Source organism: Cornus florida, unplaced genomic scaffold (genome assembly GCF_030987335.1).
Source record: "Cornus florida cultivar Cherokee Brave unplaced genomic scaffold, ASM3098733v1 CherokeeBrave_3.0.0_Hap2_Chr10, whole genome shotgun sequence".
Lineage (NCBI taxonomy): Eukaryota > Viridiplantae > Streptophyta > Magnoliopsida > Cornales > Cornaceae > Cornus > Cornus florida.
The window spans coordinates 108,784,201-108,928,379 of record NW_026775580.1 but is presented as its reverse complement, the minus strand read 5'-3'; the positions used below and the strand labels follow the sequence as shown (position 1 = coordinate 108,928,379).

Here is a 144,179-nt window from a genome sequence, read left to right as displayed (position 1 = left end):
TCTGTTTTCCAGCAAGATAGGGGTCAAGTGGGATCAGTAGAGAACTTCTCTAAAAATGTTTTAGTGGGCAGAGGACAAGTTACAGCCATGACAGCTCTGAAGGAGCTTCGGAAAATCAGCAACCTTTTATCGGAGATGTGAGGTTGGAATTATTTAAATTTAATCTGTATATACATTTTGTAATTACTATTTCCAAGTGTCAGAAATAAATGAGTTTCTTCGGCTTCTCGTATCTTTTATACCTTCCAATGAATATAAATTTTGTTATGAATTTGAGTTTGATGTGTAAATAGAAGTTTCTTATTATAGTATTTTATGTCGAGAACTGTAATTTCTTACTGCAAATTTTCAGTAGCTTTCAGCGGATCAATCATATAAAACTCATGCAATGAGAATGTGGTATATGATTTGCATTTTAATTCTTTAATTGATGCATATTTTGGAAGATCACATATTTTTATGCATCAACCTTTGGAAAGAACTCGTGCAGTTCCAAAACTAGGGCTCATAAATTTGGCCTCCTTTTTCCTTGGATGCTTATAACAAGGTTCATTTGAATTCTGAATGTATCATACAACTGACAGCAAACTCATCGAAACAAACTCATTGAATACCGGAAAAAATGTTGTGTACACAATGATTTAAGTGCATGTTTGGAGTCGATGATTGGACTATCAAGAAAAAGGTCCATGTTTGGCTACTGTTTCTTTCATAAATAAACTCATACAACTTTACTTCCAAACGTATTCAAAAAGTTCCAAATTGAACTTTTGACTAAAAGCTGGATTAAGATTAAAAAAAAAAAAAAAAAAAAACGGGAAAAATCTCTATCACTAAAAGTGCTTCTCTTTACTTACCAAAAAGAACAAGAAAAAAAAATAGGAAATTTTCTTTTTGACCAAACGCAATTGAAAGTGAAATTTCAAAATAATTATGTTCTTGATCAAGATAGGGCCAACATTACCCTAATTGAGAGAGGGATGAGTCAATGTACGACCAAGACAACACTTTGAAATGGAAACACTTTCAACGAGTTAATGCAAACTTGAAAGCAGATAATCAGACTATCGACGATTTGTGGCAACAAAAATCAAACGAAAACATACCAATGCCAGGGGTCAGGGTCTAGAAGCAGAACTAAATGATCAACAAACTAGCCCTCAAGATGCTCAACTTGTCAAACCAATCCCTCTCTTCACAGAGCAACTCCAAACAGGTCAGGTCTAGTTAATATGCGAGGAGAGAGAAACTAAACACAGTATATTCCTTGCGCTTGGGATAAAATTCAACAACAATTCATCACAATTTGTTGGGGATGATTTTTGAATTGAAGCATGTCAAGGAAATCTTGAAATGAAAGTACATAATTATGTTAAATGATCAAAATGGTACACCCTTTGGTCTAGAATCAATAATCAGTGTCTCTCAGTACAAAAAACATGAAAAGAATCACATTGTACCGAATAAATAAAGAATGAGCTTGTCAACTAAGAGGATTAGCCTAGTAAAAAAAAAATTCAAAGAATACAATGGAATTAAAGAGGAAAAAAGAAAACAAAAGAAGAAGTTGATCTCTAGAGTAGCGTGTGGTTTCCCTGTGGTGGCATTGTACTCTGCGGGTAACTGAAGGGATCTCCAAACGGGTTTGCAGACCCCATATTTGGCATCTCTTGTTGAGGAGGATATTGGGTTGGATACTGATGAGGTACCATTGCCAGCATGTTTTGTTGTTGGTGCTGCTGCTGCTGCTGCATCATCATATGCTGTTGCTGCTGCTGAGCCATGATGGCCATCTGCACGTTGGTCGGGGGTGCTATGCTACTGGACATTGCAAATGGATCTTGCTGTTCAAATGAATTTTGCAAAGGCATTCCGTATCCGTACCCTGTATTATAGCCTGCATTCTGCAGCTGTATTTGTCTCCTGGCAGTATCATCTTCATACAAGCTATCAAGTAATAGCTTGTCAAATCCACCGGCCTAATACCACAAACCAAATTGTATTAGTCGTTTGATTATAAATAGTTACTTATAATTTTTCCATACACAACACTAGTACAATGACTCGTACATATAATGACTACAACAATTCTGGTGGAATTTCAAAAAAAAATCAATGATTGACATTTACTGATTTACAATTAGGGATGCAACTCAATTCTTGTTAGGTAACTATCATTTTTGCATTAAATCAGATCCTAAGTTCAGAGCGTCAACAAAGGCATTAACCCAAGTTAAGCGACCTTAGTTTTATTCGTCATGTTAATGCAAGCAACTAAAATACAAAGGCAGAACTGATAATTAAATTGCTCAACCTAAACCAAATGCTAGTATAAATGAGGTAATAGTAACCCACCCTACTGGTTCTTACAAAAAAATCTACCCTGAAAATTCAACTTTAATGCATTTTCAACCCATAACCAAACCAATACCGACTAACAAATTGAAAAAATTTGAACTGACATTCGGTCAGTTGTCTTAAATCCTCATTTCTATTAGTATTCACAACTTCAATACTACTGTTTAAAGCCTTCTGAGAGAAGGAAAAATAAAATGCAGTAAAAACTTAATAGTGGAGCAAAAGGAACAAACCAATTTGGTTTCTGTCATCTGGTTGTTATTAATGTTGCTCGGTGTGGTAACCAGAGCTAGCTCCCATCCTGAAGTATTTCCAATTTCAGCCAACGCCCGATTTGTTGACAAAGGATCACCACCTGAACAATATTGCAAGATCTTAGCACAAGTTCAAAATGGTGCATATGGACAATAGGATAATCAAGAGAATGACACCACAATTTCAACAAATGGTTCCTGTTGGAAAGAAAAGAATCTGGACTGCATCTATTGCCTGTTAAAAGAGAAGCACTAGATGTACTAAAGGAAGTCACAATTCACTAGTCCATTCTTCAAAGATCTTTGTGCTTGGCTTGTCCTAAATGGATAGTCATCAGCATCATTTGTTGGGACAGCTGAACATTCTATTTTTTGAAGTAAAAGAAAATAGATAACAATAATCACTCAAACAAGGTGAATTATGACTTTAAGGTCAATTAGATATAACTATTCCAGAGTTAAAACTTATACTACGTGAATCATGTTCTCAAGCAAGATAGGTATCAAAATTTCCCAATGAAAGTTAAAAACACTATACAGCTTACCAGGTGGGATTATGGCAAGAGCCATTGCATTGCCTTCCTCTAGCTCTGCAGCTTTTGGATTTATTTCATTCAAACCCTGGATACGCGCACACGGTAATAATAAAGTAAATAAATAAAACCATAAAAAGTTGAATAATAATATATGTTATTGGAATTCACTAAGACATTTGAATCAGAAAATCAAAAGTATGTTTATTTTTTTAAACTTACCAGTAGATCCCCAGTATCTTCAGTTGATATTAATGGTGGAGTTTCATCCTCACTCTTAGGATGAGGTTCTTCCTGTGCATCTACCATTGGTTCTTTATCTTCTGCTTCTTCAACTTCTTTAACTTTTTCTTCACTTTCTTCAGGGGCAGGTTCTTCGGGTTTATCAGGTTCTTGATTTGTCTCCTGATACTCCTATTGTTTAAATCAAAGAACAGACAAACCAAAATTAAAATATACACACACCAGCCCAAGATTTCAAGATAAGACATATATTTGTAAATAGTGAACCCGAGTCAATTTGGACAGGTTTCTCAGATTCAAATTAACCAAATATAATTTAGGCGAAATATGTGGTGGAAATTAAAATGAAAACAAGAACAAATAGGTAGGACTTGAAAATACATGGAAGTTCCATCATTAATTTGGTGGAAATTCAAGAATTATTAGACCAAATGACCAAATTTTTGAAAAGGTCGGGTTACATAAATTCAGGCAATGCTTCTGCAGTGTTGGGGTTGGGGGTGGGGAGAGGAAACCATGAATTGACAAGTTGACGACTGCGTGGAAGACTTTGCTTGTAGAGGACCACAGAAAACAACATCTATAATGCAAGAATTCAATCAATTATCCCGCCCAAAAGGTACTAGAATATAACTGATCATTAGGTGCCAATGCCAGTGATAAAAGCTTGGGCTGCCTAGTGTGAGAATGCGGGGTTGAGTCTGAAGGCAGTCACTTCGTGCAAATAATGACAAAGCTATGAATTCTACTTAGTTCACCGCTCCCAAGCCCAGCACCATCAACTAGTGAGAACTGCACAGGGTAATAGTTTTTAATGGCCCTTTAATCATTAAATATAATGATCAGTCTATAGATAAATTCAATAAAGGTAAGACATTTGTACATAACTTGTTCTGAGAAAAAAAAATTATTTGAGGATTTTCAAATGTTCAATCACTGAAACAATAATGGCTGTTACAGTCGTAGGATCTGAAAGATGCAGCTTGGCCAATTTTAGTTCCAATTTTTTTGCAAGAAAGTATCATTTCTTTCTTTACTCAAGACATCAAATGCACGACTGTGTTTGGTTTAGCATAAGACATGCAAGTTGAACACCAAAGCTGGGGATGACAATTGTCTCGATCGGATTATAACACTTCAGCAACCTAGAAGAAACTTTTTCCTTTATTCCTGACTTCCTCTACATGTATGTTAAGATCAAGAGGTTGTCAAGATTACACCATTAAGGTGTACAACAAAACCCAAAAAGGAGTTGTATATTATATTGCAGCATTTATCTGAACCTAATCAATAATATTGATGTTTTCAAATTATTTTACTCAAGAACCCTTTAGCTAAGTCCTTCCCTACCAAAAAAAGGAATGCTAAAGCAATAAGAAGACATTAATGGCACTGCTTTTTTGACATATATGTTTCAAAAGGGGAAGCCCAAAGCAAAATGGTTGAGTGCTCTCACCAGTCTCCTATTTGAAACTGAACCTGTCTGAGGTGCTTCTTTAATATATTCTTCCATTGTTGAAAGAAATGAAGGAGGAGGCTGTTCAATGCAGAAAACTCTAGTTATGAAAAGAAGTGCATCAGAATTGACTTCAGCTTTCCAAGTTTTGAGTATGAGAAAGAAACCTGTCTCAATGTTGGAAACTGAAAATTCCTAGCAAGATCCAAACCTTTACAAAATTCATAAAATTCAGCAAGCTGTTCAGCCTACAGAGAGGAAAGAAAGGAAAATAATTAGCTTAGCCAAAAATTTCAGCCAAATATAGCACCAAAAATAAATAAATAAATAATTGCAGCGAAATATATTCCTAGGCAGAAAGTGGAATTAACAAAAAGGCATATGTGCAAACCTGTTGGCCAGCTCTTTTGTAGATATTGAGAGCTTTAACTGCGTCGTGTTTGGACATGTCAAAGAACTGCATAAAGGTGAAGAAGTTAACATTGAATATTAACGAAGATTGTTAAATAGAGGGAGGATAGTCCTGTAATAGCGAAAATAAGACCATACCATGTCCACAAGATTGATAATCCCATCATTGATGGCACAATATATTTTGAAGCTCTCTTTCAGTACCTACATGATCAACACATGGAATTTTAATTAAAAAGTTTTCGAACAAGCAATATGTGCTATATGTAGATTCAGCATACTACATGGATAAAAGGTTAAATGTCTTAATATGAGATATTCCAAAGATTTAGGATAAGGATTGACTTTTGACTAATAAAATGTTCCAAATTGCAATAATAAAATTAAAAATTACATTCCTATGAGATCCCTCGTCGGGGATGAGATGCTTTGTAACGGAAATAATTCAAAATCGTTATAAATAATAAGAATCAGTCTCATGAGGTCCAAAAGAAGAATTCGAAAGTATATCGTTATAATAATTAATGGTGCATGAGCAGTATTGGGATTACAATACCCCTCTAGTCATGCATATGTTACCAGCCTACAGCTATCCAGGAATTGTGGGAAATAAATAAGAAACTCTACAATAGTGTCAACATTTCTACATAGTGTCATACAATCTGAACAAACTCTACAATAAAAGCCTCTGAATCAAAGAGAAATAATTTTAGAAAGAGAAATTTAAGGGGCAAAACACGCGTGTTGCTCACTTGCGCCCCCACCCAACAAAAAATTAAAAAAAAATAAAAAAAATCCTTAAAATGATCACGGTGTGGCAGTCACATTAAAATTCAATTAGTTGACTAACTCAATACACAGTTCAGTCCGATTATTAGCTTTCCTTTATATGCTCATAGACTTTTTGGGAAATTAGAATTTCATGAAAAAAAAAAAAAAAAAATGCTAGACCAGATCCTTTTCTGCCAGCAAAAAAAAAAAAAAAACGAACTTGTTTGAGAATATGCGTACCAGAGCCAAAGCATACTGTATGAGATAATTATGGTAAGCTGCTCCTTCAGGCTGCAAAAAAATTGGAGCAAATCAGTTTTTTTCTCCTTTTTCTTTTGAGGAGAAAAATGTGATAATAACAGAAGATAAACATTACAATTCAAGCTGTAGAGATTTCTCTCAAGGTAGAAAAAAAAAATAGGGAATATTGTCTCAACAGTTACCTGGCAACCAATTAGGCGGAACAGAAGCTGCTGCAATGCAGGTAGTTGCTCCAACAGCTCCTCACCACTCAAAAGCCGCGTTCTACTATGCACCTAATATTACAAATAGTCCTTCGTAGTGTTCTTAACAATGCAAGTGAAAAGGGATTAATCCTCATAGATGTAGAAAACACACACCTTGGTTGATCCCGGTGATGTTTTAGTTAAACGTTCTGTCTCAATGTCATATTTCAATATCCTAAAACACTCAAGTCGCTCTTCTAGAAAGAGTGCATATGTTCGAACCCATGCAGAGCAATCCCAAGCTGTGGGAACATATGACAGTTAAATAACAAAATATTGCTACATTTCAAAAGTAAAAGTGTATCCGTATCATCCAAGTAAGAACAACATGAAAAGAATAAATCAAGCTAATCAGTTTACCGAGAGGACTAGAGTCATCCTTGAAATTGGATATTTGGAGAATATGTCCTCTGTGTGAGTAGTTCAATAGCTCCTCTCTAAAGGTTGGATCACCCTCTCTCAATGTCCTATGAATAACTATCAATGTCTTTATGGCAACCTGTGGATAATCATCATTTAGATAAGAGATCAAAAAGTTGTACAACCAAGCTCCTAGCTCAACCATTTGATATATACTATATAGTATAAACAATGCATTTGCGACCATGTAACTAGGGCATTCCTTGTTAGCAAGCCTTATATATAGTGACAGAGAGTGCATGTTAGATGCAATCATGTGTGCCATATATTAGTTTTTAGAGATTTGGCAACCAAATAATAAGCAAATGCATAAACAAATAAATTCAATGATCGAAAATGGGAAGAAAAGTCTATACAATCCAGTTGCGTGTCTTTGACAATCTCCTGGCAAGAGCATGAATGCAGTAGGCCACATCTGCCCGTGGATGCAGTACTGATGTTGCAGAGAAAATTTCTATAGAAAAAATCAAATTAAACACCAGAAATAAGATAACCAGAAACAGATAGAAATAAGAAGAATTTCCCAAAAGAAAAAAAATAAGAAGAATAAATGCATATTGAACACGAAGATTTCAATTCAACAGTGCATTGAAATCATGTTTCAAATTAACAAAAATTCAGCTAAATTTCAATCATCAATTACAAAATTTTCAATAAGTAGAAAAAAATGGGGGGAAAAACATGGAGTCAGAGAGTTTCTATATAGATCCAAAACCTTAATCAATTGAATTCAATTATACAATCAAAACCAATGTTCACACAGAAATTTGATCAAACACAAAATATGTACATTTGTATATACATAAACTCACTTCTTACGTGCCGTTCCTTTGGAGGACCCTCAACGTGATTGGTGGCCTTAACAACAGCAATATCCAAATCCTTCCACAAAAATCAAACAAACATTACCATGAAGCAATTACCGAATAGTTCAAAAGATTAACATGTCAATGAATTTGAATTCAATAAAAATCTGAAAAATATCATAGCTAATTAATGAACTAAAATAATTTCCATCAAAATTGAAGGAATGACACACACACATACACACATTTATATTTATGATTATGAATGAATACCTTGAATTCACTATTGACCTTGGCAAGGCCAACCTTGGTGGAGTCTTTGAGCGCTCCATAGGCTTTTCGAAAGCTGTGAAAGGTACCCATTTGCCCTGAGGGCCTAACCTATATGGAAAATCTCTTCTTTTGATCAGAATTAAGAAGAAGAGAGAGAAAGAAGAGGCCAGAAGAAGGTGATCTTCTTCTCTGGTAATCACAACGGTGTGCGTCCAACAAGAAACAAATAAAAAAACGACTCTCTTTCTCTCTCCTCTTAAAATTTTTTTTTTTTTTCTTTCTCTCCAAAAATGTGCTCAAAGATGAAGATTGAAGAGGTCGTTCAAGGGTGAAGTTTGGTCGTTTAGCAGTTGTCGGAGGTTAGCTAATAATCATTTGATCGGAAATAATAAAAAGGTTCTTTTTGTTTTATTATTGGAATTATTCAATTACCTAACATCAAGACTATAAATAGTGACTTAATTGGGAGCAAAACGAGGTTGATTTGGACCCCACTTGAAGATTTCGTCTTATTGGTTGAAACGTAGTACGGGTGTAAGAAAAGAAGCCCAGTCTGGCAATTCCGTGTGAAACACGTGCTTTTGCTGAGGGGGCCGAGGTGCTATATAACTATTTTTATATACTAATAGTTATATAGTTATACTAATCAAAGGCAACATTTGTCAATTCCTTTAAATATAATATATTAATTTAATTAATTTTGTAAACTATACTAAGGAAACATTCTGCATGGAATTATTCTGTAAACTCTTTCATATATTTTATACAGAAAATTTATTCCAACCTCAATTTCAAACAATTTACTTTAACCACTTCAATATTCATAAACCTCAATTTGTGGATGGAGCCAAAAATTTTGAATTAGATAGGGTGACAAACTTGAATTATATATATAATTAAAAAAAAATTAAAAAAAAGTAATTGTAATATAATTTTCTGTACAATATTAGTCTTGGTATATTTATTGATGAAAATATAATTTAAACAAAATGAGAAGAATGCAATTGAAATAAATAGAGATGGAAAATTAATTCCAACGTCAATTTAGCCGAGATTATTTGAAATTAAGGTTAATTGAAACAGACACGCATACAAATGTTACCTTAATATAGTTTACAAATTTAATTGTATTGAAAGGAATATCTTGGATTTAAAAGAATATACAAATGTTGCCTTTAGTAGTTTTAAGTTGCTGCGAATTGCGTCTCAAAACGTCAGCATTTTGAGGTACAGGATTTGTCCTAGGATCCCCAGGAGAGGATCCAAGTCCATATATATATATATACACACATATATATATATGGGTTATTGTTGGAATAAAAAAAGTATTTTTATCAGTAAAGTTGTCAAAAAATTACGGTCAGTGATAAACATATTAGGTGTTTGGTGACATAATATAATAAATATTTTTTACATTTAAATTATTTTTAATTTATTTGGTAACAAAAAATTTTTAAACACTTCTATAACTAATTTACAATAATATCTTTTATGATTAATTACAACGACACCCCCTAAAGTTTGTCGTATTAGCATGCATATATAAGTTAGTCATTTTTTTAACACTCACACTCTCTGTCAGAAATTTAATCCAAACAAACCCTTAAAAGTTATGAAAAGACAAAATTGTCCTTCAATAAAATATCAATTATTAATTTAAAATATCAAAAATATGTATATGACAGAATTACCCTTTTTTAAATAAAGGTTTCTCCATTTAGGGAAGAAAAAAAAAATCATAGGTTTGCTCTCTATCTTTACCCTCTCAACCCACCGATCTCCTCGATTTCCTTTGATACTATCAGAGTGAGCTTGGAAAGCTCACTGTTCACCAATGATGCATCATCATAGTCGCCGAATCCGTCGAACGCCTGTTCCCAGTCGACACCCTCAAAATCTGCATGCAGACAATTGGGTCTTCGTGCCCATCTTCAAACCTCTCACTCCGGCCAACCTTTAGCTCCATTCTCAAGCTCGAAGGCTCTACCGTCCTCTATCGCGGTATCATCGCCATGGGTTTCGGTGTCGAAATTAGGGTTTTGGGGTTTGAATTAGGGTCAACGAGCACGAGGCAGTGAAGATATCGAGGTTTCAATTTTGTCAGAGCAATGGAAATTTATGGTTCGCAGAGAGGGATTGCGCCGACGATGGTGGTTTGGCAACCTTTATTCCACCACCAATTGCTCCTCCGTTTCTTCGAAGTGATGGTGGGGATGGTTGTGATGGGGTTGTGGATTGGTGGTGGTGATGGGTGGCGAGGTTGGGCAGTGAAGTGGTGGCGGGTATGGTTGGGCCGTGGAGTGGTGGCGGGGGTGTGATGTGGTGGTGGCTGGTTTGTGATGTGGTGGTGGTGGGGCTGTAATGTGGTGGTCGTGGGTGTGGGTGTGGGTGTGGGTGTAGGTGTGGCGGGGCTATGAAGAAAAGAGGGAAGAGAGAGATGCGTTGGTGATGGTGGCTATGGTAGTGTGCCGCCAGTGGAAGTGGCAACCACCCTCTTCTTCTCTCTCTCTCTCTCTCTCTCTCTCTCTCTCTATATATATATATATATATATATATATATATATATAGGAGATGCCCTCACTCCCAAAACAAAAACTGAAGACTATCACACGCTGGGTGACTTTGGCGCCTCAGTTGTATCCTTTGATGCAGAATTGTTGTTTTTCGACTTATGGGACTTTCGGCCGCCCTCTCTCTTCCAATCTCAAATCTTTTTCCGATTACTGTTCTTAGTTAGAAATATGGTAAAGCCCTTATTTGGAGTTGTTAAAATATCGCCACCATCATCGAAATAGAGGGCGAACCCCAGGTTTCAACCTCGGTACTTAGATCTTCCTCGATGTAGTGTATATATATACACATATATGTGTATTCGGTGTATGTATACGGTATAGTGATGAATGGTAAGTTTAGTTAATTAAAATTACTTAGAAGGTTAAATTTGTAATTTCAAAATCTCAATGATTTAATTGACAAGTCAAAGGGTAAATTGGTCAATTTTTAAAATGTCGGTGTACAGATGGTGTTAAGGGGTGTTTTGTCGACTTTATCAAATTTCAGGGGGTCTTATTATCCAAAAAGGGTTAACTTATATATGCCTGTCAATACGACAAACCTCAGGGGGTGTCGTTGTAATTAACCCTATCCTTTAATACGATGTTACTATATTTGATAATACCAACTTTATTAAGGAATGGATGTAATTATCTTTATAAAAAATTAAAAGAACAAAAATGTCTAATAAAAAAGAGTTACCTAAAATCTCTACTAAGGCAGTTTTTAAAACTAAAAATTCTAGTTTAATTCAAACACACTGTTAAACTAAATTTGATAATCATTCAAAGCACTTATAATGGAAACGCAATTTTTCAAAATAAAAGTACTTTTAAATAGTAGAGAAGCAATCCCAATATTGAAATCACTCTTACAACAATCAAACTTTAACTCTACAATTGAATAATTATTTATTTTCAAATTACTCATTTATTCTTCCTTATGTGATTGCTTTCCCCCCTCTCTCATCTTTAATATTTTTTAGGACAATACTTGGGTCCTTCCTTGGAAGGGTGAACTTCATCATCCAAGCTGATGTGGCTCAATAAAATTTAGACATATATCCAAACTTTTAAAAATTTTAATAATGGTTATTAAACTTTTTACCGGTTAAATCCAAACCCAATTTTTTTTCTTTTCTTATTTAAAATTTTTAGAATCCCTTTTTGAGCATGACTCTCTTCTCCCCCTTCCCCCTCTCTCTCCACAAATTGCTATATCCAACCTCCATAAAGAAACCCTAGTCTATCTACATCAATCAAATTTTTATCTTTTATTCATTGTAAAACAATATACAAACTAATAGAAGCTCATAAATAACACAAAACTGCATCAATAGTAACTTGCGTATTCACGAACTTTTAATCTTTCTTTTTCATATTTTCCACCAATAAGAGAAAGGAAAAAAAATAAAATTAAAAAAATCAACTATTAACCCTATCAATCGAAGATGTTGGAAACTTGATAGATCTAACTTGGACCGAAAATAGATTTACGTACAATGCTAACTCTGACCAAGAAATAAATAAAAAAGAAAAGCTAACTCTGAGTAAGAAATAAATATATGAGAAAAGCTAACTCTGAGTAAGAAATAAATATATGAGAAAAGCTCTATTCAAAGATTAGTTAACATTAAATTTTTATATAATATTTAAAGCTCCTATTACTACCCTATTCAACACTTGATATAGTACATTTTTTAAATAAGTTTAGGAATTTTTCCATTTCAAATGGAGGTTAGGTATAGAAACAATTGTGATCCTTTTGGAAAGAAAAAAAGAAAAAACTTTAGGATTTGGTTGAAGCTATAAGAAAATGGATAATGATTATTTTTTAAATTTTAAACATAAGTCTAAATTGTATTGGGTCGGGAGAATGAACTGTATCATTTCAGATAAGGACCCAAGTATTGTCCTATTTTTTATCACTTTAACAGCCCCAACAAGATATATATATATATATATATATATATATATAAATTATATATTTTGACAAAAATGAAAAATAAAAAGTACAAAAACAGCAAAGAACCCCAAATATATATATATGAATTGAATAAATTGTCTATTTTGACAAAATTTAGAACAATAAATTGTCTATTTTGACAAAATTTAGAACAAAAAGTATAATAAACACCCCCCCCCCCCCCAAAAAAAAGTTACCATTTTTGAAAAATTTATCTTTTGTGACAAATATATATATATATATATAGAGAGAGAGAGAGAGAGAGAGAGAGAGAGAGAGAATAAATTAACTCTTTTGACAAAACCCTTCAAATAAGTTATATTGGTTGAATAAATTATCTATTTTGATAGGATTCACAAATAATAATAATAAAGAAAATATATAAGATAAAAAAGTTAAAGTTTAAAGTATAAATGATAATTATGGTATTCTAAAATAAGAGATAATGCATTAATGAGTTTAGAGTAGGGGTGACAAAGTTTGACATAACCCGTCAACATGACACGAGTTAAGCGAGTTTGAGTTGATCTTAAATGAGTTCAGGTTTTAAACGGGTCGACACAATTAATCTGTTTACTTACTTTTGTGTTTTTGTTGAAGAGTTCAACTCTTTTAACTATACGCATAAATAAATTTCTATTCAAGTTTTAAAATAAGTATCTAAACTTGTATCATATAATATACTCCTTTGTAAACTAAAGATTATTTAATAATTTGACTGGATGGAAACTTATATTTTTCTAATATTTATTGTTTGATTGAGTATTATTAATAATTTAAGTAATATAATGTTTTATTTTAATAAATAGATCATTAAACGAGTTACACGTATAATTCGTTTAATAAACTGACCGGATTAGTGTTAAGGATTCTAACATAAATAGTAAATATTTAATATAATACACTTAAATTAACACGACACAATTATAACCAACAAGTACAAATTGTCACCTCTAATTACATACCCTTATGTCATTTTATTTAGAAGAAGAATATGAGTGAATCTGAGTGCGGAGTACGAATATGTCTTTCTACGTATGAGTGTATAGATATTGGTTTGACACTTAACCTTATCTTTTTGGTATGAATGTATAGATATTCTTCTTGGGACTACCCAAATCAATCAATCAAACTTCAAATTTATATTTACCAACTGTATATAATATATATATATACACATCTCTCTCTATATATATACATGACATTTGTCCAAGAGCAGCTCAGCAATTGGAGTGCGAATATGTCCTTCTACGTGAGTTTGTGTGGGTTCCTTGGGGGGACCCGCTTAGGCTGGATAATGATAAGGTTAATTTAGAGGTCACAAGCGCAAAATTTTAAACCCTGTGTAACTCACCTCAAATGAAGAAGTTGTGTGCATTGGCAAATAGGAAAATTCATAGATATTATATATAAATTTTTGTAGCAGATAAAAAGAAATAAACAAAAATATTGTTTTGAACACGTTCATCTATTTTCATGCGAATATATATCTTTTTGGGTACAGTATTTTTTGTTTTACAATTTGTCATTAAAACTGGATTACACTTATAATATTTTTATCCTCTTATATTTAGTATATTTTCTTTTCAATAATATGAAAGATTAAAAATAATAAAGAAGTATGGAGTGTTGTTGAGAGAGAGAGGGGTTTTTAGATCAGGGAAGAATTTATAAAACTTAGTAGATTGGAGAAGATTTAAGAAAAGTAAAGAATTTATTCCCTCCGTCCCTAAATAGAAGTCCATGTTTAGAAATTAGAGTTTTTAAGGGGACACGCAATTAATGCATTGTCCCCTTTTAAAATTACCAAATTGCCCTTTTTAATTTAAATATATATAGTTACAAAGTTTGAAATTTTTTAAAAAGGTAAAGGACAATGATGGAAATATAATAAAAAGATGTTTTGACTTTTCAAATAGAACAATTAATTTGGGACATGTAAAAAGAGAAAAATGGGAGATCCTCGTACATGGTGAATAACCAAATTCCAATTGAAATAAAATCTTTAGGATAAATCAATGCAATTTAGGAGGAATCAATGAAAGGACATCAATTCAAATTCTGGATTTTCGAATTGAGAGAGATATTGAGAGAGAACTTGGGTGTGGGTCTTTTGTCGAAATGGAATGGCCTTCACTTTTATTATTTATCGTGAATAATGGAATCATTACACATAGTATGCCCGGCCCCATCAGCGTATTTTTTTGTTTTACGCGCTCCGTAACTCTTCCTCAGCCAGGCTTGGGCAGAATAGCAGAGCAGATCACATTGGGTCAAGTTTTCTTCAAATCAGTAGAAAAACATCGGGCAGAGAGAGCGATAGGCACAAGAGAAGAAACTCGTCAGAATAGGTGAGCTAATTTTGGTTGGTTAATCCGATCAGTTCATCGATGGTCGGCAAGTATGATGGTCCTAATGATGATCCTGCATGTATTTCGTGTGTATCTCACCGGTGGATTTAAAAAACCTCGCGAATTGACTTGGGTTACTAATATGGGATGAAGGGAGTATAAATATATAAATATTTAGATTTAAAGTTTTAAAAATTAAATTTTAATTATTGATTGTAATATATGGAGCCGCCCATCACGGAGTTGATGTCTATATAGGTAGTGGAAAGAATGAGGCTGGGGTATAAGGGAGTGAGTACAAAGTTATAGGAGTGAGGGTGAGACAGAAGGGAGCCAGTGTAAACTTGAAATTCCGATTACACTACCTAAAAGGTTTTAAGAGTATTTGTGGAAATACTTTTCAAAAATGCATATGTTCCCAAAATGAAGTTTATCGAATAGCTCTTACCAAGTCACTTTATCGGTTAATTCAAATTTGTCTGGTATAGGCCTTGTTAGGCGCTGAATGTTATACATTTTAACCCATTTACTTGCATATTTTATTCTCTTAATAATAGTTTATTTATAATTTTACATTATTTTATTGTTTTTATTTATTTCAGGGCTTTAATTGTAAAATCAGTCAATATCAGTGATTCCAAGCTTTAAAATATGACATTCCATGGGACCGAGCATTGTTGAAGATCCAAGTCTAATTATACTTGAAAAATAGTCCAAAAGAAGCCACAAGATGATGAGAATGGAAAGAAGAAGAAAAGGAAAAATCCTTCTCCAAAAAGGAAACTTTCGCCAAAGTTGGTAACTTGAACCCGTTTTGATAATCTGGCTGTATCTCTTTCTTGGAGTGTCAAAATAGCTAAATTTCCGCAATGGTTGAAAGGGAATTCAAAGAGCTGCAATTTTGTATTTTACGAGGATTCCATAAAACAGCTGTTTACTTTGTCAAAATTGAGTTGGAAGTCTGTACGAATTTTGGAGTCCTTATTTGACAGAATTTCTATGTATGTTTTCTATATGAAAAAGGGAAGTTTAGGGTTGATATTTTATTATCTAAAGGGAGTCCTTTACAGCATTGAGGAAGGATACAGAGGAGCTTGAGGCTGAGATCAGAGGAGAAGCATTCAGAAAAAAGAAGAGATTGATCCATGGCGGTGAAGATGTTTTCCTCAACCATGAAGAATTCCACTTTAGTCATGCTTGGCTAAACGCTTTGGTAGGGTTGTGATATAGCCCTAACTTAGCACACTGGTTTGATTTTATTTATTTATAGGAGAATAATTTTTATCATGCATGATTGTGTAATCTATATAATTTTTAATTGACTTTTTAATAAGAATCGATTTTAAAGTTTTAATTCAATTACAAATATTTTTCTATTTTGTCTTAGATATTTGAATCTTGTGATTGAACACAACTCATTCACTTCTTGTAGTTGTGAATGAGATGATTACAAAATGGTATTTCTCTGAATATAATGTTAGAGATTTGATGGATTATGCCTAGAAAAATTATATACCATGCTACACTCTAGAGTAAAGTAGATAGGTAGATGGTTTATACTAATCGAAGATAGTCCATGCTTAGCTTTAAATTATATTATTTTCTAGCTGAATTAATATGTACTTGTACCCATGATTAATTCCCTATGCATGTTATATGATATATCTCCAATAAATTGATACAATTAATTGGTGGTGCGACGTTAGTGGTAAAATCATTCCCTTAGTTCTCTCTCTCTGTTTTCTACATCTTATTTAATTTTTGTTCATTAATTTATTTTCTATTTAGTTAATTTAGAATTAATCATCACAATTTGATTATCCTACTTTCAAGTTAATTTGGAATTTAAGAAATCTGTTGACAAACGTATTTTATACAAGTCCCTTGGGTACGACATCCTGACAAGTAAACCCTATTTATAAAGATTCGTACACTTGCGAGTGATACATATAAATCTCACAACAAGTTTTTGGCGCCGTTGTCGGGGATCTGTTTTAGTTCTTGACATATAATATTAAATTCTATAATTAATTTCAACTAGGATCTTAGTTTAGGATTTTAATTTAATTTAATTTAATTTAATTTATTTCTTTATTTTGATACTGTTTTCTTTTAATTATTGCAGGTGACATTATATGTTTGGAAGACGTTCTTTGTCACTTTCTCAGCTTCCGTCAAACTCAGAAATCGAAATGACTCTCAGAAACTTGAAGAAAGATTTTAGAGACCTTAAAAAGGAAAAAATGGTGGATGATCCACCAGCTTCAGAAATAGTTCGCTGTTTAAAGGATCATTACGAACCAACTACATATAACTCTTCATCTGCAGTTTGGTATCCTCAAGTGAGGGCCCCTCACTACGAAATTAAGGCCAGTACTCTTCAGTTAATGCCTTCTTTTTACTGCCTATCAAAAGAGGATCCATACCGGCACTTGGATGACTTTGCAAAGGTGTGCAGAACAATAAAGATCCAGAGCTTTGACGATGATGTGCTCAAGCTACACCTTTTCTCCTATTCGTTAAAGGACAAGGCGAATGACTGATTTAATTCATTGCCAGCAGACTCCATCACTACATGGGTTGAATTGTAACAAAAGTTTTTGAACAAGTACTTCCCCATAGTGAGAATTACTTAATATCGAGATGCTATTACTCATTTTGCTCAAAGGCCTGACGAGCCTCTTCATGAGGCTTGGGAAAGATTCAGGACCTCATTTGGAAGTGTCATCATCATGACATGCCAAAATGGCAGCTTGTTAACTTCTTTCATAAAGGGCTCAATGAGGCACAAAGGTATATGGTGGATGCCTCTTATGGTGAAAATTTTATATTAAAGAGTGTAGAGGAAACATGACAGTTTTTCAAAAATATATCTAATAATTCTACACAACATGTCTTACCTCCAGTAGCAAGACCTCATACCATATTGAGGAGAATAGAAAGTGTGAATGAAGCAGGAATTAATCAAGGGCTAATGAGCCAAATGGAGGTATTAACCAAGAGGATGGATCAATTGATGACTTCACAGTCAAATTTTACTCCTCCTTCGACTAATGCTTAAGACTTTGAAGTGTCCTCTTTCTGTTCTAGTCCATCTCACCATGTGTTCATTTGTCCATGTGCAACTCGGTATTCAAGAATTTTACAAGAGCAAGTTAATGCTGTCTATGGAACGCCCGGAGGTAATATGTTTTCAAACACTTACAATCCGGCTTGGAGAAACCATCCAAACTTCTTATGGAGAAATTCAACCACAGGGACATCAGTTCCTCCACCTCAAGTGCAAGGCAATTTTCAATCTCCAGTTCAGACTTCAAATCCTCAAGGGTTCACTCCTATGAATGCCTTTAGTCAACCTCAACAATTCTTATCAATGTTCGAGGCAATGATGGCAAAGCAGTTAGAGCCAACTAATCAACTTATGCAGTCTCATTCTCAATCCCTTGCCAAGTTAGAGACTCAAGTTGGCCAACTAACTCAAGATTTGAATAGAAGAGAAGATGGCACGCTTCCTAGTCAACCAGTAGCTAATCCAAAAGGTGTACAAATAATCGATGACATTATTGGCCAAGAAGTCCACCATGAACAAGTGTAAGCAATTACTACTCTAAGAAGTGGTAAGAGAGTTGAAAATAAGGTGGAAGAAGAAAAAGCAAAGAAGGATGAAAATTGGAAGAAAAGACTTGAAGAGAAAAATGAGCGTAATGAAAAAGCACAAGAAGTACTTCCAACTACTGAGTAATTTCTTGAGCAAAGGCATGCAGTTGTGCCATTCCCTTAGAAACTACAAGAAACATCAAAGGCAGCGAAGCAAGTAAGCAAACTTCAGGACATAATGGAGATGTTCAAACATATGAAGATTAATCTCCTATTGCTTGATGAAATTTAGCAAATTCCAGCTTACGCCAAATTTTTGAAAGATATGTGTACTCAGAAGAGGCGTTCAAATAGTCATGTTTCTAAGAAGGTGCTAGTAACTGAACAAGTAAGTTCCATAATCTAGCACTGCACTGCTCTAAAATTCAAAGATACAGGTGCTCTAATAATTTCATGCACAATAGGGAATCATCAAGTAGACCGAGCTCTTCTAGATTTGGGTGCAAATGTAAACCTTCTTCCTTATTCAGTTTACTTGCAACTTGAATTAAGAGAATTGAAACCTACCTCAACTATTCTCGAATTGGCAGATAGGTCAACCAAGCAACCCTGTGGTATCATCGAAGATGTGATCATCAAAGTAGATAAATTTTACTTCCCAGTGGACTTTATTGTGCTAGATACCGAGCCAGTTCCAGAGTCAATGAGGCACATTCCAGTGATCCTTGGTCGTCCTTTCCTTGCGACAGCAAATGCAAGCATAAATTGTAGGAATGACGTCATGGACTTATCTTTTGGCAATATGAATGTGCGTTTAAATATTTCAATGCCAGTAATTGCCCTTCAGATTATAATGATTGTTTTTTTGTCGATACCATCGATAAATGTGTTGAAGAGATAACCCTATTTGCCTTGACAAAAGATCCACTAGAGGCATGCCTATCTTACTTTGATACCGAGTCCTTTGATGTCGACAAAAGTATTGAAGAGGTGAATGTCATTCTTGATGGAGCAAATATTTATAACATTCCACCATGGAAAATTCCTATTGAGCCACTTCTACCATTATCAAGTGAACCACCTATGCCATCTTTGAAGTCTCCACCGTTACCCTCTCATTTGACTTATGCATATCTTGGGGCAGAAAACACTCTTTCATTGTATAATTCATTCCCGGATACACAACAATTTCAACTTCAGAAGGAGACTCCACCATGGTATGCTGATATTATGAATTGGAAGGCGTCAAGAAAGAAGACCGGTCGACCGGATCGGAAAGTTTGTTACATTAAAGATTATGTGCCTACAAAATGAGTTGAATCCGTCACTTTGACGGATCCCATTTACTCATCCTAATCATCCAGGTATCACGTCACCTACCGACGTTAAATGTAGGAATTGTAGATAGGATTTTTCATTTATGTATATATATATATTTTTCCTTCTCTCTTTAATTTTATCTTTTGTTTTAGTAGATTAGGAAGATTTAATGTGTTTCATAGGATTTTTAGTTACTTGTGCATGATACAAGTTGAAGCGTCGTGCTTGTCTCGAAGAAAATAAAAAAATTCCATGGCATACAAAGACAAAAAAAAGTTAATTAGAGCAGAATAGAGCATCTTTGTGGTCCAAACGTCGACCAAATTGCCTTTGGCATATTGACTTTAATTCAAGTATTTGAGAATTATTGGGGGGATTAAGACATTTAAGTACTTTTTAAAATTCTTTTCTGAGATTGTCTTGAATCCCTAATTTTCGTGCTTTATTTTATTTGGGTTCCATTATCTAGTATGATAGGAATTTTAGTAATTGTCGATTCTTAATAGATTTCACATGCACACTAGAATTTATTTATGGGTATTTGTATTTTTGGTTGAATTTTGATGACTATGGATGAATATGAATTGGTGAACTTTGAAGGTTATTACTATGACATAGATATTTTTAAAATAAAAAAAATTCGTAACCCTTTTGTGGAGTAATCAGGGCTCATGTCTCATATGCATAGAGTGTTCGCATGAAGAAATGGGGGTAAGGATAAGAAAAAAAAAAAAAAAAGAAAAAAAAATAAATAATATTTTTCCATAGAAAATAACTTGAGAAAAGATCTGAGTAATTGAAGTTATAGAAGTTGGGTTCAATTGAAAAGACATGAATACATAGGTAACTTGCTAGTTCACAAATTTCACAACATTGGGGATTGATTTTGCTATTATTCTTGTTATATAAGTGTGTGGGAAACATTGGGATGGAGTATGAAAATAGAGACTAAGGATTATAGTCAGATGATAATTTTTAAAGTACTTTTGTGTAGTCTTCCCCTTGATTATTGTGATGATATGAGAATAAGCTGACTGCCAAATGATTGAATTATGTTGTATATTTGTGAGTATCATCTCTGAAAACCCTCACGAGACTTCACTCGTCCACTAGGGGTAACATAGGGGTATAAAAGGCTTGTTGCTAGGGATAGCAAAAATCCCCAACCCGGTGGGGAACCGCCCAGCCCTTGCCCCATTTAAAGCAGGTTTGGAGAACCGTTTACTTAAATGGGGTGGGGATGGGGGTTAAAAAAAAAAAACCCGGCTGGTTACGGGACGGTTGCGGGGGACTCAGATCCCCGCCCTGCATCCTCCCGAAACCGGCCCGATTCATATGTTAAATTACTAGTTTACCCTGCCATGTTAATATATTTACCAAATTAACCTTCACTATATATATATATATATATATATATATATATATATATATATATATATTAAAACCTTAGATTTCACCTTCAGACAGATTCACTTTCAATCGCTATATTGAGAGAGAGGGGGGGAAGTGTATGATGTTATCGAGTTGGAGGCAGACGGTGTCGGAGGGTCTGCCGAAGCGGAGGACAAGGACTTTGTCGATGGTGTCTCTGATGATCGAATCCACTTCTTGCTTCTTCGTCAGCGTCGTCAATAGATAGCTCATCTTCTCTCTATATATCTTTCTCTCTTCCCCTTCCCTGGTGGTGGTGGTGGTGGAATCACAAAACGTTTCCGTTCTCTTCTCCTCTTCGGCGACTAATTTGTGAATTTTATCATCCTTTTTAATTTTCAAATTTTACTTTTTTTTTTTTTAAGACAAATAAAATGAAATTATTTCAAGGGCAAAAATAAATTAAATAATGGTTCTATCAAATATTTTCCTTATTATTTTTGGTACCCAATAATATAGTTCATTCATGTTTTGGATTTGCATTCCAAATATTGTCTCGTGTTTCGTTTCTAAGTGATTAGTTCGTATTTGAGCTCTTCAAATGGGTATGTGTGTGTATATATATATATATATATATATATATATATATATATATATATATATATATATCGCTCTCTCTCAATCTTGTCTCTGTAAGATTTGTATATTTGCAAGCAATGTTATTTTGAAATGTTGATGTTGGATGAATGTTCAGATTTATAAGGTTCTGTTACAGAACTTGGGTAGAATTATGTATAATTCAGATTTCAGATTTATGTGGTTATGCTGCAGAACTTGTGAAGAATCAAAAAATCAAAAAAATTGGAATTTTCAAATTTAACAGGTTATGGGGCGGGGCGGGGTGAGGGCGGGGCAGGCGGGGGCGGTTATGGGGATTGGAAGCAAAAGTTTAAACTATTATGGGGCGGTTTTGGAGGTACCAAAATTAAACTGGGGCGGGGATGGGGAATGGAAAACCCGCCCCATTGCCATCCCTACTTGTTGCATACGTTAAATGCAATCGTGATTCCTACGAAAGCGACATTTATGTTTTCTTTAGTTTATTGTTATGGGACTAGCAATATGTAAGTTTAGGGGTGTGTTAGGCGCTGAATGTTATACATTTTAGCCTCTTTACTTGCACGTTTTATTCTCTTAATAATAGTTTATTTATGATTTTACATTGTTTTATTATTTTTATTTATTTCAGGGTTTTAATTGTAAAATTAGTGAAGATTAGTGATTCCAAGCTTTAAAAGATGATATTCCGTGGGACTGAGCAATGTTGAAGATCCAAGTCTAATTATACTTAGAAAAATAGTCCAAAAGAAGTCACAAGATGATGAGAATGGAAAGAAGAAGAAAATGAAAAATCCTTCTCCAAAAAGGAAACTTTAGCCAAAGTTGGTAACTTGAACCCATTTTGGTAATATGGCTGTATCTCTCTCTCCTCGAGTGTCAAAATAGCTAAATTCTTACGTGAATTGAAAGGAAATTCGAAGAGCTACAATTTTGTATTTCACGAGAATTCCATAAAACAGTTGTTTTCCTTATCAAAATTGAGGTAGAAGTCTGTACGAATTTTGGAGTTCTTATTTGACAGAATTTCTATATATGTCTTCTATATGAAAAAAGGGAACTTTATGGCTGATTTTTTTATTATTTAAAGAGAGTTCTCTACAACATTGAGGGAGGATACAGAGGAGCTTGAGGCTGAGATCAAAGGAGAAGCATTCAGAAGAAAAAAGAGATCGATCTACGACGGTGAGATGTTTTTTTCAACCAGGAAGAATTCCACTCTAGTCATGCATGGTTAAACGCTTTGCTAGGGTTGTGATGTAGCCCTAACTTAGCACACTGGTTTGATTGTATTTATTTATTGAAGAATAATTTTTATCATGCATGATTGTGTAATCTATAGGATTTTTAATTGACTTTTCAATAAGAATTGGTTTTAAAGTTTTAATTCAATTACAAATATTTTTCTATCTTGTCGTAGATATTTGAATCTTGTGATTGAACACAACTCATTCACTTTTTGTAGTTGTGAATGAGATGATTACACAATGGTATTTATCTGGATATAATGTTAGAGATTTGATGGATTATGCCTAGAAAAGATATACCATGCTACACCCTAGAGTAAAGTAGATAGATAGATGGTTTATACCAATCGAAGATAGTCCATGCTTAGCTTCAAATTATATTATTTTATAGCTGAAATAATATGTGCTTGTAACTATGATTAATTCCTTATGCATGTTATATGATATATCTCCAATAAATTGATACAATTAACTGGTGGTGCGACGTTAGTGGTGAAGTCATTCCCCTAGTTCTCTCTCTTTCTATTTTCTACATCTTATTTAATAATTGTTTTTAATTTTATTTTCTATTCAGCTAATTTAGAATTAATCATCACAATTTGATTATCCTACTTTTAAGTTAATTTGGAATTTAAGAAATTTGTTGACAAACTTATTTTACACAAGTCCCTTGGGTACGACACCTTATAAGTAGATCCTATCTGCAAAGATTCGTACACTTGCGAGTGGTGCATATAAATCTCACAACAGGCCTTCTGAGTAAAGATACTAATCATACTATCACAAAAAAATTTATATTTTAATACTCCGATTTAAAACCGAGATATGACGTTTTATTTTAAAATTCCAACCTAAATTAGTATCATTATTTCATAAAATACGTTCATTTTTCTTTCTTTATCTTTTTAGTTTTTCATACGCGTATCATTTTCTTTTTTCGTTTTCACAATAACTTTCATGGTACTCAAATATAAGAATTTGATTTGTACAAAATTTAGAACAAAAATTACAATGTTTTACAGTTTTTTAATGCTTTGCAATCTTTCTTTAAATTCCTTTTTTTGTTTTTGTTTCTGAGAGTCACATAGATCATTAGTTTTGATCATTCTAGCAATGAACAAATACCTATCAAAGTAATAAATGGATATTAATGATCAAAGGCACAATCTTTTATATATAACAAGAGATACATAATCTAATTATAAATAAAAGATGCAATCTTAAGTATTTCAACAATTCTTAGAAAATGTAATCTTAAGTATTTCAACAATTCTCAGAGACATGCAAAGTGATATATATAACATATATACAATTTGATATACATGGTTATTGAAACTTTAATCCTCAACAAAGATACTAAGATGAAATCTAGAAAAAAGATTACAGCTTTTTACATAGTTAATTACTTTATATTTTAAAATGAGTCCTATTATATTTGACACATAAGGGACTCAGTGAAATAGTAAATTTTTATTTATCAGGGTAAATAACAGGGCTTTTTGCTGAATTTGTTAGGTATTAATGTTATTTTTGTGAAATTGAAGGAATGACAAGATGCATACACCTATTTAAAATTATTATTATACTTTTCACAAAATGTGAAATTATATTTCTTGCAATCGATCATTCTGGTTTATTAGTTACCTTTTTAAAAAGGCAAAAAACCAAATGGGCAAATAGCCTAGTTGGTGTAAATCATCTCCTCAAAAGAGGAGCTTGGGTGTTTAATCCTCTCCGTAGACGCATGAGTATAACCTTCCAAAAAAAAAAAAATTAGTGACTGACATACCATAATATTATTCTATCCAAACAATTTTTTGAGTGAGGTTATTAATAGAGTTCTATGGTTCTTTATTAATCATTGTAATGTGGCAATTATATATATATATATATATATATATATATATAAAGTTAATTAAATTTTTTATGCTATATTTGGTGTGCATAAATGGAATGGAATGCCCATTCCAACTATTTATTTGTTTAGTATGCAATTTAAAATGGGAAGGGTCATCCCATTGGAATGAAAATCCATTCTTGTGAATAAAATTTATTTCATAACTAAACCTATGAAATGCCCATTCCATTCCCTAATAATTTTTTTTTTTTTAAAAAAAATCAAATTCCCAAAATACCCTTATATTCCAAGTCAATAAATCACTACCATCATCGCCACTATTTTTCACCGCCACCTCCATTGCCTTCCACCATTGTCACTACCGTTGTCACCATTGTTGTCACTTTCAACCACTGCACTGTTGCCGCCACCACCACACCGTTGCCGCCACCGCCACCACCAACTTCTACCACTGCCACATTTGACTATTGTCACCTTCATTGTCTTCCACCATAATTGTCACCATTACCATCACCACTGCCGTCGCCAACACCGCCACCACATTCCATCACTGCCATTTTTCACCACCACCACCACCACGGTCATTGCCACTGCCACCATTATCACCGCATTCTGCCACCACCACACCGCGTCCACCATTACCACTGACTTCCACCACGACCACCTCCTTCCGCCATAGCCACTGCCAGCTTCACTGCCACCGACTTCTACCACCGCCTTCCACCACCATCGTCACCTCTATCACTGCTGCCTTCCACCACCACCACCCACACTACTGTCGCCTTCCACTGCCACCACCGTCGTCGCCTTCCAATACCACCACCTACACCACTATCGTTTTCCACCTCCACTACCATTGTCACCTCCATCTACCACCGTCGTAATTTATTTTATAAAATTTATAAAAGAATGTTTTTTTTTGAATTTAATTTAATCTGTTTTATTTGTCACTAAAAGGGTATTTTGGATAATTCAATTTAAAATTCAATCTATTTACTAAATTTTAAATTGGTTCAATTAAATAGTAAAATGGTTATTATCATTTTATTCCTATATGTTTCATATTTAACACCAAACAATAAAGTGAGAATGATCATTCTGACCCTCATTTCATTCTTACTTATATTTTATTACATTACATATCAACGCAATATTAATATATTTATCAATTTAAATAATTAATACAGATAACTCACATCTCATGTTATGAGAACAACCTCAATAGCCTTACTCTTCTTCTTTTATATCACTTGTCTTTATGCAATTTTTTTTTCTTCCCTTTTTTTGGTGGGTATTTTAGCTTTACCTTTGCTATGGGTTGAATTGTGTGGAATTGGGCCGTTCAAGTAGTGTCAAGGTGTGTGCGATATTTACCATTAAAAAAAGAAAAAGAAAACAGAATTGTATGTATGGCATTGCTTCAGAAAAATTTGCCAATAAAAAATCACATTCTTTTAGCTTATATTTGGATTCATATATATATATATATATATATATATATATTCAAATCCACAAGCTATTTATAGTCGAGAGAGAAGACATATAAAAAATACCAAAAGCGTTGATTTTAAAGTTAACTACATCAAATTATCCTACTGCATATATGTAGAAGATAATATAAAACATTAGACTTTAGTCCTCCAATTTTTTGAAATACATATGTGTATATAATCTCTAATTCACATGTGTTGTAAATATTATTATTGTTAGATGAAAATTGTAAAAGTAGCAGTTTTCTACGTATAGAAATAAAGGGCTTGTTTGACTGAATTTTTATTTATTTATTTAATAAGACCGATAATCAAACAAATTGTATCAATTGTGAAAATAGCTCATTACTCAAGAAATGAGATATTTTCATGATCTAGCTCACTCAAAACATGAACTACAATGCAACATTTACCCAAACAACAAAATTGAGAATTCAGCAGGATGACAGTGGAATGCCTATTTTCCATAAACCAAACCCATCTTAACATAATATTTCAACTATTTTAATGGAGGACTCACACTTTTCTCCCTCTTTTGCTGATAATGTAATTAATTCATTATAATATATTTTTAAAAATAAAAATTTGTCTACACTTTTATAGGAGTTTTACCAATAATTTATAAATACCATTTACCAATATTTTTTTTTTAATAAAAAAATCTCTTAGATTTACCAAAAAGAAAAGGGAAAAATAGTAATTATGTGTTAACGCAGTAACTTTGTTGAACATTAGTGGTAAATCGGGCAGATAAATCAGATAGTTTAGAGAGAGAGAAAGACAAAGAGAGCAGACCGTTGGCTAGCCGGAAAGGAAATAGCCTAAGGCGGCACGGCGAACGACAAAATCAAGTGAAAAAACGTTGCTTGGGAAGGAAAATTATTCAAACCTAAATTCAAATTTGAGTTCTTGGGACTACCCAAATCAATCAATCAGACTTCAAATTTATATATACCAACTGTATATATACACATCTCTCTCTCTATATATACATGCCATTTGTCCAAGAGCAGCTCAACAATTTAGATCTTCAGTCCCTTTCTATCGCCAGGTGACTTTAGATGCTACTCATCTCTGTCATGCTTTTCTTTGTTTCTTTCTCGTACCCGTTAGTTTAAACGTACAAATTCTTAAGTCCTAATTTGGGTTTTTTCTGAGAATCCACCGCAAATCTCTTCTGGGTATTTGTTGAATTCCATTTTTGTTGATGATCATGTACTGGGTGCTCTTCAGATCAATGTGAAAAGATTGATTTTTTATCAACTTTATTTTGATTTATTGAACTAACAAACACGTTACAGGCATTCTATGAAGTTATTGTTTTATTTAGTTTTTCTTTGTGATTGTCATTAGTGAATTGGTTTTTACTTTTAAAAAATTATTCAGCAAATGAGGGTCCTCCCTATGATAGTTATGATTATTAGACAAGACGTACTACTCAATCTCTTGGTACTCTAATTTTTCTTCTTGGTTGAGAATGGGCTTATCATATTCGTAAGATTAAGACCATTGTGAAGAGTACATTCTTGTTTCAAACTCTATTAGAGGGTTGTTTCTGTGATCAGTGCCTTCTGTATAAGAAAGTGCCATGAAATATGTAAACAAGGGTTTAGTTTCCGCTTGGGTTTCATAATTCAAGATCTTTGGTATTGATATAAAAAGGAAATCACCTGTTTAATACCCTTTATGTTCTGTTTGATCTTGTGATGTTTCGATCTGTCTATGTAGCACTGTGCATTATATTTGATATGGCTCTTCTCAATTTCATTGCACTATCTCTTTCGTTTTGCTGGGTTGAGGGGAGCTATGGTCCTCTGATTAGTTTTATTAGGGTTTGAAGAGCAGTCTGCTTTGTTAGAGTAGATGAGTTCTTTACATTGTATTTAATTGTTATGTAGTCTTGTGCTCTATTTTTTGGTTTTATGGTGTGTAGCATGTTGATTTGATTTATTTCATATGATTTGTATGCAAACTTATGCTCATGGACATAATAGATTTAGAACAATTGTTGTGGCTAGAAACATTTTACGGGATCTATTGGGATTCATCATGTTAGATGTCAATCATTGGTATATGAAGAAAGTGACATGTGAAAGGAGAGTTAGATGTGTCTTATTTTCTCGAGCATTAGATTTCATCATCTGCATGAAAGGGGTACCCCATTCCTTGGAAGTATAATATTTGCTTCACGAATTTCTGTTGTTCTTCAAAGAAGGTATGATAAAAAAATACATTATACATGCAATTAGGAACTAAATGATGAGTTATCAAAATTGTAACAATGCAGCTTGCGACTATTTAATTAGAAGTTGTATCCTTGTTTATGCAGTTGAATTTTGTCCAGATTATATTATCATTCAATGGATATTTCTGAACTCATTACTTATTAATACCATTTTCCTTGCTTAACTTTTTGGTTTTTATAATAGGAGATCAAATGCGTGGAACCAGAAAAAAACTATCCCACAAGGAATTTGGGAAGTCTTGTTTAAACAAGATACAGAATCCTAAATCTAAACCAAGTGAAAATGATATTGGTTCGGCCATTTCACATAAAAAAGATATAATTTACGTAAGCAAAGGGAGGAGGAATGACCCTGCAGGAAGAAATGTGATTAGTAAAGAAACTCATCAAAGCAAGTCTTCCAAGAAGCAATCTGAATTGAGACATCAAGGTGAAAAAGCCCCAGCAATTAGCTCAATGGAGAATGAGAAGCATGCCGATGACGATGTTAAATCTCAGAAGTTAAAGAAAAGACGAAAGAGAAAGAGGCAAAAGGATAATGTGGAGCTAGATGAAGCTCCACGCCTGCAAAGGAGGACAAGGTACCTCTTGATAAAAATGAAGCTGGAGCAGAACCTTATTGATGCTTATTCTGGGGAAGGTTGGAAAGGTCAGAGGTACGAAAGTTTATCCATTTGATTCTTGTGAAAAAAAAAAAAAAAAAACTTGTCTTTGCAGAGTCTAGTCTGACATGTCTTAAAGGATCTGGTAAGATTGTAAAACTTCAGCTGCTTTCTGAAATGTTTAATATTATTCTCCATAACAAGAATTGATTTATACTCTGACCTGCAAGTCGATTAATGAGACTATAACTTCTTAAAACAAATCCGCATTTGGCTCCTCGTGGAGATGGCTCAAATCCAAACATCTGATTGAAAAAGGAAACTCAGACTACTTTATATTTTAACTGACATACTGGATACAATCTGCAATGCCTGTTCAGATTAATTGATGGTTTCGTTTTTTTACTTCTAAAATCATAAGTTACATAATAAGAAGAACTAGGTATTGAGGAAGCAAGACACTGTAATTAATGTATTCATTTTATTCAGTACTGGGGTAGCAATTCCTATTGTAGTGTACTATATTAATGATGTCATGTGGAGTGTTTTCTGTCCGTAGCAGCTTAACAAGAAAATCATTAGCTTTGTTGGTAGTATCAAACTATTATCATTTCCTTTTATAATGTTTACTGTGATTGCTTGATTATAATTTTATCTCAAATATGGATATAAGTTGCTATTAACCATTGCATTAATTTATTTGAGTCTACTGAAGCAGGCTAGTCAAACATTAAGACAGATAGTAACCATTAATAATTTTTGTTATGCACGTTTGGGTGTTTCAGTCTGTTGTTGGAGGTAGGGTTATTCGTCAAACCATTGCATTAATTTATTCGAGTATACTGAAGCATGCTAGTCAAACATTAAGACAGATAATAACCATTAATAATTTATTCGAGTATACTGGAGAGGCCATAGGGGTATGGTATTGGGTGAAAATCAATGCAACCTTAGGAGAGGAGAAAGTTCCAGGAGTATCCTTAAAAAACTTTTTTCATCTTTTCTTTCTTGAATGAGGAAGGGACTATCCCCTATTTGTAGGAAAACATGAGTTTTGAGGACAGTTGGTGATATGTCAGTGCATGTGCTTGGACAACATGGTTGAATGTAGATACCGACAATTCATGTTAGAATATAGTTGGGTGAGGTTGCGTGCGTAGAGCTCATTTTGTGACAATCACATTTTCTAAAAGCTGTTTCCTCCTTACTTTCCCTACTTTTGTTTTTGAGGTTTCTTCGTGAAAATGGGTGCCTGTATCCTACCTAAATAGTAGATGATCTCTATACTGAATGAATGAGTACCTCCTCTAATTGGTAGAATATTCTCTTTGAAAAGTAATTTTGTCCCACCGGCTAGAGCATGAAGAGTTCCCAAAGCATTCAGGTCGAATACATTGTTGTATAAACTCAATTCCAAAAGGCCTTATCCCAAGTTTTTCTTTTTGACAAGTACAAAGCCTTATAACAAACTACTTGGTTCATTATATGAATCCTATTTTTCCATTCTTCTCTAAGGCCATAGCCACTCCAATACGCTGTTGTATCCTTGCAGATATATCGCTGTTCTAGGCCACGGTCGATAATACCTTGGTTTAGGGGCCAAGTCATGAAACCTTCATCATGTGGACTAGCTCTCCGGACCATGTTCCTGATCTAGGCAAACACAGATGCATTGATGTGTAATGCATCGGGGATGGCTTCAGGTGGGGTGAGATAATTGGTGGGTCGGCTTAGATATAGGAGTCAACTGAAGCGCACGGTAGGAAATTGAATTGCTAAGGAGATAGCTGAAACCAGATCAGTCAACTTTAAGCGTAAGAGAACCTCGCTTGTCTCGCATGGTCAAGTTCCAAGATCTAGATACGGTGTCTGCTGATTGAGATACTGATATGAGTCATCTGAGGTGGAGTATGGTAGTGGAGGTGTGGTACCTGTTACAGCCCTACAAGAACACATGCTATTAAAAAATGTGTGCACACATCAGTCAGCAAGTGGAACATTCCACTGTTGAATGAGAGCTTTAACCTCTACGAGTACAATGTAGCCTGGAACTGGCAGTGGTACTTAAGGGGGCAAGTCAGCAAGTGGAAAATTCCGCTGTTGAATGAGAGCTTTAACCTCTACGAGTACAACGTAGCCTGGAACTGGCAGTGGTACTTAAGGGGGCAAGTTTAGTGGCCAACATGGTACTTATGCCATGTGGATTGTCAACAGCACGGATGCATGTAGCACAGTGGAAGGGTTCAATTTGGCAAGGTTACCTGCATGAAATTTTCTCTCTCTCCAGATAGATAAAATGGAAAACAATGCTATAAGTTTGAAATGTTCTCATCATGTCTTAAATTTTAAGTGGTTTTCAAGGAAAATAACACTAACGGTTATAGATTGTTCTATTATATTAAAAAATTAACTGAAAAAACATTACTAAAAATTTAAATTCAAGGGTTTCTGAGGAGGACATATCTCTGATGGGTTTTATTTTCTTATTAGTAACTTTTCCATGGCATAATGCTTTTTCCACTTTTTGCCCATTCTTACATAACTATTTATATATCAACCTTTCTTTTCACAATTTTTACTTCAGTCGAGAAAAAATTAAGCCAGAAAAGGAACTACAAAGAGCTAAAAAGCAGATATTAAAGTGTAAACTTGGAATCCGTGAAGCCATTCGCCAGCTGGATCTTCTTAGCTCTGTGGGATGCATTGAAGGCTCTGCAATTGCTCCAGATGGATCTGTATATCATGAACATGTAAGCATGTATTGCCACTTTATTTGGATTTTTCTTATTATAAAAGAATAAGTCATTACAAAATGGTCATTGTAAGGGCTGTTTTGAATTTACCCAAACACATTTCAATTGCTTGAATGAGCAAATTTAGTTTCTAAAATCTCAATTTCAGAAGCAAATAACCTGCTTAAGCCTGAAGATCACATGATGTTTACACCTACCTATTAAATCAACTGAATTTTGGTTTCTTTAACTTACTTCTTGATGAGAATTTTGGATTCCAATCAGCCCCCAAAAATCTGGTTATTTATACTGAATCGCGTAAACAGATATTCATATAGCGGACACTTGCTACCACAACTTAGAATCTCTTATAATTTTTTCAACATCGACTAAAATATTTATCATCTTATGCCTGTTACATCCAGATAGTCTGTGCAAAATGCAAGTTGCGAGAAGCTTTCCCCGATAATGATATTATACTCTGTGACGGGACATGCAACTGTGCTTTTCACCAAAAATGTCTCGATCCTCCACTGTTAACTGAAAACAGTGAGTTCTTACTAAACTATTATTATTTTATGAATAAATTGAAGAAAAATATAGTAAAACAGCCATTTCATGTTCTTCATGAAACTTACTTTTGGTATATTAATTAATACCCAGTTCCTCCAGGAGATCAAGGCTGGTTTTGCAAATTTTGTGAGTGTAAGATGGAAATAATAGAAGCTATGAATGCTCATATAGGTACCCACTTCTCCACCGGCAGCAATTGGCAGGTTGATCACAATAGAAACTCTTCACTCCCTTTCAATTTGATTTTGCTGCTTCATTGTTAAAAGAAGAAAATTATTTCTGGGATCAAAACAGGACATCTTCAAGGATGAAGCAGCTTTGCCTGATGGTGGGGGTGCTTTGATGGATCCTGAACAAGAATGGCCTTCCGAAGATTCTGAAGATGACGACTACGATCCAGAAAGAATTGAGAATAGCTGCAGTTGCAACAGGGCTGGTTCAGAAGGTGATGTTTCAGATGATGCAAGCAGTTCCAGCAGTTCATGGTCACTTGAGGATGAAGTGTTTTCTGAATCTGGAAGGTCAGCTAAAAGAAGCAAGGGCCTCCAAAATTCATCTGCTGAGTTGATTATTGGAGTAGATTCTGACGAGACAACTGATTGTGAAATTACACATGGCCGAAGACAGCGAATAGCTGTTGATTATAAAAAGTTATATGTTGTGAGTACATTTAAGTTACAAGCTTAAGACTTAAAATTGATCTTTCGGTTTCCAGGAAGTTTAGATATAGGTAATCATGGGTAGTCTGATGCAACAAACTTTGATTGGCCACAAGAGTGACTTCAAAATGCCTATTTGTTCGAATTTTTTTGGGTAACAAGTGAAGGGGAAATTTAAATCTTAAGCATATAGTTGAACATATTTTTTTCTCAACCTCCAAACCAACTTCTAGAGCTCTCCAGCAAGAGGGAGAAAAGTGGCACCTGATTTTGTTCTGTATTTAAAAATGAACTTTCTTGAAGTTGATTTGATTTGGAAGTCCTATTAGATAGCATTTTCATTTAAGTTGCTTTCCAAAATGATTGAACAATTAAACGACCTATTACCGATTTATAATTTTGTGGTGGCACAAGTAATTAAAAATTGAATGTTGTTGGACACAGTGAAACTCTCTCTCTCTCTCTCTCTCACACACACACACACACACACGGAATATGATACTATGTGGTTATTTGTTCTGTAATTTTGGAACTAATTTTTTTGAAATTCTTATTGTGTAATTCCTTAAATCTTTTTCTCTCAATTAACAGGAAATGTTTGGAAAGGATGCTCCTGCAAATGATCAAATTAGTGAAGATGAAGATTGGGGTCCTGCTAAAAGAAAGCGTAGAGAAAAGGAGTCTGATGCAGCTACCACCCTTATGACTCTATGTGAAAGTGAGAAAAAATGTCCAAATGTCAATGCTAAAGAAGTCATAGAGAAACTTCCAAGTGGACACATTAAAAGGTCGTTTTTCAGAATTCCGCCTAATGCAGTTGAGGTAGTTGGGGGTTCCTTTTCACTACATGAAGTACCTGTCAATACATGTTATTATCTTAACAAATACTTGCTTAATAAGTTTGCTGATTGCATCCTTTCTTTTCTTGCATATTGTTACAGAAGCTCCGACTTGTGTTTGCTGAGAATGAACTTCCCTCAAGAGCTGTCAAAGAGAACCTTTCCAAGCAGTTGGGTATTGAAACTGAGAAGGTAAATATTATCAGATTGAAATGCAAAAAGAAGAGCTGTCCAAAATGCCTTATGAACTGTCACTACTTGTAAATTATCTGCACAAGGTTATTGATATCAAATGAACAATTGATAAAACTTTCCAAAATAAGCAAAGGCTTTTTTTCTTTTTCTTTTTCTTTTTGGTAAATGCGAGAAGTTGTTTTGTGAATAATATGCTATATGTCTTATGAAAAAAAAAGAACAATATGCTATATGTACAAAGTCTCGTGAACCTAATTTTAGGTCTTGCTTCAAGTTCTATGGCATAGAGATGTTAGCTTTATAGTGTATGAGTCCATGATGCAACCAAATGCAACACTTTCCTGGATTTAAGTTCTCTGGAAATGATGGAGCCTAAAGAAAATTGATTTGATGGGGGGGAAAAAAAAAGGCTAGTTGATCAGGAATTCAGGGATCTTAGGATGATCTACTATTATTGGCGTGAACGTGCTTGGGAGTATGTTCAAGGGGCATAGCATTGCATTGCTCATGAAAACTACTGTTTTATAGCATATAGAATTCAGGGATCTTAGGATGATCTACTATTATTGGAGTGAACGTGCTTTGGAGTATGTGCAAGGGGCATAGCATTGCATTGGTCATGAAATTTACTGTTTTATAGCATACTGATTTCTTTCACCTAATGCCTCACATTCATTTTCACTTTTAGGTTAACAAATGGTTCAAGAATGCACGTTACCTAGCACTTAAAGCCAGAAAGGTAAGATGGTATGCGACACTTTTAAGTGCCTATCTTCAGTTCTCTTGCTAAATATTTTCCAATTTTAACCCACATTTTTGTCCTAAAAGCATCGTGGAAATCACACTGCTAGTTCATTTATTTTATGTAAATTCTTTCAAGTAGTAAAAAGGGAAGGGATGTATCAGTATTACCCACCGAAAAGAAAAAGGAATAGATGCATATGAAGTTTACTTTGGCTTATTTATTTTGTGAAATTCTGCTAAGGTATTTTTGTGGGGTTGGTAAAATTCTTAAAGGTGCACTTTATTGACTTCAACTCAACTGTCTTTTGAGTTCTCATTTTCGTGGTGGCTTATGAGGTAGAAATATTTTTGTTGAGTATTTTTGTGGGTGTGATAATATTCTTAAAGGTGCATTTTATTGACTAAAACTAAACTGTCTTTTGAGTTCTCATTTTCGTAGCGGCTTATGAGGTAGAAATATTTTTGTTGAGTGCTTCATATGAGTCATAAAATTTAAGGCTGAAGTAAATCTACTTATTGAATTTTATTAGGATTCTGATAACTTTTATAACTTTTTGTTGGACATATACAGGCAGAGAGAGGAAAACCATTTGATAGTGTTAGTCCTAAATTCTCTAAGGAATCCGGATCAGAAAGTGGAAAGCACAAAACTGCTGATCAAATGGCATCAAAGGATATGCCATCAGCAACAGGAGCTCTTGCACCTAAGAATTTGAAGAAATTACTTAGGAGAAAGAACCGGCAGTCATTAATCAGTTCTTTAAAGAAAAAGCAACACAGGAGAGATTTACTTATGACACCAGCCAAAAAAGACAAGGTACTGTTAGGCTGAAACTCCTGCCTCTTTTCTGGTGATAATACATATCAACTAAAAACTGAAGCAACTTGAGGAAAGAAATCTTGTAGGTTTTTAGAGTTTCACATAAAACATTTTTTTTTTTCCTTTTTCGAACTCAGAGTTGAAAGTTTTAAAGTGATTACTGCAAAAGTAGGATGCAGTTGAAAAAGGTTCCATTTCTTGAGGTTGAAAAAGGAGCTTACATATTTTAGATGCCATGTTATTAGAGATTGCATTCTCTTTCTTAAAACTGCATATCATAAAGTTTTGTTAGGAAAACTCAGCTCGCTATAATGAATTCATTCTCTCTTTAATTTATGTAATAGCACACCTCATTCTACACTGGATTTTATTTGTGAAATTTTGTAAAGGCCTTTAACCCAGTACTGGTCCTGCCAATGCAGATGTTGAAAAGAGTAGATACGGGTCTATTATTTGGTATATATATACAAATTAGATTCTCCTACACTCAAACCTGCATTTTTACACTGGGCAACCTAGCATTATACTGTTGCACCAGGCAATGACATCTATAGGTGAAATTATATATTTGACCAAATTATTTGAAAGCTCAAATCTTTGTTGACTCGAGAAACTTCAGGTTGCCCATGTACAGAATGTCACATTCCATGTAAACAATAGGAGTATTAAAGAAATCACATAAATCCCATGATTGGGTCAAGTTTTGATTGAAAACGTGGGTTAACATTTTGCATTGAAAATATGTCCATGCCAACTTTGAGAACCATTGATTTGAAAGTAATTTACTTGTAACCTTAAGTCTTTACAAAGAAACCGTAGGAGTCATGCTTGTATCGTGATATTTTCTTCTATGCAGGCTTGTATGGAGTTCAGTGATGATGTGAGCTTGAAATCTTTGAAAGCCAATGTTAGGAGGGAGAGGAAGCGAGTTAACTTCAGGGATGCAGCTGGAGTACAAGAAGCAGAAGCTGAGTTGGAGAGGCTCTGTAAGGTCAAGAGTAAAGTAGAAAAACTCCAGCAGGTTTTACTGGGACTTCCCGACCGTAGATCTAATAAAGTAGATACACACCCCTTCATTGAAAAGCCAGTTATCTATGTCCCAGTAGCAGAGCTAAGGGAGAAAATATGATCTCTTTTAAATTATTGGACAGAAAATGTATTTTGGTGTATATATTTAAGTTGCTTTTCTTGCCAGGTATTAGTGCCTTGCGCAATCTTTTGACATTTCTTGGGTCAACGGCAAGTAAATCAAAAAGAAAGTTGATGTACAACATTAGAAATATATATAGAAAAGGTGCTGGCTTTCATCCAGCAAAAATGTTCCTATTTTGTGGAATTAGGACAATTTATTTTGTGGTGCTTTCATAAAATTCATTGCTGAATATCTCATTCTATTAAAATTGTACTTGGTGATATATTCTTTTTTCTTGCATATGCAAACACACTGCATTTTCTATGTTTTTTTCTTCAATTTATCACTGCTAAACTCACAGTTACGGCATCAAAATCTTGGCATGAGATCAGGCAGAGTGGTTATGGACTGATAATCAAGTCAAGATTGCTTTCTTTCTTATGCGGATGAACAATGGAAATAATTGTATACACTGACTGCACTACTTTCTGAACCTGTTAACAGTTTTCCAGGATCTTTCAATTCATACCAGTGGTTTTGCTCACATTGTGAGCTAACATTCGATATTATCGTGCATATGGTGGCCCTTTCAAAATAACCCCTCAAAATCATCAATTCATTAATTTACTATTGCATCAGATAATTGCCTTTCTTTGCTTTCAAATGTAATTTTTGCAATACCAATTTTTCTCAGGAATACACAAATCTGGTTCTGTTGGTTCAAATTAAAGTACTTCATTCAACAGTATTCCAATTAAGTATTCCAATTCTAGGATTTGTTGTCGATTTAAGCAATGTAAGAACTCTATGACATAAACTTCCTCGACTTATCCTGAGAAAAAGGAAAAGACAGAAATAGACTATGCTTCTTTCAAAGGCCTTCATTTTTTTCTTCTTGGCAACGAACTCACGCACCTGCCTGTTTTTTGTCCAACAGAAATTTGAACCCTCGACCTTTTACTCCATTTTAGAAAGGTAGAAGAGGTTTCACGTGATGACAATTAATAAATAAATAAACATTGATTGAAAATCCTCACTGTTATTAATCTTCATTATTCAGTCATTGACCATCCCTTTCCACATTCTACAAAAGAGCTGCATTTTTTGCCAACATTTTTACAAATTTGAATATGTAAGAACTCTACAGCTTAATAGCATCACTTCTCCTCCTAGTAACTGTACTGAATCTTTTGCTTAACAATCACCAAAATGAAAAACCAAAATTAACAAGAAGCCAACGGCATAAAAGGGAAAGAATAAGAAAAAATTTAAGAAAAAACACAATTCAGTAAATGTGAAAATTGGATGACACATGCTCAAGAGGCAGAGGCCCACCTCTACCATTTCCACAAATATATTGTACCTCAAAAACTTTCCCAACAGTTGTAAAACCAGGCAACGGTATATGGTGAAGATATAGCTCAGTAAATTTAAACCTTCAAAACTTGTATGCATGTACAAGAAACATGACAAGGACACTATTGAGTTCGTACATTTTTCACGTTCTCTGTAAGGTCTTGGGAACCGACACTGTTGCTGCAACTCAATTTGCGCCTTTTAACATTCAGCCGAGGCCTCAACTACACAGAAGATGAAATGATGAGTGCCCACGAGTTTACCATAACAACACGACGCAAAAACAGAATCTAAACTTATATGACTTCACACAGACATTGAGAAGGCATGTATATCTTCATGGAAAGTGAAGAAAAAACTTGAAAATACGAAGAATATATATATATATATATATATATATATTTTCATAAATGAAAATACGAAGATTTCAAGACTTTCATGAAAATTAAGTGAAAAGTTAGTGGGGGCAGGTTGATGGAAGCATATAATATTATAAAGCTCACACAGTCACACCATCCTGTTGGATTTCTCCCCTATAAATGGTCATTCTTGAGATCTTTCTATCCAAATAATATAATGAAAAAGGAGGAGCTTCTCTGCTCATTTAACAGATGATATTCTGTTTAAACTTCCGGCATAGATTGTTAGAAAATTGGTAGGTAGATGGAAGTGGTAACAAGTGACAGGTAAAGCCCACTGGTAACATTATTAGAACCCAACAGATATGTAGCATTTTACTACAATATATAACAATTTACAGTTCATGAAGATCCTGGAATAAGAGTGCTAAGACATACCATCTCTATGTACTTCAAATGCTTTAGAACTTGATCTGTATCCAGCTCCTGAAACAGAAAAATAAAAGGGAAATTACAAGGACAGTAAAAATCATCATAATTCAAGTCACTAAGGTCTAACCAATGAACTGAAAATGGGAAAAAAAAAAAATCTGTGAATAAAGGAAAAAGCTGCTGCAAACCAATTGAGAACAACAATGAATAATAGACTCCTCTGTTCATCATCCATGCTTTTGGAATAACATCAAAAGCAAAAAAAGGCAGTTACTGAGAACGTTTTACTATAAAGATATATCATCAGAACATATTCTACCGTACTTCATATACAGATTGCCTCTTATCATGCCACAACTTTGTACACAAACACACACATTCATTGCATGAAGGGATAAGATTGTTTAATTTATTAAAAAGCTTTTGAATTGCAAATGTGTTCTAAACAACAGACTGAACTCAGGAACGTAAGTTGGGAGTGGTACGCAAGTGTTAGATCTTACAAATACCCAAAGCCAATGTCAGCTACATATTCATACTTTGTAATATCTTTCTTTAATTTTCCTAGATAAAATGGTGTATTTCTGTGAAATAGTGTTTAACATGGGTACTTCACTTGTTTTGAAGCAACGATGTACCAAAGGGACATAATAAGAGAGCTTTAAGGACAATTATATAAAAGACTTTAGTTATCTGATGTGTGTTGGTTGCATGTTCAATTGTATATGGTGGATGCATATACCCATTCAAGATAAATCATTGTCATGTGAACGACATGGTACCTGCCCCCAAACTCAAACTAATATCCTAATTCCTAACCCCACATTAACATAGCAAGACAAGAATTAGGTGATTAGGTAGGTGGATTTACTCAGTGCATTATGTTGAAATACAAAAGTTGAACTAAGCCATGCTCTGATTAAAAGGTGCTACTATATGAATCTATTCAGTCAACAACCACATATTCCTTAAAAAAAATTTAAAAAATAAAATAAAATAAAAACCAATTGAGTCTGTAATCTATCAGGGTTGCATACTATCTTGAGGTCTCAAGTACCACATCTTAAAAAATAAAATAAAATAAAAACCAACAAATTGAGTCTGTAATCTATCAGGGTTGCATACTGTCTTGGGGTCTCAAGTCTAAGACCTGGTTTAAACAATATCCATGATTTGCAGGGGATTGTGAATATCTGGGATTAAGTTGTAGCTACAAGTCCAAAGGGCGCGTGGTCAAAAGGTTCCTCATTGCCCAAAGAAACAGATCAAACCTATGTATCTTGCTATATTGTGACACATAGCATGTTTTTCAAGGCCAATTAGGCAAAAAATTACGAAAAAGATTTGAGCCCCCATTAGAAACTAAAAACCAAAATACATCATAAACCTTGTACAAATTAGATTTCACTCCTTGGCTATATTTTAAATTCTTCATGCACAATCCTCCAGTCGGGGGGATTGTGTTTCCCTAGTTCTTATACTCTTATTATCAAGTCCTGGATTCCCACTTTCTTGACAATCATAATTTCCACACAAATTCTTCTACATATTCTGGAATCTTGGTGAGGGGGGTAAAAACGTAAACTATCATGGGAAAATAAAAGGTAAAACTCACGCACGCACACACTCACACACACACACACACATATATATAAAGGTAACTAAAATATGTGTTTGTTTTATGGAAACTATCATGAGAACAGGCTGCACAATCTTTGAGATATTGCTCATGTACAAATGACGAGAACTGTGAGAGTAACACAAATATACGCTGCTCAACAACCAACCTGAGTGTCAATACTATGACCTATTTCTACAAAGTTGCTAAAACGTGAAAATAACCCATAAGATGGAACAAACCAAGAGATAAGGTTATTTTACCTGGGGTACAGCACAATCAGCATGGGCAGGATCCCAAAGGACAGAGCGGAAACACTCCCAATTATCAGATTGCACTTCAAAAAGAGGAGCCCTGTGATATCAATAACTCAGTACATTAAGCATCTTGACTATTGAGCATAATAAGCATTCAAAATCATACTTTCAACAAAAGATATAAAATAAATAAACAAAACAATAAATTGAAAAGAAAAATAGCATGCATTAACAAACACCAGATTACAATATCCCCCATAAAAGCTGCAGTAAAACATAACAATGTCAATAGCATGCATTAACAAACACCAGATTACAATATTCCCCATAAAAGCTGCAGTAAAACATAACAATGTCAACCGGAAATTCATGAAGGTTTACAGTACAGCTAATGTGCATAATGCACATTCAAGTAAACCAACAAAAAATGACATTACTCATATTTCTCAAAAACAAACAAAATAAACTGATTTCCAACAGAAATGAATGTAACAGAGCACACCACATCCAAAATTGTATCATGAACTATCTGGTCACTGCCAACTTCTCAAATACTTTTGCCTCTTATATTGTACAAAACTTGAATTCCATACAACTGCACTTGCTTAAAAGAATTGGAATTCGTTCCTAGATTTACAATTTAAGAACTAAAAATCTTAAATCTGAAATGAAAAGCTGAAAGTTCACTGTTCAATTGAGTTCTTTTTTTCGGTGCTGTTCAATTGAGTTACTAAAGTTTTACCTTTCAAAAAGAATTGAGTCATTAACGTTTAATTTTTCATGAAAAAAAAAATTATTAACATTAATGGGGCATTAGCCAGTTGCCAAAACTAATGGAGAATTGTGTTCTAATTGTCTAATACTGGTGGTAGGCACCATAAGTAACACCAGAGAAAGAGTCGAGGAGGCAACGATGCTATTCCAAGGACCACAAATTCCTGTCCAACATCTGCGAAATACAACAATCCTTATCTAAAATATATTCTACACCAAATCTCATTCACAACCCGCGACATGACTTTTACCTTGGAAGACAAATAATATCATAAGCAACCCATTTTGGCACCATGATTCCCGTCCATCACTTGCTCAAAATATGATTTCTAGCCAGTCAATACTACATCTTATCCATTTGATCTTCACAAGTCAATGGATTCTCCATCATGACGTGACAAAGACAACCCAATTAGTCTGGCCATTGCTTACTTCCACAATGTTTTTCGAACTCCACTTGAAAACCTCACTTCTATTACCCATGCTCTTTATTCCTCAATTATATCACGCAACTATCACAGGAATGAAGGGGTTTGGTCCATCCATAGGTTTTGTGATCCTTCCAAAGATGGGCGGAAATTGACACAAAAACAGAATAAGGAAGAAGAAGCTATGATTGCTGGACCCTACATTGCTTTTCTGGCACAACTCTGGAGCTTTCTCCACCGAAGAGAGCAAGAGCAGCCCAGAAGCAAGGTTGAATAATCTTTCCACCCCCTTCTGTCCCCCAAGGACTCCCTATTGACAATATGGGAAAGGAAAAAAGGAAAAGAAAAATGAGATGGCGCCACCCCTCAAAAATGAGCAAACTGCCCGACTCCCACTTCAAGTGCATCTATTCCCGGGCTATATGATAAGGCATATTCTATATCAGTTAACTTATGTCATACATTATGATATGTGAGTCAAAACACCATTACGGTTACCAACACCTTTAAAGATGTAATGTTTACATTTGAACTAACTCGTCACACACTAAGAATCTATCTGATATCAGAATTAGAATTTGAATGTTTACCAGGTATCAAGTTTAATAAGATTAGAAACTTAAAAAATTAAATGAAAAAGAATTGTCAATGTAGATGAGCCTGTTGCTGGTAATATCGTCTGGTGTTGGAGGGTTATACAGATGCAGACATGGCGGGTGATCTTCATGGCAGAAAAAAGACATCGGGGTTTTTATTCAATTTTGCAGGGGGAACTGTGTCATGGCAGTCTAAGTTGCAGAAGTGTGTTGCCTTGTCTACAGCTGAGGCAATGTATATTGCTGTTACCAAAGCAAGTAAAGAACTATTGTGGATGAAAAGATTCCTTCACGAATTGGGTTTACCTTTGATTGCTGAATTGGTCCAAAAACTGCTCAGCAACGGTACTCTGACAATTTTGGGAAGTATCATGATCATCCAATAAGGGTTTCCATTTGGAAGATATAATCCTAATAAAATAAAATAAAAAATTGTGTCCAATAGGATTTGAAACTATACCAAAGGTTTAGAAGATCTCTATCACAAACACTAAGGGCTATAGCTCAGTTAGGTAATTGTGGCTTCTCGGGATAATCGATGACTACATAAGAAACTAAGAATAAGTTGGAACACAGTCAATGCATCTTCAAAACTATCAAAAGGAACATTTTCTCAAAAGGAGGCAGGGAGAAGGGGAAACTTAAGGAACAATGGAAAAATACCTAGCTAATTTGCTTGAATTTTCCTAAAAATACGGATAGCTCGACAAACACAACTCCAACCATGTTGGTCCTCTGTAGAGCAACTCCTGGTCCTTGTTACACGTGACCAAGTCATTTTAAAGAGACGACTGAAAGAGTTGATCTCCCTAAAATATGCTTTCCAACACTCTTGTTTGTTCATGGTAGGAAATAAGAAGGTTTACTTTCAGAATACAGTAGTAAAAAAGAATGGAGAAAGAGAATTCATGTGGCTGACTCCATCCATATAGGATAAACGCAAAGATGATGACGACGACGACTTTTAGAATACAACTGACTGGAGCAGCAGCATTGAGCATGCAAACACATACAAGTCAATAACGATAAAATTGTTGATTGTAGTTAAAATATTAACACTAGCCAATGGGGAGTAAAATATCAGTTTAGAGACATAAGAATATCTAATACAGAAAAAAATAAAAAAATAAATAAATAATAAATAAATAAAGAGGAAGAAGAAGAAGAGAGAGAGGTTATTTTAATGAATATGTTTAAATATTTTAGAAAAATATGATATTGTATGACATAGATACCCTACAAGCCCACATATTTGTCCAGTTATCCAATTGCAAATATCTGTATCATATTAAATATAGAGTATTGGTGATCCCATTTTAAATCATCTTTTATATCATTTCTGGTGATATTTTTTTTTTTTTTTAAGCAATGGGGCCACAACATAGTTGTCATAAGAGATAATGCATCTACAATCATACAAAGCTACCAAGTATCGAAAAAGGAAAATGATTATGGGGAAAAGAGAGTAAAATTACTCGATGAAGACAAATCAATTCTTAAAAGTTAAAGCTGTTCACTCTCAAATATCACAAATACATAAATGTTCTTGCGAAATTATTCCAGATTTTGGATGTCTCCTACATTTTAAACTCGTATCATAAGAATTTGTTTCTTATCAAACAATATTATCCCAAAAGCATAATAGCTCCTACATGATATACTCAAAAGAGAAGATCACAGCTCATAGTCATTACAAATTGGAAATATAAACAGTATTTGGTTTACCTGCGCCATTTTCCGCATATAGTTCCATCAACACCTTCTCCCAAACCTTCTATAACCTCTCGACATTGAAGCCAATTACCAATAGAGCTGAGTCTAGAAGGCTTGTGGGAATTTAATTTCTAAAGATAAAAGGATAAAAGTCATTTCTCTCTAATACTGCTGGAAATCTTCTGGTAACAGGAACAATAAAGTAGTAGACAACAGAGGCCTTACCTGCAAACTAATACAATCCGAAGGATCCATTTCCATTGGCTCACTAATAGTATCAACATCACTGCGCCAAATCAAATTAGCAACCATGAGCTAAATGGAATATGTCAAAGGTGACACATGTTCAATCAATAATAATGCAAATGGTATACAATTTACAGTGACAATCCAATAAATGAAGCACATAAATTAATGGTATTCAAAATAGAATCTAGCTCTGTTACACCCCACGTCGGATACTGCTACTTCATTAAACAATTAACGGACACTGCATTCAATCATGCATGATAAAGCAAAATGACGATTTTTCCATTCGAAAAGAAAAATAATATATAATGTGAAACAAAAATGATCTTGATTAGATGACGCCGTTTTACCTAAAGTGAATCCATCTTCAGATTTGCACCCACACCTTCGTCTACCATTCACCTATTTCTCATCATTTTACTCCCAACCAAGAAAACCCAGATAATCTCTCTCTCCCCTTCATCACCATCACAATTAATTTTGCAACCAGTGTAATCAGAAGTGCCTTGAAATAACCTATAGCACTATTACCACATAAAGTCAGTCAGTCTGCTCTGTTTCTTTAGTGATTCAGTGTCTTGCATCATCTGGGTTTTATTCATTGGTATTAACAACTTGGCTATTCATTGAAACTTCATGTATTCATCTAAACATATATGCAATCTGGAAGAAGAAATTGTTTACGCTGGTAATTGGGTAAAAAGTTAAAAACTCGCTTGAATTCTCAACTTAAGTCGTTGAACTGTGATTCAAGTTTTGATCTTAAATTCTTAGTAAGGCTTCAAGGAATCAATTCCAATAGCAAACATACAAGGAAGAAAAGGGGAATGAAAGAAGATATTGGTACTTTTTGAATCAAATGATTGGGGCTATCAAATGCTTTTTGGTACACGGTTTAGGAATTGAGACTATCCAATTTTAGACATTGAGAATTAACCGGTGCATTAGGGCTCTATATATGTATATATATTGGAATTACATATTAGGGTTTTTTAGCAAGAAGCAAAATGGGTCATAAAAATGGGAAACGAGTCAGGTTTTGTAATGTTGGATCAATACAAATGGGTTAGGGGCACAGGGGCATTTTTGTCATAATATGAATTGCATATCTCACTCAACACACACTTAATATTATAACCGTTTAGTTTTTGCACGTCACGCTGATGTAAGGGTGCTATGTGCCAAAACCATGATAGCATGATACCATACAGGAAGAGTTCATGGGGGTTTACTTATTATCTTTCAACAAACATTTTCTTATTATTCTCCTCCATTTTCCATTGTCTATAACAAAACAGATAGAGAGAGAGAGACAAGGAGTTTTCATCTAAAAGTTGTGTGCAAAAAAACTGAAGGCAGCTGGAATGAAAAGACTACGACAACACATGGCAAGAGAAGACAGAAAAAATTAAAAATGAAGAACAGTTTGAAGCTCCAAATTAAGGTACTAAAAGAACAAGTGGAAATGAAAAAGAACAAAGAAGGTGAATATAAATGAACAACTTTATAAAAAGATATGGACATAGATGCAACATATCAAACAAAAAATAAATAAACCAACCAACCAAAACAGTTGGCATAAAATTTGTTGCGTTAATTGTAGCTGTATAAGACATACCTCACACAATCCATGAGATTATGCACTCAAACAATTTTCATCCAAAAAAATTAATTTCATTAGACTTCACACAGAAATATATATATTTTTCTCTTTGATAGACGGTATCATTTTGTATCGGTAATTTCCTAAACATAGGGAAAATAAGGATATCCAACCTGTTCCCCCTTCATAGTAAAACCTTTAAATCCCAATGTTAATATACAATTTCTACTAGTAAGAAAGTTGAAGTCAAAAAGATTTACCGAATACGTTTGCATTTAGGTATATCAGATGAACTTCATAAACAACCTTTAAAGATGACGATCTCAAGAATAAAGAATTGTGTGAAAATTTAAAAAGTTTTTAATTCATCACCAATTACAATATAATACATGTAAAATTATATTATATATATATATATATATATATATATATATATATATCAATGCATATGTGTGCTTGTGTATACATAGGGGAGTTTTGAGTAAACCACAAGACTAGACACAAAAACTTCTTGAATTCTAGAATTGAAGAGACAAATATATATTCGTTCACTATACATTAGAATTACAGGGACTAGACAACTAAGCAAAGAAATGTGAACATCTTTATAAGTATCCAAATAGACATTGGTTGAAGAAGCACAAACACTTCTAAGCATTGGCTGTCTCTACCAAACACTTGTACAATGCATCTTGAACATGTTTATAATTTTAAATAAATTATTAATATTAAACATATGCCTAAACACTTACTGTAACGACCCACTCCACCACATCGTATGATATTGACCGCTTTGGACCTAACCCCACACGGTTTTGCTCTTGGGTTTTACCCCCCAAAAGACCTCATACCATTTGGAGTGTGCCAATCCTACATTTATAGCACTTTCCCTTTCCACACCCAGGCAATATGGGATCATGCACCCGTAGCCTGCCAGTGCCTCGCACCCACCCAGGTACACCCGCCCACAAGCTTGTCACACTTACGGCATGATATTTTAAAAACCTTGACAATGGGATATGACTTTGTCCAGCACAAAAAAAAGAATGTACAATTATATGGAGAAATCAGATTAACTACAACAACTAACAAAGCCTTTTTCCCAACAGAAATCAAATTCACTATTCATACAAAAATCATAAAGTGATTGAAATAACAGGAAGGTTTTAACTTTTACCAAAGAAGTGGGAATGGGAGGATATAAGAGGTATTCTAATTAACTCTGTGTGTGTGTGTGTGTGTGTTTATACATTCTACTCACGTACATGCACACATGCATTGCGTCCTTGACACCATGTTGTCTCATTCACTTGGCCACGTGGGTAATTATTGATTACTTCGATTCATAAGTTACATATATCATGTTACAAACATAAAACCATATGTAAACTTGTCATCAAATAATGTTTGTCATATATACTATAATTCTGTACACAAAAATGCATCTTTTTATCACCTTGTTCATGTCTTACTTTTTCAAAAATTTGCCATAATAGCATATTCTTACCGTCCTATGTCTGTGTCCTATCACCTATAGCTGTGTTTATATTTGATACAAATATGTAGACACTGGTTCTGTCTTGACAGGTTTTTGGCACAAAAATTGTCCAAAGAAATAATAAACATATAGGCTCCGTTTGTTTCGACGTAAAATATTCTTTTTGGAAAATAATTTTCTTTTTCAGGTAAAATATTCTTTTATTTTTACTTTGTCGGTGTTTGGCAAAGGTCTACGTCGAGGTTGAGATCGAGTCCATCGGAAATAAAAAAAATATTTTCTGAAAAAATATTTTACGTCCAAACAAACAGAGTCATAAGCACCGTGTGAAACTTTAGCCCACTAAAACTCTGTAACATGATAGGTCCACACTACGCTTTAGCAGATTATTATTATCCACCTACCAATTTCGAATATTATAAGACTTAGTGACTCATGTCCTCCTGTTTCTTGTTTTCTAAACCCAGCACAAGAAATCCCTAATAATCAACAGAAACAATCGAAAACCATCAAACTAAACATGAGGATTACTAACTTGGTAATTGGACCCGACCAATCAGGAACCTCTGCTTGAAAATCTTTACCAATTCTAACACTGGTTGCATACGGCTCAGAGTCTTTCAACATCGATGCTATAGGGCCAAGTTCACCTTTTAATGTTGCGATTCTACATCTGCCTGCTTCACTGCTGATATCCGTTGATTTACTGGTCTCCTTCAATATTTTGTGCTTCTTTTTTAGACAAGAGTGGCAAAACCAGTCATCAGATGGTGTCTTCCTTATACGGGGGATGCAGCAAGACATATGAAATGCCTCTTCACAGTGGTCACAAATTAGCATCTTCAAAGTAGTTTCTGATTGACCACAAACTTTGCACGAACGCAAACAACTACTATAACTACTAGTAGTCATACTTTCAGCAGAAGTGCGGCCGATAGGGCAAACTCCTTCAAGCAGCCCCTCACTTCTAAGAATAGAGATGCATATATCCTTTTCCGAAAGATCATTCCGTAATTCCTCCATAATCAATGCATCAGAAGAGGAGCATTCACCAGTGTCATCCCCATCTGTTTTCAAGGAAGCTGAACCAAGTTCTGACTTCGATGATGAACAACTATCCTTTACACAGCAAACATCTATTATTTTTTGCATGTCACTTTCCTGGGCTTCTTCAGGACCGGGCTCTTCAGCAAATGAACATCTACTAATAGATTCGGAATTTGAAACAAGGGCCCCTCTATTGCATTCGACAGGAAGAATAAAAGGAGCTCTAACAGCGTCATTTTCTTGTTCAACTGGAGAAAGTACATTTTTCTTCTCGGCTGCAACTGAGGGGGCTTCAGAACTTATGGCAGAAACGCAAGCATCACTCCTCTTTGTGTTTGCTGACTGGACATCCAAAACAGCAATAGAGTTCCTTGGGTGCTTCCTCCGCTGGTACACAAAAGTAGGTGTAGAATTTTTAGACATGGTACTGATAGTTGATAGCTGGGAACAACTTCTTGGAAAATTTAAGGAGCACAAATCATCATTATTCCATTTTCCTTCCGTAACTGGAACGGCTTCTCCGCTGACATCCTGTGGACGTTTATCACATTTTGAACATTTCTGCCATGTTTCATCACCAGGCATCCAATTACATAAAAATTCTTGTTTCCCATGGTCAAATACAAAAGAAATTGCAGCTTCAATAGGAAGTGAACTCTGTATTAACATAGTCACCTGAATGGTTTTACTAATATCTAGAGTATGCTGCTTTCATATGCTAAATAAGGCCGCTAAAACATTTCAGACATCCTTGAATTCAAAATAAAACCAGCCTCACAACTCTTCCATCCACAGCCTCCACGATGTTATCTGATCATGTAGAAAAAGAAAATAGTTAAATAAATCAAACAAGGTCAATATAAGCTGACTAGGGGTGCACAAAAAACTGGTGGAACCGGTGAACTGGACTGTACGTTTTGGTCTAGTACTCTAGTTCCGGTACGGTTCGGTTCCAGCACTGTTGTTAAAGGCGCGCCCAGGCTCGTGCCTAGGCTCGAGGCTCAGGTTTAGTGCCTGTTGTCATCCCAGGCTCACTGATGTTTACTAGGCACGTGCCTCGGTTGCGCCTCGTCCTGTTTGTGAGGCACGCCTTACTGATATTTGTTTAAAAAAATATGATTGTTCTATTTCTTAAGCCAAAAAGGGTACTTTTGGCAACTTAATAAACAAAAAAGAAAGCCCAACCATACGATAGAAGGAACTTTTGTACAAAAAGAAAAAAAAAAAACCCAAGAGTCAAAATGTTAACCGAACAGTGATAGAATGAGATTGTGAGACGAAGACGAAGCCCTAGTTGTAGAGATGAACGACAAAACCACGTCAGTTCTTTCTTTCTTTCTTTTCTTGCTTCTCCTCTAGATCTCCCCTCTCTTCTTATCTTTGTTTACATCTCTCTCTTCCTTTCTCGTGTCTTTTTTTTTTTTGGCACTGTTTTTTCTTCTTCTTTTTTCTTTTTTGTTAGCATATTTATTTCTTTTTGTGCTTCTTTTTGTGGCCTTGTGTATTTCTTTTGGGCTTCGCTCCCCTTTTGAGCGTTTTTATAAAATTTTACTTATAAAAAAAAAAAAAACACATTTTGCTTTGCCTTCCAAGAAAACAAATTTGTGCTTTGTTTTATGGTTGTTGGATGCTTCTATAGTTGATGGATTTACTTTTTATATTTGATATTAATTTTTAGAATATTGATATGACTTATGAGATATGAATGTTATTATGGTAGATTAAATTTTCATTTGTGCGCCTCACTCCACTTAAGGGCGTGTCTGGCACCTAGGCTCCAAAGGACCTCTAACGCCTTGGTGCGCCTTGGGCCTTTAATAACACTGGTTCTGGATATAGAAAACTTATCTAACGGTTTGGTTCAAGATTAATCTCTGTAGGACCAGACCGAACCGGTAACTGATATATACGTATATATATAGAGAGAGTAATACGAAACCCTAAATCCCTAATTCTCATCTCACGCCCCTCTTTTGCTCTCTTACTCCTCTCTCCCTCTCCGTTCAAAACCAAAGCAGACCATCAAACCCTCAACCGCCATTGTCGTCAACCGCCCTTGATCGCTCGACTTCTTTTCACTGCTTCCTCTCCCTCTTAACCATCTAAGACGACCACACCTCACTCACAACCTCACTCACAGACAACTGGGGATTGAGGAGAGCAGCTTCTTTGATGATGATCTGGTGGCAATCGTGGCAGAGATGATATCCATCAGCTCTTTGTCATTAGAGTATTTGTTGGTGACTGATGCAATCTCTAAAGTTGTGATTTAGATTTTGGCCTATCATCCCAACTTGCCGATTCTCTGTGGAAGTGGGTATATCAGAAGTTTTTGGTTGAGTTGTTGAATTGATCAAAATATTGAAACTAAGCCAAGATTTCAGCATTTCACTTGTTCTAATTTTCTTCCAATTTCATTATTTTAGCTATTTGTAAGAAACTCCGGCCAGGATTTTTGTTGGAAACATTGTATAATACTCGAAACTTCTAAGATCAGCTTTTATTTATTTCTTTATTTTTTATTTTGAGTTAAACTGGAAAAGGCCTGAACCGCGAGCAGAACCGGACCATGTGCAGCCCCTATGGCCAACCTTACTTGTCATAGAAAAAAAAAATTGGCAGACCTCATATTCATTTTTTTATTTTTTTAAAAGAAAAAGAACTTGTTACACCAAACACTGGATAAACTCTGTGCATGCCAATAACACCACAGCCTGCATCACAAGGCACCCCAATACAGTTAGCATATCACCCTTCAACCAGATGCTCATCCCATCCAACTCTAACACCAAAAATTTCGACAAGTGATCTTTATTTACAAAGGATGTGTAATTATAAAAGATGTTCAAGGAGTCAATCCTTTGTTTTGAGTTGCCTCCATGTTTTAGAATTTAACTGTCTCATTCTATAACTTTACTTTTTTTCTCAACATTCTAAGATGGCAACATAAAGAGAGATCAAAAATCATCAAAATTAGTATAAAGATAATAAATTAAAGAGAGGAAATAAAAGAACCATCATATTTCAATATGATAAGTATAAAAGTTCTGCTTTTATTCCAATTCAGACACATTTTTAACAATCTCCTTATTCGTGTTAAAGTGGGTAGGGACCCGTGGCATCTTCTCTTGGCTTTATTGGTCTGTCTTGGCTGTTCCCTAGACCAGTGGCAGACTTATTTTTAGTACCTAATGTGGCAAAGTTTGAGGGGGAAGAAAAGCCAGGAATTGCAGCTCCGTAGTGCTTAATGTGGTGATTGGGTAGAATAATCTTCTGTTGTTCGAATTGCTCTTTTGCAAAGAAGAAAAAGAAAAGAAGGGTTTGATTAAGGTTTACTTATCAAAGGAAAAGAGTACTTAAATGCCCCAATTAGGACTAGATGAACACATTATGGCACAACTTTTGGAACATACGAATGAATTCAATCAAAGCACACCTAAGAAGAGAAAATACTTGTGGAAGACTCCAATGATCATAGAGGAAAAAAATATGTAAAATATGATGAGACAATATACGGGTGACATTGGATTAAGAGATATGAATGACGATGTGGAGGCTATCCTATATTACGCAATGTGATATGATAATAAACACATTTCAGAAAGAGACAAACATTTAATAACTTTTGAAAGTGGAGCGGAAAGGACAGTTGCACCTTTTTTCACAAATGAGAGAATAGATTGATTAACGCGCAAAGATTATAACACTATTCCAGAAAAGAATTTGACCTCATAACACAGATCATTGAAGGACAATAAAAAATCAGGAAGGAGGCTATAAACCGAAGAACTATGTAGTGAGATTTTAGAGGGAATATATTGGAATTAATTAAAAAAAATATAATAAAAGAAGTAACAAAAAAAATTAAAGACGAAAAATTAGAACGGCCGCATATGTTAAAGGAATAACAAAAATAATTTGTTGGAGGATCAAAAGAAAAGTTTCATTATCATAGGAACTTGTTGGTGGAAATTTGGAATGCTAAACTATAAACTGTAGAAAAAATATAAAAGTGTTACAAAATTCTAAAAGATATAAATTTGAAAAAAAAAGAAGATTAGGATTAGGTTTTGCACATACTTATTAGGAATTTTCTTATTCTTGCTTTGGAGAGAGATAGAGAGTAAAAGAAAGAAACTGATGGCTTGAGTGGAAACTGTTAAGACTATAGGGTTCTTTTTTTAACAATATACACATACAAACAAACACACATCCCAAATTAAAATTAAAAAAAATTCCCTCTGTGGCTCCGCCAATGCTACTCCACAAGCTTCCTTTTCCTATAATTCTAAATTTTTAAGCTTAAGATAAACATCTGGATGCATAACACACCACCATACTTCTAAGCCATCAATCATCATGCACCATGTTGTGTGAGGATATTAGAACGTAGTGTTGACAAATTTCATAACAATAGTCATTCCGAAATTTTTATTTTTATAGCATATTTTTTAAAGTTGGGTTGGTTAGTTAAGGTCAGACTTTACCTAGGATCCATGGGCACTAACAATAAAGTATTTGAAGATGAAAAGGGAAAAATGGTAAATTCACCTCTTGAGTTACTACCTTATTTTGCATGTTAACATTACTCATATTAGGGCACAAAGCATACATATTTGGATTAATTAAAAAGATGTTTCTAGGGCATGAAATTATTTTTAGATTGAAAATTTGGACATGAAAATAAGTTAGAAAACATTGAGTTTCCTGTAAAACTTCGATCAGTTGAAATCACTCCAATAAGTTTCAACGAATAGGTCAATCAGTCGAACCCAGAGTGCATATTGGCTATATATATATATATACACACACATATATAGAAAGAGAGAGAGAGAGTTGTATTATATATTGTTTTACATACACATTTAGAGAGATTTTCTATAGAGCACATCTAGGCACATAATGCATATTTTTCTTTTCATTGCCTAGCATCTTGCTTTACATGAAAAAATTATTATTCAGAGTTTTCATCATCAACTTGAGAAGCCTAAAACATTATCAACACCAATTCCGAACAACAAATAAACAGTGAGACGTGACTAGTCATGGAAATCAAAGCACTGGTTAAAGAGCGGATTGCATGAGGAGCAAATTCGTTGACTGGCAGCATGAGAGATCATTTGATGTGAATCTGTAGCTAGAAAGTTCTTACGTTTAGAATCTGGTATCCTAGTATTGTCTTACCTTCCTTCTAATAATGGATTTAATCTGTCTGGACTAATTAATATGGCTTTCTCCTGTTAGGGGTTCACATAAAAATAGTGCATTAATGCGTGGTTTCTTAGTTATTTGTTTTTGCTCTTGATACTTCGAGTAATTTATTGTTACATTTAAAATATAGTAGTTTTTTTTTTTTTTTTTTTTTGATAAGTTGTATTGAGAAGGGTTCAAAAGGGGAACACATCCCTCAAGAACTACACAAGGCCAAATAGGGCCTCTAAACTCTCAAGGAATCCAAAAAATCAATTATTTCATCCATAGGTTTACAATTTTTCCCTAGAACCCAACAAAACAGAGAGATAATAATGGAGAATTTAAGTGCGCCAATAGGGGTCTCCTTTCCTTCAAAAGATCTTCTATTTCTTTCAAGCCATAAACACCACCAGATGCACAAAGGCGTGACCCTCCAAAAATCACGAACTTGGGCCCCCACTGTACATCCTTTCCAAGCCTCTAGAAGACCTGGGCATAACCCACCGAACACTGAACAAAGTCAGCATCAAGATCCAACAGTCCCTAGCTACTGGGCAATGCAAAAGAAGATGATCCACTATCTCCTCATTTCTCAAGCACATGCTACAACAGTTGACCACCACTTGTCCCCTCCTCCAAAAATATAAATGTTGGAATTTTATAAATCGGTTATTGTTAATAAAATTTTGAACAAGATCTATTCACGACTCTAGATCTATTCTGAGCATAGCATACTCCGAAGTATCATGGTCTTGGACGACGGTCCTAATCTTAATTGGTATCTAGCATATCGATTGCGACTTTCTTCACCATACAACCATTCCAAGCTAGCCCCTCGAGAAAATAATTCACATTCTAGTTAGCTTTGCTAAATCCATATATAAAATTATAAATTTATATAACCATTTTCTTGTCTCAGACAACTACCAATTTACTCAATGTAACCCTCCTGAGATTCAAACCCAACAAATGCCATCTATTACAACGTAACTCAAGAATCAAAATCCTTTCCAATAACGATTTCACGTTGTTCCTTGCGGTTGTTGAATTTCATCACTTTCAATGGTGAATTTCACTACTATAATGATGAAATTTCACCTGTTTGTATTTAGTTATTTGTGAAATTTCACCATTATAGTGGTGAAATTCACCAACCACAAAGAAGGAAGTTGTTACTGAAGAGCATTCGGGTCCGTAACTCAAACCCAATATACAAAAAGCTCCATTACCTATGATCTATGTTACATGGACTCTTCCAAAGTAGGTGAAATACCCGTGTCAGACACATACCATTCGGACAGGGGTATGAGATATGTTTCCGACACTTTTGATTGGACGTACCTAAAAAATATATCCAATAATTTCATGTTCTTATATTATTACTTCACATGAGTGAAATGTTTATTCTGGTCACTATATTATATAAAAAAACATTACTTTACTCTATAGAATAAAATAAAATATTAGATAATAAATATGTAATAGTGTCCATATGCCCTTCTGTTTGGAATTTGACACGTTCGGAGCGTTGATACATACCCGTATCCGACACACATACCCGAGTCCATGTAACATAGCCTGTGATACATGCTAATCAAGCCCTATAATCCTTTGTCTTTTTCTTTTTCTTCTTCTTAAACCCTGTAAAAACTTCTCCTAATCTTGATCTAAACGATTTCACACTTCTATGAGAATATAAGGCTAATTTTTTTTATTGTTTTAGGTAAAAAAAAAAATGAATAAATATATAGGGTTTCTAACCAATTGCGACCATATCTTTAATAGATAAGCCCACAAGTAAATCATATTGCTACAATCATACAAATCTTCTTAGATTTCAAAAACCTAGGGAATACTCAAGTTTTAGAACACCAGTGATTATAGAAGTGTGTGTATATATTCTGGTTCTTTATAGAGGATATATATCATATAAACAGATCAACAATGTTCTCCATAACCAATAATCAATGCTTTCAATGAAGTCATATATGACAATAAAATCGATATATACATCCAGAAAAACAAGAACAAAGATTGGTATATTAAAGAAACTTTACCTGATCGGTCTATAAGAAGGGAAAAGTCACTGCAGATAAAATGAATTTGATTCTGAGAGGCCTACCCTCTTATATGGGTATTTTGAGTCCTGACAAGGTCACACGACAAGCGCAAGAAACTAAAGAACCCTCTCTTCCCCCACGCCCTGTCTCTCTCTCTCTCTATATATCTCTCTCTCTAAAAATCTAAAGAACCCTCTTTCACCCTCCCCCCAGTCCCTATATATTTTCTTTTCTAAAGCATGTACTATGTTTTTGTTTTTTCCACACAATTCATTAGGTGACATTTGAATAGATATTACCCACAAAATATAAAAAATAAAAATAAATAAAAAAGACATTTGAATAGATAAATTGACCATAATATAAGTTTGAATTGAATGATGCAATAATAAACTAGTTTGTAACTATAACTTTACACAGCCTTTTAACTAAAAAAAAAAACTTTGCACAGCCAATAACTCTTTATTTTCTTTGAAGTTTATATTAAAAGCACTTTTTTCATTATCCCACATATTTTTTAAAATAAAATAATTATCTTACACCATTTTCTAAGAAAAAAAGAAGAAAATATTTATCCTTTTGGCTGCTCATTTAATTATTTTTACATTGACAAATGTTTGTTCATTTATATGGGATTAACTTATTTCATCTTTATTCATTTATATTAAAGTACGATTTTGTTTTAACATCTTTTAATGCATTTATGTCAAAGTGCAATCGTCTTTTAACTTATTTTAATTCGTGTGTACACACGTGTGTGTGTGTGTGTGTGTGTGTGTGTGTGTGTGTAGGGAAGGCATTGAACCACAAAATATTCTATTTCTAAATATAAGAAAACATCATAACCTAGTTTATTTTATTCTCTTAAATTATATGCATGCTAAAAAATGTAATTTGGTTTGAAAGGATGGATTCTATATATTCCCAAAAATAAATTTGTAACCTCTAAATTATGTCAAAAGTGAGAGATTAAGTTGGTTCTCTTTGTTAATTCTTGCTACAACAAAAATAAGGTAATGCTTTGTCTATTAGCACTAGTCTATTGAGATCTTCTTTAATACTTAGATGAGAATATTCTAATATTAAAAATCGAGAATCACCTAAATTCAATTATGTATCCCATACATGTGACGAGTTTGTTAATATTGTCATCATGCATTGTTCAAATACATTCACTTCATTCAATTTTCATGGATTCATAGTACTTGAATTAATACTTATATTTTCTTGTTATGTTTCTTTTTTTGGTACAAGATATTATTAAGATGCCTTGTTTATAATCCATTTTTGCAAATATTTTATAAAAAGCCAGTGTTAATGGTTTGATGACTTTGATATTCACATGCAAAGTATGTAGGTATTTATACTCATTTTGTGCAAGGAGTGCTCAACTTCTTCAACTTGATGGAGGGTTATCAACATATGAGATTGGTGTGATGATTCATTAATACTCCATTTGGCAACAGCATAAGGACAACTTTATCTGCCAATCTCCCATTTGCAACTTTTGGTTTCTGAAGTGCCATAAATTCCACAATTCACTTGCAGAATGCAACACCATATAAATAATATTTCACTTTTGTCTTGTCTATCATTTCTTGGTTCTTCAGTGTGCTTTCTGTAAATACATTGAATCTAGATGTTGTCAAAAACACCACATTTCTTTAAATAAGAGTTGGCACTTTATAACACTCCTCATAATTAAAGCCCACCTTTGTTGAAACTCTGCAGCATCAAACCATCCAACCTTCTACAAAAGTTGATTCTACCATGATATCCATGTTTACATCACAAATTTGAACCCAAACCTAACTGTAGATTGAACCCAAACCTAAAAAGTTCTACCATTCTTAAAATTCTGTTTGTATGCCAACCAACAGATTTTAATGATGGTAGATATTTTAGGCTTTGTTGCAAGCAATCAAAGACAATTCCTAAAATGAAGACCTTCACCACACAATTATGAAAATTGCAGCGGCATCCTGTTCAATGCAACTTGATAAGGAAAAAAAGAACAGAAATATTGGACCTGATCATTGATTAAAAGCAAACTATGTTTATCTATATAATATATAAGATGGTCCAATAGAGTATATTTAGGTGCCAAGTTACAAATAAACCATAAATCAAACTTAAATTTATGTTCCTTCCTTTTTCAGAGTTTATTTTATGGGAGAGATACAAAAATGCCCCAACTTAAGTTATTGAAGAGCCTTCCACCAGATGCCATCCCATTTCAGCTGCTTAAAATCTGAGGGATGTGGTTGATACCCTATATCACCAACTTGCAAGCTAGCTGATTCAGTTGTCGAGCCATAAGCGAACTGCAGCAACTTGTACTTAATCTCATGAAGCAATTCTGAAGTTAGCAAGAGGGGTGCATCTTACCTCAAAGGTACCTGACACAGTGAATTATTTGCTTAGGTGTTAACCAATTTATAAGAAATATTTATATTATCTGCTTTGAAACAAGATCCACATCCATAACATTCATATTAGAAAAATCATTAAACAATCACGGCTGTTTCACACTTGGAATAATTATTTGAATAAAAAAATAATGATTTGATTCACCATACTCCCACACAAGTTTGATGTTTCCAGCCTACTCCTGGGTCCATAGAAGTATTTTTATTTGAATAAAAAAAATAGGAACAATGACAGAAAAGTGCACAAAAATCACAGAAAATTATAATAAATGTGAGTGGGCCACTGTTTTGTTTGAGCCTGGGGGCTCATGATTAATGAAGTGAAACCTGATAATTGTTAATCAAGAGATCAAGAGAGTCAACTAATTAACGGATTTGAGATGAGAAAATAGTTAAGTAGTGGAGTTTCGTGTTGAATTGAGATTAAATACAGTAATTAGTAAGATATTAATTACTTAGCAGTGAGAATTTTTTATTTTTTTTTTAACATACTTATTGTGGTTGATTATATTTATATGAGAGGACATCAAGTGAGGTCAGTTTGTTGTGCTTTAATATTGCTGAGCTTGTGAGTTCACACATTTTCTGCCTTACAGGTTCTATTTGACATGGTAAGTGGCAGAGGCACGTGCTTTAACATTTGCTTTGTCATGATAAGTTATAATTTCTTACGAAAGATCTTATAGTGAGGATTTAATGTAAATCGTTTAGGTCTAGTTGATTATTGAGACTACTCTTATGGTTGATGGAGACCTCTTGAGACTTTATTAAGTTGTTCAAATTGATATGGGTTGATAATTAGTTTAATTATTGATGAATTCAACTATAATAAATTATGGAATGTAAGGATTCCCGAACAACTCTTCCTGCTTATTCTAGTTAACAAAAGCGAAAGTGGCTCCTAGCTTCTTTGACGAGGAATCTAGAGACTTGTTATGGCAGAGTATTGTTTATTATGTTATATGGATGGGTTATGATTTCCGTCATGCGCCAGATTTTTCTGAAGACTATTGTATTTAATCTTGAGGGTGTGACAATGTCTCTATCCAATAACGTGTCCATGTAGACATAAGAACCTAGATGAACATGGTAGCATAGCCATTGCCAGAATTGGCACTTACTAGTATGGAGGCAGAGAATGTAGTAGTAATGAAGTATACTGTACTTTTGGTGAAGCATTAAAATAGAACATTGAAGAGCATCACCCAAATTCATGGGGTCGGCTTGCTTTGTTTTGTGCAATGTGGTATCCAAGTAGGCTCCAGTACCAGAAATCACAAATAAAATGCGTTCCAAGGCTCACCTGTTTAATTAGTAGCAAAGCCAAACATACTTGGTTTCATAATCGCTGGACTGTCGGTCTGTGAGGCTTTGGAGCTGAAATAAACAAAAGCATAAAAATTACTCAAAGTACTAACAAAAGTGAATGCACTAACAAATAGAAATGCGGCTATAATGAGATCATATTGGTTATAGAAAGAAAAGAATATTGATATCTACAATTTCCCATTTTCAAAGGCATATAATTTAATTTAGAGTTATGAACTGAAATTAACTTGAATAACAACAGCTTTTAATGATTTGAGCAACTTTGTGGCCCATGTTCCACAATCCATTTCAGATCACGCCCAAGCCTTGTTAGATGGGACCATGGCAATTGACATGTAGAGCTTTAAATGATTTTTGAGTAATGCTATCATGAGAGCCCTCTCAAGACAAGAGGCGTGAGCTCTCCTTATTTAACCATTGGATTGAGACAATTTTTTGAGATATGTGAAAAGTCAAATGAGTCATTTAATAAACATTTCAATTCAATGATTAAATAAGGAGAGCTCATCATGAGAGGACCCCCATGATAGCATTAGTCTATAATTTTATTGAGCCTAAAATAAAATAAAAGTTTTGACCATTGATTCCAACCCAAAAAAATGTAACCCTATAAGTAGCAAGATTCAAAAGTTTGATCTGCTGCTAGATTTAACATGCATGGAATACCTTTTTTCATCAAAGAAAAAGAAGACAAATTTAATGATTTTTTTTTTTTTTTTTTTTTTATGGATAATTTTAATGATTAAAATTAACATGTGACACTAAGCTCATGTGTACTTATTAAATTGTCCACAAAATGTGAATAAAAATCAAATCTCTGATAAACTTCGACATTTAGGGCCCGTTTGGTATGCGTTTTGTTTTTGGTGTTTTGTTTTTGGCTAAAACAGAAACAACGTTTTTGTTGTAGGGTGTTTTAAAACAAATTCGAAAGTACGTTTGGGAACTATACTTTGCTGTAGATAAGTCAAAAACAAAAACATGTAAAACATGTTTGGACACACAAATATATATATTTATATATATATATATATATATAAATTAATTTTTGCAAGGGTAGCAAACCCCTCTCTCTCTCAAAAATCACTCTGCAACTCTCTCTTTTCTCTCTATTAGTTGGAATTCATTGACTGGTAGTCTTCCATCTTGGGTGTTTAAAATGGGTTTACAGAGTGTGTTGCTTTCGGTGAACAGATTGAGTGGGGATATGGACAGTTTATTTTCTTCCTCGAAGAACAGCTTGAATGGAGGACTTCAGGTCTTGGACTTATCCCACAATGGTTTAACTGGTGAAATTCCCTCTGCTATTGGGGATTTTGGTGGCTTGAAGTTCTTAAATTTGTATAGAAACTCACTTGTAGGTGGTATTCCAACAAATATTAGAGAATTAAAGGCCTTGGATGTTCTTGATTTGAGCGAAAATCAGCTGACAGGAAGCATTCCATTGGAAATTGTTTTTGAGGTCGATTGATTTCAGTGAGAATTCCTTTTCTGGGAGTCTTCCAAACATGTATGAAGCAAGAAGACAACCGGTGATAAAGCTAGGGACACAACACAGGGCGACGACAGCAAGGAAACTCCGGCGATAGCAAAGAATGAGGTCGTGGCACGAAGAAACAGATAAACTCTGGTGATAATAGGTTTTGATTCTTGCAGGCAGATAGATAAACTGAAATAAATGGGTTTTGAACTTCTGATTCTTGTAGATTTGGGCAAGTTCAGAGTAGAGAACGAGAATAGAGATGGAGGCGATTGGAAATCGCCCTTGAATCGTAGAGAGAGTATCGGGAGAGGAGAGAGAAAATTTGTGCAAAAATGACCTAAAATGTTTATATAGCTGAAACAAATTGGGCCGACTGTTTCATCCGCTACAGTGCTTTTTATTGGGCTACAGTGTTGAAACAACAAAAAACACCAATTTGATACTGTTTAAAACATTGTTTTTTACTGTTTAAAACAAAACAAGTGCTACCAAACATGTTTTTGGGCCTTAAATGAAGCCCTGCAACAAAAACACCAAAGTAAAACACCAAGCAAACAGGCCCTTAAGGCAGCATTTCAACATGTTCTGCAGTAGTACTTTACAAACCAAAAATTTGTGACACTTCAACTTTTCAGTTTTTGGAGAAAAATAAAGAGGCACATCTTGTAATTGTCAGGTTCACCAACTTTAATTTTTTACTCTCTCTATAAGAATGAAAATTGCATAGATGGTGAAAGACAGGAATGACGGGTATTGGTTTTGACGGTTATACTGGCATAATGGTATGCGACTGGCACAATAGTAGTTTTGGTGGGCTTCCTGTGGCAACAATATTAATTGTGCCTTTGCGATGAAGAGACAGTTAATCACCTTTTGTTACATTGCAGCATGGCTAGAGCTTGTTGGGATTTGATGCTTGGTTTGTTTGGGGTTCCTTGGGTTATGCCTTATTCCTCTAGAGGGTTGATTGAGGCTTGGAGAGGTTTCTCAGCTGCGGCTCTCATTCGGGATGCTTGGAGGGCTACGCCTCTATGTATTTGGTGGTACATTTGGCTTGAGAGAAATAGAAGATATTTTGACGGAAGGGAGAAGCCTATTTCTATGCTTAAGTTCTCCAGTATTTCCACTCTTTTTTGCTGGGTTTCGGTGAGAGATTATAGATCTATTGAGGAGATTGTTCTCTTTTTAGCCTCTTTGAAGGCTTGAGTTGTTTTTTTGGCCTTTTTGTATGTTTGGGATCTGCTCCCCTTTTGAGCGATTTTTATAAATTTTACTTATCAAAAAAAAAATATTAATGGTGGGGACAGTGGCAGCAGAGTGGAGTTCAAATGATGGTGGCAGGTGTTACAGCAGTAATTATTAAAGAAAAAACTACGGAGGAGGGGATAATGGTGGAAATACATTAGAGCCTTTAGAGGACATGGCAGCCATGGCAGATGTTTCGTTTGCAACTATTTTTGTGAAGTCAGTACCCAAAAATACAAAATGGTGATAATTGGGCAATGTGATGAAGAAGTCTGTGGCAGTGGTGGTCATGGTCTCAATGGTGGCATAAGCACTGGAGGGTTTCTGAAAAATATAGTATATGTGAAAGGAGGAGGTTTATATAGTGTGTAATGAAAATCTAATTGTTGTTGTGAGGGTGGTCTTAAGGCGTTAATGGTAATGCAGTACTGGTGATAGCAGTGGTGGCAGTGCCTCTTAATTAGTTATGGTGGTAGTCGGGGGAGAAAAAGGTTAAGGTTTTTCTTCCAAGGTAAGAATCTTTTACTGTTCTTTAAAAATTATTTCTTAAGAATCTTTTACCGTTCTTTAAAAATTATTTCTTTAATTGCTTTGCTTTATGCTGAAACAATAATTATAAGATGCATTAGGAAAAATAACATCTTGGGAGTTTTATGTTCCTTTTTTATTTTCCATATATATAAGCAGGGATTAGTAATCTCAGAATGTTATTGTTGTATAGTATTATATGAGTTGTCACACGTGTACAGTTAGTATTGTATGAGTTGTTATCTACCCCTCATTACCATATATTGAATTACCATGTATAGGGTTTTCTTGTTCACCACTCACCTACTTCCGTAGCTTTTCCTATATAAACACCATTGTATTATTGTATTACTTACTCAATAACATATACATTTTCATATATTCTCTTTCAACATGGTATCAGAGCGGAAATCGATCCCTCTTTAATTTTTTTTTTTTTTTTAGTCTTATTCAGACTCCGATCTTGATTTCATCTCGGTTTTCTCTCAATCTCTTCTCGGTGACCTCAGTTCTCGTCGAAGCAATCTCTCTCAGATCCCTCCTCGGCTCTCTCCTCGATAATTTCTCTCGGGTTCATCTCGGCTAGATCTTGGTTCTCTTATCTCGGCTCCCTCTTGCTACTACATCTCATTTGTTTGGCAGCTCTTGTGATGGATACTAAGAAATCTCATCTTCTTGGGTCAATCGCCAACACCAAACTGGTAAAGCGTGAGCGTGCAAATTAGCCCCCCTCTACCACTACTATTGTTACTTCAGGTAATACGTGTCTCTATGCTTCATCTTCTACACCTTGGATCAGGGACGAACTTAAGTAGAAGTCAAGGGGGGCAATTGCCCCCGCTAAAATATATTTTTTTAGTACTAAATTTTTATTTTTTTAAAATAAATAAAATTATTTAGCTGTAAAACTATATACTTGCCCCCCCTGGAGTTGAAACAAAAAAACATTATTGGCCCCCTCTTTCTTCAGGTGTCTCACTCAAGAGCCTGAAGGTCCTTTCCTGTGGAAGGCAGTTTGGCGTTCTAAGGCTCCTCTTAAGGTGGCCTTTTTTGCTTGGACCTCTGTTTTGGGAAATATTTTGACTCAGGATAGTTTGAGAAGAAGGAATCAGGTGGTGGTTAATCGATGTTATATGTGCCATCAGGATGAAGAGTCAATGGGCCATCTTCTTTTGCATTGTCCTTTGGCCAAGGAATGTTGGGATTTGATGCTTCGCCTGTTTGGTTTTCTGTGGGTCATGCCTGGCTCTTCTAGAGGTTTAATTGAGGTTGGAAAGGCTGTTCTGTGGGGGCTCACATTCGAGAGGCATGGAGGGCTGCGCCTCTTTGTATTTGGTGGTGCATTTGGCTTGAAAGAAACAGGAGATACTTTGAGGGAAAAGAGTCACCTATTTCTGTTCTGAAATTCTCCATTGTTTCCACTCTTTTTTGTTGGGTTTCGGGTAGAAATTATAGATCTATTGAGGACATTGTAGATTTTTTGGCCTCTTTGAAGGCTTAGTGGTATTTGCTTTTTGTTGTTCCTTTGGGATGTGCTCCCCTTTTGAGCGTTTTTATACAATTCTTACTTATCAAAAAAAAAAAAAAAAAAAATTTATTTCTTTATATTATATCGTTCCTAAAATTTTTATTTCCTTCCTATTATCACTCCAGCCAATATAAAGGCCCCAAAATTTGTATTTCCTTATATTATAACTTTCAAAAAATTTTATTTGTTTATATTATAACATTCCTAAAAATATTATTTCCTTCTTATTATTAAACTCTACCCAATATAAAGGTCCCAAATTTTTTTTATTTTTTTTATTTCCTTATATTATAACCTCTTTAAAATTTCTATTTGCATCGATTATTAGACCCTTAATCAATAGAGATTTAATAGGAGCCAAAAGATTTATATCTTTATCTTACCTCTTTTTTTCTTCTCTCTCTCAGCTCCTCATTCACTTTTCTTTTTTCTCCATAATTTGTAAAACTTTCCATATTCTTTTTTTTTTTCCTAGTTGGTACTCACACACACGTCTCTTTTGAAACTTGAACCCCTGACCTCCCTTTGGGAGGTAAGAGGCTGGTACTGCTAGGCCACTGGCCCGTTGATAACTTTCCATATTCTTATTTTAACTTTTATCTTTTCTTTTTCTTTTTTTCTTTTTTTTTTTTTTTTCTTTTTTCCTGACATACCCCTGGCGTGGACGTGTTTGAGTCACCATGTTAAGGCTTGATGCGAAAGCGGAGCTCAGGAGTAGGCTGAGCAGCTTTGAATACCATAACCGGAGGTGTTTTTTTTTTTCTTTTGATAAGCAATAATTGAATTAAAAAGGCGTTCATGAGGGGAACGCGTCCCTTATACAAAAGTGGAATCAAGGTTTCAGGCCCCAAAGAAGCCAAAAAAATAATTAAATCTTCGGAAGAGGAACAGGACTTCCTCTTCACATAACTGAAAAGAGAGCGTATGATATGAAGTTTCAGAATCGCCGTGGACGATTCTTTCCCTTCGAACATTCTACTATTCCTCTCCTTGCAAATGCACTACTAAACACAATATAGCACAACTCTCCAATAATCGCGAACAACACTACGCACGGGGCATCCTCTCCAAATACGAATCAAATCCTTAGGATAACGAGGCATAACCTAACGCATACCAAACAGACAAAAAATAAGATTCCAACAATCCCTCGCCACAGGACAATGCAGGAGAGTATGAGCAACTGACTCACCATCTTGTTTGCAAAGGCAACACTAGCTGACAAGACAGTTACCTCTTTTCTGTAGATTATCAATCGTCAGGATCTTACCCCATACAGCGGTCTAAACAAAAAATGCCACCCTAATTGGAGCCATAGAACGCCAGATAGTCCTCCACGGAAAATCAAACGATATCAAAATCAGAAAGACATAAGAATAAGCATCGAACTTCGAAGCGACCATGGGAAGAGGGAATCCATGTCATATCATCATAACCTCTGCCAACTGCCTCCTGTCGTTACAACAGATCCAGCAAAACACATACCTCGTCCACTTCCCAATCCTGAAAAGAGCATTGAAATTGCACGTCCCACGTAATCCCACTACTATCAAGCCGATATGACCGGAGGTATTCTGATGAACCAACTCGCCGGAGTTCGTGTTTCTGACCCGATCTGAAGCCTCCGAGTTGCCGAAGATTAAAGCCTATATTGTACACCAACTCGGCCACTCTTCTCTCTCATTAGTATTGTAAAAAAAAAATTGCCCCCCCTCACATGAATTTCTGGGTCCGTCCCTGCCTTGGATCATTGATTCAGGGGCATTCGATCACATGACAGGTAACCCATCTCTTCTTTATGATATTTCTCATGTTTTTTCACCATCGGTCGTTACTATAGCGAATGGTGCCAAATCACCTGTTCATGGAATTGGTACCTTTCGCACTTCGGGTCTCACTTTTTCATCAGTTTTATATATCCCTCAATTTTCATTCAATTTATTGTCAGTTCGCAAAATCATATCAGATTTAAATTGCTCAGCTACTTTTTCTCCTTCCCATTGTCTCTTTCAGGATCTCAAGACAAAGAAGACGATTGGTGGGGGGTTTGAGAAGGATGGTCTTTACTATTTCCAATCAACTACTACTCCGACAGCTCTATATTCCACCTCCTCTTCAGCTTACCAGTGGCATTGCCGCCTCGGACATCCCTCTTCAAATAGTCTTCGAGCCTTAGTCCCTTCTTTAGTTGATTTTTCTAAGTTTAATTGTACTACTTCCGAACTTAGTAAACATCGTCGGGCTACTTTTAAGTGTCGTTTTCATAAAAGTTTAAAACCTTTTGAGTTAGTACATTCGGATGTTTAGGGACCAGCTCGTACTACTGGTTTATTTGGTACTCGTTATTTTGTGTCATTTATTGATGATTATTCACGTTTAACTTGGGTTTATATTCTTAAAGATTGATCTCAAGTATTCTCTGTTTTTCAATCCTTTCATGCTGAAATTCAAAATCAATTTGATGCAAAATTACTTGTTATTAAAACTGACAACGCCCTCGAATATAAACTTAATGTTTTGCAAAACTTTCTTGAGTCGAGGAGCATTATCCATCAAACATCTTGTGTTGATACCCCTCAACAAAATGGAGTTGCTGAACGGAAGAATGGCCCACTCCTAGCTATCGCTCGTGCCTTAATAATTCAAATGCATGTTCCAAAACTTTTTTAGGCAAATGCAGTTCTGGTTGCTGCTTGTCTTTTAAACCGCATGCCTTCTAAGGTCCTTCAAGGAAAATCACCCTTCCAAATGATGTTTTCTGACAAAAATCCTTTTTCCATTCCTCCAAAGGTATTTGGGTGTGTCTATTTTGTTCATAATCTAAAGCCCGGGACGAGATAAACTTGATCCTCATGCTCACAAATGTATTTGCTTAAGTTATTCTCGCACTCAAAAGGGATATAAATGTAACAGTCCAACTCTTCGTAAACAATTTGTGTGTGCAAATGTAACTTTCTTTGAGGATGTTCCTTATTATTTCAGGAAGGCAATCGTCTGGAGGACTCTGTTCTTCAAGAGTTTGTTCTTCTAACTCCAGTTTTTTATTCTGGCATCCCACTAGCTCTTCGTGTTTATGCTCGTCACCGGAAAAGAGTAGTTAATCATGTCCCAACGACTGAAGTAATAAACCCAGCCTTGCCACTTCCACCAGTCGTTTCAACGCCTGGAGATTCTTTTATCTCTCCGGACTCTGATCTTGATCAACTTATTGCTGTTCGGAAAGGTAAACGGTCCTGTACCAATCACCCTATCTCTAATTTTGTATCGTATAATAAATTGTCCTCCTCCTTTCAAGCTTTTTCTTTGTCATTATCCTCTATTGCTCTTCCTAAGTCCTACAGGTAGGCACTTTCTTATCCAGGGTGGAGGAAAGCTATGGAAGAAAAAATAAACGTTTTAAAATTGAATCATACTTGGGACCTTGTTCCTAAGCCTACTGATACTCAAGTTGTTGGTTGTCGTTGGGTTTTTACTGTTAAACAAAAGCGTGATGGTACTATTGACCATCTCAAAACTTAACTTGTTGCTAAAGGCTACACTTAGACTTATGGCCTTGATTATACTGAGACGTTCTCTTCTGTGGTCAAACTGAATTATGTTCGTGTGATAATATCTCTTGCAGGTAATCTAGATTGGCCACTTCATCAACTCACAGTGACCTTAATGAGACAATCTATATGACTCACACCTGGGTTTGAGTATAAGGGGGAGTGTGTGTCATCTCAAGAAGTTTATCTATGGCCTCAAATAGTCCCCTCGTGCATGGTTTGATAAGTTCAATAAAGCAGTGGTAGCTCATGGTATGAACAGAAGCCAAGCTGACCATTCTCTCTTTTTTAAGAAAACGAAACGAGGTATTGTGATTCTTGTGGTGTATGTAGATGATATTGTTATCACCTGCAGTGAAAAAGATGGGATACAAGTTCTAATCCATCAATTGAGTTCTAGCTTCCTTACTAAGGATTTGGGCAAACTTCGGAATTTTCTAGGAATTGAGGTGGCTCGGTCGAAACAAGGCATTAGTCTTTCTCAGCAAAAGTATACTCTTGATCTCTTACAGGATATTGGATATCTTGGTTCGAAACCTGTAGCTACACCCATGGAGACTAATATAAAACTTAAGGTGGATGATGGTGACCCACTCGATGATCCAGAAATGTATCAAAGACTTGTAGGTAAACTTATTTACCTCACAATCACTCGTCCAGACATATTCTATGCAGTCAGTGTTGTGAGCCAGTTCATGACCAGTCCTCGGGTACCTCACATGGAGGCAATTGTACTCATCTTGAAGTATCTCAAGGGTGCTCCGGGACGTGGTCAGCTTTATCGATCTTCTGGACATCTTCGGATTGAGGGATATACAAATGCAGATTGGGCCGGTTCTCCTTCTGATCGACGGTCCACCACGGGTTACTGCACCTTCATAGGAGGAAATCGAGTAACTTAGAGGAGTAAGAAACAGTTAGTTGTGGCTCGTTCCAGTGCTGAAGCAGAGTATCGTGCCATGACACACACTGCCTGTGAACTTACTTGGTTAAAAACTCTTTTACAAGAACTTGGGGTTTCAGTCCAGTACCCAATTCCTCTCCATTGTGACAATCAGGAAGCTATTCATGTTGCTAGCAATCCAGTCTACCATGAGAGGACTAAACACATTGAAGTAGATTGACATTTCATTTGATCGAAAGTTGACTCGTTACACCTTTTGTTCCTTCTGGTAGACAGCTGGCAGACATCTTCACTAAGGTGCTTACTAAGAACTCTATTGATTCCATATGTAGCAAGCTGGGAGTTATTGACATTTACTCTCTGGCTTGAGGGGGAGTGTTGTACAGTATTGTATGAGTTGTCACACGTGTACAGTTAGTATTGTATGAGTTGTCACCGACCCCCCATTACCATATATAGAATTATCATGTATATGGTTTTCTTGTTCTCCACTCACCAACTCCCGTAGCTTCTCCTATATAAACACCATTGTATTATTGTATAACTTACTCAATAACATATATGTTTTCATATATTCTCTTTGTCTCTCTCTCTTTCAACACAAATAGGACCACTAGAAATTATAATGAAATTGCATACCATTGGGATTCCCTTGCTCGTAGAAGCTTCGTAATAGAGAGACTGCTTCAGATGCCATTATTCCTCCAGTGCATTTGAAATTCTTCCCTTTTGGAGCTCCACCACTTTCACCCAAAATAAAATAAAATAAATAAACAAAACAAAATGTAAAAAATAAAAAACTAAAAAATAAGCAGATAACCTATTCAATTGAATTGCAAACTGCCTAAATAGAACAGAACAGATGTATGGGAGACCAAAGGACATTGCACAGTACTATAAAGTCTCCAAATTCAGGCTAGACACACACACACACACACACACACACATATATATAAAGAGAGAGAGTGTGTGAGTGAGAGAGAAAAAATAAAAAAAATAATAAGGCAAATTACGCAAAGGATCCCTCAGGTTTTCAACTTGTACATGTAGATAGAAAATGGCCACAATATAACAGAGAGACCCAAGTTAACTGTTTGCGGTAAGTAGATTAATATGAATTTACATTTTTGTCCTTAGAGTTAAACTATTTGTTTAATGAAAAAATCTAAAAATTTTTGTGTATTGTTAAAGTTACGATTTTGCCCCTAAGACTCCATCACAGCCAACACAGACCAAATTACAAAAACTACAAAATTATCTACAACAAAACCAATCACAGACTCAAATCCAACCACAGAGCCACAAAACCAATCACAAACCCAAATTCAACCACATAGCCACAAAACCAATCATAGACCCAAATCCAACTACAGAGCCACAAATCATTCCGACCTCATCACAGTCAAGTGGCCCTAGTCCTCTGTTCCATGCTCGTCGGTCCGTCACCGCCATCACCACACAACTCTCCACTGTCCGAGCTCGCCGCCTTCTCCATCACAACCGACATCCACCACAGCCAAGCTCATCCCATCCGAGCTCGCCACCGCCTCCATCACAGCCGACATCAACCGAGCCCATCAAAGCCGAGTTTTACATCATCTTCTCTCTCCTCCAATCTCTCTCTGTGCAAAGACGCATCCGGCATAACATTCAGGATTGGAGCGAAAAACGAATTACAAATGCTACTTCTGTGAAGTCCTCACAATGGACCTCAACTACAAGGCTATGGTCACCGAGCTGTTTATCGTCCCCGCCATCCCCATCTCTCCACCATCCAAGCTCTCTGCCATCGATCTTTCTGAGCACCGCCGCGAGTCATTCACGGACACCTCTAGCGAGATTGAACCGGCCAAAAAGGACTCAGATGGCACTGCGAAGATGGAGGAGGTGGAAGTGCACAGCGGCGATGGTGGATGCCGTTGGGAATTTGGGACTATTCGGGGGCGATGTACTTCGAATCGGCAAGTACACGAAACGGCAAGGCACAGCATGGCTGAAGCGTCGGTGATGGCAGTTCGCAGTCACGGTTCTGGCAGCATTAAGGGACAGTGAGCAAGGTCTGATCCTCGGACCAAAAAGGATTCCGGCAGGTGAGCAAGAGCGGGCTCGGCACTGATGGATGATTTTCCGGTGCGTGTTTAGAGAGAGAAAAGAGTGATGTGGTAGGGAAGGGATGGGGTGTACCCAGTGGTAAAAATGAAACTTCCTACTATATAATATATTTTTTTTTATTAAAAATAAATACTTTAATTTTAAGGTCAAAAGTGTAATTTATATTGATTATTTGTGGTCAAACAGTCAACATGGACCTTTCTGTAATATTACTATAACTTCTATCTACATGCACAATATAGAAACCTCGTGGGTGATTTGTGTAATTTGCCCAAAATAATAATAATAATAATAATAAAGTACAAGAAAAAAGAACAAGACAGATGGTCTGCCTTTAAGATAAACAGTTTGCTAACAAAGAAAGAGTGAGAACATGCAACTCAAGTGGGCTATCAGCCAAAAATTGTAATGGAACACATCATGGAGGGATATTAGTTCATTGGAACTATAGAACTTTTTAAACCTCAATATGCAGGTTTTGATCCCACAAAATGTAAGCAGAAGATCTCAAAGTGAATTCAATCTGCTGTAAAAATTCTCTGAGCATCTTTACATACTTCCCTTTTAAACTTCATTTCATTTTTTCTGGAAAGATACTCTAAACATCATTCTAAATTATTAACACAGTACCAAGAACCAATGTGTTGTAGAGACTATAGATATGGAAAGAGACACTGACCATCACTAGTATTCATGCTTTCAAACAAGATTTTGTTGTTTAGCATCTTGAGAATATGGAAAGATGACCTAAGCTCTTATTATGGTTGAATATCCGCAACATCATAGAAAAAAACATCGTCGAGAAGACATCATAATATAACTTTATGCTTATAACATCAGGCAAGAGGTTATATAAAAGAACATAATACCTATTTGCACTGACGGGAGAAATATTAAACAAATTTGAATTGTGGCCAAAATGGATGAAAAAAATAAAATAAAGGGGATTTATATAAAGTTCATGTTACCTATTACTAAGGCCTTTCTTGCAAACTGCTCTGTGGAGGTGTGAGTGACAGAGACAGAGACAGAGACACGGCTCTTTTAAGATATTCCTTGGCCCATCGTCGAGAAGAAAAATAAGGCAAATGGTTTCCAAAATTCCCTTATACAAAATGGCAAAGAAGAGATGTGTCGCCAAATCTGGTCTAGTTAAAGCATCATCATAATAATAATTCCAAATCAAAATGGACTTCTCTGAAAGGCCTCAGGACCCATTTCTCATGGTTTTATCAGGTTTGCAACACACTCTTGAACCATGAATGACTATGGCGGCATTTGGCTCAGGCAACTTGCGCTTCTTAGACCACCTAAGAAGTTCGTTGCCACAAGCTACCCCAACTCAGATTCAGCCAAACCAAATTGGAATGACCCTATTGATCATAGATTGTGTTGGAAGAGTATTTAGTTATACCTATAATGGAGTTCATAGAAGCATGAATATAATGGTGCTCTGGATATCTTTTCATATGTTTACAATACTGAGCACATTGGTAATATGAAAATAATGTACAAGTATGTAATGATTCTTCGAGCTTTTGTAACTTGCATGCATGCCCAAAGCATCTTGGGCTTGATTAGAAGACAAAACTTACTCGAGATTTTCTGCAAACATTTTATTGGACCAAACCTGACAAATATTTTTACAGTTCCTTAAAAAAAGAAAAAGGTGGCCATTAACAAAGAAATTTTAAAAAAATCAACAACATTTTAAATGACTTTCAGAAATCCAACTCATTTACAGATTTCCTTTTCTTTTTTTTTTAAAAAAAAAAAAAAAAAAAACCTTCTGTTGTTGATTCTTATATGAACTCCAAAAAAAATGCCAAAAAAAAAAAAGTTCAACAGATAAAAGTGAAATATATAGGTGCATGCCTTTTGTTCGATCAATCTCAATGGAATTGCGGCTTTTCCTGGTTTTTAATATTTTTATTATGTCAAACCTTGTTTGATAATTGAAGTAACTAACTTTGGCATTGGCCGAAGGTTGGTTTGGCTAAAATGGGTCTATGACTGGAGTACTTCAAAGTATAGCTAGACTGAGTTAGCAGATTACTTGGATTCAAAGCTTGAGTCCCCTTTGTTTTGGACACCGAATGAAAAGACATAACATGCATATTAAAAAACACTATCGATCATAATAAATTAAATTATAAATAAAAGCTAGCAAAGAAGGGAAAATGAATCTCATATGCAATTTTTCACATTATATTAGGCTTATAATTGAACCTGATAAGTGGCTCAGAGCTACTTGAGTGTAATGACAATATTGATCCACATCCTCCAAATTTGTCATTCGCACAGCCATAGAATACTTCATTTATACCTACAAGAAGGGAATATTAATGTTCGTCAGGTATAACTAAAATAAATAAATTAATCAATTATCATGATGTAGTATGGTGAAAAGAGCATACCAAGAATAGATAAGGCTGCTGCACACATTATACATGGCTCACATGTCACATAAAGATTGCACTTTGAAAATCTCTCAGCAACTTCTGGCTGTGAAAGTCCATTTTGCTGCCACTGCTCAATTAGAACATCAATAGCTTCCATTTCTGCATGTCTCGTAGCCTGCATTTAAACAACAAGTAAGCAAAATTTATCCCGGGGTAATATTGAATTTTTTTATATAATTTTCAAAACTTTTAGCAAGATACATAACTTGGATCATCTAAAAAGTAAAAACGGATATGCAAACACAGAAATTAGAAAAAGCTATATATATATAAGAGTACAAGAAAATATAGTTCAATTGATATATTAAGAAACCATGTGAACAAACTTATAACTCATCATGCTACAGTGAATAAAGAGAGAGAAAGAAAATGATGAGTATACATTTCGTGTCTCTGTGGTTCTATTTCTCCCCGAGGCAATGACCGTCCCGTTCTCGACAATCACACAACTGCCAATAGAAAATAAGAATTTATTAAGGAAAAACATTGCCCACATAAGCACAGTCCAATAACATCAGAAAATTCTTCTGAGAATATCTCACATATCAATTCCTACTTAGGACCGGTCTACCTCATTCTTGGTGGCTTTGGATCTTTCGTTTTTTTTTTCCCCCTTCTTGAATGGTGGCTTGGGTTCTTAACTTTCAAGCTAGAGGTCAAGGTTTCAAGACTGGTAGAGAGAGGGGGAAAAAATCCCAACTACTTAGGGCTGGATAGATTCAGTTACACGAGGTCTGGGTAACATCCATATGGAGGATGAAGCCCCTTCTTGTAAATTGGGTGAAGGATAATCTCAAGGCCTGTAGAAAGTATTCATATATTCACTATGAGATCTTAGATCTTGATCAAAGAACCACTGCATCCATATCTTGAGACACGGGTCGGTAATCAGGAGGCAGACTTCTTAACAAAATGAGAAATTACTTTTGAAGAGTTTAGGTGAAATTCTTATCCTCCTTGGCCTTCTATTTAGTATTGTTTCCCTTTTGATCATTCTTTTCAATTCTGAAGAACTCCCAGTGATTCTTCTTGTATCTCTTATGTTAAAAATTTTGTTTTCTTTATCACACCAAAAAATTAAATCAGCTCAAATTTGCAAAATTAATTAAGGTCCTAAAGCTCTGAAGATAGGACATTCACAAATTTTAAACTGAATGTCTAAAATGTCATGCCTAAAGGTAGAGGTGACTTCAGTCAGTAAGGAAAACACATAGGGTGTCCCCACCCCCTTTGGGGTCATCATGAAGTTCCATGATTGAAATTCCTGATGAAATTAAGGAAAAGCTTACCCAACAGGCACTTCAAGGCTGTCCAAGGCAAGCTTTGCCTGCAAAAGAAAGCATCAAACTTTAGATGATATGCAAAATTAACTCCAATCAGACATCAATTTCAAGTTTTAATAGTTTACACAGGGAAAATGCAAGACACCAAGAGCCATTTAATAAACACGATGTTCTAGGAATGCTTTTAGACAAAACAGCAATCCCTCAGTTAAGCGGCACAAGTATCACCAACACATAATACCACAACTGACATGAGCACAGTCTTTGCTCCACATATAGGTTTCAAACTCGTAGAGTTCATGACGGCTTTGCACATCAGCAACACAGCTACATTTCAACACTACTTTTTTAAAGTTTTACTTGCATAAATCAGCTCAGTATTTTTAATAGTATGAAATCAAAAGTTGAAGCATTTACCAGATCTTGATCTATATTGCGAAAAAAAAATGAAGAACTTCACAGACTATAATTTATTCAGAAATTACTTTAACAAACTCAAGTGCTAAAGAAATCCAAGCATCAAGAAGCATTTAGAACGTATAGAATGTAGAATATATCAATTATTTGATTCTGTTTGGTATTTTGTCATAATCACAACTTTAGTATATTTATTTGTTGATATTTTCAAACAAAATAATTGTTTTCCCTCCAAAAAATTATAGAAATGCAAAAAGGACTTATGCTTAAAAAGACTCCATAAATAACGATCACGTGTATACAACTACTTACTATTTGACCTCTTTTCTCTGGATGTAGCATGCATTGGTTTTCTTGTTCTCTTCAATCGATTAACTTCTATGTTCCAATATGCTTTATGTAGAAGTAGAACATCCAAACCAATGCTTTATGTAGAACATCCAGACTAGCACAAAAAACAGACTTTAGTGAAATCTCATATACCACTAACGATGCAATGTAGGAAAAGGGAATCACTTTAAGGAAGTCCTAAGTTTACCAATCCACACTAATCTTCAGATCATCTCATACAAAGGTCTATGCATTACCTGTTGCAATGCAAGCTCCATGAATGCAAGAGTATCTGGCAAACCCTCTTTTCCACAACAAGCCATCTGAATAAAAAGAAGACAGTTGAAATTCATATTGAGAACACAAAAACAAAACTCTATATTGGAACTGTATTTTGAATAAGTGTGACCTCAAAGCCAACAAATTGAAGTCATAAAGCTGTCATATTGTATCCACGGTCATAAACAATGTATACTCTTTGTAATTTACAAGAATTGTCGCATTAAATAAACAACCATATTCCTAAGGATGCCTTTGGTTGCAATTTGCAAAATTCATTCTAATTTCTAAGCAATTCCCAGAAAAACTATATAGAAATCTTCACTAATAAATACCCACTAAAAAAGTCACTGATTCTATTTGTTACATCATATATTTATTTAAAAAAAGTTGCAAAAACCCTCATGTACTATCAGATTTTGAAAATACCCTGTCATTGCAAATGAACCATGAAACTAACCACAAAAAATGAAACGAAGGGCATGCCGTGACATTAGAAAGTACTATTTATTTTCTTATTTTATTGGTAGTGGGTGAGTATTTACCGAAAACAGCCTCTCCAAGTGGAGGTAGGGGTGGCAAATTACAACACGACACGACAACACAACACGATCGCGACACGAGTTAAAAGGGTTTGGGTTTGGCATAAACGAGTTTGAGTCATAAAAGGGTCAACACGATTAACACGTTTACTTAACCGTGTCGGGTTAGAGTTGAGGGGTTTAACCTGTGTAACCCGTTTATGACCCATTTAACTCAACATGTTATAATCGTGAATATGATCTATGTAATATGTTACCTGTTTAAACCCAATTATTATAGATAGTTAAGTCATTTCAACATAAACATTGTCTATCCCTTTGATTTTTCTTTTTATTTTGAATATTTGGGTTAATTATGACAATTTTTTTTCTATTATTTAGTATTTGATTAAATATAAATGTCTCATTTTGATAAACAGGTCATTAAACGGTTTAATACGTTTACCTATTTAATAAACGGGTTGGGTTAGTGTTGAGAATTCTTGACACGATTATTAAATGGATTGGGTTTGGATTTACCTATTTAATATAATACCCTTACATCGACAAGACACGAACACGACCCACGAACACGAATTGCCACCCCTAAGTGGAGGTAAGACTGCGTACATCTCACAAGACCCCAGTGGAGGGATCCTAGTGCACTAGGCTAGTCTCTAATTTTATTTGTTTATTTTTTTTGTGGGTGATTATGTACCTAACCAAAACAAAAACAAAAAAAAACAAAAAACACTACACAAATATATATACATATCCACAGGGAGATTTTCTTACCTTTTTGGCCACTTTGGAATCTAAGTCGGCTTTCTTGATTGAGGAGGTGATGGACGAACAAATTTTGTTGACATCAGAATCGGCCACGGTTCGGTGGGAGTTCTCACCAACCATGGTGGAGTCGGCCATCTCTGATAGATAATTGAGAAAGATAATGATAGATTAATTTCTCAAATGCCATCTAGGTCAGGTTATTACACACACATGGAATAAAATACTTAAATAACTATGTAATTAGGCAGGCAGGCAGTGTACTGGAGTTGAAGGAATATGCATTCATTTAGTTTAATCTGGTTTTTGCTTTCCTTTCTCTGGCCCCCGAAAACCTAAATTCCTATTTTGTTGCAAGATATTGCAAGTTCAAGAAATTTAACTCTGAACTCTCACTAGGGTTTGAATTTTTATTTCAGCAAAGACCCAACAAACATTATAAACGTTAGTGAACATGAAAAATTGGTTGAGTACAATCATAACTAGGCTTAGTTTCAAATTAAGTGCTTCGAACGGAAGATCGTGCACTAGGATTGTTTCAGACCAGAGAGAGAGAAATAGAAAAGGTTGAAACCGAAGATCATTGCACTAGGACTTGAACCTTTCTAACCTTTCGGGTCGTCCCATGACTTCGGCTTGTGCTTTCCCTCGTGCTCCGTCACACCACAGTCTTTGTCCATAACTGCGTCCGAAATCCCAGTTTCGATGAAAGCTAAACCCTAGAATTCAGAGATAGATTGCAACGGTAGTATTTGATGGGTATATGTACGCTTCAGCGGCAATTTTGAACCAGGTCAACTGAACTCAGATATTTAGTTAAAAATTAAAAGGTATATTACACTGACCTCCCCTGAAGTTTAAGCAAATTACACTCTGATTGTATTACTTTGTACCCCATAAAGTTTGTGTTGTGTGTTCAGTAACTCCCTTCTTGTCAATTGACCGTTAAAACAGTTAAAAAAAAAAATATTGACATAATGCCTGAATTGCCCTTATATATAGTCATATACCATTTCATTTATATACCAACTCACATACGCTAGGGGTAATTTGTATTTTATCTAAAATCCCCATCTTCCATTTCTTTCTCTCTCTCAAATCCTCACCAGTTCCAAACTCCACCCTCCCATCACCAAACAAGAAGATGAGATGAAAGAAAGCGACAACCTCAACTCCTCCACTGATCCGACTATCCCGATCCAAATCTTTTCTCCTAAAATACATGTCGAATATATTCGTATTGTGCGTCTGGTTATGCCCTGTTGTATTCAAATATGTATAAAGAAGAAACAAGAATTCAAATGTCATAGGTCAGGGGTAAGGAGCGTAGTGTTTATGTAAGGACCCACTCCACCAGATGGTATGATATTGTCCGCTTTAGGCTTGAGCCCGCACGGTTTTGCTCTTGGCCTTTACCCCAAAAGGCCTCATACCAATTGGAGATGACACACTTACATATAAGCACTTCACATTTCTTTTACCCAGGCGATGTAGGACTGTGCACCCGTAGCTCGCCAGTGTGGTAGCCTGACAGTGTCTTTCGCACCCGCCCACAAGTTCATCACAATCCACCACCCCTTGGAGGCCTGACGTCCCCGTCGGCACACTTCCAGCTGGGTCAGGCTCTAATACCATTTGTAACGACCCGCTCTACCACATGGTATGATATTGTCCGCTTTGGGCCTGAGCCCGCATGGTTTTGCTCTTGGGCTTTACCCCAAAAGGCCCCATACCAATTGGAGATGACACACTTACATATAAGTAATTCACCTTTCCTCTACCCAGGCAATGTGGGACTGTGCATTCGTAGCTCGCCAATGTGGTAGCCTGTCAGTGTCTCTCGCACCCGCCCACGACACACCCCGCCCACAAGGTCATCACAATCCACCCCCCTTGGAGGCCCGACGTCCCCGTCGGCACACTTCCGGCTGGGTCAGGCTCTGATACCATTTGTAACGACCCACTCCACCACATGGTATGATATTATCCACTTTAGGCCTGAGCCCGCACGGTTTTGCTCTTGGGCTTTACCCCAAAAGGCCTCATAACAATTGGAGATGATACATTTACATATAAGCATTTCACCTTTCCTCTACCCAGGCGATGTGGGACTGTGCACCCGTAACTCGCCAGTGTGGTAGCCTGTCAATGTCTCTCGCACCTGCCCACGGCACACCCGCCCACAAGGTCATCACAATCCACCCCCCTTGGAGGCCCGACGTCCCCGTCGGCACACTTCCGGCTGGGTCAAGCTCTGATATCATTTGTAACGACCCATTCCACCACATGGTATGATATTGTCCGCTTTGGGCCTGAGCCTACACAGTTTTGCTCTTGGGCTTTACCCCAAAAGGCCTCATACCAATTAGAGATGACACACTTACATATAAGCACTTCACCTTTCCTCTACCCAAGCGATATGGGACTGTGCACCCGTAGCTCGCCAGTGTGGTAGCCTGACAGTGTCTTTCGCACCCGCCCACAGCACACCCGCCCACAAGGTCATCACAATCCACCCCCCCTTGGAGGCCCGACGTCCCCGTCGGCACACTTCCCAGTGGGTCAGGCTCTGATACCATTTGTAACGACCCGCTCTACCACATGGTATGATATTGTCCGCTTTGGGCATGAGCTCGCACGGTTTTGCTCTTGGGCTTTACCCTAAAAGGCTTCATACCAATTGGAGATGACACACTTACATATAAGCAATTCACCTTTCCTCTACCCAGGCAATGTGGGACTGTGCACCCGTAACTCGCCAATGTAGTAGCCTGTCAGTGTCTCTCGCATCCGCCCACGACACACCCGCCCACAAGGTCATTATAGTTTAAATACGCCATTGAAAAGAATGGAGAGAAACAGAGATGATAGAAGAAAGAGGAAGGGTTACCGTGGTGGTGACAGTTGTGACTGGCAGCGACGGTGGGAGGAGGTTGTGACTGGCGACGGCTGTGGGAGGAGGTGGATAAGAAACAGAGTAAAGAGAGAAGAAAAAAGGTTCGTTTGATTCGTTAAGAGGGTAATGTTATATTTTTTTTTAAAAAAGGGGGCAATCTTGCATTTTGTTTTGACATGATTTTTTATTCGATTAAATTTTAATTAAATCAGGCAAGGGTATAAAAGACACTATATAAACTTAACGGTAATCAGTTCATTAACAGACTTAGGGGGTGTGAGAGTAATAAACGGCAACCACCCCCTAGTCTGTAATTTGCCCAAACCTCAAGGGAGGTGAGTGTAATTTACCTAAAATTAAAATACACTTAAATGCTACACCCAATAAAATAAATATTGTTAGTCTTAATGGTTGATATCATGTCAATATCATGATTTGCCGTTGCGGTATCAGTCGCAGTATTACGGATTCGTACAAAATCATTGTAAATTGACCGATACAAATTTGTACAAAATCAATGTAAATTGGCCGATACGAATCGCGTATTGGACTTGAAAAAGGGGCGCGTATTAACCAATACGTCGAACCATGATCAATATTACAACCAGAATATTTAGTTTTTCTTAGAGTAAAGTGCAAAAAAAAAAACCCTTAAGTATTACCCTTTTTGCAAATAACCCCTCTAAACTACAAATTACCCCCCTAAACTATTGATTTGTTACAATTAAGGACAAATTCATTACAAAATAGTACTATTTTACCCCTTCTCATTACATTTGTCATTTCCTATTAAATTACTTTTATTATCTTTTTGTTATCTAAATATTAATTATACCATTTACCTTCATTTTATTGTTAGTATCAATTTATCATAAAAATAGAAAAAAATAAATAAAGTTGTAACTACCATTTTCTGAAATGATTAACTTATTATTAAAAATTTACTATTTATAATACTAAACTTAATTTTTTTACTGTAAAAAAATATATATATATACATTCTCTTTCATACAATATATTCATGAAAAATTAATTAATTACTTAAATAAAAAATATATTCCTTTTCATACTATAAATTCATGAAAAAGTAAGAACTTATTCAAATTGTTTTTAAATTTTCTACTTAATATTTTTATTTAAACAATTAATTTAAAATTTTAAAGTTAAATTCATGCAAATTTAATGGAGAATATATCATCAAATTAGTATGAATTGTTTTCATAATTTACTTCAATAAAAAAATAGATTAAGTGTAATTCAATAACAAAGGGCATTATAATCATTTAATAAATAATAATCTAGACATTGGGATATTTTGCAACAAAATGTGATAGTTCATAGGGTATTATGCACAAAATTTACTTTAAGGAGTTATTTACAAATTTGAACATAGCTTAGAGAATTTTTTGCACTTGATCCTTTTTTCTTATTCTTGTCCCACTATCCAAATGAGTGAGTGGGTATGCAGGCATCATTATTCAATCTATTTAGTAGTGGGTATGTATAAATCATTATTCAATCTATTTAATAGCTTAAGTTTTGGACGAGCAGACAAATGCTCAACCTTTTATAATTGGTATCAAAATAACAATGGGTTGTTGATCCAATGCCAAGCCAAGTGTCTAGATCCAAAGTGTGAAGACTGGCCAAATAGAGAAGGTGGCCCAATCGCAGAGTGTGCAGGCAGGTAAACTGTTAGAACAACTAAGGACTCGATTTTCGAAGGATTCTTCTATTTTAGATCACATCAATACTCATAAACACAAGGAAACATTTCATATCACTAAAAATGAAATCATATTTTTTGTTTAATAGTACGCAATTGCCTACAAGTTCTTTGACTCCTTCCTCATAATACATAACATATCGAGCTTTCTTGGTGAGGGAGAGGAGATCTCTTTTTGACAATGTTGATTGCACAGCTAAAGCAAAGGAAAATTGTCACAGGTCTTCAGTGTGTCAAATTCCCTATGCATGATAGTAATGATGCAGCTTGTATAGCAAAACTTTTCCAGCTGAATTCCCCATAGCCATGAAACCTCCACCGGGACTAAAATGCAAACAACGGGGATAATCTAAGGTCCGATTTTGCGGAGGCCAGTTAGAGAAAACAGTGAATGACGGAACATGAATAAGCTTTAGGCTGTTTTTCTTCATGCTTGAACTGATAGCCAACATCTGAGCATCATTATTGAATTTCATAAAATGCACTTTCGTTGTTAGATTCTCAATGGTTTTCATCGGTTTTCTCTTGCCCCCTAGAAACTCCTCTCTATTGTAAAGATTCACAATCCCACTGTCTGAACCAGCTGCAAATAAACTTCCCGTTGGTGAAGTACAAAGAGCAGTACCATTTATGCAACCTTCACCAACAGCCTTGTGGAAGCAAGCCCTTGTTCTCAAATCCCAGTGGTAAATGTGCCCATCACCCCCAGAGCTCAGCAATTGTTGTCCATCATTAGAAAAGGCTTGAGTGATCCAATCAGTTCCGTCGTTTTTGATGAAACCAGCAAGATATACCCATCATTGCCCGCAAAAGCAATTGTATTAGAATCAGGGGAAACCTCGAAATTTTCCAAGCTCTTTTCGTCCCTACCAGTTAAGGGACCTATCTTATCAACCTCCGCTTTCACTAGATCACAGCTATAAAAGAACTTCCTTCTTCCTGCTATTATAACCCGAGATCCATCAGGTAAGAAAGAAGCCTTCCGAATAGGACAATCGTCGAGGAAGATGCTTTGTGTTTTGGTGTTCCTTTTGCCGTCTATCTGAAAAAATCTCAGCCTTTTATCTAATCCACCAGCAAGGACCAACTGTGCATTTCTATGGAACTGAATGGAATTGATTGGACCATTAGAAGGATCTCCTGCATTGGCATCAACCAATCTCGAGTATTCGAGGAGTCCAGGCAAAAGCTTCACACCGCTCTTCACAACAAGGTCTTCATTTGTTCGAAGGATGTTGTCAAACACCTTTAACATTTTTGTAACCATGTGCAAGTTCTGCACCATTTTCTTCATCAGAATGTTCATCATCAGAACCGTAATACCTTAACCGTGAATCAAGTTGTGCCCACTCTGTGCCTGGGTTCAGCTTTACATGCTGAGCCCTCAATCTTGACACATATGCTGAACCAGAGATCAAACTCTCATCCTCTTCCTTCCTCAGCTTTCTTAACCTGTTAACTTTAGCTATATTAATATTGATTTTTTCCTCCTCCTCATCCACCCAAACAGGTTTCCTTAGCTTAGTCTCTTCCAAACTACTTTCCTCACCAGATTCTGCATCCCTTCCATGTACAGACGGTATGCCGTTCGCAGACCGGTCTGTGAAGAATAAAGCAGAACATTTGTCAATCCCATCTCTCACTTCTCCCTCATCATCATTACCAAATCCAACAGGGTCGTACAAAGAGCCAAACAAAAAGTTCTCCAACTTCTTCATTTCCCTTTCCTGCTCAATTTCAAACTTCTTTTGCTCTTCCTTGCACTCCCTCCGTCTCTTTTTCAATTTTAAGTTATCCGAATCATTTTCTTTTCTATCTTCCAACTCTTGGTTCCCTACCAAAAGCGAAAGCTCATCAGAGAGGTTCCTTTTAATCTTCTTGCTTTGGTCTTTAGGAAAAATATTTTGAGAAATCAAACCCATCATTCACAAAATGGCTACTACTGCAAAATAAACAACAGATAATTAGTCACATAATATTGACAGGCAAAGATCCTGGAGTTCAAAAATAATAATAATAATAATGCAACTAAAACTAGAAGTACTTGATATTTCATGGGTGAACCTAAGAAATATCAACGAAAAGCAAGCAATCAAATAAACCCAAAAATAAATGGACATTCAAGGCAACTGAGGCAGCCATTCAAAATGTAAAAGCTTGAAAACTATCCCTGGGAAAATTAAATTTCTATTGCTGATAAAAAAATTTGACATTTAGAAAAGATTAAATGTTAGGGTGATCTATGACTTACAAGAAGGATATAAGAATGTATCGATCAACTCCAACAAAATACAAACTACCATGGTAAATATGGCGTGTACTTTTAAAACTACTTCTTTTGAGCACAAAACAATAATGGAGTCCAAACTCCAAAGGCAGATCAAAACAGCAGATAATATAGAGCCTAATTAACAATGTCCTGGAATGAGAGGCCAATTTTCAATTCAATTGCCAAACTCCATTATTCTTGCAAGGAAATTGAACCACAACTCAAGAAGATGAAATTAACAAGCATATCTAAAATGACAAAATTGCTTAAAGCACCTTTCTAATGTTAAGCTATAAATCCACATAACCTTCCCATAAATATTGGTTAAATTGTGACAATCCAGAAGTCTCTTAATACTGCATAACAGAACAGAAGAATAATGACAATAGCATTGCAATCAATGTCTTTGGCATAAAGGGAAAACAAGCCTCATATTCTACATTAGAAGACTATTTGATACAAAACTAGGCAACTTTTGATTATTCCATACTCCAATTCCAAATTACCTTTGAATTCATTAATCAACATCAGGGCAGGGAAAAAAAAAAAAGAAGAAGCAATTTTCCAGACAAAAACCATAAAATTCCTAACTGTAACAGGTGGGCGCTTGCCCATTTACCCAAAAGCTTAAGCTGTTGGGTAATGCTGCATACCCACCCATTTATACACACTTCAAACCCCATCCAAATCCGATGTGGGACAAATATCCCCTTGTGACACTAGCCCATCACGTCAAGAAATACAGTTCTTCCTATAATTTAGACTATTATAGATGCAACTCTCGTAATACCACGTATTTCTCTGTGTTGAGAAAAAATTGTAATCCATTTCTTTTCTTTTTTAATATTTTATGTTTCGTGGAAATATTAAGAAATAAGCATCGACCCATCTATTTTTTGACACAAGTAAGCTTAGGGGTGCACACATTCAAGATCGGCCCAATATAATTAGATAAGTAAACACATAGTTGATCTTAGATATGATTTTATTAACTTTAATTTTGAAAAACTTCATTATGCTGCAACAAGAAATATTGTCAATAATATGCTGTAAACAATACATGCATTTGGAAAATAATCTAGTCTTTTTATGCAATTTAAAATTTCAATTGGAGGGTTTGTTCTATTTGTAAAGTTTCTTTTAAAACTAACAAATTTTGATTATTAGTTGTAACAAATTTATCATGAGCTCCTTTCTAGATTGAATTAGTTTATATATATGTATATATTTTTTGATAAGTAAAACTGTATAAAAAGCACTCAAAAGGGGAGTGCATCCCAAGGGAACAAACATAGGCCAAATCAGCCTTTACACTTTCAAAGAGGCCAAAAAATCAACCATTTCCTCTAAAGATCCATAATCTCTACCAAAAACCCAACATATTTTTCTCCTTTTTTAAGTTTTTCATATCCTGATTTACTTTCTAATAGACATATTCAATAATATAAATAAAAAAGGTCACAAACAAAATATACAGTTTTATGATAACAAATACTAATAAGACTATAAAATAAATTAAGTTAAAAAAACAATAAAACCTGATGTTAGAAAAATCCGGTCCAATGCTCCAACAAATACTTCAGTCCTTTTATTCCTAGTTTGTAACTTCCAATAAAATTATAGCACCTAAGTATAAAATTACTACCTCCAAATCCTTGAAGAGTCCCAAAATACCAAACTATGTGAGAATAAAGAAAATAGGAGATGCAGTGAAATAGTGAATCAGATGGAGAGACTGTAATGGGTGGATGAGAGAAAAAAGCATTTTTAATGAGAAGAGAAAAAAATCATGAGGAATAAGGATAAAAAAAATGTATGGAAGAAAGAAAGATAAATGTTAGGAGTTTAATAGAAAAGGTAGGAAAGGGAAGAAAAAGAAAAGAAGATGGAAAGTTATATCAATTCCCAATACAATTATCCATTAGATACGTATAATAATATATCAATATTAATACTGCTGCAAAGATTGAAAAAAATAAAATAAAACTGGACTGAGGACAGCCAAAAAAATTTTTTGAGGTGAATTAAGACAATATTAATATAGCTAATGTAATGATAGAAGAAAAAAATAAACAAATAAGGTGTAATGAGATTGAGGAGAGGAGGAAAAAGAAAAAAGAGTAAGGTGCAATAAGGATAAAAATTAGGAGTTTTAATAGAAAAGGTAAGAAAGTGGAATGAAAAGTTTATTAATGAATTAAATTCTATGGGCCCACTATTAAATCTCCGCTATTGGTTGAGCCCTAAAAATATAAGGATAAATAAAAAAATTAGGGCTTTCTATTGGCTGGGACCTTAGGCAACAGTCTAAATTGACACACGTTCACATAAAGGCAATCACCTAATCTTCCATCTTCTCAAGCTTTTTATGTCCTTATAATTTTAGGCCCCAACCAATAGCAGAGATTTAATAGTGGGCCAATACAATTTAATTCATTTAAAAACTTTTCATTCCACTTTCTTAACTTTTCATTAAAACTCCTAATTTTTATCCTCATCTCACCACCCTTTTTTTTCTCCCCTATTAATATTGTCTTATCTCACCTCATCATTACACGTTTTATTTCCCCTCTATCATTATAAAGGCCATATTAATATTGTCTTACCTCACCTTACTTTTTTTTTTCTTTCTCCTCTCCTTATTGCAATTTTTTTTTCTCCTCTACAAATGTATTAATATTGAATACATATCTAATGGATAATTGCATTGGGAATTGATAAAATTTTCCATCTTCTCCTACTTTTTCCCTTTCCTACTTTTTCTATTAACCTCCTAACTTTTATCTTTCTTTCTTTCTTTTATCCTTATTCCTCACTTCTTCCTTTTTCTCCTCTCTCATTACAAATGCTTTTTTCTCTCCTCTACTCATTACAAACTCTCGATATGAACTCACTATCTTACTCCATCTCCTATTTTCCTTACTCTCTCACATATTTTGGTATTTTGGGACTCTTTAAGAATTTGGATGTAGTAAGTTTCTACTTGGGTGCCATAACTTTATTGGAAATTACAAAATAGGAATAAAAGGATTGAACATTTGTTGAAGCATTAGACCGGATTTTTCTAACATCGTGTTCTATTATTCTTTATCTTAATTTATTATCTAGTCTTATTATTATTTGTTATCATAAAACTGTATATTTTGTTTGTGCTTTTAATTTATATCATTGAATATGTCTAATAGAAAGTATGAATCAAGATATGAAAAACTTTAAAAAAAAATAATAATAAGAAGGAGAAAAATAAATAAACTAATTCAATATTTAAAAAAAAGAGCTCTTGATAAATTTGTTACAACTAATAATCAAATTATTAGTTTTAAAATAATTTTTACAAATAGAAACAAACACTCCAATTGAATTGTTAAATTACATAGAAAGACTAGATTCTTTTACAAATGCATGTATTGCTTACATAATATTATTGACAATACATGTAACTGTTGTTGCATCATAAAGGAGTTTTTCAAAGTTAAAGTAAATAAATCATATCTAAGATCAACTATGTCATAACAAAGATTAAATGGAACAGCTATATTATCTATTGAAAAGATGCTTTAGCAAAACTCGCATCATAAAGGAGTTTTTCAAAGTTAAAGTTAATATAGCATATCTAAGATCAACTATGTCATAACAAAGATTAAATGGAACGGCTATATTATCTATTGAAAAGATGCTTTAGCAAAACTCGCATCATAAAGGAGTTTTTCAAAGTTAAAGTTAATAAATCATATCTAAGATCAACTATGTCATAACAAAGATTAAATGGAACGGCTATATTATCTATTGAAAAGATGCTTTAACAAAACCCAAATTCATGAATCTAATTAATAACTTTGCATCTCAACAAGCAAGAAAAACATTATTAACTATTATTTGTTATTAATAAATTAAATATTAAAAGCCCAATTATATATTTTTCATCTAAAGCCTCAAATTATATTGAGCTGGCCCTGGGAGCATGTCATAGTCAGTAAAAACCTACACGTAGGGAAGCTATTAAGGCTTTAGGACAATGCTACTCACTCTTAACTTAATCTGTTTATTTTCATTAATGGTATATGTATTGGACTATTAGTTTATAAGATTTTATTTATACCATTGATATTCTGATATGATTATATTATGATATGAATAAATAGTGTTTGGCTAAGTTACATTTTGTTTATGATTACTTGAAAGAGTAATGTTATGAAGAGAGTTTCATCATGACAAGAGCTTTGAGCTCTTCATATTTAACCACTAGATTGAGACAATTTTTTGAGATCTCTTGATAGCATTACCCTTACTTAAATAGAAATTATGAATTAAAATAAACAAATTTCCCAACAGTTTATACAGAAATAACCTGAGAAGAGCTCCTAAAATAAAAAAAGCAAAGCCGATCCCCCGCCACAAAATCAAGAAGAAAGAAACGAGAACTGTTTAATATATAAATAAATCCACTGATTTATAATAGGCTAGAAAATTAAACCACATGCAAACTGACTTCAAAGACAACTATATTGCCATTTATCAACAAATATAAATAAATAAATAAATATATATATATATATATATATATATATATTGCCATAACAATTCAAAATTCCCATTCTTCTGTTCACCCCGCAATCAGAAATAGTATTAGGACAGTATAATAATTCACGTGTGAGAAAAATCATTTTGTAATAATCCTTATATTAATTAGAAAAATTCAGCTAGTTAATTTTCAAAAAAACCATTCCCAATTAAACTAAAAATAGAACCCAACCACAGGTTAATTTTCAGTTAACTCTATCACATGAAACAACAGTTTTCAACACATACATTGAAAAAAAAAAACCATACTTACGATGAGAGAGAAAGATGATGAAGGCGTTGTTGAAGTTCATAAAGAAAGAATAGAGATGATATTATGATATCGTTAGATAGTTATCAGAGAGATGTAGTGAGAGAGAGAGAGAGACAGTAAAGAGACTATAGAGAGGAGAGAGATCGTGTGAGATTAGTTAGATAGTTCGGTAGATTAGGGTTACGCAATTATGCGAAGTAAATGTATTTGATATAAATAGTTAATTATAAATTATTTGATTAAGTAATTTACTGTAAATGGTAGATGTATCACTACTTTTTTATAATAATAAATTAATAATAACGATTGCGTTTTTTATATTAACCGTTTTATTTTAGGGTACTGCTTTCATTTTGTCTCGTAATTCAATACCCTAAATTGGTGATTGATAAAGTAGAATCTCTAGAATAAATGACACTTATAATTTTTTTAATTTAAACCTGTGAATTTAAATCATTTTTGAAAGAAAAAAAAAAGAACAAGAAAACATATTATATCATTTATTGGCTAAATTTACCTCTTTTTGAACAAATAAAAGTAATATAAAAATCTAAATAAGGGTAAAATTTTGTAAGATATGTAGAGATAGGGGTAATTATTATAATATTCTTACCAAAAATCATGAATAAACACAATTTATTTTAGAAAGTGAAAATGGGGATATAATTAGAATTTCTTATAGTTTTTCAAGAAATCAAAATTTTCCTGTGTTTTTTGTGGAAAAATAAGGTAGTAGTTATGGAAAGTTACTTTCCTACAAAATTTTTCTTTCCTTTTAAAAGATTTGAAATTTTTTTTTTTCTTTTCATTTCTTACTATTTCTATCTAACCAAACTAAGCCTAAAAACTCACCCCTCACATCTTTGAGGTCCTGGTGCACGTGAAATGGTGGATTACATGTGTCCCCGCTAAAGGCTTAAGGAGTCCAACGAGTTCCGACACCACCATGTTGACCCAAAAAAAAAAAAAACTCTTTATACAGGACCATGTACCATATCCTTCATGAGATTTCTAGGGGAAACAATGCTTCAGATCATCTTCTTGCTCACTCCAACTATGTTGCTCCAACCCAACCATGTCAAAAAAATTATTGTATATTGACAGAGAGCCAGAAAGAGGGAAGTTTTAGCTCCATGTTCATCCCTGAGAAAGTGAAGTAGGTTGTGCCTGATTTTTGCCAACACCACCTTATTTTCAGTCCAAAAATCTGGTGTGTCCTAAGGTAGGTGGTACTATTACTACTAGATACGTTAACTATATTGATTCTACTCCATCATCCAACTCGCAGACTCCCAAGTCCAGAAAATATTATCACTTTTATATTCTTCTCACTTTGCCAGTGATAAAAATCATTTTGAAAGACTGATTTGTGCCCTCAAATGCTATATATTAGCATAACATTCCATGGGATCTCTAGAAAACATAAGCTGTTAAAAAAAGATTCTGCACTCGATAGAAACAAAGCAATTTAGTAACACCATAATGACAAAGTTCATACAAGTAAAAAAAAAAAAAAAAAAAAACCATTAATCTGCTATTGAAAAGATACAGAAAACCACTACAATTGATCAACGTTTTTATTGTTCCTTCAATGCTTAGCCACTTGAATATCAAGTTCATCATAAGATTCAGAACTTGAAGCTCAAATAAAGTATGAACCATCTACACAAGACAAGCTTTACACGGACTACATTTCCATGGTAATTTGATGAAAACATCGGAAAAGATAACTCAAAATGAGGAGATGCCGGACTACCTATCAGTGCCTGAAATTACCATATCCTCCCACACCAGACGATCCATACCCACCATAGGGCTGTGCAGAGAAGGAAGATGAAGAATAGGAGCTATTATCAAACTGCGAGTAGGGAGACCTAAAACCAGTGTCAATCTTGCCATAACTACCACCAACCGGCTCTTCGTGGCTGCTTAAAAATTCCTACAAGAGAGAAGGCAGTGCATCTATAGTCAGCTTTCTTTTACATAATTTAAAACTCAACACAACATCAAGTTTGTTGAGGTATTGAAATAATCTTCAGAAATTTGGTTGTGAAGAACCATTTTGAAAGAACTTACCTTAAATCAGTATATGCATATGAAGTGGCTCCTTAATACAATTTTAAAATCACAAGCTATGATGAATTCATCCCATAATTCACTCAATAGTTCTTTTCCTAATATAATCCTTAAATTCTTGCTATGTTATAGCTTTCTTCCTCAAATTTAACCTTAGGGATAATGTAATTCGTAAAGCAGGGGCTTACTTGAAATAAATAAATAAATAATAAAAACATAGCACAGCCTGACAAATTCATTCAAAATAGATGTGTTACAAGTCATCCATAAAAAAACAATCAATAAAGTTAATTTTACGAAGAAATCAGTTCTACCGGGTAAAAAAAAAAAAAAAGGGTTTGAAGATCACATAAATTAAAGGAAATGATTCCTGCTACCTGAATAAGTTGCTGAGCTGTCTGAACTTGCGATGAAGTCCCTTTAATTTCGACAGTGATTTCATCTGGTAAGCCTCTACTCTCTTGCACAGTGAGGATGGCGCCACTAGTACGTCGGATATATGCAATATTTGCCCCTCCAATCCCAATGATGTCCTCAGCATAAGTTAGTGGTATTTGCATTGTTTGCGCAATCTGAATAGAGAAAGAAAACAAATAAGATAATAATACTAGGTAATAAACGTACTAAAAAATAAAAGAAATAGATACTGGGGCCAACAACATATAGCAACTATTTGACGAGCAAGAACTTATACAAATCTACAAAAACCATTTTCTTTCTTTCTACCTTTTGGCAGTCCTATCACCTATGCATACTACTCCACTTTTGATGCTCTTTCTCCAAATAGAAAAGATGATATGTTATAAATATATATATTTTTTTTAAAAAAAAAAAAAAAGGAAAAAATAATAAGAAGAGAAAATGGGCAGGACTGACATTTTATTATAATGTGTCAAAAAAGTAGCCTTGTACCTTTCACTAGGATATATAAAACCTCTGATGCAATTTTATTGATCTAATCTAATTGTGCTTCCACAACGCCATTTTAATTTTGCCTTCTAAGAGACACAACCAGGCCTGCATGGTTTATGGTGCCAAGCATCGCTAGAACAAGAACTATGATTTTACTTGGATTTGAAAAAATTTCCCATTGGAAACTATTAGTCAAATCATCTTACAGTATCTTTTAGGTAGCAAGCTCACCAGATCCAGAAGGAATAACAGCAAAATAGTTTACTCTTGGAAAGCTTCCAACATCTCAAGCCCAAAGCATATCTCATTAGTATTGGCTCAGTACATCACAAAGTAAAACTGAGCAATATTTTGCCGAAATTCATGTTCCACAGTGTCAACAAAAAGAAGCTTTTATCCAATCAAGCATCTTTCAAAAAGCAGAGGCACAATCGAACAAAACAGCAATGGAAGAGGATATATGATGTAAAGCATTCAGTCAGCATAGATATATACCAGAAAGAGGATAGGAAACTACTTACTTACAAATTTCAGGTTGAAGACTTAACTGCTAAAAGCTTCTTTTCCAATATAATAAATTAACGTGGATGAAAAGGCTGAAGATGTTTGACAACTCGAATACATTTCAATTTTGTTGAAGTATCTATCAGAGTATCATGTTAGGAGCAGGTTCTGTCACATGGAAAATCACACATCTCACAAGGATACATAGAGGAAGGGCACAACAGTACCAAAGGCTTTGTAGCCCAGTGGCATCTTCCCTATCTCCCAAAGGGGTGGTGAGGTTTCCAGTCCCCGTAGGAACAAATGGGTGTGTGAGTTTCTAGCCAATGAGGAAAAAAATGGAGGGGCACAACACATATGGGAGATTCATGCAACTAAGAACAATGAAACCATTGAACTAAAAATGTTCATAAAACATTTTTACCCATGTTTATAACACTACCTTTGTACCACGCAATACACATGTTGAGTTTGTTTTTCCTTTCAAATGGGAAATGATAATATTGTTCAAAAATCACAAGCATAAAGCCTCCCTATCAAAAGTTCTAATAGATTCAGGGTGGAAATGTTACTTAAACCAATATTGAAACAATAAAGGGTAATATTCCCACTCCAAAGGACAACCATGCCACTCCATCAAACTCACATCTCAAGACGGAGAAAAAGACAAATATGAACCCAGAAGGGACATGAATTATAAGAAAATAATACTGTTGAAACCACCAACCTGCGTTATAATAGGACCACCAGCAAGACCAAGTCCTGAAGAACGTATTCCCGAGAGTGCAGAATCTTCTCCATATAGTGAAAGTCCAGGAGGAGGCATTCGTGATTCCATATGGGTTTCACGGTCAAGAAACAGAGAATCCCGCTTTGCTGTAAGAGGATAATCAGTACCAATTCCAGTTTGAGAAGTAGTATGTGACAATGGCCTGTCAGCCCAAGTCTCTACTTGGCGATCTTGTAAGACTGTTGTATTGTACTGCAGAAAATGGTATAGCAAATGAGATCACTGCAGTGCATATTCTATAGTCAACATCAACATAAATCGAACTTACAGTCTTCTCGAATAAGGGAATAACACTATGATCCACCAAGAACTTCCTTAGATGCCCAACCACAGCTTCTAGAGCTTTAAGAACCTTGAGAGTTTCTCCCTGCAACTCCACAATCCTCTCGTCTGAGTTGACATACGATGGCAACTCATCTGGCAGAACAAATACGAATTGTCATGTGCAGTGTTATTCAGAGATGCAGGGAAAGAAAAAAAAAGGTGAATTACTCTAACCACCCCTGAGGTCTGTCCAAATTACCTCCAGCTGAAACTACTGGCAAAAGTATGGTCAACCTCCCTTAAGGTTTGTCCAAATTACTCCAACCACCCCTGACATCAGTCAAGGGTTAAGTCCGTAGTGAAATACTTCCTAAATGCCGAAACTACCTTTGAGTAAGATAAAATGACCATTTCAATGAATTATATTTAGACAAAACTACCCTTGCATGTATCTATATAACCTACCTCACTTTCCCTTACCAATTGCAACAATTTCCCTCTTTTTTATGGCACCAAGCACACTGGTAGTCTCTCTGTCTTTCTCATTTTTTTTCTCTCTGTTTTTTTTACCTGGTCAGTTTCTCTCTGTTTATTCCTCTCTCTCTCTCTCTCTCTCTCTCTGCTTTTTCTTCTCTTTCTGTCTTGTTTCAAGCAAAATCTGGACAGTGGTGTGGATTTCACAATGTGGTTGAACCATTTGAATCTTATTCATTGACTTGCAACAGAACTTAGCTTATTTAAAAGTCCTGAGCTTAAGCCAACCAAGAACAGGGTTGCTCATGATATCATCTCTTGATGCTAGAAAGAGATCATTCAATGGTATGTTTTTCACTTGCTGGACTTTAAGCAGCTTTGGCTACTCTAAACTAACTTATTTTACCTCATAACAAAATTTGACAATTGTTGAAAATCCACTTAATTTATGGGTATGTCCTGACATTTCCAACTGCTGTTCAAAACAACAGAATAGCAAAAACAATCAAATGGAATTGGTTACTATAAACTAATACAATCAGAATTGTCATACAAAATCTTTTGTACATAAAGATATGGCTGATATGGTGGAGAGAGTGTTTGGAGATGATGAGGGTTTCATACTTGTGAAGGGTGTATGGAGAGTCAGAGAGAGAGAGAAAGAGAAGTCAGAGATCCTATTGATCGTACTGAGAGAGAAATCCAAACGCCACCTTCAGATTCTGTTGTCTTTGGGGTTAGAAGGGTAGCTGGTAATTTAATATTTAGTAATGACATCATCCAAACGTCAGCAATAAAGAAGATTTTTAGTGAGGGCAAAATAGTACTTTCATAGCTATCATTAGTTGGATTAATGGCGCTATCTTTGATAGGGGGTGTCAGAGAGATTTTTCAAAAAGTGTCAGCCGCAGGTAATTTGGACAAACCTCAGGGGAGGTCATAGTAATTCACCCCAAAAAAGGTAATTTTAAGCATAAAAAAAGATCAAAGATATGAGACATACAAAAAAATGTATCTAATAGAAAGTTCAACAGAAGACAGAAAGAATCTTTGATACAAGTGAGAAGTGCAATTTAGACGGGTGGAATTTCATAGGGATCAGGTATTGTCCAGAAATAATGGCCATGAAGACCAAAGCTTTGCTTAACCTTAGACAGTATTATTCACAAAGTGAACCCGCTTTCTCACGATGGCAGGTCTTTTACTATTACAACAAGCAACGGCCCCTGATAAAACAATTCTATAATAAACAAACAATTTGTAGGTTTACTAAGAGTTGTAGCTTAGTGGAATCTCCTCTACCTTCCAAAGTGGAAGGTGAATGGGAGTGTAAGCTTCTTGCCACGAGAGCGAAAAAACAAAAACAAAAACAAAAACAAAACATAGCTTTCAGAACATTTCAGGCATACCATTGGAGAGAACCCGGATAGAGGCATTAGTGCTCTCCTGTATTGACTTGATCGTAGAGCCTTGCTTCCCAATCAAATTAATGGCTTGTGTGGATGCCACCAATAACCGGATTGAACAAAATGCAGCTCCAGCAGCACCAGTTGCGTCATTATCAGATAATCCACTGACACGTTTGAATACTCTTATCGTAGCATCCATCGCTGGGGACAATGATGCCTCCAGTTCTTCCTTTCCAGATATCAAAACCTATAAAATTGAAGAACAAGTTCACAGTTGGAAATTAGAATTTGATGCCTAAGAAGAAAAACAAAAAAGAAATGACCAAAGGGCCTCTAGCCCAATGATATAGTCTCTCGTTCTCTTCTGCCTAAAGGGGAGGTCCAGAGTTTGAGTTCCACTAGGGACATGTTGTAAATGAATGGGTGTGTGAATTTGCTTTAACTTCCAAAAAATAAACACATCTTCCGTTGTCCATTTGTTCGAATTTGGATTGTAGACATGTTTTAATGCTAAAACACTAGTTTCATTTCAAATAAAGGTAAAAACTTCACAAAAAGCAATCAAAATTGGTCAAGGTAAAAGAAGCGATCTAGGTACAGCAGCTTTACTCAAGTCCAAGATTGCATTCCTGTTCTTAAAAGCAATAAGTACTTGCACTTAGGTTGCATGTCTGTTCTTAAAAGAAAACACAGCCTAATGAAAAGGATAGAGAAGGGGAGAGAGTGTGTGTGGAGAGTACAGAAAGACATTCTGAAACACAAAATTTGATACCCAAACAAAATAAAAAAGATAAAAACACAAACACAAGCATTGATCACATGGAACACAAAATACTTAGAATTTGTGCATTAAGGACGGCAAATCCATTAAAACCTTGTCAATATTCACAAAGAAACAACCTTGGAAGATAAAATTACAATTTTAAAATTGAAAAGTTAACATTGTTCTTAACCTAAAACCCTAGAAATGGGTAACAAAAAGGAAAAACAAGAACTGGTTAGAGATACAGAAAAGAAAGAGAAAAAAAAACCCTAGAAATATGGATAGAGAAAGACTCACAATGCGATCAGAAGTTCCGTTGGGGGCATCAAGGACGCGTATGCGAGCGCCAGTCTCCTCGGACATTTTCTTGATGAGTTCACCTTTGCGGCCGATTATGCCACCGACCTTGAGGACGGGGACGATGAGGCGAAACACGCAGTCCCCGGGCCATCCCGGCCACTTCTTGACGTCTTCGTCGGCTGAAGCTGCAGCCGGAGTGGGCATTGTTTCTTCCGGCGCTGATCCGGACAGAGAATGATCATCTCCTAGTGACTCGGACTCGGTGGCCGTGGCGGTTGCAGTGGCGGAGTCAGTTGTCTCCGTTCGTTGATCAGATTCTGGGCCCTTGGATGACCCGTTCTCGGCGACCTCGGTAGTAGCAGCAACAGTAGAAGAAGCCATGAGAGATGGAGAGAGTATGGTATGGTGTGATAGAGCTAGAAGGGGCTTATATTCGTATAATGTGTTGTCGTCCCGTGGACGATGTGCTGTACAAACAGAATCTGTTGTGTAGACCTAATTTGGTGCGGGTCCCATCCTTGAAAAAATGACGTACTGACTTGGATACTAGTATCATTTTTTTTTGAAATATTAAAACAGTGATAGGTTGAAATTAGAAGAATAATTATTTTCCTTCTGTCAATATCGCGTGATTCAAAAAATAATAATTATGTAAACAAATTTAAAGAACAAATTGGTTCTTTGACAATAATAAAATTTACCACTTTCATTTTTTCTTCTATACATTTTTTTAATTATTTTATATTTATTATAATTACATTTTTCAATAGATTGTATTTTTCTCAATGTACCTATGAAAGATTAATTTTATAAAGGGTTAAGTGGAAGAAAAGAAAACAAAATCATCTACTATTGATATAGTGCAATATAGTCCTTGTGTGATATAAAACCTACCTATACTATCAATTTGGTGCAATTACTCCATATTCGCATAAAAAGACATTAATACCCTCCCTAATATAAATTAAAGGATTAAGTGCAAAAAAAACCCCTCATATATAGGGTTTATGCAGAAATAGTCCCTACTTTTTGAAAATATGCATTTCAGTTCATAAAATTCAAAAAAAGTTGCAAATAAGCCCATCTGGCCACTTTTTGGTCAAAATTGACATTAAATAAATTCAAAAACCCTATTTTGCCCTTTCTTTTCCTATTCTACCCTCTCTCTTACGTTCCACCACCACCACCATCCCTAACCCCACCACCACCACCACTACCACTATGTTTATTCTAGCCATTCTATTCAACCCCATAGCCAGAGTTCAGCGCCAATCTGTTGAGTTAACTCATTGCGTCATCAAACAAAGACACATCACAAACCCAGCTGTTAGCAACAATGAGGACGGCGAGCTCGGGACACCGTTAATGTGTCATCGGTGATGGCAACTGATGGGAAGGGTCTATATCTGTTGGTGTTTGCCGTCTGGTAATAATGAGAGCTTACCGCCGGAGTTTAGTTGGCGGTGAAAGGTTGAGGTCTTATTCGACGACGATAAGACGGGGGACGGTGAACCTCGTAAGGTGGTTTCAGACGGGAGTGGTTCCGCCGCCTCTGAGGAAGAGGTCAGCGGGATTGGCCAAGTATAGTTCGGCGGCGATGAGAGCCTCTGTGATAGCTATGAGGCTCAACCACTACTTTACTCCCTCCCTTCATTCCACCACCACGTCCACCGCGACCGCCTTTGCCTCTTCCTCTCCCTCCATCACTTCTACCGCCACCATAGCTTTTAAAACTACCACAACCTCTGGGGCCTCCGGGGCTTTTTCCTCTTCCGAAGCCCCTTCTTCCTCTCCCTCCATCACTTCTACCGCGCCTGTCTCTGCCCCTTCCTCTCCCTCCATCACCTCTACCGCCACCACGACTTTTAAAGCCGCCGCCACCTCTAAGGCCTCGGAGGCTTCTTCATCCTCCAAAGCCCCTTCCTCCTTTCCCTTCATCACCTCAACCACATCTGAACCTGTAATACCCCTAATTTTAAAATGATAGTCTCGGTATTTTTATTAATTGTTTTAAATGGTGTTCTTGATTCTTTAATTGATTTTCTTGACTATTTGTTAATTATTTATATGATTTAATTAATTATGCGTTGGGTTTTCTTGTAATAAATAGTTAGGAATTTTAATGTTTTAAATGGTTGCTTATTTTATTTTTAATTCATTTTCTTTTAGGGTTATGGATAGTAGTCATGGCCAACCAATTGGGTTCCATGGACTACTTGGATAAGGGGTTTAATGGGTACGGATAATTACCCATGGATAGTGGATATGTATATATATATAATTAAATAATATATATTTAGGAAAAGTCCATTGGGGATAATCTAGTGTATTTATTTTATTTAGATAAGAATAATATACATAAATTATACGTAACTTATATTTTTAGTTATCTTTTTAGTTTTTTTTAATTTTTATTTGTTCTTTATTAGTTGGATGTGGATTGGGAAAAGGAATAGGGTTTATATGTAGCATATATATATGTCTTTATAGGGTTGGAAAATGGGCTAGAAAATATATCACGTATATTATTTTAGAGAGAGAGAGAGAAAGAAAGAGGAAGAAGGAAGATGAAGAAGAAGGAGGAGGCTAGGGTTTAATCAAATCCTAAAGACAAGTTCTCTGTTCTACACTTCTCCTTTGATCTGTAACCTATATGTCTCCAGTATAATTTTAGGGATGTTTAAAAGATTAATAAAATTGGAATCCATGTTTTAATTTATCTAGAACTAGGTTTTATACATCTTATTTGTTCATGGTTGTTCTTGTGTAAACTGTTAAATTCATGATTTGATTTGATTATTTTGTGAATTTGTTGCATGATTCAGATGATGTTTTGTTTTATCTGTATATGGATGGAACGTAGAAACATGCCTAAGATTCCTAAAACAAATAAAGATTTAATGCACAGTTGAAATTATGGGTTGATTCGCGTAAGTTTGGACCGCTGTTACAATGCTCGAGCCTTGGGGGCAAAACTCGAGCCTTGGGATGAAAAGCTTGAGCAATTAGTTGTGAAGCTTGAGCAACTGGCTGTAAAGCTCGAGCAATTGGTTGTAAAGGTCGAGCATTTGGGATGTAAAGCTAGAGCTTGAGAAGGAAAGCTCGAGCAATAGGGATAAAAAACTCGAGCCTGAAGTAGGATGCTCGAGCCTTAGATAGGGTGCTTGAGCAATTAAGACAGAAGCTCGAGCCTTACCTGGTGAAGTCTCGAAAATAGCGTTGTTTTATTTTTAGATTGGATTTGTGGAGTCCTAAACATCAAATAAGGACTAATAATGATTTAAATAAATTTTAAACAAAGTATGGAGAATGCTTAAGTGATTGTATAGCAAAATATAACAATCTGTTTAAGATTCAGTATGTGTAGGATATGTGACATAGGAAACTTAAATAAATTATAAGTTGCCCTATTTTGTGTTAGCATGATATAATATTATTATTATGTTTAACTTTAGATTATGTGATGTACTCCTGAAATTATTACATCAATTGTTGGATTGTGTGGATTAAGTGCACGAGTATGGGATGGCGGCACTCTAGGGATGGATTAACTTATCAGTTAAGTCCTACCTATTATATAAGGGAACGGATTAACTAAAATGTTAAGTCCTACTTATATTTGTGTCAGGTCAACTAAACAAGTTGAATGACTAACTGGATTACTGGATACTTATACTTATGTCGTGTCAAGGCAATGAAAAGTTGAGCGGCACTACTTTGGTTTGGATGGAGTTTAAATATATAGTTATGATACCTCGAGATGAGCTTGAATCTCAGGATCGATGGTTAGGGAGCGTATATGCATTGGGATGCATAGTTGGTTATGATGGTTGGAGGTGTACCCTGTTAGGTTTAGGTACGCATGCCCACTTCGGGTGCATTTTGCATGTTGCCTCTATTTAGGTTGAGGCTGGCCTGTAGTCCAGTGAGAGTCCTTTAATGTGGATATATATATATTTATGGATTATATAGTTATTGCATGGGTTAGTTATAGATGTATAGTTTTCCGGTCTCTGTTTGGGTTGTTGTAGAAAGAACTTGTTCATGAGTGTGGAGGGAAAAAATCCCCCCTCCAATAAGAATCGTCCACATCATCACACTACAAAGGTCTTGGGTGTGTTTTAATGCAGGAGGAGTGATCGATTTTATATGGGTCTCGTAAGCTTAAGCCTCATGAGCTTAATTATCCAACACATGATTTGGAGTTGGCAGTTGTGGTCTTTGCCTTACGCATTTGGAGGCATTATCTGTTGGGAGAATCCTTCAGATTATTTAGTGATCACAAGAGTCTGCAGTACTTGTTTACTCAGCGAGAGCTGAATATGAGATAGCGTCGATGGTTGGAGTTTATAAAAGACTATCAATTCTCTATACAGTATCATCCAGGGAAAGCGAATGTGGTGGCCGATGCACTCAGTCGCTGACCTGTTAGTAGTCTTTCTGCTCTATTCACTACTGAGTGGAATGCTTTGAAGACGGTGGATGAATTGTCAGATGCTTTCATGGCTTGCATGGTAGTTACACCTTCTATCATTCAAAAGGTTTTGAAGGCACAATGTAATACCCCTAATTTTAAAAGGATAGTCCTGGTATTGTTTAATTGTATTTTTAATTCATTTAATTTGTTATTTGTATTTGTTTGTTTGTTTGTATGAATTACTTGTGGGTTTGTTTAATTAGATTTTGTTTTTTGCTTTAAATGATAAATTGATTAATGTTTTAAATTGGTTTTAATTTATATTGTTTTGGTTTAAGTAGTTGTCTTATTTATGGATTTATTTGTTATAATTTAGTTGTTTTTAGTTGAGTTAATTTTATGGATTTTAATAATTTAATTGTTTTAAGTTAATTATTTTAAATGACTGATTTAGTTAGGTTTAGTTAGTTTTCAACGTGACTTTCTTTTAGGGTTTACAGTTTACATAGGAAGTCGTCAATTAAATATAGCTTAGGTTGTTCTATGGGCCGAGTTATATGTGGATTAGGGATTAGTGTATAAACCTATAAATATGTATGTTACAGTGGATTAGGGTTTAAAAAAACACAAAACAAAACGTGAGTTAGTCTGTAGAACAGAGACTTGTGAGAACAGAACAAGGCTTAGGAGAAGAACGGAGAGGACCAAGGGAGAGTTGTGGGGGATTAAATCAAAACCATAGGAGGCGTGAAGGTGGTCAGTGGTTGCCGGAAATTAGGAAGACGACAACACAGTTTTGAGACCAAAACTACAGGCAAGTTCTTCTCTTTCTCCTTCTCTTTGGCTCGTGTTCTGTGCATCTAGATAGTCTCTAGGGTTTAAATTGAACATTAACTGGAACCTATGTGTTTAATACATGTTATATCAATGATCTTTAGGTGTTGATATTAATTATGTAAAACAAAATTTATGCATGCTTTCGTTTCAGCATTCTATTCTTAAAGCATGTTAAGTTAGTTGCAATTTTAGCCTCTGTAATTCTTTTCAACTACTGTAAATAGACCATTGGAGTGATACTAGGTATATATAAGACTATTAAGTTCAGTATTTAAGAGAAACAGAGGAACTAGAATGACCGAAGGTGGAAAAGATAGGCTGAAACGGAGCAGAATGGGGACGGAGGCTCTCGAAGGAGGTGAGAGCCGACTCCATGGATGTGAGAGCCGGCTCCCACACATGAAGAGCCAGCTCTAGGGTTCCTAGAGCCCGCTCTAGGCTCAAAAGAGCCTGCTCTTTAAAATCTAGAGTAGGCTCTCTTCAATTCTCACTTTCAGACTTGTTTTTCCACGTCTTGTTTGATACTGTTAAGCATGGACACTGTACTAATGGGTCTGGGTCTTCACAGAGGGACTAAGAAATTGTTTTAGGATGTTATTAGGACCCGAAATTAATTAAAGTTTAATTCTAAGTGGTTGGGATTAACAGTATACAGTTAATGAATTTTTCTATGCTATTAACGGATGGAAGACAAAATAATTGCTTAATTAAATTTCAGCAATTTAAATGGATTTAATGTGTTTATAAAACTTGTTTTAAATGCATGATGAAGTCTTTTATTTAACAAACTAGACTTGTAGCATAGTGTGGCCCTGTGCTAAAAGATTAAACGAAATTCAAGTATACAACTAAGTACGCTGTTGCCGGAGGGAAAGAAATAATTTGCTTAAATTAATGTAGCAATTTATTGGCCTATAATATGATTATAAGATTTATTTTAAGTGCATGATAGAGTCATTGATATATTAGATTTGATTTATGCATACTCTGAACATTAGTTGTTAAATTATTAAATCGGTTCCTGCAGTCATATGATTTAATTCTTAGATTTAAATTGTTGAAACTTTAAGCACTTTTCTACAATTATTTGAATAATGGTTTTGGACTGTAAATTATTAAACCATTATATATATGTTGTAATTTACATAGATATGGAGGATTTTATGCACCGGTATGGGACGGTGTCATACTAGGGACGGTTTAGCTCAAAACGCATAAACCTAACTTAATGGATTAAAGGAATGGATTGGAAAATATTGAATCCTAATTGTGACTAAGTCAGATCAATTGCGAATAAGTTGAATGGCTTCCTGGATTAATGGATGGTAGTTAAGTCATATCAACTGAATAAGTTGAGTGACTAACTAGTTGGTTTATTGTATGTCAGTTTAATAAATATTTGAACTACATACCCTGGTGTTTGGACGAACTTTATATATATGTTTATGGTACCACAAGATGAACTTGAGTCTCAGACTCGTTGGTTATGGTGCGTTTATGGATGCGTAGCTGGTTATAATAGGTTGTGGTGTACCCCGTTAGGTCTAGGTACTCATGCCCACCTTCGGGTGCATTTTTGCATGTTGCCTTCTATTCAGGTTGAGACCTCCATTATAGACCAGTGAATGTCCTTAGTGTGGATATATTTATATGTATGGACTAGATAGATATTGTGAGGTGTCTACGGTGTATCTACATATCGGGTCACTGTATGGATTGTAGTTAGATTAGAACTTGCTCGTGGGTCTAACCCACTCCTTTATTATTCTTTTCAGGTATTAGACGGTTCCAGTCTCAAGCTTGATTGTGCTGAGCAGAGACTTTCATTCGTTCCATCAACAACGTAAGATTTCACTTCACGCTTTAGTCTTGGATTATTTTTCTACTTTCAGTTATTTAGTTTCAGTTGGAGTTTTATTTCGGGGTCCACTAGTTGGATTCCCAAGTTGTAACCTTGGAGGTTTTGGAATGATTGGATTATTAATATTTTCAGTTTGGAGGATTTTATAATTCTTTTGGTTTCTTTATTTAAATTCTTAAATTTCTATTATGTGTTCGCTTTAAAATACTTCAATTGTTTGATATTTCCCTCGGGTTTGGGCTTGGGCCTGATTAACCCGTGTCTCGGATCCGAGGAGTATCACACGCAACACACAGATCAGCAGTGCATTGACAAAATTGCAGAGATAACTTCTGGTGAGGTCCCATTTTACTATGTTGGGACTGATGGAGGTTTGAGGTACAAGGGACATTTGGTGGTACCTTCTGTTGATAATTTGAGGAAGGATATGATGACGGAGACTCATCATTCTGAGTTTTCTGTTCATCCAGGAGGAGACAAGATGTATCAAGATATGAAGCGGCAGTTTTAGTGGGCGTGAATGAAAAAGGACATTGCTATTTTTGTTTCTTGGTGTAGTACTTGTCAGATGGTCAAGATTGACCATCAGCGGCCGCCAGGAGCTCTATTGCTACTACCTATACCGAAGTAAAATTGAGAGAGCATTTCTATAGATTTTGTGGAGGGATTGCCTAATTCCTTTAAGGATCACAATTCCATTTGGGTCATCGTGGATAGATTGACTAAATCAGATCATTTCTTGCCTATTCGCACTAACTTCACTTCGGAGCAGTTGGCGAGACTTTACATTTCAGATATTGTGAAGTTGCATGGCATTCCGTTATCTATTATATCGAACAAGGATTCGAGCTTTGTGTCAGGATTTTGGAAGAGTTTCCAGCACGCTTTGGGTACAGAGTTGCATCTTAGTACTGCTTATTATCCTCAGACTGATGGACAGATTAAGAGGGTTAATCAGAACATGGAGGACATGCTTCGTTCGTGTGTTCTTGATTTCAAGGGTCACTTGGAGGATTATTTGCCACTTGTGAAGTTTGCATATAACAATAATTTCTAGAAGACTATTGGTTGATGCTAAGCAGAAACTGTCCACATCATTCCTCCGGTTCTATGTAGGACTCTATCAATGTTTTAGTTTATGATTATGGTTATTTTTAGATTGATTTAGTTGGATGATCATTAGGGGTCCACTAGATGGATTCCCAAGTTATAATGATATAAGGTTTTGGATAATTCATTTGAGGATTTTATTATTTAGTTTTCTTTTCTGCTATTTATTTATTCTTAGTTCTTTCTTTTATATTCTGTGTTCATTTATATACTTAATTGTTTGGTATCCCTCGGATCTGTACTTGGACTTGATCACCCGTGGCTCTAGAATCGAGGGGTGTCACAGTTGGTATTAGAGCACTCCAGGTTAAGTGTATCTAGGATTCTATCGTATAAGACTTCCATGTAGCGTATTTTTTTGTTTAGAGCTTAAGTTTAGGACTCGTTGTTTTCCTTTATGGTCCGTTTAAAAAATCGTGCTGATGTCTATCTTTTTGTGTTAACAGAATAGATAACGATATTAGAGGACAGAACATGCAAGGAAACAGATGGCAGAAGAGAGCGGCACGTAGGCACCAGTATCTCCTACGGCGTCAGCAAATGGAGGAGGAGCAGCAATTGCCTGAGTTTCAGGATAATGATGGTCAGTTGCACAAAGAACATGAGGCAGTTCAGCAGATTCAGGGTCAAGGAGGAAATCCAGAGTATCCTCCTCATCTCAATGACCTCATTGCTCGGGCTATAGAAGCAAGGGTAACAGCTGCACTTCGGAATCAATCACAGGTTCAGCAGTCACCTATACCAGCACCAGTGGTTCTGACTGATCCTTTTGAAAAGGTTAAGAGTTCTTCACAAATGGGAACCCACATGAGTCTTAAGGCTCCATCAATGCGAAAGCAGCTCATCAGTGGAAGAAGGACATTGAGCGACATCTTCGAATGATTCAGTGCACGGAGGTTCAGAAGCAGATGCTTGCTACATTCAAACTGGTCAGAGATGCACTACAGTGGTGGGAGTCAGTTACCACCGCAGAGGAAAGGACTTCATTAACTTATAATCAGTTCAATGCTCGCTTCAATGAGAAGTACTTTTCATATGCAGTCAGGACAGCTATGAAGACAGAGTTCCTTAATCTACAGCAGGGGAACATAACAATGGCAGAGTATAAACAGTAGTTCACGCGTTTATCTCTTTTTGTACCAGAGGATGTGGATACAGAGGAGAAGAAATACAATAGTTTCATTAAGGGACTGATGTGGTCTATTAAGCGATCTATTACCAGTAGTCCAGTTTACACTATATATACTCAGGTGATAGACACCGATTTACAGCAGTATCAGTTGACCGTGGACTTCAAACAGGCTAGGGGTGAGAAGCGGAGTGACGGAGACTCTGTTAATCAGTCAGCTGAGAAAGTGAATAGTAATGGACACCGACAGAATGACAAGGGCAAATTATAGGGACAATAGTCTTAGAAAAAACACAAAGGTGGTTCAAATGTTCATAAGAATGGGGCACCTGTTCAGAGGCAGCAGGATGGGGGACCATAGGCAGGACAGGGTCAGCCACATGTTAACCGACAGAGGAGGCCATTTGGCACTTTCTAGGGTAGTTGCTGTACTTGTGGAGAGTTTGGTCATACTTCCAGGTAGTGTCCTAAAGCAGAAAGGAACAGGGACAACATGTGCAGCAGGGATAGAGGGCACCAATACCTTTACCAAGTCCACAGGTTCCATGGATTCAGGGACAGATATATCCAGCTTTACCAGTACCTCCACAGCCTCGGGGACAGGCACTGCAGCAGTTGCATTATGGCAATGTGTATAACCCCATGCCACAGGATGTTCAGGCACCTCAGGCTGTTAAGGGTATGTTTCTTATTCATGGTTCATAGGGACGTGTTTTATTTGATACGGGTGCTACTCATTCATTCGTGTCTAAATGTTTTGTTGCATTATCTGAGATGACGACGCGAGTTTGCAATAGACTTCAGGGTATTTCTACACCTTTAGGCAATACTGTTATGTTACATGAAAGTGATGGATCTATGATATTAGATATTGGTAGAGTCAGATTTTTAGCTAATCTATTGGTCCTGGACATGCACACTTATAATGTGATACTTGGGATGGATTGGTTATCTCGTTACCATGCCCAAGTTAATTATTATGATAGGTCATACCTGGTCAGGATATGTACGTCGTTGCTTTGCCACGTTCTAACGGGGTTACTAACACTTATTTGTTTTACGTGAAGGAGGAAATAGAGGAAGAGATTACTGTGTCACTGGATAACATACCGATTGTACAGGAATTTTTGGATGTTTTTCAAGAGGTCAGAGGACGACCATGATAGACATCTACGGATTGTGTTGTAGACACTTCGTGAGCACCAGTTGTATGCCAAGTTCGAGAAGTGTGAATTTTGGCAACGGGAGATAAAGTTTCTGGGTCACGTGGTGTCAGAAAGGGGAATAGCGGTGGATCCGACCAAGGTTTCAGCGGTGATTGAGCGGGGCCAGCCTACATCACCTACTGAGATTCGGAGTTTCCTCGGTCTGGCAGGATATTATAGGATGTTCATCTAGGGGTTCTCAAAGATAGCGGGACCGCTCACTCATCTGACTAAGAAGGGTGTACGGTTCGTGTGGGATGAACATTGTCAGAAAGCTTTTGATGAGCTGAAGACTAAGTTGACTTCTGCACCGATTTTATCTACCCCACAGAGCGGAATAGAGTATCTGGTTTACATGGATGCTTCTTTGTAGGGTCTTGGATGTGTTTTGATGCAGGAGGAGAGATCGATTTCGTATGGATCTCAGAAGCTTAAGCCTCATGAGCTTAATTATCCAACACATGATTTGAAGTTGGCAGCTGTGGTCTTTGCCTTACGTATTTGGAGGCACTATCTGTTGGGTGAGTCCTTTAGATTATTTAGTGACCACAAGAGTCTGCAGTACTTGTTCACTCAGCGGGAGTTGAATATGAGACAGCACAGATGGTTGGAGTTTGTGAAAGACTATCACATCTTTATACAGTACCATCCAGGAAAAGCGAATGTGGTGGCAGATGCACTCAGTTGCCGACCTGTTGGTAGTCTTTCTGCTCTATTCGCTACTGAGTGGAATGCTTTGAGGATGGTGGATGAGTTGTCGGATGCTTTCATGGCTTATATGGTAGTTACCCCTTCTATCATTCACAAGGTTTTGAAGACAAAACTCACAGATCAACAGTGCATTGACAAGGTTGCAGAGATAGCTTCCGGAGAGGTTCCATTTTATTATGTTGGGGCTGATGGAGGTTTGAAGTATAAGGGACGGTTAGTGGTACTTTCTGCTGATGATTTGAGGAAGGATGTGATGACTTAGACTCACCACTCTGAGTTTTCTGTTCATCCAGGAGGCGACAAAATGTATCAGGATATGAAGCGACAGTTTTGGTGGGCAGGTATGAAGAGGGACATTGCTCTTTTTGTCTCACGATGTACTACTTGTCAGTTGGTCAAAATTGATTATCAGAGGTCGCCAGGAGCTCTATAGCCATTACCGATACCGGAGTGGAAATGGGAGAGCATTTCTATAGATTTTGTAGAGGGATTGCCAAACTCTTTCAAGGATCACAACTCTATTTGGGTTATCGTGGACAGACTGACGAAATCAGCTCATTTCTTGCCTATTCGCACTGACTACACTTCGGAACAGTTGGCGCAACTTTATATTACTGAGATTGTGAAGTTACATGGTATTCCCTTGTCTATTATATCGGACAGGGATTCGAGCTTTGTGTCTGGATTCTGGAAGAGTTTCCAACAGGATTTGGGTACGGAGTTACACCGTAGTACTGTTTATCATCCTCAGACTGATGGACAGACTGAGAGGGTTAATCAGATTATGGAGGATATGCTTCGGTCGTGTGTTCTTGATTTCAAGGGCTACTGGGAGGATTAGTTACCGCTTGTGGAGTTTGCTTATAACAATAGTTTTCAGAAGACTATTGGGATGGCACCATTTGAGGCATTATATGGCCGACCATGTCGATCGCCTGTTTGTTGAATGGAGGTTGGTGAGAGCCGATTCTTGGGTCCTGAGTTCATTAAGGATACTTCCGAGAAGATCGCTCTTATTAAGGATCGCATGCGTACTGCCCAGAGTAAGCAGAAGAGTTATGCGAATCGTCGCACACGTGCTTTGGAGTTTCAGGTTGGGGATTAGATTTTCCTCAAGGTGTCGCCTATGAAGGGTGTAATGCGTTTTAGGAAGAAGGGGAAGTTATCACCCCGGTTTGTCAGTTCATTCATGATTACGGATTGCGTTGGCGCTGTTACTTATCAGTTGGCACTTCCGGATAATTTGGATCGCGTACACAATGTGTTTCATGTTTCCATGTTGCGGAAATTTCTGCGAGATGAAGATCGGTATCAGCATATCGATGTTGGGGAGATTGAGTTGCAACCGGATGCAACTTATTTGGAGCCACCATGTCAGATTGTCGACCATTGGGATCAAATCCTTCGTAATAAGGTTATTCCTTTAGTTCGTGTCCAGTGGAGTCATCACAATAAGGCTGAGTCTACTTGGGAACGGGAGGACATCATTCGCTCGCAATTTCCTGAAATTTTGGAAGAAGGTAAGAGCGAATCCGATGATGGAATTCCTTTTATTAGGGGGGAAGAATGTAATACCCCTAATTTTAAAAGGATAGTCCTGGTATTTATTTAATTGCTTAATTGCATTTTTATTTTATTTAATTGGTTATTTGTTTGTGTGTTTATTTAATGGTTATTTTAATTGAATTTTGTTTTACTTTTACTTATTAATTGATTAATTATTTTATTTAAATTGGTTGATTATTTTATTTGTATATTTATTTTAGCTTCATGGTTTATTTTAATTGTATTAAGTTAAATGTTTTATTTACTAAATTAGGTTATAGTTTTAACTGTAGAATGAAATTTACGTGTGTAGCCGTCATTATTTTAAAACGTCGGTTTTGTTATGGGCCGACAAGGATTAGGATTAGGGCTCCGTCTCTACACATACAGGGAATAGAGTTTAGTTAAGTCTCTATATATATAGAACAGTACGTCCACTTAGGGTTTTGAGAATACACAACCCCTATTCACGTACCAAAGATACAGAGATAACAAAGACTTATGAAAGAACTAAGCAAGAGAAAACAGAACAAGGCTTAGGAGGAGAATAGAGAGGACCAAGGGAGAGTTGTGGTGGATTAAACCAAAACCATAGGAGGCTTGAAGGTGGTCAGTGTTTGCCGAAAATTAGGAAGACGGTGACAAAGTTTTGAGACCAAAACTGCAGGCAAGTTCTTTTCTTTCTCCTTCCCTTTGGCTCGTGTTCTGTGCACCTAGATAGCCTCTAGGGTTTTAATTAATTAGTAATCAGGATTTACGTGTTTAGTATTGCTATATTGATAATATGTTGTATTAAAATCAAATCTGCTTACAATTTGTGCATGTTTGCTTCCGGTTTTGTTCCTTAGAGCATGTTAAGTTCTGTTGTGATTTTTGTTACTGTACTTGCTTCCATCTTCTATAAACGAACCATGGGGATGTTAATGGGATGATATAAGATCTTAGGTTCAGTATTGATGAGGAACAGAGGGGTTGGAATGGAACTGTTGTGCTAGTTTCAGTTTGTTCTTAAAGCATGTTTAGTTCAGTAGCAAATTTAATCTTTGTATTTAATTCCAATTGTTGTTATTAAACCATTGGGATGCTATTTGGTATTAATAAGACCCTTAGGATCAGTTTTAGAAACCAATTGAAGGGTAGAAAGTGGCTGGGGTCGAAGTAGATCATCGGAAACGAAGAAAGAAGCGGAACAATGGGCTCAAATGAAGAGAGAGCTGGTTCCAGGAAGTTTAGAGCCGGCTCCCCCCTTTTTTTGGAGGTGGCTCCAAAGTGTTTTGGAGGCAGCTCCAAGCACTTTGAGCCTGCTCCAAAATTTTTTGGAGCCGGCCCAATGTTGGTTTGAGCCTGCTCTATTTTTTTTTAGAGCAGGCTCTTTCCATTTTGATGCATACTGTAAGTTTTCAGCTACTGTTTGGGCACTTGGGGTTTCTGAACAGTTTTAAAACTTTAATGGGATTTTCAATAATTAATTTAGGATGTAATTAAGGTCTTGTATTGCATAAAATACCCTCTTTGTATTAATGGAATTAACAGTGAGTTATTTAACAACTTGTGCGCGGTTAACTGTTGGAAGGAAGTTAAATTGTCTAATTTTAATTTGACAATTTAGGGTGCTATAATATGATTCTAAATTAAATTTTAGATGTATGAGGGAGTCTTTTAATTAACAAATTTGACTTGTAGCATAGTTTATGGCTCGGTGCTAAAATAATAAAACAGTATACAAAGATACAACCTAGCATGCTATTGATGGATAAAAGGAACTGAATTCCTAGAATTAATTTTAGCAATTTCTTGGACAATATTATGATTTTAAAACTTATTTATATGCATGATAGAGTTGTTGATTTATTAAAACTGATCTATTCATGCTCTGGATGTTAGTCGTTGAACTGTTGAACAATACATGGTTTAACTCTTGGATTTAAATTGCTGAACCTTTAAACATCTTTCTGCAATAATTTGGATATTGGTTTGGATTGTAAATTACTAGCTTAATATTTATGTGTCGTAATTTACATGGATATGGGGAATTGTATGTACCGGTATGGGACGGTGACATACTAGGGATGGTTTAGCTCAAAACGCTTAAACCTAACCTATCGGATTAAAGGAATGGATTGAAAAATATTGAATCCTAACTGTGACTAAGTCAGATCAACTGTGATTAATTTGAATGGCTTCCTGGATTGATGGATGGAGGTTAAGTCATATCAACTGAATAAGTTGAGTGACTAACTAGTATGTTTTGCATGTCTCCTCAATAAATAATTGAATGACATATTATGGTTTTGGACGGATTTTAGATATATGATTATGGTACCACGATATGAGCTTGAGTCTCAGAGTCGTTGGTTAGGGTGCGTATATGCAGTGGATGCGTAGCTGGATATAGTAGGTAGGTGTACCCTGTTAGGTCTAGGTACTCATGCCCACCCTTGGGTGCGTTTTCGCATGTTGTCTTCTATTCAGGTTGAGACCCCTACTGTAGTCCAGTAAATGTCCCTTAGTGTGGATATATATATATGTATAGACTAGATAGATATTGTGAGGTATCTACGGTGCATCTGCGTATCGGGTCACTGTATGGATTGCAGATAGTTTAGAACTTGCTCGTGGGTCTGACCCACTGTTCTATTATTCTTTTCAGGTACAGGACGGTTCCAGCCTTAGAGCTTGATCGTGTTGTTCGAGGACAGTTTCCATTCGTCTGATTACATAGGACTTCTCACGATGTTTCAGTTTTATTTACTTTCAGTTCTCAGTTCAGTTGGGATTTTATTTAAGGGTCCACTAGATGGATTCCCGAGTTGTAATCATGGAGGTTTTGAATGTTGGATTTTATTAAGTTTTATTAGTTGAGGATTCTATATTAGCATTCATTTCAGCTTTTAATATTTATTCTTATTTCATTTTTGTCATCTGTGTTCGTTATAAATACTTTAATTGTTTGATATTCCCTCGGGTTTGGACCTGGGCCTGATCAACCCACGTCTCAGATCCGAGGGGTATCGCAGGTGTACAGTTCATATGGGATGAACACTGTCAAAAAGCTTTCAATGAGCTAAAGAGCAAATTGACTTCTGCACCGATTCTGTCTACACCACAGAGCGGGATAGAGTATCTTGTCTACACAGATGCTTCTTTGCAAGGTCTTGGGTGTGTTTTGATGCAGGAGGAACGACCAATTTCGTATGGATCTCGTAAACTTAAGCCTCATGAGCTTAATTATCCAACACATTATTTAGAATTGGCAGCTGTGGTCTTTGCCTTACGTATTTGGAGGCATTATCTGTTGGGCGAGTCTTTCAGATTATTTAGCTATCACAAGAGTCTGCAGTATTTTTTCACTTAGCGGGAGCTAAATATGAGACAGCGCCGATGGTTAGAGTTTGTGAAGGATTATCATTTTTCTATACAGTACCATCCAAGGAAAGCGAATGTAATGGCAGATGCACTCAATCGCCGACCCTATGCGAATCTTTCTGCTTTATTCACCACTGAGTGGAATGCTTTGAAGACAGTTGATGAGTTGTCTGATGCTTTTATGGCTTGCACGATAGTTACACCTTTTATTATTCACAAGGTTCTGAAGGCATAACTCACAGATCAGTAGTGCATTGACAAGGTTATAGATATAGCTTCTGGGACTGAGACTCATCATTCTGAGTTTTCTGTTCATCTAGGAGGAGATAAGATGTATCAGGATATGAAGCGGCAGTTTTGGTGGGCTGGAATGAAGAAGGTTATTGCTATTTTTGTCTCTCAGTGTAGTACTTGTCAGATGGTCAAGATTGATCATCAGATTCTGCCAAGAGCTCTACAGCCACTACTTATACCAGAGTGAAAATGGGAGAGCATTTCTATAGATTTTGTGGAGGGATTGCCTAAGTCATTTAAGAATCACAATTCCATTTAGGCCATTGTTGATAGGTTGACTAAATCAGCTCATTTCTTGCCTATTCGCACTGACTTCACTGCGGCGCAGTTAGCAAGACTTTGCATTACAGATATTGTGAAGCTATATAGCATTCTGTTATTTATTATATCGGATAGGGATTCGAGCTTTGTGTTAAGATTTTGGAAGAGTTTTCAGCAGGCTTTGGGTACAGAGTTGCATCTTAATACTGCTTACCATCCTCAGACTGATGGATAAACTGAGAGGGTTAATCAGATCATGGAGGATATGTTTCATTCTTGTGTCCTTAACTTTAAGGGTCATTGGGAGGACTATTTACCACTTGTGGAGTTTGTATATAACAATAGTTTTCAGAAGACTATTGGTATGGCATCGTTTGAGGCTTTATATGTCCGACCTTGTCGGTCTCCTATTTGTTGCATGGAGGTTGGTGAGAGCAGATTTTTGGGTCTTGAGTTCATTAAGGATACCTCTGAAAAGATTGCTCTTATTAAGGATCATATGCGCACTGCCCAGAGTAGGCATAAGAGTTATGCAAACCGCTGTACTCGTGCTTTGGAATTTCAGGTGGGAGATCAGGTTTTACTCAAAGTGTCTCCTATGAAATGTGTAATGCGCTTTGGGAAGAAAGGGAAGTTGTCACCATGTTTTGACGGTCCTTTTATGATTACGGATCGAATTGGAGCGGTGGCTTATCATTTAGCACTTCCGGACCATTTAGATCGTGTTTACAATGTGTTCCATGTTTCTATGTTGAGTAAAAATTTCTTCGCGATGAAGATCGTTATCAGCATATTGTTGTTGGTGAGATTGAGTTGCAACCAGATGCAACCTATGTGGAACCATCGTGTCGTATTGTCGACCGTCGGGATCAGATTCTTAGTAATAAGGTCATTCCTTTGGTACATGTCTAGTGGAGTCATCACAATGAGGCTGAATCTACTTGGGAACGGGAGGATGTTTTTTGCTCAACCTTTCCAGACTTAATGGATGAAGGTAAAGGTGAATTCCGAGGATGGAATTCCTTTCGTTAGTGGGGAAGAATGTAATACCCATAATTTTAAAAGGATAGTCTCGGTATTTTTATTAATTGTTATAAATGGTGTTCTTGATTCTTTAATTGATTTTCTTGGCTATTTGTTAATTGTTTATACTATTTAATTAATTATGTGTTGGGTTTTCTTGTAATAAATAGTTAGGAATTTAAATGTTTTAAATGGTTGCTTATTTTATTTTATTTTTAATTCATTTTATTTTAGGGTTATGGATAGTAGTCATGGCCAACTAATTGGGTTCCATGGATTACTTGGATAACGGGTTTAATGGGTATGGATAATTACCCATGGATAGTGGATATGTGTGTGTGTGTGTGTGTGTATATAATTAAATAATATATATTTAGAAAAAGTCCTTTGGGGATAATCTAGTGTATTTATTTTATTTAGATAAGAATAATATACATAGATTACACGTAACTTATATTTTTAGTTATCTTTTTAGTTTTTTTTTTTTAATTTTTATTTGTTCTTTATTAGTTGGATGTGGATTGGGAAAAGGAATAGGGTTTATATGTAACCTATATATATGTCTTTATAGGGTTGGAAAAGGGGTTAGAAAATATATCACGTATATTATTTTAGAGATAGAGAGAAAGAAGGAGGAAGGAGGAAAAGTAAGAAGAAGAAGGAGGCTAGGGTTTTATCAAATCCTAAAGGCAAGTTCTCTGTTCTACACTTCTCCTTAGATCTGTAACCTATATGTTTCCAGTATAATTTTAGGGATGTTTAAAAGATTAATAAAATTGGAATCCATGTTTTAATTGATCTAGAACTAGGTTTTATACATCTTATTTGTTCATGGTTGTTCTTGTGTAAACTGTTAAATTCATGATTTGATTTGATTATTTTGTGAATTTATTGCATGTTTCAGATGATGTTTTGTTTTATCTGTATATAGATGGAACATTAAAACATGCCTAGGATTCCTGAAACAAATAAAGATTTAATGCACAGTTGAAATTCTGGGTTGATTCGCGTAACAATGTTCGGACCGCTGTTACAGTGCTCGAGCCTTAAGGGCAAAGCTCGAGCCTTGGGATGAAAAGCTCGAGCAATTAATTGTGAAGCTCGAGCAACTGGCTGTAAAGCTCAAACAATTGGTTATAAAGCTCGAGCATTTGGGATGTAAAGCTCGAGCTTGAGAAGGAAAGCTCGAGCAATTGGGATAAAGAGCTTGAGCCTGAAGTATGATGCTCAAGCCTTGGATAGGGTGCTCGAGCAATTGAGACAGAAGCTTGAGCATTACCTGGTGAAATCTCGGAAACAACGTTGTTTTATTTTTAAATTAGATTTGTGGAGTCCTAAATATCAAATAAGGACTAAGAATGATTTAAATAAATTTTAAACAAAGTATGGAGAATGCTTAAGTGATTGTATAGCAAAATATAGCAATCTGTTTAAGATTCAGTATGTGTTGGATATGTGACATAGGAAACTTAAATAAATTATAAGTTGTCCTATTTTGTGTTAGCATGATATAATATTATTATTATATTTAACTTTGGATTATGTGATGTACTCTTGAAATTATTACATCAATTGTTGGATTGCGTGGATTAAGTGCACCAGTATGGGATGGTGGCACTCTAGGGATGGATTAACTTATTAGTTAAGTCCTACCTATTATATAAGGGAACGGATTAAAATGTTAAGTCCTACTTATATTTGTGTCAGGTCAACTAAACAAGTTGAATGACTAACTGAATTACTGGATACTTATACTTATGTCGTGTCAAGGCAACGAAAAGTTGAGCGGCACTACTTTGGTTTGGATGGAGTTTAAATATATAGTTATGATACCTCGAGATGAGCTTGAGTCTCAGAATCGATGGTTATATGCATTGGGATGCATAGTTGGTTATAATGGTTGGAGGTGTACCCTGTTAGGTTTAGGTACACATGTCCACTTCGGGTGCGTTTTGCATGTTGCCTCTATTCAGGTTGAGACCAGCCTGTAGTCCACTGAGAGTCCTTTAGTGTGGATATATATTTATATATTTATGGAATATATAATTATTGTATGGGTTAGCTATAGATGTATAGTTTTTCGGTCTCTGTTTGGGTTGTTGTAGAAAGAATTTGTTCGTGGGCCTGACCCACTTTTATATTTTTCAGGTGTTCGTCAGTTCCAGACCTAGAGTTGGTTCGTGCTAAGTACAGATAGTCCACATCATTCCTCTAGTTCTATGTAGGACTCTATTTATGTTTTAGTTTATGATTATGGTTGTTTTCAGATTGATTCAGTTGGATGATCATTAGAGGTCCACTAGATGGATTCCCAAGTTGTAATGATATAAGGTTTTAGATAATTCATTTGAGGATTTTATTATTTAGTTTTCTTTTCTGCTATTTATTTATTCTTAGTTCTTTCTTTTGTATTCTATATTCATTTACATACTTAATTGTTTAGTATCCCTCGGCTCTAGAATCGAGGAGTGTCACAGAACCCTCCACCACCATTAGGGGTGAGCAAATAATTCGTCAATCCGGTCCAAACCAATCCGATCTGTGTGATTCGATTCGGTTTTCAGATCTCATAATTCGGTGATGGTTTAAAAAAATAGCAATCCGTTATTCGCGGTTCGGTTAACGGATTGGGCCCTGAAAAAACCGATCCGATCCGTTACCTTAATTATATATTAATATTATATAACTATATACGTACTTACTGTATTTATATTTTTTTTATTCATTATTGAAGACTTTAAGTTAACCTTAGGTCACCAAAGTCATAAGTCATTACAGGTTTTTAATTACTAATTTCAGATTTTAATGGGCTAGAAAGTGTAATCATATTAGGCTGTTTGAAAAGCCCAATGCGTGGAAACTAAACCGATCTGATTTGTTATTTCATGGATCGATTTGATTCGTATTGAAGGTCTCCACGAATCGGTTCGGTTTCAAATTTCACCAATCTGTAAGGATCGGATTAGATTGAACTTTACCCCTAAACCGAACCAATCTGATCCATGATCAACCTTAACCACCATGACCTACAAATCAATCAACCAAATACAAAGGGAAAACGAAAAGAATAAATTATCTAAAATGGTAATTTTATATTGCCTAATTTTTTTTTTTTAAATCATTTCATTTATATTAGAGAAAGTATCGATGTCCTTTTATGCAAATATAGGGTAATTGCACCAAATTAATAGTATAAGGGGGGTTTTATACCACACATGGACTATTTTGCACTATATCGATAGTAGATGGAGGTTTTTTGCACTTAACCCAAGGGCAAAATAGGGTTTTTGAATTTATTTAATGTCAATTTTGACCAAAAAGTGGTTAGAGGGGGCTTCTTTGCACCTTTTTTGAATTTATGGACTGAAATGCACATTTTCAAAAAGTAAGAATTATTTCTGCACAAACCCTATATACGAGAGATTTTTTTACACTTAACCTTATCATAAATATACATTACAATTGATTTATGAACTTTTAATTTTTAATGAAAATTTGTCCACCAACGGTGTGACGAGTCTGCACCACCATACTTAGTGGAATTAGAAAATATCTTTTTTAAAAAATATTTTTTATATAAAACAAAAACATCCAAACAAACACATCTTTAATTTTACTTTTTTTTTTTCTCCCTATTTTAATAGCAAAATATAAAATCCTCGTGTAAAATAATAATTAATTACACTCACATTTTCAGAGTTTTGGACAAATTATATATGATTATACCATTCAACGTTTATTATTTTAAATTTATCTAAAGTCGTTTGTTGAGATTTTAAATGGAAATGTGAAAAATTACATGGACATTTAATACTAAAAAAAGAATAAAATTGTCATTTTATAAATTTGGTTGACATATTTACAGGAAAAAAAATGTTAGAATTATGTTGAAATCTCAAATCAATGGTCTACAATGTAAGTTGTCCAAATTGCAAGGAGGTGAGTGTAATTTACTCAAAATAATGTAGGTGAAGAACTGAACTGCGTACAAAATACAGAAGGAAAATGTTACAATCAGGGTGTTATCGCGTGTCTTCCATTCGATGAGTGTTTCGTAGCGGTCGAATCAAGGTGTGAGCTCACGGTGCGTGCATCCCCGTGACACAATTGCTCAAAACGTAAAATGGAAAAGAGCAAAAATTAGATTGAATCGACCTAGGAAATTTTACAGCCTAGAAAGCTCTTATCATTCACTTATCGACAAATTCTGTGTTTGCAACAACCACCCATTTCCCAAAAGATTAGCTCTTGTTCTATCTACTCGAGAGAAGAGTGTTCTGTGGAGAAAAATAAACAAGAAGAAGAAATGCCCACCTTGAATCTGTTCACCAATATTCCAGTAGATACTGTGATTGCCTCTGACATTCTCAGGGATGCCACTAAAGCTGTTTCTAAGATCATTGGCAAGCCTGAATCTGTAAGTCTCCATTTCCCAACAATCCCTCCATTTTTTGCTGTAATGGGTTGTTGTTGTTGTAGTGACTATCAATTGTTTGATGATATTACTCTGTGAAAAATTGAATGTTTTTTTTCTGTTTGGGTTTTCTTTCATTAATCTGCTATACTGAATTTTGGTTTATATGTAAGATTTTTTAATATTATTATTACAGAAGTTGATAATACTTTCATGTATGTTTGTTTTTTATTTTTTTTATTTGCTGTTTGGATGCTTGGGGACTGACACATGTATTACTCGATAATACTGAGTTACTTTTTCGGGTGTGAATCAGACATCTTTAATTTCTTGTGTAATTCTTGTTTCCCAGTTTCTTTTTATAGGGTTTCATTGCTTTTTGGAGTTGTTCTAACAAGTGAGAAGGGTAATGTTACTTGGCACCCACAATTAACATGCCAGGTTAAGAGTACGAGTGTTTAGTCATTCCATGAACAATTTGGAAAATACACAATGCATTACCATTACCCTTTCCATATCAAAGAAATAGTAACAAGGTAATATTGAATGTAATTGAGTGTAGTTGATTCAAAATGTTTTTCCCCAAACCAGTTTGGAGAATTCTTTTTACTTTCCAACTAGGTGATATTATAAAGGTGAATATGTTTAGATTTTAGTGTTGAATTAGGCGATGGGACTTTAGCGTTAAATTTGGCGATGGCTTTATGTTTTGTTATAGATATATAGGTAGAATGTAATAATTTCATTGGATTTTGGTTTACTAATCTTCTTATAATATCTAGTTGCATCTTCCGGGGTCAGTGTGTCAAGGTGTCTCCTTAGTTTCAATTGCCTAGCTAGACAATCAACTGGGATGCCAAGGCATCACTGCAGTAGGCACCCAGGTGGACCTCATATATGTTGTTTAGTTACATGGGTCATGGGGTTGACTTCCGTTGGAGATTTCACTCATTTAAGTTGTGCAGCAGACCACTAGATGGTCCTTATAATGATGTTGTGCAGGCCAAAAACAGATGAAACTGGAGAACTATAGATGTTTGGAACTTTGGACATGTAAAACGTGCCCCCTTTATAAATTATTTCAATTGTGTAACAAAAAATCAATCGGTTCATAATCTTAAATGTTCCTAATTTTTATCCCGTAACTTCCTTTCACTGGGTAGATTTATTTCTTTGCTTTCAACAATTAGAGCAAATGCCGTGCAAGTTGATAAGTGATAACTAGTATGCACTTTTAAGACTTTGCACCACTGCTGTAATTTTTGAGATGAAAGAGACGAACTGTTAAGTTCGATGTGTTATCTTGAATGTATGTTCACCTTTCTTCTTCTTGAAATATACTTTATTTTTCATGTCCCCTATTCTGTGGGAGTTGTAAATCAAATAAAAGAAAAAATTATCATATGATAATCAAGTTATAAGATTCTCTCTTTCTCTCTATCTCTTGCTCCCATTGCAGATATATTTATATTGATACTTACATACTTAACTACATAAAGCATTTTTATTTATAATTTATTTCAATACGCAACACCACAGTAAGTAAGGATAAATGTTTATGTTAGTCAGCTGGAATTCCTTGCCGAGAGAAGGTCAATAATCTGAGGTCATGCCTTGATACATTGACTACTGTTTTTAAGGAGTATTGACATGTAGTTGGTAATTCACTTACTATAGATATGGACTATTATTTACTGGTTCAAACTTTATGCAATTTCTGCTATTTCACAGAGTTCTTTATCTTTTTTCAAGTTCTATTATTGATCAAGTTGGAATGGCATATAATTATTTACTTTCTTCTCTATTGTTCAGTATGTGATGATTTTGCTGAATGGAGGAGTGCCAATTGCATTTGCGGGGACTGAGGAGCCGGCTGCATATGGAGAATTGATCTCCATTGGTGGCCTTGGACCAAGTGTTAGTGGAAAATTGAGTTCAACCATTGCAGATATTCTTCAAACCAAGCTTTCTATCGATAGTTCTCGATTTTATATCAAATTTTATGATGTTCAGGTAAGTAATTTGACTACACCTTTTATTTTTTTATATTTTGGGTGTGATTTGTTTCTAATAAGCTATATGTTTCTTTCAAACATTATGTGAGAGTGCTTTCAGAAACAGCATCTCCAGTCACATTTGTCATTCTCTTTGCATTAGATTAAAGCAAAGGAAATCTCTCTTCTATTGTTTTTAAGTATTTATCTGCTTAGTTTAATTAAAATATGCGTCTAAGCCCCATTTATATGGGATAAAGGCAAGGATGAAATATCCCCACTATTTCCACCATCATCTCCACGAATTGGTGTCAAAGCTTACTTCTATGTTGTCTATAATTTTTTATTTATTTATGAAAAACTCTTGAAATTTCAAGCTTCGTACCTTAAAATTTGTATGTTGACTCTGTTTACTGTATATTGAATCACACGATGATCTTCATCTCCAACTTTAATTCAACGAATAGAGCTATTAATTAGAGAGGGGATCCACTATAGGCGAAACTCAGTCTTGTCAAGGTGAAGTTACGAGCTTCAAGCTTTGGTATGACCTTTCAGCCAATCATATCTGAGCTTTGTTGTGAACCTTCCTCCTATATTTAAGTTATTAGAGAGTAATGGTGATTGATTAATGTAGAGGGAAAAAAAAAAAACCAGTTTACGAGTGGTGGTTTGATCACCTTTAGTTAGGATAAAAAACTTTCATTTAAAAGGAAAAAGAAAATCAAGGGCCTTGTGCCCTAATGAAATCTCCTCTACCTCCCAAAGTGGATGGTGACGGTTCGAATCCCCGAAGGGGCAAAGTGGTGTGTGCGCATTTCTTGCCAGTGAAAAAAAAAATGAAGAAAAGAAAAAGAAAACCAGCCATATCATCTAACTAAGTTAAAAATATGATTCTCACTGCACAACCTTTTACTATGAATACTTAGTGAACACAACTTAGTTCAACAGAGACTTGGGTCCCAACTCCTGACTATTTGGGTTGGTTACACTAAATCTATTTTGTCATCCATTTCTTTATGGGTCATTACACTTGCTTATTATTGGTTATCACGTCTTATCTCTCTTCTCAACCAACATATTTTCTAAATTTCTTCTTTTGCTGTCAACTTGAGTCAAATCTCTTATGTTTTCTGGTGGTGTGATTGGCTTTGTTATACAACATGAACTACCTTAAGGAAAGCTTTTGTTTCATATACAATAGTCTTCCATTATATCGTCATTCATCCATCTCATGGTAAGACACGTATAGGATATGTGCTTAACATGCCCATCACTAGATTCAGACTCGATCCACTTGTTTGACTAAGAGACAGACAACTTTTAATCCACCATAGCTTCCCTATGATGTAATTTCTTTTAATATGCTCCTCTACTACATGGACATTTCAAGATGCGTAGAATTCTGGTGTTTCGTTTTCCACATTGCAAGGACATCACCAAAATTAATACCAGTAAATATACACGTAGAATTTTGTTGTTGCATATTGTACATGGATGTCTATCTTAGATTTTGGTTAGAAAAATTTGGGAACTCAACTATGAATCCATCACCAAGATAGACATGCACACACCGAATATGCTCCATACTGCTGTCCATTTAACATATCATTCGAGCACATTTGAAAGTGCAAGAATCTAAATGACGGGAAAAGGGCTGTTATCATATGTGTTTGTATGTAGAGCCTCTCTAAGCAGCCCAATCTGTCCCAGAGTGTGTGTATATCATTTTATGATTGCCTAGCGTTTGGTAGCATGAAACATGTTTGGCTCAGTCATTGAGAAAGTTAAATTATGGGCATACTGATCATGGAGGGTGAGGAACTATCGAAAAGACAAATCTTGAATTGTGCTCAATTTCTTTCTTCATCTTCCTCCTCTTCCTTACGGACCTTACGGGTTTTATGAAGAAACCCCTTTTCACACATGAGTTGAGTTTGAAGACAGTCTTCTTTAAAATACTCTTGCATGCCTACATTAGTGAGACAAATATGCGAGAGGCAGTGGGATGTGCATGTTCCTATCTGTGCTGAAAGGAAAAATAGAAAAATTGTTCCATCTGCATGCTGTGCCAACTGATAATGTTTTAGTTTAAAATCTAAACTTTGCAATTTTATGCTCATTTACTAACTGATAATGTTGCTTTAATTTTGGGTGCAGCGCTCGTTCTTCGGGTTTAACGGCTCAACATTTTGATTGCCATTGAATTTTAAATTAATGGATGTTTGATAGATGTTGAGAGTTGAAATCATGTGCCTACGTTGGCTAAAGGATTATTCATGTCCTCAGTTTGTAATCTTTCTTTCTTTCTTTCTTTCTTTTTTTTTTTTATTTTTATTTTTTTTTTATTTTTATTTTTTTTTCTGAAAAAAAAGAAGACGAATTTCATGGATTTGATTGTAGCATTAATAAGAATTCACTTGTTGTTAGTATTGCATATTATATTTCTTTTTGATGGCAATATTGTTGGTCCATAATGTTAATGTTCAGTCTATTTCTATTACATTTTGTGCTACCTTTAGTAACCTAGTCCCTCTCAATTAGGTTTTCTTTTAAAGGAATTATATACCACCGTCGTACTCGATGTAGTTGTACAGAACACAGTGGGACACTCTAGAAAGTTAAAAATTAATAGTAATAATAATAATAATGCAATTATATTATATGAGAGGATGATGGTAATTAATTTTAGAAAAATTATTAGTCAATGGTTAGTGGCTCCGGTGAATTTTGGATTGTCAGATTCGACTCTTTGCATCTATTAATTTAACTTCTAATATTTTTTGTCTTAGAAAAAAAAAAAAAAAAAAAAAAGTGTCATTTTTATGATGGGTTCAAAATGCGAAGGTAATTATTGAATGTGGAAGCTATAAAACTATGCTGGGATGCTTTGAAATTTTATGAAGAAAGCAGGAGGTTTACAATTTATATATATATATATATATATATATACATCATACGACAATGAAATATGATTATTACCAAAAACTAAAAAAATTCATTTGTTGAGATCCTCTCAAAAAGCAAAGCTAAGACTCTTCCATCGAGTAAATAAAATAAAATAAAAAAGAGAAAATATCAACAAAAAATAAAAATCTTAATTTATTAAACATGAAAGTTCATGGTGAGAAATCATTCATCCGTTGTATAAACATCATGTTTGGTAGTTTGGAACCCATAACTAAATTACAATTTCAAGGATGACGAATTGATGCTTTGTTTTAAAATTGGGAAAAAATTTCATTTATAGTTTAAGTTGAATTTTCTCCAATTTTAAAGTGCATTAGGAAGCCACGAATTCCATACTACCAAACATATTACAAAGATTTGTAGATGCAGGTTCTTGAATTGGAATTAGATGCTAATCGGGCTTTCTGGATCATTTCGAGCTGCTATGGCAGTTTCAATCTTTTTCCTCAAATCATCTTTGTCCTCCTCATCAGCCTGAAAAAAATTAAAGAGTAAAAAATATGTTTAATTAAATAAATTAGCTTACTTAGTAAATTCAGTTATCAAATGTTTTTATAAAGTTTAAAAAGCACAATCAATTCAATGGGACACATCGTTTTATGGGTCTTGTTTGTGTCAAATGTTTTTATTTTCACAAGGAACGCATAATCCACTTTATTAAAGTGGCTTTTTTCCCCGTAAACCCCACAATCCGAGTCATTTTCGGACCACCCACGAATGAACTCTTATATTCGTGAAAAACCAACCACGCATTTTCTCCATCCTGGATTAAAATAAATCTCAATTCTCAAGTGCTTTGATTTTTGACGCATCACATAATTATTTGAGAGCGACAATTTTAAAAAGCAATAAATTAATTTTTTTCTGAGACTTAATCAACAATTTAGTGGGAGCCTCTGTCTCAATTTAAAAATTAAGTTTTGACTAAATTAATTAATTATTTAATTAAATATGTTTGATAACTAAATCATTTGAGACATAAGTACTATTTAAGTTAGACTAAAATTTTAAGGCTAAAGAAACTTTTATTTATTGTGGAACATCAAACACCTTCAATTCAAATATATATCAAACAAATTTGATTTATAACTATCACTTAAAATATCAGCAGTCTCTTATCTTTATTCCGTACAAATAGTGCCGGTTAGAATTTTCTTTTTTTCAGTCTTTTTTATCATAAGTCATATCTATTATAAAATAAAATTTAAATTTTTAAAAATTATTTCGTATTACTTTATTCCATGTTATTTTTTTTGTTGAGTTCTTTATCTCTTGTTAAATAAGTCGTAAATACCAGAAAATTTATATAAAAAAATGTAAAAATTTAGGCTCTATGGATTTGGAAAGAAAAAGAAAATACAGTGATTAAGTAATATTTTTATAATTGAGTCTCATCTTATAAAAATGTATGATAATAATTTTATTATTATTATTATTATTATTTTTTCTCTCCTTTACTTTTTTCAAACTAGAATACATAATTTTTTTTATTTTTTTAAGTAATTTATCCAAATATAAATAGACATTATTAATATATATATATTTTTTCTTTTTTTCTTTAATAACAAATATTATTCTTTCTTTTCTTTTCTTTTCACTTTATCTAAACAAATGATAAACAAAACCTTAGAGGAGAGAGAGAGAGTGAGTTATATATATAGAGAGATATATATATATATATAGAGAGAGAGAGGGAGAGAGGGAGAGACCTCAACAAAGACCGTCTTCAAAAGCCTCCCAGAAAAAGCTGTGATGTTGGCTGTAATGATTTTGAGCTTCAATGATTCAAAAACCTCACACAGCTGCACCATTGTGTCTGTTCTTTTCCTGCATGCCAAGCTCACTACAACTGTTCTCTCTCCCATATAAGACACCCTCAACTGCCATTTCATTACATACTTTATTTATTAGTCCACCAAATCATTAATTTATTGTATTTAAAAACAATAACTTAACCAATCATACATAAAAATAAAAAAAAATACACTTATTAATCAATATATTCCTAGAAAGACAAAAGAAAGAAAGAGACATAAAACCCACTTCAAGAATTTCAATCGGAGATGTTCTTCTACACCCATTTTCATTATCATCCATTCTCTTCTTCTTCAATCTCATGGGCATCTCTTCATCCAACTCAAAATCCATGCTTTTCTTCGATTTTCCGGATTCCAGTTCCCATATCTCTGCTTGGATTCTTCTCTCTTGCTCATGCAACTCCTGGATGTAATCTATTGCATCTTTGATTATCGATGCCTTGTCCATCTAATTAATCACACAATAATTTTAAATTAATTAATTTAAAATTTGAACTAATACGAATTTCAATTCCAATTTTAAGACACGGACATTAAACAATGATTAATAATGTAATGCGTGACATACAGTGCACGAAAGAAATGAGTCCACTAACCCATTAATAGTATTACTTTATCTCAAGTGGGCATATTATGATTATTAATAAGTAGAATTGCGTCACCTTGCTAATTTTGGGGACTGTTGCTCTTAGTGCCAGGAGCCTATCATTCAGCTTCTTCCTCCTGTTCCTTTCCGAGACTATATTTTTCGACGCCGGCCACGACGATTTTGCTCCGTCCGGGGAACTCGAATCGGAGTAACCCGAAATCGGCTCGTCCAATGCCCATCTAATCAAAACCAATCACCAATTAACTCCCTAATGGTTCTTGATCCAAACAAAGAGAGAACTTTAAATTTTCGGAGGGGTTTATGAGACAATTTACCTGTCAAATTCTTCAGTTTGGAGGAAGATGTTTGTTTCCCAGTAATGTTTGTATTCGTCACCAAGGTCTTCCATGGTTTGTTTGTTGGGTGTGTGTGAATTGGGGAGTTGGAATATGGGGAGGCAATAATGCTATCTTGGAGTGATTCTAGTGAGAAGATTGAGTTGTATTTTGTGTGTGTGACTATTGAGGACATACATGTGGGAATATTTATAGAGGAAGTGGGGTCCAATGATGGCTAAAGACATTTTAGCCACCAGGGAAGCAGGCATCTTTTAAGCTGCTCCCTAGAGAAATCCTGACCGTCCAGTGATGGCTAAAGAGTCATCCAGGTTGGTGGAGAATTTGTTACTGTCACAAACGTGACTCGGACGATTGTCGTTCAAAAGTTTCATGAACACATGTTACATCTTGACTGATCAGCATCACGCAAAGCTAATTTCATACTTTGTGAGAGGTTTAAGAGGGGTTTACGGTAACAGTTTTTTCTTAGGTCTAAATTAATAAACATCGTTAGTTCTATTTATACCTCTTTTAAACAATTTATGAACTCTTATACATCATCTACACACTTGAAATAAACAGAGGAGGCAAAAAAGTTCTAAAAATGAGTCATGGTGCTTATAATAACAAGGAATAACCTTTTTAACCCTTTTGAGAAGACCAATGTGATGGTCTTCATTGTAGGAGAAGACTCTTTTGGTCTCTCTCTCAAGTCTCATCCCCCCCCCCCCCCCCCCTTTTTTTTTTTGGTAAATAGAGGAAGAGGAAGACTCCAATTTGGTCAAGTCTTCTTCATTTAAGTAATAAAGTAACGTCATCGTTTAACTTTTGCTTATATCACCAATGTATATGTGAGGCCGATGTCACACTTTGAATTCAAAGCATGCCTTGTCACGAAAGCAAAAATGCAACCATTGATCAATCAATAGTGTGATTTCATTCTTGATGTAAATGTTGCATCCTGTTATATTTTTTTGAAGGACAATACTTTTCCCCTTCCATAAAAGGATAAATTAAGTTCTAATTTTAATTGATGTGATCTACTATAATTTAGATATATATTTTAATTTTTAATTTTTAAAAAAATAATTATTACCCCTTTTTTAACTGTTAAGTTGAATCCCAAATTTTTTTTTTTTTTTCTTTTCCAAAATAATACGATTGTTTTTATACCCAAATTGAAAATTTGTTAAATTTATTTAAAAAATGTAATATATCAAGTATTGAATAGAGAAAAAATATGAACTTAAAATATTATATAAAAATTTGATATTAACTTATATTTAATATAGTTTTTCTCGTATATATATTTTTTAAGAAGAATTAACTTTTCTCATAATTGTTTTTTTTTTTTTTTTTGGTGAGAATTAGATCTTTCATTTACATCGCTCACAAATTTTCAACACCTTTAATTGATAAGACCCTAGGCAATCGCGTGAGTCACCTATGCACGAGCCACTAATGTGAATTCTGATCGTCCATTGCTTGGGGTTGGTTTGACATGATAATGGAGAGAAAAGAGATCGATGCTTCTGTGCTTAGAGAGATTCAACCAGAGTTGACTAGGTATCGACAATTTGAGATCACGTGAGTGGTTAATAATGTTTTTATATAGATTGGTTTTAGAATATGGGTTTCAGTTTGTCTGTTTTAATTTGTTTGGACTTGGCGTGTATATATATATATATACATTTTTTTTTAGATGGTTGACGTTATATTTTAGATTAAAATGCATCAACATTTTATAAGATTTTGCTAAATGTCTCCGAAATTTGGGTCAATGCCTTTTTTAACAATGACATTCTTGTAAGTTTAAATGTCATATCTGTTCCTAAAGGATGATATGGCACACGCAAGGAAAAGGTCGTAAGCCTACCCTCATATTTGAGGCGGTTGTATCAAAAAATATGTGGATCTGACATGCTTTCTTTGATCATTCCTCAGTATTCTTGGATCATTCTCTAGTATTCAATCTTATCATTAATAATATGATGCCTCCAGTTAATTACGAGGTGAATGGACATCACTGTATGTTTGGGTATTAACTATCTAATGATATATACTATATGTGTACAACTTTGATTCAAACCATCTTGCACCCAACTACTATAAAAAGAGAAATTGTTTGCTCAAAGACAAGAAGTCGTTAGGAAGGATGTTAAACGGGCATTTGGTATGTTGCAGATAAGGTGGCCTATAACGCAAGACCAATATATTATTGAAAAAAAAAAGATCTGAGTAAGATAATGAGAACGTGTATCATATTGAACAATATGATCATAGAAGACAAGGGTAACACAAACATTTTGGAAATGACACCTCCAATGGATGAGTCGGTCCACCTTCCACAAAATCATCAAGACCGATCATTTTTTGCAACACACATCTCCACTCACTTCAACAAGATTCGCAATGCAGAAAACAATGGGAATCTCAGGAGAGATCTCATGGAGCATTCGTAGAATAAATTTAGCAATGAAAAAGTTTAACAATAATATTGAGTAAAATGTATTTTTTCATATTTTATGTTTGTGATAAATAAAATATTATTTAAAATTTTTTTACTTATATATTTGTTGACAAATTTTAAAGAAAAAAATATCAAAATCATAAATCATAAATATTTTTTTTTACAATAATATTAAATTATATATAAAAGGAAATAGTAAATAGAAAAAACCATTTCTAACAATATTATTTTTTTTAAAAAAAATTCATATATATTTGTTGACAAATTAAAAAAAAAAAAAATTCAAAAGACAAAGAAATAGAAATCATACATATTTATTTGAAAATAAAGAATAAAATAAAATAATCAAAATCATAAATTATAATTTTTTTTTTTTTACAATAAAAATAAATTACATATAAAAAGAAATAGTAAAGAGTGGGGCCCAGTCATGCCCGCAACACTATTGTTATATGTTACTATATCCTTTGCTATTCTTTATCCGAGTCCCACAAATTACCAACCTTATACCAAACCAAAGACTAGCATTTCCTAGCTAGCAACAAAGGCATTACATCGGTCGCCCAAAATTTTGGGGCTTAGAGAGAGCAACTAGAGTAGACTAGTTGCATTGACAATTTGAGATCACATGAGAGGTTAATAATGTTTTTATACAGATTGGTTCCAGAATATGGGTTTCAGTTTGTCTGTTTTAATTTGTTTGGACTTGGCTTATATATTTACATTTTTTTAAATGATGGATAATATATTTTAGAATAAATTGCATTGACACTTTCTAAGATTTTGATTCATGTCACTTAAATTAGGGTCAACGGCTTTTTTAGCAATAACATTTATGTAATTTCAAGTGTCATATTTGTTCCTAATTATTTAATTCAATTAATTTACAAAATATCAATCCTATTTGACAAAACAACCCTGTCATTAAGTTTCTTTTTCTACCTTAACCTTTTAACCCTTTTTTTTGGGTTCATTTTAGTACATAACCGTCGATACTCCCTCTTTCTCTTCCCAATCTCAAACATGGTTGCTTTTTTCTTTTTTTATTTTTTTCTCTGTTGTGGTGGGTTTAGGCTGGCAGTGGCTGTTTTTAATTTTTTTCTACTCTGGTGGTGGTTATTGTGATATGGTTCGTGGTTGTTGTAATGTCTAGGTTATCAGGGTGTTTTAAAATTTTATTTTTATTTTTTCTATTATGGTGGTGGTGGTGGTGGTTCTGGTAGAGTTTGGGTGTGTTGGTGGTGTTGTTTTGGTATGGTGGTGGTGGTGTCGTCGTTTTGGTGTTTTGGTGTGGTGGTGGTTCTAGTGACATTTGGCACATATAAGTATGGGTTGACCATGCCTGTTAATTTTTATGTTATGGTTGTGGTTATGGTGGTGTATATTTATCTAACTATTTTTTTTTAAGAATTAATTAATTTTTTATTTTTAAGTTGTGATGGTGGTTATGGTGGTGTATAATTATCTGGCTATTTAATTTAATTAATTAATTAAATTTTTTTATATTGTAGCGGTGGTTATGGTGGTTTACAATTATCTTACTATTTAAAAAAAAAATTTGTTTTTTATTTTTATTTTTATGTTGTGGTTGTGGTTATGTTGGTATAAGTATTATTATATATAAACCATATTTATAGATATAAAAGAGATGGAAAAGTAATTTCATTACTTAAATAGAATTGTTAACAAGTCAAGTGGTTAAAAAGTAATTTCATATGATTTTAAATGTCTGGAGGAGTGTCAATGAACATTTGTAAGTAAAACATAGATTTTACCCAACATTTTACTTTATTATATATATTTATATATATATATATATATATACTCACACATTTACGAGTTCAAAAAGAACTTATTTATGAGCGTATTTAAAACTAACAAATCTAGAGATGTTTGGGATTGATTTATTTATAAAAAGAATTTGAAATAATTATTTGAACTTTGTTTTTCTATTAAGTAAACAAAGAACTATTGTCCAGCTTAACTCAAATTATTTGTAAAACTCTGACTCATTCATTTTTCACTTATTCCGGAAGCTCCTTCATATATATATTTTAATCAAGAATAGAAATCGTCACCCTAAAGGAGAATGAATATTATCACCGCGTAATATGTACGAAATATTATTACTCTGTACAATATATACCGTATAAATTATTAACTTGTAATATTAACAGTCATGACTTTCCAATTAACAGAGGACCGTACCCGTTCTTACAAGAAATTCATGCTAAGCTTACTTGTTCTAACCAAACAGTTAACAGTTTCAGTCACACACACACACACACACACACACACATAATTATATAAATACACACATATAGTATTTATTTATGTGTATATCTACATGTATACTGTATTTATTTATCGCCTTATTTGGTAATAAAAGTGAAGACTTTACCAACCAAGATGAAGATGGTGAGAAAGAGGCACTCTCACTCTATGTCTCTCCTCCATTCTCCCTAACAAGGTGATGAGATGAGATGGAGTCTGGATCTGGAAAATCATGGATTCACTCTCTTCTCTATCTCACCTTCATAGCGCTCTTTCTATACCTTATTCAAACCCTAGTTTTCGACAAATTGATGCTAGGACACGAGAAAGTAATTCTCAAGAAACAAGCAGATCTTCCTCTACATTTCCGCTCCGACGGCACTTTCAAGATCCTCCAGGTCAGAGGTTTCTTCTTTCTTTTTCCTAGAAAATGAATCTTTCTTGTTTTTTTTCCGGGAAAATTTTGCTAATGATTTTATAGTGGATGTGGTGAATAGGTGGCTGATATGCACTATGGGAATGGAATTGTGACTCGGTGCAGAGACGTCCTGGAAACCGAGTTCGATCGTTGCACCGATCTTAACACGACTCAGTTTCTGAGGAGGATGATTGAGGCTGAGAAGCCTGATTTCATTGCTTTTACAGGTAATGAATGATTCTTTGCCCTTTTTGACTGTTTTTAGTTGTTTCAGTATATGGTAGATAAACTTTTTCAGTCATCTGTATTTTACCTTATTAGTTAGTGGAGATTTTTCAGGAAAAAGTTTCGTTTGTGTTTTATTTGGACAGAATAACGTTCACGGAGAATTACACGGAAAACAATTTCTTTGGTCTCCATTTTATATTTTGAAAAATTAGTCATGTAGATAGGAGACTCAGTAGGGGTGCAATTTTGGGAGGTCAACCCAGGCTCAATCCAAGTTATAAAAATCAGGCTAAAATTTTGGTTAGTCTCGGTTTGTTACTTCTATCTATGCATAAAAAAAAAAATCCAAGAATTTGATTTAAATTTATTTAAAACTTGTAAATAAAATCTCAAGAAAAATTTCCAAACTAGTAATAAACCTGGATCAAAATTTAAAGAAAAATAAATTGAAAAGAAAAAAAAAAAAAGTGGCCAGGATTATAAGTACATATAATATATTTTAATTATAAATATATAAAAGTTAGGTTAAATTTTGGGTTCGAATTGCTAATCCCACAACCAAAGCCCAACTCTAATTAAGTTTGCATTGAGATTTTTCAGTTCTAGGTTAACCCTAATTGTAGAAATGGTTGTCCAATCTCATTAAAAATAGAGTTGGGCTTGGGGTGAACCGTCCAAGTTTCACCCCTAGTACTTTAGTTTTATGGATGCAAGACACACACAATCACACATAATCTATTATATATATATGTGTGTGTGTGTGTGTGTGTGTGTGTGTGTGTGTATGTTCCTACAAATTAACATTTATTGCATATGATATTTGTATATAGATTTGGGCAAGACATTTTAATTGACGCAAATTAAGGCCTGAATTTGTATTTATTTCTGCTCATTTTATTTCTAAACTTAAGAAGAATACACCATAGTTTTAATTGACGCAAATTAAGGCCCAGGTGTGTTTTGCCGGGACCAAAAAAATATGAACGATTTCAAAAATTAGTTTTAAAAAAAGACTCAAGTGATTCTCAAACTTTTTTTGTTTTCTATTATCTGAAAATAGAAAATTATTCTCATAAAAAGGAACCAAACAGATTCCTTTTTCCTTTTTTTTATTTTATTTTTTGTTGTTACATCTGTTAGCATCAAAGCACCTTTGTTTCCCTGACGTTGAGAATTATTTAGATTGTGCTTAGAAATTGAGGACGTGAATATATTATCTATAGCTGATATTTGGTTTAAATTTAGAATTGTACAATCATATTAAACATTCTCATTGCTTGTGATAATATTTTGAGACTTATAAACTTTAACTAATAAGCAACAATTAACAAACTAACTTGCAGAAGCTATTGTACCAGAATAGTTGAAGAGTTGTCATGGAATATTACTGGGTTGTGGGGGAGTAGGGTCTAATTCTTATTGTTGAGAGCAATGGATGACCTTAAAATTTTAAATTATCCATATTTACATTAAAACCTTGGTAGCATGTCTTAATAATGCACGATATTATAGGGGACTTTATGTTGACACTCAACTTTGGCATGCCACATGACAACGATATGACCATTGGTTGTTTTGGGAAAAAGGTGGTAGAATTACATGTGCAAGTATTTGTTTTCTTAACTGAAGATGGATATGTGTTATGTGTTATGTTGACAATCTACTTGGTCTCGTGTGGTGTTCGAGTCGTGTTGGCAGGTCGTGTCAAATTTTGTCACCCCTAATTTATAATTCAGTTACGCATTCAATTTCCTATTGCAATTTCAGTCCACTTTGGTTTTTATTTATTGTGCAATTAATTCATTTTTTTTAGACAGTCCTTTTAATTAAGGCAAATAGAATCCATAAGAGTTTATGTTCTCTCTCTTTCCAAACCCTTTTTACATGATTTCTCAAAAGAGACTGTGTTTGACCACCTGTCTACAAATTCGAACCAGATATTAGTTGTGGCACATTTTCAGAGCTTGCCGATTTAGCGGTCAACACTTTAATATACCCTGTCCTACTTGTCATGGTTTTTGTCTTTGCTTATGTGAAAATTCTTTTAATTTAGGATTTGTTTGGTGACGTATTTTAAGGATAATTTTCTAATTTTTTAAAGATTATTGGTCCAAATCAAATGCACCTAATTTGAAGTTCATAAAAACATTTAACTAGGAAAAAAAGAAGATGTTCATGGGGATATTTTGGAAGGACTGAAGGGATTATGGTGGAAAAAGAACTTTTTGTTTTCATTCATGAACATGAATGTTTATCCATGCATATTGTTACATATCTCCATCATGTCAAACTGAACTGGAGCTTGGTCTGAATTTTCTTTGCTTCTATGTTTACACAAATGATGACCTTTAGACAGCTTCCTTATTACCAGGGAGTGTGTGAAATGATTTTATGGGAGGCAAAGAGTCGCATTATCTTTCTTTTGTTGTTTGTCTTTATCTCTTGTTTCGTTTCTCTCTGATTTTAGAGAAGGGTAAATATCCCTCTGTATGTGTCTGTGTGTATATATATCACTTATAAAAAAAAAAAAAAAATGCGTGTGTATATATATTATATCCGTGCGTGACTGATTTTGTTCAGTACTGGTAATTAGGAGATAATATATTTGGTCCAAGCGCTACTGATGCTGCAGAATCTTTGTTTGGAGCTTTTGCCCCTGCCATAGAATCTAGACTCCCATGGGCAGCCGTTTTGGGGAACCATGACCAAGAATCTACAATGACTCGTGAAGAATTGATGTCTTTCATATCCCTTATGGATTATTCAGTCTCACAAACCAACCCTTCAGCTGAAGATACCTCTGAACCTGCCAAAGAACGGCTAGTAACCAACATTGATGGGTTTGGAAATTATAATCTTAGAGTATGGGGTGCGCCGGGCTCCCATTTGGCCAACAACAGCATCCTCAGTCTCTACTTTCTTGACAGCGGAGACAGAGCTACTGTTGAAGGAGTTCGAACCTATGGATGGATTAAGGAATCTCAACTTCTTTGGCTCCGTGGTGTTTCTAAAATATCTCAGGTACAGTGGACTCAACTATGCCAGCACAATCATGACATGCTTTGTTTTTTTAAGGCAGAATTCTGTTGCATTTCATTATAGACGGAAGAAGAGATACAGAGAAGTAAGGAACAACTCTGACTTGAGTTATAATAAAATGTGAAAATGTCATTAGATTTATTTAATTTCTGTGGATGTTAATGGCTGATCTTTTCCCGAGTTACTTTGAAATACCAGCAAAACAAACTCAAATGATGGCTTGAATTTAGACTATTTAGTCATTGATTAATTACTGCCCTTAGCCATTTTTTTTCCTGACTGTAACAAGGTGCAGTTTGGTAGATTTAGATCTCATTAACATGTTGCAGGTCACACACTGACAGGTCCAAAATCGGGAAAATGATCAATCAGCAGACATTTCTTCAGTCCTGAGTGCACCCCCAGCACTGGCATTCTTCCACATTCCAATTCCAGAAATTCGCCAAAGGCACTTTAAAGAGATAGTTGGAGTGTATCAAGAATATGTAGCATGTTCGTTGGTTAATTCTGGAGTCCTACGAACGCTTGTCTCCATGGGAGATGTGAAGGCTGTGTTCATAGGTCATGATCACAACAACGACTTCTGTGGCAACCTAGATGGTATTTGGTTTTGTTATGGTGGAGGCTTTGGATATCATGGTTATGGTAAGGCTGGACAGCGACGGAGAGCAAGGGTCATATTGGCACAACTTGGAAAAGGGGATAACACATGGACGGGAGTCGAGTGGATCAAGACATGGAAACGACTTGATGATGAGAAGCTGAGCAAGATTGACGAGCAAGTCCTGTGGGATCGGCAATCATCAAGATGACTCATATTACAGGTAATGAACTTTATTTCACGAATCCAGTAATTTTGAATACTCTGTGGTATTACCTTCTTGCATATTGTGGTTTAAGGTTATATATACAGTTCTATCTGGATAGAAGGTTTGATGAGTAGGACAAAATAATTGAGCTTTAAATCTTATAAAATAATTTTTTTGATAACAAGCTAGGTATGTCCTCAATTCAGTCTAGTATATGGATTTAGTGAATAAGCTAGGCATGACTGTGATAACAATGCAACAATGTCTTGCGAAGAAAGTGCACCAAAAGATGATAGGATGCTTGAAGAAATTTGAGTCTAGTAGAAGCACCTCTACCTTCCTAACTCCGACAAATTTTCAAAACCTACAAATTATATTGAAATTTCAAAGTCAACGTGCTAGAGAAATCCAACCAAAAAGGAAAGGAAAAAAAAAAAAAAAAAAAACCTAAGAATGGAATTAAGAGGGGGGAAAACTTGATAATTTGTAAACTCGGTCAACCTTCATGCTCAATCCAATTGGCAAGCGAGAGACCACTCAAATCTGTATGTATAATTTCTTTAAAGGGAAGAAACAATGAGTAATTCTTGTCATACTCGTTAAATTGCTAGTTTAAAATGTCCCTTAATTTCCATCTCACTACTTGTGATTAAGTTAAATAGCTATCGTTCCTAATTTATCAATTGTTTAATACATGTTAAATTGTTAGTTTACAATGTTCCTGAACTTGAAATATCTTCGACTACTTGGAAAGATTTTGACTACCTCACATCAAAATCAAATAAATGTTATACATTTAAGACGCTTGACCATTACATATTTATGCACCGACGGTGCAGAATCAGGATTCAATGCACTGGATTATACATGGGGTAATTTAAATTGAAAATGCAATACCCTACTTTAGAAACACAATATCTCTAAGTCTTGAGTCTTCTTCTCAAAAAATGCTTCTATGCAATAACGATGTAAACACCCATACATACATTTACATCGAAGATGCAACATTCATGTAATATATTACAACGAAACGCAACATTGTGACACCATTAAATCGAGAATGCAACATCTTTACATCATTGTTGCAACCTTGATTTAATGTTAATATATAATGTTGCATTTTTTGTTTAATTGCACTGAATGATACTAGTCCCAAATGTGTACAAGAGAGGATCCAACATGTTAAGAGAATTTGATCACAAAGAACTGCTTATTCCACATTGAAAGAGGACTCCAGAAGTGTCAATGACTTGTACCTTTCACCCCTTCTCTCATATACAATACAACAAACATATGGGCTAGACTTCGAAGCAATCTATTCAACATTTTAGTGAAAGTAAAAAGTACCAGAAGGAATAAAGTTTAAATTTTAAACCTGAAATTTACTAAATGCATAAACTCTTTAGAGGTTTAGTGCTGTCGAGTTTCAGTGTTAGTTACTTTAACCTACCAATGTGTGAGATCTTTTAAGGTCAACATCACGGTATCTTGGGTGGCTAACGTTGGAGCTGTGGGAACATAAATAGTACTTCATAAGAGAAATAATATCCCTTTGGTGCTATTTAATAAGTTTGATTATTGAAACCACCATGTCATTTTAGTAACATGTTTACTAAATAATTTTTCTATTATTTATATAGAAAAATATTTATTTTAAGGTTTTAAGGTTTTAAATTGGTTACTCAAGGAATACAACATATAAGTAAACCTTTAGTGAGATAGTATTTAATTTTCCTGGGGCTAGACAATATCTAATTTTCCTGGGACTACTTGTGGATGTTCGGTAGTGTAGGGACTTATATGCAATTATTTAGTAGGACATGGTATTGTTGAGATTTCCAAATCTTAAGAGTGCAATTACAATAAATAGTAGTAATCATTGTAATTGATTGGATAGGATAAAGTTATGAGATAACTCAATCACTATCCAATTGAAGTTAGGATGAGAAAACCCGTCGTCTTTAGGCCCGTATGATAAGATGTTTAATATCTATCAGGTTGACACGTAAAAATATTCTGAGATAATCTTGAAAAGGGGTGAAAGGTAATTATCTAAAATTTTAAAAATATTCTGACTAGATGTTTAAGTAATTATTTAATATTGCATTATTGTATATTAGAGAAGGAAATAGGAGTTAGGACACTTTTGGAGTCCTCATGTAGGATCCTCTCTTTTACACATTTGGGTATAGTTACAATTATACAAAAAATGCAGCACCATGTATCAAACATTAAATCGAGGTTGCAACAATGATGTAATGATGTTACATTCTCAATTTAATGGTATTGCAATGTTGCATTTCGATGTAATATGTTGCATGAGTGTTGCATCTTCGAAGTAAATGTGTACATGAGTGTTTACATCGTTATTGCAAGGGTATTGTGCTTTTAATGTAGCGTATTGCATTCTCAATTTAAATTGTACTTGTATAATTCAATGCACTAAATCTTGATTTCTGCACTCTTGGTGCATAGATATGTAATGATCAAGCCTATTAAATGTGCAACATTCATTTGATTTTGAGGTTGTCAAAGTCTTTGCAAGAGTTGGAGATAGTTGAAATTCAGGAACATTGTAAACCAACTATTTAATGTGTATAAGACGATTGATAAATTAGGAAAGATGACAATTTATTTTGTATGAGACAATTACAAGTAGTTGGAGATATAAATTAAGGAACATTGTAGACTAGCAATTTAACGTGCATGGGAAAATTGAAAAATTAGGAAAGATGGCAATTTAATGTGTGTGAGAAGATGAATAAAGTAGGAAATATAATTTTTTTTTTGCCATTAGTCTTTTGAGATGGAATATTTATGGGAATCTAAAAATTAAAAGAGGGACGGTGTATTATTTTTTAGCACTGCAATTTGCAGGAGCTCTTTTGTTAGACAAAGAATACCTATTTTTCAATGATGACTCGTTTGACCAATAATAATTATGATTGGTGGGACCATCCTGTATTACTATATGTATTACTATAAACATTTTGAATTATTATTATTTTGTATTTTTTGGATTTTTTGGGCATGGTGACTTTGAAATTTTAATATAATTAATTTGCAGGTTTTGAAAGATTATCGGAGTTGGAGAAGCTAGAGTTGCTTCTATTGGACTCAATTTTTTAAATAATAGCATCTGATTGTCTATTGGGCACTTTCATCTCTGAGGAGTCTATTGCATTGTTACCATAGCCATACCTAGATTAAACTTCAAAGGTGGTGACTTGGATGAACTTAAAGTAATGAAACATGGTTAATGTGTTTTAAAATTAAACTAGTGAGGGCAATTTCATGGTAGAATGTAAAAGTTTGGTTGTCAAAGGTGTGGAGTGTAGGGTGGAGTTACTTAGAGAAAAAGAAAAGAAAGTGTGGGTGGGAGTTCCAGAGCAGCCAAATTTGTGTAAATAATAGCAAAAGTTATGTCTGTATCTAGTAGTCCAGTGCTCACAACCACCTGCACAAGTATTGGCAAGACAAACACCAGGTTAAAGTCACCGTTACCAAGAATTGGCCCCAAGATAAACATTGTTGTGGTCTTTCTTTCTTTTTCCCTTTTGCCCCAAAAAGAGGAGGGAAAGAAGGTGGGGAAGGAAGCTGTAGGTGTAAAGATGAAAGGTCATAGTCAGCAGTTTTAAACATAGAAATGTTGTTCTATTTGTATTTAAAACTATATGATGTTGCCTGTTATCTTGATTTTTTCTCTTTTCTTTGTGATCAACGTAACATTTTCCGAATTGTCTTTCTTTGCATCACCCTCAAGTTCTTTCAATTCATTTTACAAAGTGATTACTAAACTGAATCTTCCTCCCCACTCCCTCATCTTGGATGGAATACATCTATAAGTTCGTCATCATTTTTATGTTTATTTGTGTGCTAATATAGTTCGAATATATTTTTGCAGGATTAACTGTTTTTCTCGACTACTACTATCACAATGATCGACTTGAACAATAGTTTGTGAAGGTGTGTATCTTTGGAATTTTGTTTACATGATAAAGGTATTGCTCAGTGCATTTGTATAATATGTCCATTTTTAAATTGGAAGAATTGTTGTACAGATGGGTGTCACTCCTGAATTGTGGTTGGGGCTTCCCGCCCCTTTGATTTGTTTGTATGACTGTATAATCTTCTCTCAACCTTTTCCTTTTGGCTTATGTCCATAATACTAATAATAATAAATATGTAATCACTTTTTATCTTTTTATTTTTTATTTTTTTATTTTTTATTTTTATTTGTCACTAGACTCCCTTCCTGGGCTGGTATGGCAAAAAAATCAATGTTACTTACTTGATATGACACAATTTTTGTGATTTTATTTTAATTTCCAACCTCGATGAACTGAACCAATTAACTTACACGGCAGTCTTCTGTCAATTTCTCTGTGACGAGGTTCAAAATTATTGTTATCTTAATTTAATCGATTATTTATAGAAGCAATTGAACTCATCTGAGCATAAATAATGGTTGAAATTTTTTAGTATCAGCTGTGGATTTGTTAGTAAAGTCTTGGATTCAAATTGAAACTTCAATAATAATTATTCCTCATTTACAAAGAAATGGGTCTTTGTTTTCACTTAAAATGTCATGCTATTTCATGGTTGGTTGAATTCATAATTTTATATATGAAATCCATGGATGAAGGGTAGCCCACGGTTTTGATTTGTTTAATTTCATCGAGTCTCTTTCTTCCATGTCTCATTACTGTTGCGAATCAAACTTCATGTTAATAGTCACATTCATTCTTGCACCTACGACAAATCTGAATATTTTCAATCATCAGCAAATTACGCGGATATAACATAAAATCTGAATATTTACAATTATCCGTAAATTATGTGGTTATATGTAACATAAATCTGAATATTTACAATCACATGCAAATTCCGAAGAACAAGATCTGAATAAATAATAGTATTGGGTGCCGATCCACTAGTTATTTTGATGTCAACAACTTGTGAAAGTGTAAAAAGAGATGAATTATCAAAATATGATGCAATGTTTGGTGGCACTGAACTTAAAATTAAGTACGAATTATTATTATTATTATTATTTTAATTCTAAATTCAAAGCACGATACTCCCAAATATGTTTCAATTCTACTCATTTTTCCTTTTTTTTTTTTTTTTTTTAAATACTAAAATTTCAAGCCATTGTGTTGTTGTAATTTTGATGATTTTCAATAAAAATACCAAACAGACCTTATAGATATTGTACAAATTACAACCACCCACCTTTGTTAAAAATTCCATTAATAATAAACTTAATTAGCACATATCTACTACTTTTATGATAACCCATCATTACAAACCTACCCATTAGTGTGTGATAAAGTGAAATGACATTAAAAAAGAATTGATTAGGGTTAGGTTGTTTCCTCCAATTCACACAAAAAGGTGAAAATCCAGTCCCAATGCAAGTGGAGGAAGCACAAAGATAGAAAGTGAGAATTTACAAGAAGAGGAGGTGAAGCACAAAGCAAAGAGACATTCCCTCAACCCTACTACCAATAAAAAAGGGGATTAACAACAACAAAGCTAAAAGCAAACCCTGTCCCAACCCACCTCACCTGCAATCATCACTATTTAGAGTGGGAGTGGGCCCACAACATCTCAACAACAGGCAGGTGTTTGATTAATTAATTCCCATGCAGATTTTACTTATACATACAAAAATGAACATAAAGATAATCAAAGAAAGTATGATCAATTAGAATCTCTCTAGTACTATCACTTGGGAAAAAGTGATGGGTTTTGCACTAGCAGAGAGAATCCCTGTTGGGAGAGCTTGAAAAGGTGAGCCACACACATTGAGAGAGAGTATGTGTGTGTGTAAACAGAGGCGATTGTGAGTGTGTCAGCAGCTAGATAGGGCATGCGTTCTACAAACTTCAACAGGGGCATTGCTTCAGACATGAGAGAATTTTAGGTTATTGGGTTCTTTCTTTTGGCCTTTTCCCACATTCCTTCCATTATCAGCCTCGACTATGTGCTTCCATCTTACCCATGTCATGTGTCTACACACACACACACACACACGTTCCCCGGACCATCTACTACTGTAGCTCCTTGGTGCTCTAGTACGTCGTAACTTGTTTTCCAACACATTTTATGTAGAGTATAAGGTTATATGAGTGGATGTGTGAGCCTCCATTATATTATGTGATAAAATATATTCTCGCAAAAATCTTATTATGCAACCTCCCATACGGAAGATGTATTATTATTTTTTAATCTAAATTTTACTAACACTTTTAATAGAGTTGAAACACAAAATAAAGCGTTAAAAATAGATGTCCCTGTTGAAATGATTCCGTGTTTCTAACAAATTTTATTTTATTTTTTATTTTTTTTGTGTTTCAAATACAGATGAAATGTGTGAAAACAAATATATACATGCCATAAAAAACATTACAATCCACAAAAATATTCTACAATATATTCTTTTTGGTTTCATGTGTGCAGTGACTGGGTATGATAAACACTCAAATCAATAAACATCCTCCCTTTCTTTCTTTCTTTCTTTCTTTGACTGCTTGGGGTGTGTGTCTGTGAGAGAGAGAGAGATAGTGTGTGTGTGTGTGTGTGAAAAAAATGAGAAGGCAATCAACTCTCAAACACATAAATGTAAGATACGGGAAAAGCTTTAGTGGATTCGTTTCCTCAAAACCAATGATATAAAATAGTAGTAAATGTAATGTAATATAGATATAGAGGACTGAACATATATATATATATATAAAAGATGGTAGTAGCTAGGAAAAGGTAAAAGAAGATTTGTGACTAGTAATAGTGATTTGTACACACTACCTTTTCACTCTAAATGCAATGCGAGACTCCAAAGCTTTTTTGCCTCAAAGTTACTGCCATTTGTTAAACAGCATTATGTCCACTAAAAGCTTTCTGTTTCACCATTTTGACCACATTTTTCATTTGACTACTACTGTTTCTGTTTCTGTTTCTACTATGAATTATTACGCCCGCTCCACATTTTTCCAAAATTCAAAAGTTTTAAGCCCATCATTTTCGTTCTAACTTCTATATATATGTTAGGATGATCGCATATTGTGATATTAAGGAGGTATATGAGTTGTATCATTTCATGTACATGCAATACAAGATGGGATGACAATTTTTTCTGTTCCCTTTTGATCTTGTCTTTTAACGAGATGAATAATAACCTCTTATTTATAATTTTATTTTTAATAAAACAAATACATACATATAAATTTTCAATTTTTTTTTTTTTTTTTAAATAGAAGAATAATAAAAGGTGGGATGGGGCAGGGACATTGCGAGGGATATGACGGAGCAGTGTGGAAAATGATCGACATTCTTTTAAGGAAGAGGGAGAGTCGGGATTATGAATGACGACGACAACTTCTTTCCAAAGTGGAGACGGGGATGGGGTTCCCCATCCCATATCCGTCCCGCATTTATTCTTAAACAATCATTTCAATTTAATTTTTTTCATTCACTTTTGTTTAGCATCAATAATTTAGTAGTGCTTTCTTAACTTTGAAAGTACAAATCCCACTAGGACAAGATGGATGTATATGTATATATATATATATTTGTCACGAAAAAGAAAAAACGAAATTTTTTTATATTTTCAATCATAAGCTAGAATATCTTTTTAAATAATTAGTATTACTTTCACCGATTATGGAATTATGTATATGTTTTAGCTTTGGCTGCATTACAGTCAACGAACATCATTTCAACTGGGCCTGAAACGACCATTAATTTGAATAGAGCCATATATAATAGACAAATTCGTACCTTGCATTATTATTATTCTTATTCTGATATGATATTGATATTGATATCGATATTGAGATATGCTGATTGTTGATGCGAAATGCAAATGTACCTTTTCGGCTCTTAATTTTATCAAAACTACTTTTGTCAAAAGAGAATAAAAAACAATAATTAGAAGAAAACAAAAGATAAATAAAATATGAAAGGAAATGAGAAAATAATGATAAGAATATTTTTATAATATGTATATATACACACACACAATATATATATAAAATATTATTTCGAATTAGATTGATCAAAATTCATATTCAATTTATTTAACTAACGAATTATCTAATTCAGATCGTTAACAGGTTATTAAATTAAATCTTCAATTTATATCTGAGTTATTAAATCGAATTTGAATCAAAATCAGATTTATTGAAAGGTCTACATAAAACCCTCTGATGCTAAGACTGCTAAGACTGCTAAATATAAACCTCATGAAATTTCCTGGGCTTTTCAAGAAGTCATTAAAATTACTGCATTCCGTTAGTTTGCTCTCACACATTAACCTCTTACTCTACATATGATCAAAATATCTCTGTATATACACTTTTTAGTTTTTAAATTAAAATTAAAATAATAAAATTAATTTTATCATTTCGCAACATAATTAACTAACAGATTCATCACCAAAAGGGGGAAAAATATCACTTTTGTTAATACTCTAGTTGTCTGATAATGATTATTTGGAATAATACAGGGGTTTTATGATTTTACCTCAAAAA

The 144,179-nt window shown here is 34.9% G+C and overlaps 9 protein-coding genes and 1 pseudogene across 13 annotated transcripts in view; 4 read left to right on the top strand and 6 right to left on the bottom strand.

Moving 5' to 3' along the window:
* Nucleotides 1-311, top strand: part of LOC132276955 (uncharacterized) — a 5,883-nt gene extending 5,572 nt beyond the window's left edge. For both annotated transcript variants that reach the window (XM_059778609.1, XM_059778608.1), the window contains one exon: nucleotides 1-311. This exon is cut by the window's left edge and continues 9 nt beyond it. In XM_059778609.1, the coding sequence (XP_059634592.1) occupies nucleotides 1-141 (141 nt within the window). In that variant the 3' untranslated portion in view covers nucleotides 142-311.
* A 1,011-nt stretch (nucleotides 312-1,322) lies between these two features.
* On the bottom strand, nucleotides 1,323-8,429 carry LOC132276956 (putative clathrin assembly protein At5g57200). Its single transcript, XM_059778610.1, has 15 exons — nucleotides 8,032-8,429; nucleotides 7,765-7,834; nucleotides 7,309-7,406; nucleotides 6,893-7,031; nucleotides 6,647-6,774; nucleotides 6,470-6,562; nucleotides 6,267-6,317; nucleotides 5,394-5,459; nucleotides 5,236-5,301; nucleotides 5,012-5,092; nucleotides 4,845-4,925; nucleotides 3,368-3,559; nucleotides 3,158-3,233; nucleotides 2,592-2,713; nucleotides 1,323-1,979 (listed from the first exon to the last, which is right to left on the bottom strand). Exons 1-15 carry the CDS (start codon nucleotides 8,119-8,121, stop codon nucleotides 1,575-1,577), a joined length of 1,758 nt encoding a protein of 585 aa, XP_059634593.1. The 5' UTR covers nucleotides 8,122-8,429; the 3' UTR covers nucleotides 1,323-1,574.
* An 18,745-nt stretch (nucleotides 8,430-27,174) lies between these two features.
* On the top strand, nucleotides 27,175-37,180 carry LOC132276952 (pathogenesis-related homeodomain protein). Of its 2 annotated transcripts, none has more exons than XM_059778606.1 (11): nucleotides 27,175-27,452; nucleotides 28,831-29,302; nucleotides 31,833-31,998; nucleotides 32,406-32,529; nucleotides 32,653-32,756; nucleotides 32,848-33,213; nucleotides 33,804-34,034; nucleotides 34,154-34,243; nucleotides 34,935-34,985; nucleotides 35,562-35,807; nucleotides 36,667-37,180. In XM_059778606.1, exons 2-11 carry the CDS (start codon nucleotides 28,839-28,841, stop codon nucleotides 36,937-36,939), a joined length of 2,115 nt encoding a protein of 704 aa, XP_059634589.1. In that variant the 5' UTR covers nucleotides 27,175-27,452; nucleotides 28,831-28,838; the 3' UTR covers nucleotides 36,940-37,180. The 2 variants fall into 2 exon arrangements, with proteins under 2 accessions (XP_059634589.1, XP_059634588.1); XM_059778605.1 differs by having other exon boundaries at nucleotides 32,644-32,756.
* A 1,011-nt stretch (nucleotides 37,181-38,191) lies between these two features.
* On the bottom strand, nucleotides 38,192-56,322 carry LOC132276951 (uncharacterized). Of its 2 annotated transcripts, XM_059778603.1 has the most exons (8): nucleotides 56,123-56,322; nucleotides 49,548-49,682; nucleotides 48,361-49,433; nucleotides 44,701-44,761; nucleotides 44,488-44,606; nucleotides 40,971-41,061; nucleotides 39,096-39,143; nucleotides 38,192-38,522 (listed from the first exon to the last, which is right to left on the bottom strand). In XM_059778603.1, exons 3-8 carry the CDS (start codon nucleotides 49,293-49,295, stop codon nucleotides 38,421-38,423), a joined length of 1,356 nt encoding a protein of 451 aa, XP_059634586.1. In that variant the 5' UTR covers nucleotides 49,296-49,433; nucleotides 49,548-49,682; nucleotides 56,123-56,322; the 3' UTR covers nucleotides 38,192-38,420. The 2 variants fall into 2 exon arrangements, with proteins under 2 accessions (XP_059634586.1, XP_059634585.1); XM_059778602.1 differs by having other exon boundaries at nucleotides 48,361-49,682.
* A 1,839-nt stretch (nucleotides 56,323-58,161) lies between these two features.
* LOC132276949 (tRNA-specific adenosine deaminase TAD2) lies at nucleotides 58,162-78,100 on the bottom strand. 2 transcript variants are annotated; one of them, XM_059778600.1, is made up of 10 exons: nucleotides 77,920-78,100; nucleotides 77,319-77,449; nucleotides 75,981-76,046; nucleotides 74,983-75,020; nucleotides 74,076-74,142; nucleotides 73,649-73,808; nucleotides 73,461-73,557; nucleotides 69,759-69,862; nucleotides 59,858-59,931; nucleotides 58,162-58,524 (listed from the first exon to the last, which is right to left on the bottom strand). In XM_059778600.1, the coding sequence occupies exons 1-9, from the start codon at nucleotides 77,987-77,989 to the stop codon at nucleotides 59,894-59,896; spliced, it is 771 nt and encodes a 256-aa protein (XP_059634583.1). In that variant the 5' UTR covers nucleotides 77,990-78,100; the 3' UTR covers nucleotides 58,162-58,524; nucleotides 59,858-59,893. The 2 variants fall into 2 exon arrangements, with proteins under 2 accessions (XP_059634583.1, XP_059634584.1); XM_059778601.1 differs by lacking the exon at nucleotides 69,759-69,862.
* Nucleotides 78,101-81,973: 3,873 nt separating this feature from the next.
* On the bottom strand, nucleotides 81,974-89,201 carry LOC132276947 (U3 small nucleolar RNA-associated protein 18 homolog; annotated as a pseudogene).
* Nucleotides 89,202-90,549: 1,348 nt separating this feature from the next.
* On the bottom strand, nucleotides 90,550-96,977 carry LOC132276946 (RNA-binding KH domain-containing protein PEPPER-like). The gene is made up of 6 exons (XM_059778596.1): nucleotides 96,524-96,977; nucleotides 95,464-95,710; nucleotides 93,585-93,733; nucleotides 93,254-93,508; nucleotides 91,488-91,682; nucleotides 90,550-90,973 (listed from the first exon to the last, which is right to left on the bottom strand). Exons 1-6 carry the CDS (start codon nucleotides 96,905-96,907, stop codon nucleotides 90,794-90,796), a joined length of 1,410 nt encoding a protein of 469 aa, XP_059634579.1. The 5' UTR covers nucleotides 96,908-96,977; the 3' UTR covers nucleotides 90,550-90,793.
* A 21,346-nt stretch (nucleotides 96,978-118,323) lies between these two features.
* On the top strand, nucleotides 118,324-123,130 carry LOC132276945 (uncharacterized). The gene is made up of 3 exons (XM_059778595.1): nucleotides 118,324-118,702; nucleotides 120,512-120,712; nucleotides 122,854-123,130. Exons 1-3 carry the CDS (start codon nucleotides 118,592-118,594, stop codon nucleotides 122,887-122,889), a joined length of 348 nt encoding a protein of 115 aa, XP_059634578.1. The 5' UTR covers nucleotides 118,324-118,591; the 3' UTR covers nucleotides 122,890-123,130.
* Nucleotides 123,131-123,771: 641 nt separating this feature from the next.
* LOC132276944 (transcription factor bHLH35-like) lies at nucleotides 123,772-126,579 on the bottom strand. Its single transcript, XM_059778594.1, has 5 exons — nucleotides 126,405-126,579; nucleotides 126,143-126,308; nucleotides 125,707-125,928; nucleotides 125,373-125,543; nucleotides 123,772-124,137 (listed from the first exon to the last, which is right to left on the bottom strand). The coding sequence occupies exons 1-5, from the start codon at nucleotides 126,476-126,478 to the stop codon at nucleotides 124,048-124,050; spliced, it is 723 nt and encodes a 240-aa protein (XP_059634577.1). The 5' UTR covers nucleotides 126,479-126,579; the 3' UTR covers nucleotides 123,772-124,047.
* Nucleotides 126,580-131,264: 4,685 nt separating this feature from the next.
* On the top strand, nucleotides 131,265-139,852 carry LOC132276943 (probable inactive purple acid phosphatase 28). Its single transcript, XM_059778593.1, has 5 exons — nucleotides 131,265-131,549; nucleotides 131,649-131,796; nucleotides 134,391-134,818; nucleotides 135,181-135,660; nucleotides 139,550-139,852. The coding sequence occupies exons 1-4, from the start codon at nucleotides 131,361-131,363 to the stop codon at nucleotides 135,646-135,648; spliced, it is 1,233 nt and encodes a 410-aa protein (XP_059634576.1). The 5' UTR covers nucleotides 131,265-131,360; the 3' UTR covers nucleotides 135,649-135,660; nucleotides 139,550-139,852.
* Nucleotides 139,853-144,179: the final 4,327 nt, after the last annotated feature.

Excerpts from the sequence above, each read along its gene's own strand:
- LOC132276956 (XM_059778610.1), bottom strand. The coding sequence starts at position 8,121 with ATGGGTACCTTTCACAGCTTTCGAAAAGCCTATGGAGCGCTCAAAGAC. Across the intron at positions 7,407-7,764 it reads AAAGGAACGGCACGTAAGAA|AAATTTTCTCTGCAACATCA; the intron begins GTGAGTTTATGT and ends TTTTTTCTATAG. Across the intron at positions 3,560-4,844 it reads CAGTTTCAAATAGGAGACTG|GAGTATCAGGAGACAAATCA; the intron begins GTGAGAGCACTC and ends TTTAAACAATAG.
- LOC132276952 (XM_059778605.1), top strand. The coding sequence starts at position 28,839 with ATGCGTGGAACCAGAAAAAAACTATCCCACAAGGAATTTGGGAAGTCT. Across the intron at positions 32,530-32,643 it reads TCCACTGTTAACTGAAAACA|TTCCTCCAGGAGATCAAGGC; the intron begins GTGAGTTCTTAC and ends ATTAATACCCAG. Across the intron at positions 34,986-35,561 it reads TAGCACTTAAAGCCAGAAAG|GCAGAGAGAGGAAAACCATT; the intron begins GTAAGATGGTAT and ends GGACATATACAG.
- LOC132276951 (XM_059778602.1), bottom strand. The coding sequence starts at position 49,541 with ATGTTAATACAGAGTTCACTTCCTATTGAAGCTGCAATTTCTTTTGTA. Across the intron at positions 44,762-48,360 it reads TGGTCGGGTCCAATTACCAA|TGATGTTGATACTATTAGTG; the intron begins GTTAGTAATCCT and ends GATTTGGCGCAG. Across the intron at positions 44,607-44,700 it reads CGGATTGTATTAGTTTGCAG|AAATTAAATTCCCACAAGCC; the intron begins GTAAGGCCTCTG and ends TTTTATCTTTAG.
- LOC132276949 (XM_059778600.1), bottom strand. The coding sequence starts at position 77,989 with ATGGACAAAGACTGTGGTGTGACGGAGCACGAGGGAAAGCACAAGCCG. Across the intron at positions 73,558-73,648 it reads AGCAGCCTTATCTATTCTTG|GTATAAATGAAGTATTCTAT; the intron begins GTATGCTCTTTT and ends CCCTTCTTGTAG. Across the intron at positions 59,932-69,758 it reads CGAGCAAGGGAATCCCAATG|CTCCAAAGCCTCACAGACCG; the intron begins GTATGCAATTTC and ends TGTTTATTTCAG.
- LOC132276946 (XM_059778596.1), bottom strand. The coding sequence starts at position 96,907 with ATGGCTTCTTCTACTGTTGCTGCTACTACCGAGGTCGCCGAGAACGGG. Across the intron at positions 93,734-95,463 it reads TATCCGGGTTCTCTCCAATG|ATGAGTTGCCATCGTATGTC; the intron begins GTATGCCTGAAA and ends TTGTTCTGCCAG. Across the intron at positions 91,683-93,253 it reads GTGGTCCTATTATAACGCAG|ATTGCGCAAACAATGCAAAT; the intron begins GTTGGTGGTTTC and ends TTCTCTATTCAG.
- LOC132276945 (XM_059778595.1), top strand. The coding sequence starts at position 118,592 with ATGCCCACCTTGAATCTGTTCACCAATATTCCAGTAGATACTGTGATT. Across the intron at positions 118,703-120,511 it reads TCATTGGCAAGCCTGAATCT|TATGTGATGATTTTGCTGAA; the intron begins GTAAGTCTCCAT and ends TCTATTGTTCAG. Across the intron at positions 120,713-122,853 it reads TCAAATTTTATGATGTTCAG|CGCTCGTTCTTCGGGTTTAA; the intron begins GTAAGTAATTTG and ends TTTTGGGTGCAG.
- LOC132276944 (XM_059778594.1), bottom strand. The coding sequence starts at position 126,478 with ATGGAAGACCTTGGTGACGAATACAAACATTACTGGGAAACAAACATC. Across the intron at positions 126,309-126,404 it reads CAAACTGAAGAATTTGACAG|ATGGGCATTGGACGAGCCGA; the intron begins GTAAATTGTCTC and ends GGTTTTGATTAG. Across the intron at positions 124,138-125,372 it reads TGAAGACGGTCTTTGTTGAG|GCTGATGAGGAGGACAAAGA; the intron begins GTCTCTCCCTCT and ends AATTTTTTTCAG.
- LOC132276943 (XM_059778593.1), top strand. The coding sequence starts at position 131,361 with ATGGAGTCTGGATCTGGAAAATCATGGATTCACTCTCTTCTCTATCTC. Across the intron at positions 131,550-131,648 it reads GCACTTTCAAGATCCTCCAG|GTGGCTGATATGCACTATGG; the intron begins GTCAGAGGTTTC and ends TGTGGTGAATAG. Across the intron at positions 131,797-134,390 it reads TGATTTCATTGCTTTTACAG|GAGATAATATATTTGGTCCA; the intron begins GTAATGAATGAT and ends ACTGGTAATTAG.